The 121,896-nt window shown below is 51.3% G+C and overlaps 7 protein-coding genes, 2 long non-coding RNA genes and 2 other non-coding genes across 20 annotated transcripts; 6 read left to right on the forward strand and 5 right to left on the reverse strand.

The window, feature by feature from the left end:
• The first annotated feature begins 1,757 nt into the window (after positions 1 to 1,757).
• Positions 1,758 to 27,083, forward strand: WTAP (WT1 associated protein). 5 transcript variants are annotated; one of them, XM_037520676.2, is made up of 8 exons: positions 1,758 to 1,806; positions 7,938 to 7,975; positions 9,896 to 9,951; positions 13,304 to 13,362; positions 16,065 to 16,192; positions 19,333 to 19,511; positions 24,277 to 24,431; positions 25,700 to 27,083. In XM_037520676.2, the coding sequence occupies exons 2-8, from the start codon at positions 7,946 to 7,948 to the stop codon at positions 26,281 to 26,283; spliced, it is 1,191 nt and encodes a 396-aa protein (XP_037376573.1). In that variant the 5' UTR covers positions 1,758 to 1,806; positions 7,938 to 7,945; the 3' UTR covers positions 26,284 to 27,083. The 5 variants fall into 5 exon arrangements, 4 of the variants coding, with proteins under 4 accessions (XP_037376573.1, XP_037376570.1, XP_037376572.1 ...); XM_037520673.2 differs by lacking the exon at positions 1,758 to 1,806 and adding an exon at positions 2,024 to 2,076; XM_037520675.2 differs by lacking the exon at positions 1,758 to 1,806 and adding an exon at positions 2,763 to 3,870.
• A 6,584-nt stretch (positions 27,084 to 33,667) lies between these two features.
• On the forward strand, positions 33,668 to 53,722 carry ACAT2 (acetyl-CoA acetyltransferase 2). 2 transcript variants are annotated; one of them, XM_037520679.2, is made up of 9 exons: positions 33,668 to 33,791; positions 34,421 to 34,555; positions 37,218 to 37,399; positions 39,379 to 39,496; positions 42,883 to 43,026; positions 44,296 to 44,418; positions 44,948 to 45,102; positions 45,543 to 45,653; positions 51,354 to 53,722. In XM_037520679.2, exons 1-9 carry the CDS (start codon positions 33,737 to 33,739, stop codon positions 51,402 to 51,404), a joined length of 1,074 nt encoding a protein of 357 aa, XP_037376576.1. In that variant the 5' UTR covers positions 33,668 to 33,736; the 3' UTR covers positions 51,405 to 53,722. The 2 variants fall into 2 exon arrangements, with proteins under 2 accessions (XP_037376576.1, XP_037376575.1); XM_037520678.2 differs by lacking the exon at positions 51,354 to 53,722 and adding an exon at positions 46,052 to 48,545 and having other exon boundaries at positions 33,670 to 33,791.
• On the reverse strand, positions 46,391 to 54,549 carry TCP1 (t-complex 1). Its single transcript, XM_037520677.2, has 12 exons — positions 54,433 to 54,549; positions 53,433 to 53,518; positions 53,061 to 53,189; positions 52,330 to 52,427; positions 51,845 to 51,955; positions 51,373 to 51,554; positions 50,925 to 51,051; positions 48,303 to 48,478; positions 47,846 to 47,969; positions 47,373 to 47,565; positions 47,087 to 47,250; positions 46,391 to 46,677 (listed from the first exon to the last, which is right to left on the reverse strand). The coding sequence occupies exons 1-12, from the start codon at positions 54,494 to 54,496 to the stop codon at positions 46,461 to 46,463; spliced, it is 1,671 nt and encodes a 556-aa protein (XP_037376574.1). The 5' UTR covers positions 54,497 to 54,549; the 3' UTR covers positions 46,391 to 46,460.
• LOC119253630 (small nucleolar RNA SNORA20) lies at positions 47,661 to 47,790 on the reverse strand. The gene has a single exon (XR_005127160.1). It is a non-coding gene; the product is annotated as a small nucleolar RNA SNORA20 (small nucleolar RNA).
• On the reverse strand, positions 52,047 to 52,183 carry LOC119253635 (small nucleolar RNA SNORA29). Its single transcript, XR_005127164.1, has one exon. It is a non-coding gene; the product is annotated as a small nucleolar RNA SNORA29 (small nucleolar RNA).
• Positions 54,550 to 55,228: 679 nt separating the features above from the next.
• MRPL18 (mitochondrial ribosomal protein L18) lies at positions 55,229 to 61,952 on the forward strand. Of its 3 annotated transcripts, none has more exons than XM_037521019.2 (4): positions 55,229 to 55,355; positions 55,840 to 56,026; positions 58,790 to 59,021; positions 59,967 to 61,952. In XM_037521019.2, the coding sequence occupies exons 1-4, from the start codon at positions 55,256 to 55,258 to the stop codon at positions 60,036 to 60,038; spliced, it is 591 nt and encodes a 196-aa protein (XP_037376916.1). In that variant the 5' UTR covers positions 55,229 to 55,255; the 3' UTR covers positions 60,039 to 61,952. The 3 variants fall into 3 exon arrangements, with proteins under 3 accessions (XP_037376916.1, XP_037376917.1, XP_037376918.1); XM_037521020.2 differs by lacking the exon at positions 55,229 to 55,355 and adding an exon at positions 55,401 to 55,551 and having other exon boundaries at positions 59,967 to 61,951; XM_037521021.1 differs by lacking the exon at positions 55,229 to 55,355 and adding an exon at positions 55,401 to 55,551 and having other exon boundaries at positions 58,790 to 58,872; positions 59,967 to 60,034.
• Positions 61,953 to 62,083: 131 nt separating this feature from the next.
• Positions 62,084 to 78,141, forward strand: PNLDC1 (PARN like ribonuclease domain containing exonuclease 1). Of its 2 annotated transcripts, none has more exons than XM_037520680.2 (19): positions 62,084 to 62,168; positions 62,543 to 62,600; positions 62,867 to 62,940; positions 64,370 to 64,409; positions 64,947 to 65,070; positions 65,233 to 65,321; positions 66,490 to 66,590; positions 67,733 to 67,809; positions 67,973 to 68,116; positions 68,616 to 68,685; positions 70,266 to 70,351; positions 71,759 to 71,814; positions 74,412 to 74,476; positions 74,920 to 74,973; positions 75,158 to 75,200; positions 76,193 to 76,292; positions 76,577 to 76,752; positions 76,843 to 76,941; positions 77,850 to 78,141. In XM_037520680.2, the coding sequence occupies exons 1-19, from the start codon at positions 62,093 to 62,095 to the stop codon at positions 77,911 to 77,913; spliced, it is 1,596 nt and encodes a 531-aa protein (XP_037376577.1). In that variant the 5' UTR covers positions 62,084 to 62,092; the 3' UTR covers positions 77,914 to 78,141. The 2 variants fall into 2 exon arrangements, with proteins under 2 accessions (XP_037376577.1, XP_037376578.1); XM_037520681.2 differs by having other exon boundaries at positions 74,415 to 74,476.
• A 5,688-nt stretch (positions 78,142 to 83,829) lies between these two features.
• On the reverse strand, positions 83,830 to 85,636 carry LOC129146350 (uncharacterized). Its single transcript, XR_008552921.1, has 4 exons — positions 85,605 to 85,636; positions 84,462 to 84,585; positions 84,290 to 84,334; positions 83,830 to 83,861 (listed from the first exon to the last, which is right to left on the reverse strand). It is a non-coding gene; the product is annotated as an uncharacterized LOC129146350 (long non-coding RNA).
• A 50-nt stretch (positions 85,637 to 85,686) lies between these two features.
• On the forward strand, positions 85,687 to 93,508 carry LOC119253498 (uncharacterized). 2 transcript variants are annotated; one of them, XR_008552837.1, is made up of 4 exons: positions 85,687 to 85,779; positions 86,575 to 86,738; positions 91,699 to 91,931; positions 93,068 to 93,508. It is a non-coding gene; the product is annotated as an uncharacterized LOC119253498 (long non-coding RNA). The 2 variants fall into 2 exon arrangements; XR_005127100.2 differs by lacking the exons at positions 91,699 to 91,931; positions 93,068 to 93,508 and adding exons at positions 87,949 to 87,974; positions 88,106 to 88,707.
• A 12,502-nt stretch (positions 93,509 to 106,010) lies between these two features.
• MAS1 (MAS1 proto-oncogene, G protein-coupled receptor) lies at positions 106,011 to 106,967 on the forward strand. Its single transcript, XM_037518796.1, has one exon. It carries the CDS (start codon positions 106,011 to 106,013, stop codon positions 106,965 to 106,967), a length of 957 nt encoding a protein of 318 aa, XP_037374693.1.
• Positions 106,968 to 118,880: 11,913 nt separating this feature from the next.
• On the reverse strand, positions 118,881 to 119,497 carry LOC119253500 (U6 snRNA-associated Sm-like protein LSm3). The gene has a single exon (XM_037521023.2). It carries the CDS (start codon positions 119,488 to 119,490, stop codon positions 119,182 to 119,184), a length of 309 nt encoding a protein of 102 aa, XP_037376920.1. The 5' UTR covers positions 119,491 to 119,497; the 3' UTR covers positions 118,881 to 119,181.
• Positions 119,498 to 121,896: the final 2,399 nt, after the last annotated feature.

Consider the following 121,896-nt stretch of genomic DNA (forward strand, 5'->3'; position numbering starts at 1 on the left):
TTCCTATTTAAAAGCAACATTACAGGATGCTCCTGAAGTTCCCTGATCTTACATGTGTATCTCATTCTCACTCTGGAAGTGTTTGTGTAACATTAAAATGTTTGTTATCCCGCAGTACAGTTGCACAACCACAGTGACAATGTCACCACTAATTAGAAACCACCAGTTAAGCAGAGTACTTGGTGATACTCCTTCGTCCTTGGGATCCATCCCACCTATTCTCAGAGCCCCGTGTTCAATGTCCCACGGGAGTATCTTTTCTCTAACAATCTATTTTACTAGTTTGACCTAGAACTAGCTCATTTGCTTCAATTTCCTGTCAACTTTGGGTTACTTCCTTTACTTTTACTTTTGGCTTCCTAAAAACTTTCACAATTCAGAGAACTCTTGCTTCTATTTCTCTCCCCTCCACCTTTCCCCAGCGCCCTCCACAGGTAAGGATCCTGGAGTCTCCAGGGCAGCCTTCCAGGGTTCCACATGCCAGGGATGTGCCTGGTCAGCCAGCGCCTGGTAATGGGCATTTGGCTGACTCCGAATTTTTGCTACAAGTAATGCTGCAGCTGGTAATACCCGTGATATGTGTTTTCTATTTGTGGAGGTTTATTTTCAGGGTTAGTTTAGGATTATAAATGTAATTGAGGAGCCTCCCTGGTGGCGGAAGGTTAAAGTTCAGCACCATCAGTGATGGGGGAGTTCGATCCCCGGCCAGGGAGCTACCCACAGGGCACGGCAGACCTCTCCTTTCTCCCGCTGCTCCCCTCAGCAGTGGATTTCAGTGGATGCACCTGTTCTGCTCCCCACTCTGTCTCCGGTGATTTCTCTCAACCCCCACCTCTGGCCTACACCCCAGCTCTTGCATGCATAAATAAAAATAAATCCTTATGCGAGTGCGCTGGCACTCCGTGGGGCTCCACACAACGGGGCGCACCCTCCGGCCGAGCCGGGCCCTGGGGTGCGCCCCCCGCGCGGGCGAGGACAGGGGCCTCCGCGTGCAGGACCCTCCGCCCCTCTGTGAACTGCCCGAGTTTCTCCTCGTTTTGGGCTCCGTCCCGGGGATCCCCGCGGCGCGGGCTGCAAATATTCTCTGTCCCGACCCGAGCGAGGTCCCTGCGCGGGGCCGCTCCTGCTGGCGCCCCGACCGTCCTCGGGCGGCAGTTCTGGGCCCCCGCGGAGCAGATCACCCGGGGCCCCGGGGAGCCTTCGCCGCCAGCGCGGCCCAGGCGGCGTCTACACCCGCAGGAGCCCGTGTTAGCGGGTCACGAGGCCGCGGGGGGGGGGAGGCTCCCCGCGCTCCCCCGACAGCCGGTGTCCCGGAGCCGCACGAAGGCGCGGCCTCTCCCCGCGGCACCTGCTCCGGCTTCGCCCCCGGCGCCCGCGGGCAGCACCCCGGGGGGAGCGGCGGCCCGCGCGCCCCAGGAGGCCCCGCCGCCGGCCCGCGGACGCGTCGGGCCGCCGCACCCAGCGCGGCCAACCACGCGCGCCTTCGCCCGGATCCTTCCGCCACAGGCCGCGCCGCCGCCGCAGGTGGCCCGGCGCGCGCGTCCGCCCAGCGCCGCCCAGCACGACCCCGCCGCCCTTCCCGTGATTCCCCGCGGCTGACCTCCGACCTCGCGGAGCCCCGCCTTCCGTCTGGCGCCCTCCCGCCCCCACCGCGAGCCGGGGCACCCGCGGCCGCGGCGCAGGCCGCGCAGGCGCAGCTCCTCCCCGAGCGCCTGGAGCCCGGGGTCGGGCGCCTCAGCGCGGACGGCGCCTCTCCTCCCCGCGGCGGGCCCGGGGCGGCGGCGGCGAGCGGGGGGCGACCCCTCGGTGAGCGGGCCGCGCGCGCGAACATGGCGGGGCGCCGGGCGGCGCGGGGCGGGGCGCGGCGCGGGCGGAGCGGAAGGGGGTGGGGCGGCGCGGCCTCGCTTCCTCCCTCAGCGCCATTTTGTGGCAGCGAGACCCGCAAATAAAGGGGAGCGCCGGGGCTGCGGCGGGAGGAGGAGCGCGGCGGGGCCGGCGGCGGCGCTCGGGCGGCCTGGGCGGCGAGCGGCCTCGGCCTCGGTGACGGGGGCGCCGGCGCGGCCGCCCTGTGGCGAGGTAGGTGCGGGCCGCGCGCCGCGGCCGGGTTCTCCGCTCCCGCGGCAGAGGCGCGGCCGCCCCCGGCGGGGCAGGGCGGGCGGGCCCGGAGGGCGACCCGCGTCCCGGCCCCGCTCCCGGTAGCGCCGCCCCCGCCGCCCGAGGCCGTCCCGCCGCGCTCGCCGGGCCAGGGGGCGCCCGGGAGGCGGGGGAGCCACCCCAGGCCGCCCCCTGGGCGCGTCCGGCGCCGCCTCGGCCTCGCCCGCGGCCCCGCGCTCCGGCCGGGAGGCGGGGGAGCCGGCGCCCCGCGGAGCAGCCTCTCCCGCGGCGGCGGCCGGGGCGCCCCTCCCGGAGGGGGCGCGCGTCCTGCGTGGAAAAAATTCTCGAGCGAGGTGCCCCGGGGGCCCGTGGTGACTGAGTCTCGCCCGGGAGCCTGCAGGGCTGTTGTTCGTTGGTTTTTTTTTTTTTTTCTTGGTCGTATTTCATCGTGGAAAAGCCCAAGTTCTGCTTTCGATCAAGTCAGTTGCTCCCAGAGGACAGTGCTGAAGCCCGAGATCCCCGAATTCAGAAAGCAAAATACAGAGCCCCTGGCCCGAGGTAGACGGTGCCCGCGGGCTGCAGCCCTTGGACTCGCCTCGCGCCCGGCCCTCCCGCGCCCGGTCTCTGCCGAGGGAGGAGCAGGCGCGGGGCTGTCGTGACACGGGCTTCCCGGGTTTTGGTTTCTTTAAATTTCGACCATCACGTAGGTTTTCTCTGCCGCACGTACTGGAGACATTTAAAAGCCACCCTGTGGGAAAATCCTCTCAAGATGGCTCGATGTTACTCTCTCTTGTCTCTAGGCAGCACCTGACAGCAGGTCGGGAGGCAGTTTGCGTTCCGTGAGGTGGCCGGGGATAAGGTCGACGTTAAAATGCAAGGGTTTGGGTCCGTGTGTATCTCGAGCGCCTCAGATCATGCCTGGAGTACACGGAGTGAGCGACTGACCAGGACTGTCATTCTCTCAGCGGGGGGCCTTCGCGAACTCCCCGAGAACTGAAGTGAGATGATGGTTGCGGCTTAGCTCATCTAATGTGGAGACTTTTATATATAATACCTGGATTTTCCGATTCAGTTTGAGTCTTGTTTGCTCAAAATATTTTTAACGGTCAGAAATAAGTTGGCATATGTGATTCAGAAAATCTGTAGTAGTTCTGTGGTGTGGGGATGAGGACTCTAGAAATTGTATCTGTGCAGCATGTTACAGTTTTCAGTCTTGTGGGTTTATGGACTAGAATCCCCTCGGAAATGTTTAGCTGTCACAGTCGCTTTTCTGTAACTGCATATCGCTCTTGAAAATGGTTTATGTTAGCGGGTCCTTTAGCAAACCAAAATCCAGTTAGATAATATTTGGCTTTATTTCTTTTATTTACGTTTCCTCAGTTTTCTGCATGTGAGTCTTCCCTGTTACTGTGTTCGTTGTTTTCCCGTGACAGTGTGTCCCACTGCATGCTGAGGTGCTGCCTTGGATTAGAATTCAGTGCAGTGGTAATGTCATAATAATAAATGTTCTCCACCCTTGAGCATGTAGTTGATGGGTTGACTTTAATCTTTCCTGAAGGCACATTAAAGTTGTCTTTTGTGTTAGTAGCTTATTGAAAAATACTTTGTATCACCTTTCCCAGGCATTTGAGGCACTGAGATGCACTTGGTGAGCCAGACAGAATTAGTATATCCTCTTTTTGCTGGTTTAGAGGCTGTACCTGAGTTAAAGTGACTTGCTGGCTTTATCTAGCTGTGTCACAAGATCACATGACTGATACAAAGAGGCACAACAAGGTATTTTCCTGTTCCTAATTAGTACCTTTTCTACTAAGTATCAAGACTTAAATCAGATTGTTACTTATTTTTAGCAAGATACAAGCTTTCTTACTGAAGTTGCATGGGGTGCTTGCCTCGTTAGAGAGAACTGAGTTGCATGACTTAAGATGGTAATACTCAGCCAGGGCATGTACTAGGAGCTGGGGTGCTAGGCACTCAGCCGACCAAAACTGAACTCCATCATAAGGGAGATGTAGTGGCTCTAACACTCTAAGCGTCAGAGCTCTGTTATCTTGAATTCTCCAAGTGAATAACTGAAACATTTACGTAATTTTAAAACTAATCATTTTTTTAAAGATTTATTTATTTATGCATACAAGAACTGGGGTACAGGCCAGAGGTGTGAGTGGTGAGAGGATTCACCAGAGACAGAGTGGGGAGCAGAACAGGCAGATCTACTGAAATACACTGCTGAGGGAAGAAGTGGGCAGGACAGGAGAGGTCTGCTGCCCCATGTGGGTTGCTCCCTGGCTGGGGATGGAACTTGTGCTGCAGTGTCTTCGGAGAGCTTCATAGGTTGCGACTTAACCCTTTGCGCCACCAGGGAGGCCCTATATTAATCATTTTAAATGTGATAAAAAATGTAGCCAAATTGGCTAATTTTGAATTTTTTTCTATTTTTCTTCTATTTATGTTTGCATTCTCTACAGTAGGTAAATTTAGTCATCATTGAAGTTGAGTGAGAAAATTATCCCTCTTCATCACTTACTAACTTTTGAGAAGCACTGAATTTGGGGTCTTAGCCCCCCAACTCCCCAGTAATTAATAGCTGCTTTAGCATGAACTAATCACTTGGTGACTGACTCATTCATTTTCATTGTCTGGAAAATGGGGGGGTAACTTTGAAAAGCTGTGGTTATTAAATAAATGACTCATGGCACTTAGTATACTTTTTCCTTCAAGATTCAGGATTCAATTTCACTTGACTTTTAATTATTTCAGTCACTCTGTTTTTATAATACAGCATAGGTTGTTCTCAGAACTTGGAATATTCACTGTTTTTATGAACCTAGAATTGACTTTAGATGGCTGTACTTGTCAGTTATACTTAAAAAAAATGCTTTGGGAAATGATAAATTTTGTAGCACATTCATACAACGTAAAAGTGGAAACTGAGAATCAGGTTCTGTGTTGTTGACACTTAAAATTTTAAGCCTGTCCTAATTTGCTTCTCATTCTCCAGGCTTATTAAATCTATATGGAGTATCATGGACTCTCAAGGAAAGATTTTCTTTCATCAGCTAAGGATAAGGGAGGACTTTCTTTTCTGAATGCTTTGAATCTGAAATTGGCTCTCCACATGTGGAGAAGCGTGTGACTGAGCGTGGACACGTGAAACCATTTGTACTAAATCTCTCTTTATTCCTCACTTCCATTACAGATAAACAAATGTTTTAAATAAAGAAAGCATAAATAGATACCTTCTAAGCAATATGTAATTCAAGTTTATCATCACTCTTTTTTTTCCCATAGAAAAACTGGGGTGTAGGCCAGAGGTGCAGGGGGCGGGTGAGAGGATTCACCAGGGACAGAGTGGGGAGTAGAACAGGTGGATTAACTGAAATACACTGCTGAGAGAAGCCGCAGGCAAGACAGAAGTCTGCTGGGCCTTTTGTGGGTCAGCTTCATGGCCAAGGATTGATCTCAGGCCACAGTGGCAATAGCGGTGAGAACCCCTAGGCCACCAGGGAGGGCCCCCCGCCCCACCATCACTTTTTTTTTTTTTTAAGATTTTTATGCATACAAGAACTGGGGTATAGGCCAGAGGTACAGGAGGTAAGAAGATTCACCAGAGACAGAGTGAGGGAGCAGAACAGGCAGATCTACTGAAATACACTGCTGAGGGGAGCAGCGGGTGAGACAGGAGAGGTCTGCTGTGCCATGTGGGTAGCTCCCTGGCCAGGGATGGAACTTATGCTGCAGTGACTGCCAATAGCTTCATAGTGCTGAGACTTAACCCCTTGTGTCACCAGGGAGGCCTGGATACTTCAGTTTTATAACTAAAATAGAGTAGCAAATGGTACCCAGCATCTAGATTAACCATAGACTGTTTAGCCACAGTGATACATTTAGCTATTTTCAGACCCACTCCTAGAACTCTGCCATAGTAACTTTTAGATTTCCATATTCTCTAAATTACAGTGTGGGTGGTCATCTTGGTTGGTTTTTTGAACAAAATTATATTAATTTAGTTCACGTTTAAAGATTGTAATAGTAACCAAAAAAGTCACTTGTTCATGCTTCAGTTCATACTGTGTGTACTGCAAGGCATCTAAATCAGAAATATAGTCCTGACTTCTTAGATTTGTTCAGAGATTTGATCAAGACTCAGTCAGCTCAGAATCTTGGGGTTTTACTTGCTACATCCAGTGATAAGATTGTTACCTAAATAGAATGATGCAAATAATTTATAATATCAAAATTCATTTTCCTCCTGAAATATACCAGTATTTTCAATACTGTGTACCTAGTCTGAAACCTAGGATTTGATGATGGTGTCATTGGAATATATAATTTAGAGTTGGGGATTTATATGTAATATAAAAAAAGCTATTGGAGTTATCTCCTTCAAGGAACACTAAATATTCACTAAGGAGTTAAGTACCTTTTTAAATTTCAGTTTTCACTATAGAATTTTGGGTTAAGTTTTTAATAGTTTGGAATTTGTTAGACATATGTGTAAAATGAGATAGTTAAAAATGGGAGTATTTGTGACTACTTTAGAAGTGATGCTTATGAATAACTTCAAGTTAGCTTGTCTCCTTATCAAATTTGAATATTAGGAAGCAGCAGAAGTGTTTTCAGGATAGGAACTTAATTTGTATATATTGTTACTGTGTGTGCTTTTAAAAAGCAGTACTGAGGGCCTCCCCGGTGGCGCAGCGGTTGAGCGCTGGGTTGCGAAGCTGCCCGCAGACTCTGCAGCGCTGGTTCGATTCCCGGCTGCTCCCCGGCCACCAGAGGAGGGTCCCACATGGTGCGCAGACCTCTCCTGCCGCCCGCTGCTCCCCTCAGCAGTGTCCTTCAGTCCTTCTGCCTGCTCTGCTCCCTGCTCTGGCTCTGGTGAATTCTCTCACCCTCCCGCGCTTCTGACTGTACCCAGTGCATGTATAAACGAAACAAACGAACAAACAAATAAATAAATAAAACATGCCTCTATAAAAAAAAGAAAAAAAAAAAAGCAGTACTGGTACTCAGAACTCTGATTCAGTAGTTTAGTGATCATAGAAATTTCATACCAAGTTACTGTTTCTTAGGTTAGTTACATCTCCCTATCATATAAATTTTTTTTTTTTTGTATTTTAAGCCATGTTGCTAAAGGATTTTTTTTACTTTTTATTGTGCGAATTTGTGGTTTAATAACTACTCTTGGCATTCACTATAAAAAGCAGCATTAATACTTCTCATTTTGTTAACCTACTTTTTGCAACAGATTAGATGAATTTTATATAAAATTTTATTATGAAGTACATTATAATTTTATCTCTGAGTTACATGAAATACATATATTCTATTTCTGTGACATGAAATTAATGGTAGGAATGTATTCATTAAAGCATTGGTGTGTGTATTGTATTTCAGATATAAGCATTGTACAGGAGCAGATTATCTCTGTGTGACAACGTACCTGTAAAAGGAAAGGCCTAGTAACTGGTAATCCTTTCTGCAAAATTCTGTAGTACAGTTGTGAGAATGCAGTGAGAAATTACATTTCTCTCAATCCTTTATGGTGACATCAAAAATGACTTTTTTGACAGAAGAACTTTGAAAAATAACAGTAGCAATAATAATACAAGGTCTTAACAAAGGAGAAACTAAGTGTGAAGTATATGGAAACCCTGCAATATCTCTGCAACTTCTGTAAATAAATTATAAAATAAAAAGAATTAAAAAATAAGAATACTTCAATAATATGGCTGTTACTGAGTTAGTAATAAATTGGTCTGATAAAGCCATTATTTTTTTCCCCCCCCCATGGTAGCTGGGAGAAAATCAATTGAGTGTCTTTACCCTTTTTTTTCTAGGATTCAAGATGACCAACGAGGAACCTCTTCCCAAAAAGGTAAGTATTTTAAGCAGTTTGGTGAGGGGTAATGCAGGAACTACCTGTATTGTTTGCTTATTTCTCATTCCCTTACCTTAATAATAGTTTTGTGGGCATATAATGTGCTAGATTTTGTATCTTATATGCAATGTTTTTTTTAAGAGTATAATCAGTTTCTGGAACACTTTATTATAAAGATATGTCCACAGTCTACTATTAGCCTCTGTTACACAGGTATTTCTAGCTGTATAACTACAAATAATATCAAAATAGATTACAAAATTCTGTAAGTTATTTTACCTTTTTTTCTGGATTATGAAGGGAACGTCATTGTAATATGAAATCACTTCTGTATTTTTTAAGAGGCCATATATACCTGTTAGTTCTTAAATACTTTCTACTCTAAAGTTTTGTTTTCTAGTCTCAATTTTCCCTTTTCTACATCCCTGCATTAATTCAGTTTAGTCACTGTTACATACACACGCACAAGGACTACAAAAGAAATAACATTGTTTCTAAGAGGATTTGTAATCATTCAGAAAAGTAGAATACATGTTTACTACCCAGTAAAAATTTTGTTAAATTTAGATACAGTATTAATGAAAATTTGTCTTAAGATTTAAAGTCAAATTACCCTTAAGGAAAAAAAAATTGTACTTTAATCATCTGAAAATTACTGTGTGCTTTCTATTAAGATTTTCGCTACATTTTAGTAAAATTATTTTCCCTCTTATATTTTATGATAGTACTTGTTCCTGATCATGATATAAATTTAAAATACTTTTGTAAGGAAAAACGTTTTTAAGTAGCATAAGGAAAACTAATGGAGTTTAAATTTTATACTAATACAGGAGCAGCATTTCACCTTTCAGTTAATTTGGTGTAGGAAAAACATTTACTATTTCTCAATTTACAAAGCAGTTTTATCTAGCTGGAATATTATGCCCCCCTTTTTAACAACAGTTTTTTACTTAGGAATAATTATAGCTTGAAAGCAGGTTCTGTGCACGCTTCACAGCCTCCTTCAATGTTAAAATGTTGCATAACTCTCAGACACCTTGTATAACAGTATAACCAAGGACTTGACATTAGTACAATCCACAGGGTCTATCCAGATTTTACAGATTATGTGTGCAGTGTGTATGTGTGTCTAGCTCTATGCAGTCTTACCATGTGAAGCTTTCTCTACCCGTCACCATAACCAGAATGGATAACTCAGACCTCCCCATGGGCCACCCCTATACTGCTCCTTTATGGCCACATCCATCCCCTCTCCATCCATCCCAACCCTTCACAATCACTATAATTAGTCTCTTTCTATAATTATGTGAATTAGTGGTGTTACCGCTTTTTTTTATTCAACCATTCTAACAGTGTGTAGTGATAGCTCATTGGTGTTTTAATTTACATTTACATAATCATGTCCACATAAAAGGTAACAACTTTTTAAATTTTTTTCCAATAAATTAAGATTTAAAAAAATCGTGCTGAGCCATTTCAGTCTCAGCTTTTAAATTTTTTTTTTTTGAGATTTTATTCATTTGTGCATACAAGAACTGGGGTGCAGGCCAGAGACAGTGGGGGGGACACAACAGGCAGACGACCGAAAACACTGCTGAGGTGAGCAGCAGGTGAAACAGGAGAGGTCTGCTGTGCCATGTGGGTTAGCTCTTTGGCCAGGGATCAAACTCAAGCCGCAGTAGCTGGTGCTAGCTTGATGGTGCTGAGACTTTAACTCCTGCGCCACTGGGGTGCTCAGAGCTACTTTGAAAAGGAGGGGCTTTGTTTGTCTTCAGTAGTAAGGGGATTCCAAATAAAAACTCGCAAACTTGTGATTCTGTCTTCATTAAAACTACAAAGAGTATGAGTGCCAGTAGTACTTAATATTTAAAAGTTTTAGGAGGGGAACTCAGTTTGTCTTTCAATTCTTCTCTACAGGTTCGACTGAGTGAAACAGACTTCAAAGTTATGGCACGAGATGAGTTAATTCTAAGGTAAAATGTACTTTCATTAAAAATATAGAGGTTTCTGTAGAACATATTGTGATTCTAATGTTTGTCATGTCACTTTTTTTTTTTTTAAGATTTATTTATGCATACAATAGCTGGGGTACAAGCCAGAGGCTCAGGGAATGAAAGGATTCACCAGAGACAGAGTGGGGAATGGAATAGGCAGACTGACTGAAATACACTGCTGAGGGGAGCAGCAGGAGACAGGAGAGGTCTCCTGTGCCAGTGGGTATCTCCCTGGCCCGGGATCGAACTGGTGCTGCAGTGGCTACCAGTAGCTTCATAGGTTGAGTCTTAATCCCTTGCGCCACCACGGAGGCCCCTCAGATAGTGTTTTAATTTTAACTATCCTCAAATCATTTAATATGCTTTTTGAACATATTTCCTCTGGCCTGTCTCTTCATTATGTCAGTATAGAGGAATGCATAACACTAAAGAACAAAATCACTCGTGTGGGTAGTGTCTGGACTTAATAAGCAACCTGAATTTTTTATTTTTAAAGATTTATTTATGCATACAAGAACTGGGGTGTTAAGCCAGAGGTGCAGGGGGTGAGAGTATTCATCAGAGACAGAGTGGGGAACAGAACAGACAAACTGACGGAAATACACTGCTGAGGGGAGCAGCAGGCGAGTCAGGAGAGATCTGCTGCGCCATGTGAGTAGCTCCCTGGTTGACCGGGGATCAAACTCATGCTGCAAAGGCTGTGGACAGCTTCACAGTGCTGTGCATAACCCTTTGCGCCACCAGGAAGGCCCCAACCTGAATTTATTTTTAACATGCAGAGCATTTGTATTTGTCAATAAATGCTTTTTCAAAAGCAGATTGTCGGGTATAGCATTATAATATTTGACTGTAAGGAATCAAAGTGTAATCACAAGTTTTGTTTTTTATAACTATGTATTTTCTGTATTCTCTTACTATGGTGGTTAAGGTTTTTACACGATAACTTTCAAATTAAAAATGGGCATTTTTCAGGGCAGCATTTGCAAGGTCATTAAACTTTTGTCTAGAAGTTTCAAAATATTTTTTTACTTATTTTTAAAAAGAATTATTTATTTATACGAGCACTGGGTACAGTCAGAAGAACGGGAGGTGAGAGAATTTGCCAGAGCGGGGAACAGGACAGGCAGACTGATGAAACACACTGCTGAGGGGAGCAGCAGGTGTGGCAGGAAGGTCTGCGTGCCATGTGGGACCCTCGCCGGCGGCCGGGGATCACACCGGCGCTGCAGAGGCTGCGGGCAGCTTTGCAGCCCAGTGCTCAACTGCTGCGCCACCAGGGGAGGCCCCCCAAATTTTTTTTTTATTTGAAGAGCTTAGTAAATTCAGCAGGCAGGTAGCAGCCCTTCTGCCCACCTGAGCCTATACAGGTGCTTCACTTCGTTGACCTTCTCCCTTTGCAAAGGGGCAAAGGCAGCTCTCCTTCCAGGGCTGCCCACCTATGACTATGCATCCCTGTCTTTTAGCAGACTCCTCTCTTTTGGAGCAGCTCTTTTGCCCACTGTGTTTATTCAGGTCTCCTTTATTCTCTCCCTTTTTTATAATAAACCCACCCTTTTGGATATAAATACAATAATTCATCAGGCAAGAAGTAGAGGGGAGAAAAAGTATGTTTTAAGACAGACACAGATGACATCTTTCACCGTTTGCTAGAGTGTGTTGTGGGCACTCTTTTAACTTCCTTTGCTATAATCTCACAAAAGGGGTAGTTTTCCATAGCTTGCCTTTATTTCCCAGCACATGCAATTTATATCTTTAGTATGCTAAAAAACACACTTATCATCCTAAGGTAGACACTGTGTGTTACCACTGAAGTGTTGGTGTTGTTTTTATGCCACCGATACAGTACATTTCTTGCCTTTTAGCCTTAGATAATTGCTCTGGTGCCAATGTGCAATCTTTAACCATAATGGGATAAAAGTACTGTAATCTTACTATTGAAGTCATGGTAGCAATTTTTTAATTCAGGTTACCTTCAAAATTTTTAAATCATGCGCAGTTTATATTGGTGAGCTCAGTTTAACTTCTTCCTCTGAGAAATTCTAACTTGATTTTTAGGTATTTCCCACCCACCTCCACCCCGTCGTTAAATCTCGGTGATTTTTTTTTTAATCAACTACTTAATTTAATTGATCTGTTTTCTGCCCTCTTGCTACAGATTTTCTTGATTGAAGTTCTATGGTTGTCTAAAAATTGAATGAATGTCCTATGTGTGTTCTAAGTTGTATTCTTATAAAAATAAGAATGTACTTGACTGAATTGTAATCTTTATTAGCTTTAAGAAGAGTAGATTGAAAGCCTGGCTACGCAGCATAGCAGTCGTTTGGGCAAGTTCTTGTCATTAGCAGTTTTTTAACTGTAAGACTGGAGAAAGTCTTGTTTTTCATCTGCAATAATTGCCAAGAGCAGTTCATAAGTTTTATTTATTTTTTTAAAGATTTATTTATTTATTATTTATACAAGCACTGGGTACAGTCAGAAGCGCGGAAGAGTAAGAAAATTCACCAGAGCCAGAGCGGGGAGCAGAGCAGGCAGAAGGACCGAAACACACTGCTGAGGGGAGCAGTGGGTGGCAGGAGAGGTCTGCGCGCCATGTGGGACCCTCGCCAGCTAGCCGGGGAGCATCCGGGGATCGAACTGGCGCTGCAGAGGCTGTGAGCAGCTTCGCAACCCAGCGCTCAACCGCTGCGCCTGGGGAGGCCCAGTTCATAAGTTTTATATTTTGAGGATAGAAGTATTATGAAGAACGCTCCCCTCATACTTTGATAACAATGGCATTTATGGGAATTGTTTGCCAATTAGAGATGGTATGAAAATACAATCTTGACAAATAGGACATTGTTTCCTCCTCTTTACATGCAAAAGTTGTATTATTTTGAGATATTCAGTGATATGCACAAGAGCCAAGATGAGACTCCTCAGTCCCGTATAATTAGGCACATTTCTTGCATGTCTTTTGTTTGCAGTGGCATAAAAAAGAGGTTTTCATTTGGCTTCTATCCTCCAGGCATTGTACTTGGTGTCAATGATATAAAGTCCACTGTGGTGTGCGATCTGACCCAGTGGAGCACACTTAGTATATTTTCAGTAGAGAACACTTTTCTGTGTATTTTCTTTCTCCTAGTCCTATTAACTAAATGGAATATTGAAGCGACTAATGTACGGTTGGTTAAACTAGAGGTAAAATCGATCTTGGTATGAAAGAGACCCTAAAAATTTGCCAGCGGAATTCTCAATGTTAAGTTTATGAGTTTATGAATGTGTTTTTTCCTGCTGTATTTAATAAAAGCAATTTCAGTGTAACAACTAATATATAAATTTATTTCTGTATTAGATGGAAACAGTACGAAGCCTACGTGCAAGCTCTGGAGGGCAAGTACACGGATCTTAACTGTAAGTTGGAGTTCTGGCTTCCCGAGCACGATATGAGTGTCTCCTCTTAGATTGTTACAGACACAGGGTATTGATTTTACTAAGGAACTGTAACTTTCATTCAAGCGTTTGTGACTAAACAACTATGTCCAAGCACTGGGGCTCAGAAATAGATGTAAGAGACATCTCTTCTGAGGCATTCAGTCATTGGGGGGAACCAACATGTGATCATACAGGGCATGACTTACAGCAGAATTATCTGCAGTATTCTGGGAACGTCAGTAGGGAACTTAGAGCCACTTTATCAACTTTTTTTTTTTTTTTATTATTTTTTTTTTTATAGAGGCATGTTTTATTTATTTATTTATTTTATTTGTTTGTTCATTTGTTTTGTTTATACATGCACTGGGTACAGTCAGAAGCGCGGGAGGGTGAGAGAATTCACCAGAGCCAGAGCGGGGAGCAGAGCAGGCAGAAGGACCGAAGTACACTGCTGAGGGGAGCAGCGGGTGGCAGGAGAGGTCTGCGCACCATGTGGGACCCTCCTCCGGGGCCGGGGAGCAGCCGGAATCGAACATGCCGCAGAGGCTGCGGGCAGCTTCGCAACCCAGCGCTCTACCGCTGCGCCACCGGGGAGGCCCACTTATCAACTTTTTTGATCTGTCCTGACTGCGTTTACAGAGGAACTTGAATGAAACATGAGTCATCATTCTAGAAGGGGTGCACCCAGCAATACATTTGAGAGCTTAAATACTTAAACATTTCTCAAAATCTGCTAAAAATAACACTGCCAAAAGTTTATACTTTCAAAACTTATATCTTTGTCACTTTTCATTGAGTTAGAACAGCTTAACTATTTGAGTATGAAATCCATTACTGTTTTCCAGAAAACTTAATGCCCCGAAATTTCAGCTTCAATCCATAGAAGAATATGATGAAAGCTAAAAGTAGTGATTGACTCTGCAATTATTGTCATGTATATATTGAATATATACACATAGTGTATATGTATATATATTTGAATATATACATTTGAATACTGTATGCAAATCATGGTATTTTTCCTGTGTCATTTGGGAACAGATTAGACTATAAAAACATATTTCCCCCTTAGTTTTGGTTGTGAACCACTGTAGCACAGCTGCCTGTGGCACACATGATTAAAATTTACTTCCTTGTTAGAAAGTAGTTGTTATAAAGTTAAGACAGAAAGTTTAAAAAAAAAATTTTTTTTAAATAATAAATTTTATTTTTATATACCCCATACAATTGCAACCCCCTCATTCTGACCCCAATCCCTCCCCTTCCACCCCCCCACCCCCCAAAAAGTATCTCTGGTTCATAGTTTTTTGTTGATTTTGATTTTCACTTTCTTACAGTTATTCATTTTCCTGGTCCCTTATTTAAGTTTTCTAGATTCCTGCTATGAGTGAGACCATCCGGTATTTTTCTTTTTCTTTCTGGCTTATTTCGCTGAGCATGATCCCTTCCAGTGCCATCCATGTTGCTGCAAATGGCATGTGTTTATCTTTTTTGAATGCTGAGTAATATTCCATGGTATATATGGACCACATCTTCTTGATCCAGTCATCTATTTTTGGGCATTTGGGCTGTTTCCAAAGCTTAGCTATTGTAAACAGTGCTGCTATAAACATAGGGGTGCAGGTGTTCTTTGGAATTGATATTTCTGTGTCCTTTGGGTAAATCCCTAGGAGTGGAATTGCTGGATCCTATGGAAGCTCTATGTTTAGTAGGTCCAGAAATCTCCACACAGCTCTCCATAGTGGTTGGACCAGTTTGCGCTCCCACCAGCAATGCAGGAGAGTTCCTTTTTCTCCACACCCTCGCCAACATTTGTTGTTGCTCGTTTTTTTAATATGTGCCATTCTCACTGGTGTAAGATGGTATCTCATGGTGGTTTGGTTTGCATTTCCCTGATTACAAGTGATGTTGAACATTTTTCATATGCCTGTTAGCCATTTGTATTTCCTCTTCAGGGAAGTTTCTTTTTAGCTCTTCTGCCCATTTAAAAAAAAAAAAAGTTAATGAAGTACTTTATTGGTTTGCTTAGAAGAATTGGGGTGTATGCCAGAGATTGCAAGGGTTGAGAGGATTCACCAGAGACAGAGTGGGGAGCAGAACAGGCAGATCTGCTGAAACACACTGCTGAGAGGAGCAGCTGGTGAGACAGGAGAGGTCTGCTGTACCATGTGGGTCAGTTCCCTTGTCAGGGATCAAACTCAGGCCATAGCGGTGACCGTGCTGACACTAACCCTTAGGCCAGCAGGGAGGCCTCAGGAACTAAGACTTTATTCTTGATTTTTTTTTTTTTCAGATTTTACTTATACAATAACCGGGGTATAGGCCAGATGTGCGGGAGGGTGAGAGGATTCACCAGAGACAGAGAGGGGAACAGAACAGGCAGACGAAATACACTGCTGAGGGGAGCAGTGGGCGAGACAGGAGAGGTCTGCTTCGCCGTGTGGGTTCTCGCTGGCCGGCCAGGATCAAACCCGCGCTGCAGAGGCTGCAGACAGCTTCACAGTGTGGCGCTCAACCACCTGCGCCACCAGGGAGGCCCTATTCTTGATTTTTTTTTTTAAATGAAATGTTTTATTCTGACTTGTTACCCTTGACAAAGACAGCCAAAACTTTGCTCTGTTGGTTCAAATTGATCTTAAAATTATATTTCCTGTTTTGCGTTTATTTTTCTTTATCATCAGCTAATGATGTAACTGGCTTAAGGGAGTCTGAAGAAAAACTGAAGCAACAACAGCAAGAGTCTGCGCGCAGGGAAAACATCCTTGTAATGCGACTAGCAACAAAGGAGCAAGAGATGCAAGAATGCACTGTAAGTCTTCCCAGGCCTCAGTCTTTCTCATGAGTTGGTTTTCAATCCGCAGCACTATGTATGTTAGTACTAATGCAAATGTTATGCTCTTTGTGTAAATACGGATGCTCATTTGTTATTGTAGATACACTTGAGGTGAAAATATACTAAAAGTCAAATTTTGGTAGGTAACTACATCATTTGCATTTAAAATGTTTTTGTGTGTGGCTACAGAGTCCAAAGTTTTGAGATAATCTCTAAAATTTCCATGGTTTATTTAGTATATTGATTCCAGATACCTTTCGATGGCTTTATATCTGAGCTTACGAGGTGCATTTGCTTTTTATTCCTTCTTTGTCTGACAAAGCCATCTGACTCGTTTCTCCTGTGTTCTCTTTATCCCTTCTTCCATAAAACTAATTTTTAGTACCCACAACTTTTATATTTCCCTTAATCACTATATGTTTTCATTTGTACTATTTGCCTTGTCTCTATAGATCTAGTGATATTTGATCATTTTCTGGTTAAACGTAGACTCAGTTTTAGGCTGTCTTTGATAGTCTTAGTCCATTCCTTGTAGTGTTTGTATATATGTTAAACACAATAGTGACAGCTCTCTCCCTGTTGTTCCTGATGTTAAAATCTGAAACTATCTTTGATTCTTCTGTGAAATCTCCATTCATTAGGTGCATGTTTATTAAAATCTGATGTGAGTCAATATTCCGGTCACTATAGGGGGACACACTCCTTGTCTTCTTTCACCAATAAATTCTTCAGAGCTTAGCCTTAATACTTTTTTTTTCCCCAAAGATTTATTTATTTATGCGTATAAGAACTGGGGTGTAAGCCAGAAGTGCAGGTGGTTAGAGAATTCACCAGAGATAGTGGGGAGCAGAACAGGTAGATCTACTGAAATACACTGCTGAGGGGAACAGGGGGCAAGGCAGGAGAGGTCTGCTGTGCCATGTGGGTTGCTCCTTGGCCTGGGATTGAACTCATGCTTCAGTGGCTGCAGATAGCTTGATAGTGCTGTCTTTAATCCCTGTACCACCAGAGGCCCTGGCATGGTACTTTTACTTCCTATGCACAGTGTCCACATTTTCACAAAAGTTTTTATTCCTTCACTAAAAGATTTTTTCATATTTGCTGAGGAAAAGAGTAGTGTCTGTTATTTTCTCTTCCTTCTCATGACTCTTATCAGTTTACTTTTCACCTTTACTACCACTGATGCTTTTCTTCAAGGTCAGTAGTAAATGTTTTCTCTCAATACACCATTGCTTTCTGTATTTCAGCTACTGACATTTTAACATTTGGCTTTTTTTTTTTTTTTTTTTTAAACCTGTGGACAATTGATTCAAAGAATCCTCACCAACAGTTTGAATGTAAATTCTTTTCTGTGTTGCCCCTACCCTGCCAGTCTAAAAAATTTTTTCTGCTCTTGTGATTTTCATATCAAATGGAGTAGCTACCACTTCTCAGGTGCCTACTTTCAAACCTAATTCTCTTTTCCTTGTTCTGATATTCATAATCGTAGATTTTATCACTTACTCTTGTAAAAGCTTTAGGTGTCACTGTTTGCATGCCACTCTTCTAAGTGTTTGTGCATGCAGAGGGTGAGTCTTACCTTCAGGGTGCTAATACTTGGTAGATGGATGATGCCTGTGGTGCTCTTTTAACACCAGTGAGTTTTAAATTCTTCCTTTCCTTCAGTCCTAGGAGACTTTGTAACTCAGGAACTTCTTACCACTTGCTAGGCAGTGTAGCTGTCAAGTCTCTGTGATTTTCCAGCTATCATATATACACTGGTAGTTTTGATGATCTCATGCCTGTTCTTTGATCATGCCTTTGGTGATGTTCCATCACCCATTTTTCTTCTCGGGCTAGGTTATTTCAACTAGAACCTACAATTTCCAGCCACATTTTTTATATAGTTCTTTGTACAGGCCAATTGCACAACTCACTGACTGTTCTTTCAGCCAGAATACAGGACAAGATGTTGCAGAAAGGGCAGCTGAAGGGAAAAAAAACCACACAAGGAAAAAGGGCAAGGTTATATGTAGCAGTTCACACTATAAACCTGCCGTTGTTACTCTATTAGCATTGGAGAAGCATTGTCTTCACTAGTGCTGGGGTATGTGGTATATACCATCTGACATGCCTTCCTGTTAAAGTATCTTAGTGACTGGTCTTATGATGAATAAGTAGGTATACATTTTTAAGATGTTACTTTTAAAAATACCCCTATGTGAAATAAGAATTGTATTGCTTGCTCAGGAAAGTTTCCAATTTATGGTAGAAATGAGCTACTTATGAAATGTTAACTTAAGTCCTTTTTACATTTGCGTGTGCAGCAAGATCTTGGTGCATTTTATGCTAATGAACTGTATTTCAAATTTTAGAAATTTTTTTAATGCTATTAAGTAGCATGGAGTCAGTGGAAGGTTTCCGGTGTAAGTAGAAGGGTTCTGGGACGGTGGGAAGGTCATAGGCTGAATTCAGGAGATTGAGAGAATTCTCCCAGTTCTGGTACTACGTCCGTGGAGAGTTTCGCTGAATTACAAATACGCAGTTTGGACTAGATCAGTCACCTACCAGCTTTATATTTTGTGATCCAGATTTACTCAAAAGGGAAAAAATGAGCATACACTTTATTTTGGCTTTAAGGAGCTATTTATAAAGTTGTAATGTCAGCTTGTGTAATTATAACTAACGTGTATTTTTAAACTTAAAAATGCAAATGTATTTTTAATTATAATCTTGTGCCTGGCATATTTTTAGGGGACTTGTGCATAGGATAATTTTGATAGCCCAAATTATGAGCTAGTAAACTGAGTACCTCAATAGTACACTTTCATAATTAGTATTTTGAACTTGGCTTTTTTCCTTCCCCAGTGGGTGTCAACATTTTTAGTAAACAGAACAGATTTTTTCAAAGGTTCCACATATGGAAATATAATCAAGTGGCTTTAATTCCTACAGGGATAACCTTAAATAGTTTTTAATTTGTTCTTTTTCCCTAGAGGGTTTTAGGATGGGGTCAGAGAGGCACCTTAATAAACAAGTTGGTAAATCTAGGGAACAAAAGGAATTTTCTGCCCCACCTTTTTATCATGGATGTTTTCCTTTGAGTTGGTAGTCATTATTTCTTTTGCTCTGCACAGACTCAAATCCAGTACCTCAAGCAAGTCCAACAGCCCAGTGTCGCCCAACTGAGATCAACAATGGTAGACCCAGCCATCAATTTGTTTTTCCTAAAAATGAAAGGTGAACTGGAACAGACTAAAGACAAACTGGAACAAGCCCAAAATGAACTGAGTGCCTGGAAGTTTACGCCTGATAGGTAAACAAATCATACTCCCCAGTCAAGACTTCCCTCACAGTCCCACTACGAGAAAACTGTGGTGGGACAGCCAAGTACTCGTTTCCACACCAAGACTCAGACTTTTTGAGCCAAAAAAGCCACATTCTTAAACTGTTCAGCTTGTAATGGTTAATGTAAAACTTACCAGATGAACCTTGTGTTTCAGCTTTTTTCTCTTCCCCCTCCCCTTGCTTCAGAGGCCTGATGGCGTCGGACTATTCCGAAGAAGTGGCCACCTCCGAAAATTTCCCTTCTAGAACATGTAGACACTTGAGAAATGTTTATTTGAAGAAAATAGAGGGAGAAACAGAAGTCTTAAGTCTGTGGCACACTGTGTCTTCAGACAGTTTGGAGGAATGAAAACCTAGAGATTTAAAATCATGAATTGAACATGTAAAATTCCAGTAAAATGTAAAAATGGAATATGCATCGCTCTTAACCTTGAGCATAGTGACTTAGAGACACTGTATATCAGTTTTGCCAATAAGACTGTGGACTTCGTGATTGTTGTTGAACTTCTGGGTCAAAACTCAAATGAGGTGAATTTTGCCTTTAAAGGTTTATTTGCTAAGAACCAACTCAGTAGTTATGAGAGAATTCAAATAATAGACATCAGTACACATAGTTCATATATTTAACCATTTCTTTTGGGGCTCTATATTACTGAGCCTTAAATCAATGTGGTTTTAATCAATGGTTTGTTCTTTGAATGGTTGCTAATACTGGAGATGCACTTACTGAGGACTGTACAAACATGAAGGTGTGGTATCAAACTTGAGGTTTAAACTGTGTGAAGCATTATAAACATTCATTTCACGACCAGATTGTATAAGGATATTGGCTGTGATGGGACTCACTGCATTAATTTTTTTTAGTAGTAAAACTTACTGAACCCCCATTCCATTCAACAGGCACATGTTCCAAGAGAATTGTCTTTGATATTCATGGGGGAATGTGGTCCTTCATTGTATTTGGCCTTTTGTATTGCACTCTTGATATTAAATTAAATGTGCCTTGAAATAGTTGGGGTTTTTTTTTTGTTTTGGGCTTTTTTTAAGTTCAAGGAATGCTATGATGGTTTTGTTGTACTTTTAACATTTTGATTTGGGGGGGCCTGTGGAGAGCAGATTGATTTTGGGGAAATTTGCTGTGCTCTTCAAGAGAAGAGGAAGGCTCTGTGTCTCATTTTTTAAAAGACTTTTTTTTCCAGCTGGCATAAAAGACAAGGAGACTTGACTCTTGCTACTTTTTGACACTTTGTCCCAAGATATTGCAGTAGAAATTAATGTGGGACAGCCTCACAGGGTGCCGCCCAGAAGATTGGGGAAATATGTATTGGAGCTGTGGGCTGGCCTCAGTGAGACATTTTGTGAATTGAAGACAAAGCTGTAGTGATCATATCTAGCAGATTCATTTGATCATTTAGATAAATGAGGCATTTTCTTCATGCTTCCATCCAATCCTGGAGGTGAATTTTTTTCGTCATTCTATAAGTCACCAATTCGAATATTCACTTGGTGATAATGGAGTCTAAGATGAGTGGAAGATAAAGTTCCAGATTGTCCCAACGGTTAAGTGCAGTTTTAACAAGGGTGACTTAAGTTCTCTCTTAATCATTCAAATCAATTGTAAGTATCTTGTATGTTTGTGCTTTAGGGAACTGATTGTGGGGCAGAGGGTGGGTTGAACCAGAAGTGGTTTGTGTGATGTTCAAAAAATCCGCTTCTAAAATTCTCACAATTTGTGAGGGTTGGTGGTGGGTAAGTAAATAACCAAATTTGTTTGAAAATAGGTTATTGTGCCCAAGTTAGTAAGACTTTTGTATATATTTGAAGATGCTATATAAGGTCACAATAGAAATAAATGACCAACAAATTTTTAGTAGGTCAAGAAATAATTCTGGAGTAAATATTGGAATATATGCTCAAATTTTGCTAGAATTCTTCTTTGCTGCTTAGATAATGCTTTTGGGAAGGGGGGGGTGTATGGGTTTTTCTTAATCATTGTTAATTTTTTTTTTCCATAAAAAATTACAACAAAAAATCGAGATGAAAGAGTCACTCCTGGATATGATCTTGCCTTCTTCATTCAGGCACAATAACCACTATTAAATTTCTTGGTTATAAGGATAATTCCTATGCATGTATAGTCATTTTTTATATATTGTTTTTGGATTTTTTTTAATGTCACCATTATATATTCAGGTGATTTGCAGCTTCACCCCACTTTATACCTGGGCACTTTTTAATAGTTATTTAATTTCATTTTTTTAATGGTTATAAGATGCTTCCAATGTATTAGTGATAATTTATTTTGATGTCCTATAAATGGATTTTTATTCCATAAAAATTAGCCTTACATAGTATGTCCAGTACTATAAATAACTTCTTTTATACCTGGTACTATAACTACACCATTAATTTGAAAGAACTAGTGCTCAGTCAGTGGTACAAGTACACTAGCATTTGGTAAATAATTTGTTTAAAATCTGATGATCCTAATCTGGCAGATAGTTACATGTTTGCATTATTTTGATAAGTAACATAAATTTTTTGTTGTTGTTTTTACTTTCCTACTCTTTTAATTTTGAAGACGAAAGATTCCCTGAATTATCTTCTCTACTTTGGTTAAAATATTTCATACACGTGACACTATTTTAAACTGTTCATTCAGAAGGATATATTTCAAGTATTTTGACAATTTTCACTTTGCTTTTAATCACCTAATTGAACACCTCCAATATAGCCTGTTTCTCTTCCCCTTGATAACAAGGCAGTGTATGGTGTTATTAACTTTATTTAAACCATTTCTTATGTATATATTTTGTGGATTATTTGATTTTAGGAATGGGTCAGTGTTTTTGTTTTAATTTTTAAAAAACCTGTTCTAAAGACAGTTACTTGTGATTGAATTCTTTTATTTACTTTTTTTTTTGTGATATGATACAGATCATAAGTAACAAAATGAATGTTTAAGGAGTAGCAGTTTTGTCAAGATGTTTCAACAATTATTAATTTTAGAAGTGATAGGATTATTTTAGATCATGAGTTATGATTATGAATCATTTTAAATTATATTTTATGTGAGGTTGTCAGATCACTAATGTGTTGATTTCATAGTTGTCTGTTTTTTCTAATCTTTGTTAAATTCATGAGAGATTTTTCAGATTAGCTGGAAAACACTGGTGCTTTATATCATTCAAGAAAATAAAGTTATGGTACATAGGCTGTGAAATGAGAGGAATGCCACTATCTTTGATAGTGGTGCCTATTAATTCCTCATTTGATGTCCAAACTCTAGTTGAGTGGAAGTCTGAAGGTACTAACGGAAGGAAAATAAGGTCTGTCCTATAGTGGCAGTGAACAAGGTAACAGTTGCCATGTAAGGAATCAACCCTCATCCTGGGCTTGCTGGTGGCTTGCCCAGGTTCCTTTGAGCAAAGAGAAGCTGTTTTTACTGTACCACAGATTTGTGAAGGGAAGTAAATTATAAACTTCTGCTTAAAAGATTGAGAATCAGTTTACAAAGTGCTCTCATTTAAAAAGTTTTAGGGCTTGATAGGATCTAGATGCATTCTGAATCAGACAAGGGGAAGCCCCACTAAAAGAAAAAAAAGGAAAGTACTTAATGACAAAAATATTTAATTCTCTCCAAGTCAGAGAGGTATATTCTTCAATCAGAGCCCCTTAACCCTTTGCACTCTGAACCATTTTACAATATTTTGATTTAATTTCTTGTACCATTTCAAGATAAAACTTCAGGGAAACATGCATGTCTCAAAAAATTGCGTTGAAATAACCTCAATTCCCTGTAATCACTAATAAATTGCAATGTCCCCTGAGAGGGGACAGCCGAGTGATATGCTAGAATTCCGATGTCCCCTGAGAGGGGACAGTGGAGTGCATAGGGTTAAAAGTGATCATTTCCATTATTGCTGATGCTAAAGAAAAGGCAGAAAAGTTTTCTGAGAGATTACTTTGTGATTACTTTTAAGTTATGGTGTGTGTGCATATAGATTGATAGTATGATACACTAGCACGTGGTAAATAATTTGTTTAAAGCAAGTCCCAGATTTAAAAGACAGCTCAGACATGTATTTTATATCCATATGCACACAGACACAGGCACATAAAGAAGTTAAATGAGAACTTAATGAATAAAAGCAATCTTTAGCCTCTTTATTAGGCTTTTTTTTAAATGCTCTTTGAAAACAGTTATTTAATATGCCTTAAGCTAGTAGATGTTCTTGTAAAAACTGCCTTTAAGAGGTATCCTTACTGAATGTTTCTCTAGCAAGAATAAATAGAAGTACAGTTTGTCGTCTATCAAGTATTTTAAAGGAGCGTATGGTTGTCATTGCATTTATCTTTCCGAGAACTTTCCATGAAGCTAAGCACCTTAGTGTTTTGTTAATATGGGTGTATCTTAAGTATGTGTTAATTTAAGTAGCTAATTTTGAATTTCAAAGGTTGGGATGAAAATAGATTTCAGAATCATTGTAATAACACTAGAAAGCTGCCATTTTGGTGCTTTTGTTTAGGGTTTGCTTTTGCTGATGGATTGGCAGAATTCTGAAATGCAGAAGTTGGGCCTGTTTCAGAACAGGAGATGGTAATTGAAGGGAGGTACCTACTGTGATCTAGTTCTGTATATGTTACATCTATCATTGTAATAATTGCAAGCAGATAAGGTTTGTAAGAGAGTTTTGTCTTCATTTAGTGATGGATGACTTTTTCCTTTACAGCCAAACAGGCAAAAAGTTAATGGCGAAGTGTCGAATGCTAATCCAGGAGAATCAAGAACTTGGAAGGCAGCTGTCCCAGGGACGTATTGCACAACTTGAAGCTGAGTTGGCTTTACAGAAGAAGTATAGTGAGGAGCTTAAAAGCAGTCAGGATGGTAAGGGGTCCTTTGAAAAGTTTGGTTAACTTTGCACTGGCTTTTAAAAAAACTGCCAGGCATGAATAGTATAGGTCATATTCTGTACATGCTGCTATCTGCCTATAGCTCTAGTTGAGTTGGCAACCAAAGCCATTTCATTTAGTGGCGTTTTCTCCCATTCTCCTAATAGTTTACAGATTTCCATTTTTAGTTTTTCATTGTGGGATTTGGTTAAAGATAGAAAAGTTGTGTTATTAAGGTATTACATAGGCCTCCAAATTTATATTCAGTTTTAAAGGGGAGAATATCTTCATTTAACTACTTTCTCTGTGTAAGTCTTTTAAGTATTTGGCTATTTTCAGTCGTCTAAAAAACACGTTTGTACTTGTTAAGGTCCTATGTAGTGTATACAGTCTAATGCTAAAATTTGCTAAGACCAAAAGAACATAATTCTCAGCTGCCATCTTTCTTGGGGGGCAAGTATAGGTACATCAATGCTGTTTGGTGAGCCCTTCATGTGGAAGGTTAGTAGTTAATAAGGAAAATTTTAAATTGAGAATTCGTACATATATAACAGTTAATTGCAAAGAAGCATATCTTTAAAACTACCTTTCATAGCAGTGTTTCTCAGCTCTTACCATTTGTAAACTTTGGTAAATGGGAGATTTTGAAAGATTTTTTTCCCCGCCTCTAGTGCTTTTGTAGGACTTACTGGACATGTATTTTTATCAGTTTCCAAGAGTTTTCTGTTTTGTTCTTGAAAGTATAATAGTCATTGGCTACAACATAGCCCTTTGTGGAGTGTTAGTATAGATTGGTCACCTGTTCCCTAGAGGTTCATCCAGCTGAAGAGCTGAGAGTTTCACCAACCTTATCCACACAAAGGTAAACAGTAGGCCCTTTTGGAGTGTTAGTATAGATTGGTCACCTGTTCCCTAGAGGTTAATCCAGCTGAAGAGCTGAGAAAAGGCTTTCGTCACCAGCCTTGTCCACACAAAGGTAAACAATGTGCTGAGGATGTTGTGGGCTGTATTCAGTCATATATGACCAGATGAATTTACACGAACCCAAATTGGTTGCCTTAATCTATTTTTAACTATTTTATCCCCCAAAACAACTCCTTGTGACTATTTCAAAAATTCCAAGCAAAACTTCAAAATACCCTGTGTTGTGATTTTAGAATTGCAAACGTTTATGATTGCCTGGCTTTGTTCCAGCCACTAAGGAATAGTTTTAAATATGTTATAAAAGATAATAAAGTAGGTTTGACTCTTCCCTTTGCACAGAACTGAATGACTTCATCATTCAACTTGACGAAGAAGTGGAGGGAATGCAGAGCACCATTCTCGTTCTTCAGCAACAGCTGAAGGAGACACGCCAGCAGTTGGCGCAGTACCAGCAGCAGCAGTCTCAAGCCTCCGCCCCAAGTACCAGCAGGACTACATCTTCTGAGCCTGTAGGACAGGCGGAGGCCACAGGAAAAGACTGCAGTCGACTGGCCAACGGACCAAGTAACGGCAGCTCCTCCCGGCAGAGGACGTCTGGGTCTGGATTTCACAGGGAGGGGGACGCCCACGAGGATGACTTTCCTTCTTCTCCAGGGAATGGTAATCAGGCCTCCCACAGCTCGGAGGAGAGAACTGGCAGAGGAGGTGTTAGTTACATAAACCCACTCAGTGCGGGGTATGAAAGCGTAGACTCTCCCACGGGCAGTGAAAACTCTCTCACACACCACTCAAATGACACAGACTCCAGCCATGACCCGCAGGAGGAGAAGACGGTGAGTGGGAAAGGTGACCGAACTGCGGGTTCCCGCCACGCGCAGAATGGCTTGGACTCAAGTGTAAATGTACAGGGTTCGGTTTTGTAATATTTTTCCAGCAGATTTTTATACAGTGTCGTTGAATTTGGGAGAGGAGACTGTCGGCGAAGTACCGCATACTTTGTCACTCTTTGCCTTTTTTGTGGGTGTGTGTGTTTTTGTTTCTCCCCCCTTTTTTTTTAAATTTTCTTCCTTTGCTTCAATACCTCTGCCACTTTGGGAATTATAACAGTTAATTACTTTGAATGTTGCTAAAAAGACATTTTGAGTAGGGTCAAGTTATTTTTATATGAGTTAATGTGAAGTTGTAAATGGAAATCCTCCTTTCAAGTAGAACACGATGATGTCTGTATAAATCTCCGTGTAGGGCCTGTGCTGTGCAAGGGCATTCTCACTCATGCTGTTGTTATACTTCTGCGCCATTCAGACTTGTTAGAGTAGATGTGAGGCTGTGACTGCCAAGTTTGCCCGGTACAGTAGTTTATCACTAAAAGCTGGACTTGCTGATGGAGTCCTGTAGTAGTTTCAGTGTTAGCTGCAGTTTTTCCCACCATACATCTGTGCATTTTCTCTTTAGGTGACTGAATGTTTAAGAAGTCTGTGTGCATAGTTACTCAGTTTTTATGAACTGTTGAATCCTGTTAATGCAAATTGCTCTGTGACTCCAGTATATCTTACCTGTACTGACCAAACCTAAATAAAGATTTTTATTGTAACTCATGCATTTGTTGGTTTTTGTTGGTGTGTTTAGCATTTGTCATTTATTTTCATTGAATGGCTGAATTTCTGCCTATTCCTCAACATGCCACAAAGGGGAAGAAGTTTCGGTCCATGCATCAGTTTTGATGGTGCACCTGTTTTTTTTTTAATCAAGCCTTGTTTTGCACAATGAACTTGGAGTATACTTTTATTTTTTTTTCTCCCTGACCTGTAAAAATAAATATTATAAGATGTTTTTTAAATATGGGAAAGTATAGAAAATAATCACCTACGTATCACTTGACTTATAATTGAAAAGCTGAATTTGTTTTTGTGAAATGATGTGAGGTTGTTGGGTGATTCATTGAAGTAGGATACCAGCACAGTCAGTGATGTTTGAAAACTGTCCATGGACAGTGAGCATGCCTGCTAATACCAAAGTCTTTGGGGTTTTAGAAAGAAGGAGAAAATATTTTTACTGAGTCGATTTTGTCTCTTATTTTAAATATTAAGTATTGAGGTCTATGGTATTGAATGACTTTGGAATCTAGCTTTTCATGTATGTAGTTGAGGTGAAATGTGAATTTGCTGAAAGCACGGTATTTTCTTATTTTTGATATTACTTGTAATTAAGGAACTGCATGAATGGACTTGGAATACTAAACAGGTACAACTTGAAAACTGTTTTGCCTTTCTGGCATGTGCGTATATCTGACCTGGTGGTGTGTTCAGAATACTCTAGTTCCTGTCTTTGATTAACCATTTGCAGTCTTCAAGTAAATAAATTTGTGATGGTCAAACATTTTGGTGTGTACTAAAATACTAAGTATTCCCTGGGTTTATCAAGTGTTGTGGGCTTTGACTTTGGATTTTGTTAGTGTGTGCCTTTTTAGCACCCCCAATTTATACAAAAGAATTTCTCTTGATGGTATGTATGTAGTTGTTGGTGTGTAGTAGTAGATTTTCAGCTGATGATTTTGATTTAACAGGCCTGTTGTGTCATCACCAATTGTAAGTTTCTGTTGACTCTACACTTAAATGGTTCTCTTGGGCAAAGAGAAATGTTGACTTCAGTCAGTATTTCTCTTTTCTGGAATTGGGTACTTGCTGTGTTGGGGTAAGTGCAGTAAGAGTTGGTCAGATCATATCCAGAGAGTGGCCTCTGGAGCTAATGGATTTGAGTCCTGGCTTTACCAGCCAGGTATCTGCTTCAGTACTTGTACAAATGGTCTCAGTCTCTGAAGCATCTGATTCCCTTACGAGAGCATCAAGCAAGTGTGGGAAGCGCTTGGCAGCTGTGGTGAGCCCAGTGGCTGCTCTGGACGTGTTAGCCATTACCACCCTCCAGTGACGGGCCATCTCCCTTGGCCCAAGTACTCCAAAGGCCAATTTTTGTTTGGATAATCTTTGCTGGAAGAGAAAAGATTAGTTTTAGGTAAATAGCTTGTGATGTCTGATGTAAAGGTGGAAAACTGCCAGTGTTTACTGCCCCTGCTAAATGCCTGTTTTCTCTACGAGCACAGGCAGAAGCATCCTTTAGATGACTCCTGGATACGGACACCCAGCCTGTGACAGCAGCTTCACGCGCACAGCCAAAGGTTAGCTTTCAGGGCAGTCCACGTGGATATGGCCCAAGCTCGATAGGGAAGTTTCAGTGTCTCTACCTTAGCGTTATTCCTACCTTAGCGTTACTCTCTACCTTTTAAGAGAGTTGTCCTTAAAAGGTAGCAAAAAAAAAAAAAAAAAAAAAATGCCTTAACATTTTTGGCATCTATTGAGTTTGCATGCCAGAACTGACTGGTATTTTATTGGCTTTTTCACTGTTACCGCCCCATGATAGACACCTGTTGTCCCTACTTACAGACTCGGAGATGGGCTTCAGGGGGAGCTGCCCTCTAGGGTGCCACTGAAGCTCCATGGGTAATGCCCACCTCAGAGCTGGCAGCCCAACCATATCTTGATTCCAAGAGGCCTGATTCCAAGAGCTCAGGATTGGTGCTGTCGTTCTGCCTCCCACCATCCTCTTGAGCAAGAGTAAGAAATGCCCGTCAGCTGCTGAGGATGCTATCACAATCCCTCTGAGCGGTGCTGGCAAGGATCCCATGAACTGGCAGTGCAACAATGGGTAAAGAAGATTTTAACTACACAGTTTAAGATAGTAGGTAAGAAGGTTTACTTAAGAACAGTCTCTAAGAACTGCAGCCCTTGAAAATGGGCCCTTGAAAATGGTTCCAGTTTGTGGCAAGTGGTAAAGGAAACATTTTACAAAGGTCCGGCCTTCCTGGCGAATGTACCAGCTGCCATCTCTTACAAGGTTTAGTGGGTGCCATTGTTGCTAAGATCTTAATGAGAACAATTTTGTAAAAGCGCTTATTGCACAGCGCAGTTAAGTGTTGGTTCCCTTGGCCTCAGCCGGATTCAATGCACTTAACCACTCGGGTGCTGAGATGCTCGGGGCCATCCCGACAGTTCCCTCCCCGGTGTGCTGTGTTTCTCAGCCACAGGCATCGCCTGCCCCTCTGATTCCACTTTCTTGGGAGTTCATTTACTTCTGTCATCTGTAAGAAGTGTTGCCTTTGACGTGCTCCGTCATGGGGGACTTGTGTTAACACTCATTGTAGGGAACATGGGACTCCAGGTTGGACTCCTGCAACATTGTGAAACCAGGAACAGCTGCAGTACAACAGGACCCTCTTGCAAAGGTGATTTAGTCTAATAGAGAAGATAAGAAACTAGGGATGATAGTGTGGTCAGCAGAAAGATAAGGCTAGGTAGAAGATGCCAAGGGGCATCGAAAACAAGAAATAGGAAGACTTCTCAAGGGAGGGATATCTAAGGGGGTGCTACGTGTGACACAAGGTAGTTACACAACTCGCTGAGCCTCTGTGTAGAAAAGAAAGGCTGTTTTAGGGTAACAGCCTCAGCCTTGGGGGTTCCCAGGCGTGATCTGAACCATGCCAAGGAGACAGGGAAGGCAGACCACGGCACAGCAGTAGGTGGCATTTGCAGCAGGCAAAGCAACTTCCAAGACCGGCCAGATCACCAAAGCCTATGTCAAGTCCTTAGCGTTTAGTCGTGGACTCCGTCCAGATGATCTCAGAGCCACATTTCTAGCCCACGGTTGTGTCCTTTTGGAGGAGTTCCTGGGAGGGGGAGCCAAGTGGGGCATATTCCATGGGCGGGGCAGGGAGCCTGCATTGACCCAGGGGGAGTCAAACGGCTGTCCGGTCCTTGGATGACCTCCCTGACAACTGGTGGGGTGGATAGAATGAGTTTGGTCCATGTGTCAGATCTGAGGTGTCTACGGGAAATGGGAATGGAGATACTTGGGAGTTGTCAGCACCTAAGTGGTCACTGAGGCCTGGGAGTGACCGGCATCGCCCAGGGTGCCATGCAGAGTGCGAGCCTTGGGGGCTACATTATGGGGCAGGGACAGTAAGTGCACAAAGGAGACTGGGGAGTGGCCAGTGGCCTGAGGGGAAACTGAGAAGGTGTAGAGCATGGAGCTAAAGAAAAGGTCCCCATAAATCCCTCGACCTCTCGTGTCGAGGATGACATTGCCGGCAGGAGTCCTGGTGTGTGCTGCTGGACTGGCAGGGGGCACCGCTGGGCTCAGCAGCCTTCTAGCCTCTGTGGCATTCTGACGTAGGAAATGCGGCTGTCCCAGCTCTTCCTTCTCTACCCGCCTCCCCACCCTTTCTTCGGCCTGTGTTTATTTTCTTGGGTTTATTTGGTCCTTCATTAATGTGGGATCCCAGGGCCTAATGAGCTTTTCGGTTCATCAGGCTCCCCCAGGCTTGCCTGTGACAGAGGCCGCCTGTTCTGTGGTCTCAGGCACTGCGCCGCCCGGCCAGAACCCTAGCAGGCTAGGCCGTTTCTCTTTGACTGGTCTGTTAACTTACCTTTCGCCAGGTGGGGCAGAAACCATGGAAGCTCCCCTTGGTATGGATATTCCTTTCTGTGGCAGGATCACAAGTAAAGGTAGGGGAAAGTTTACTTCTCCCTGTCTTTGCAAACATGATATTCTTGATTTTGCTGGTTTCTTGGAATAAGGATGGTTTGGCCCCATGCAAGGGTCTGGTTCAGTGTAAAGAGGACAGTAAAGCGGTTTTTTCTGTAGTGGCTTTTTTCTTTCTTTTTTTCTTTTTTTTAAAGATTTATTTATTTTATAAAAGAACCGGGGTAAGGCCAGATGTACAGTGGCTTTTTTCATCCCATTTTAAAAACAATCCAGTGATGTCAACTTTTCATCTCCTAAACACTTGAAGCCTCAACTTCCGACCAGGAGGTCAGCATGGACGTCTCAGGATGCCTTCAGGTGTATGTAACAGAAGAGCTTCCCAAGTCAAACGGGTTCAAACAACAAGGAAAATCGATCTCACATGCTCACAAGACCAGAGGGTCAGTGGGGTTGGCCCCACGGATGTCCGCGATTTCTTCCTCTGCTCTCCTGTCCTCGTTGTAGGCTTGGCAGTCACACCTCATCCCCTATATTCAAAAAGTTGTCGCAGCAGTTCCAGACTTCACATCCAGACACCACAATGTCCCATGGGAACAGGGATCCACCTTCTGTCTCCACGCAGTGTAGTGAGTGTCTTTCCTGGAGTCACCCGGCAAGCGTCCTTCACATTTTGGGGGCTGATTGGGTCACATGTCCATTCTAAAGCTGAAGCAGGAAGTTTCCGAAGTCTGCTGCTTGGGGAAGTCTTCTCCTTCGAGTCTGCTGCTTGGGGGAGCAGAGAAGTTGCTGGGTGTGCGGCACTGCTAGTACACAGTGGTAGCCATGGCTACCTTGACTCCTTCCCGAACAAGAAAGAATGCTTATGCTGTGATGGGCGGGACAGCACGTTTCCTCACACAAATTGTACAAAACTTCCATTTTTACTCTTGGGTGCTCAGCCTTTGGGGAGCGATCCCACTGGGCCCCCGGTGTGACCTGTAAATCTCTCCACCTCCGAGTGCCGTCTGATTTCTCTGGGAATTGCCGTAACAAAACCACTGGCCAGGACTAAGCTGACAGTAGGGTAAATGGTTTAATCAGGCTTTTTATGCCACTGGCCTCTGGCTATCACCTATGGCCTTGATCGTGTTGAGGCAGAAAGCACTTGGGAACATGGGCACCGGGCTCGCCTGCCTGATTGTGGAGGTCTGGAGTATGGGTGTGGGCATGTGTAAGTGTGCACGCCTGAGCCTAGAGGCCAGTTATGTAAGGATGGCTACGTGAGGACAAGTGACTACAAAAGAGGCAAGACCACGACAGAACACCAGAAAGAGCCCACAGAGAGTCATGGGGGGCTGGGGGCTTTTTCACCTGCCTGCCTCCCAGCACCCCTTGCCTGGCCAGTGTCTGCCTTCCCTGCACGCCAGTCTCCCTGCCTGGTGTGCCTGTGTGTCTGCTTTCCCGAGAGAGTAGTAAAGCCTGAAAAACCCACTGAGGGCTCCTGGACTCCCCGTATCCAGCCGCCTGAATCCATAGTGAATCTGCCCTGTGCTTGCTGGCACCGACTGACTTATTTGGAGTAAAATGAATGTTGGGAATCAATCACCGTAAGTGGGTTCATGGGAAGAGCTAAGAGTGTAAAGTCTACTCTAAACAGCCACGAAGTGCCAGCCATCCAAATTCCCCACCCAAGTGTTTACCCGCAGCCCAAACACACCCCGCGGTGTCTCCGCGTTACTTATTTGAACGTTTCTAAGTCCCTACCCGTGGGTGACTTACTCCACCCCTTTGGGGACCGCGAAAGCTTTTGGATGATAATCATGAAGATTCCCCTACATCGGATGAGCATGTAGGCCTCTGTGTCAGAACACCCCGACCGCGGCAGGCTCGGGGGAGACCAGACAAAACAAGACCTCTGCAGAGGAGACCACGCCGGGGGGAGACACCTGGGAGCAGCAGCTGGGGAGGGACAGGCAGGTGTTGCGGGGCCTCACGGGCGCTGAAAGATCTGGAACGTCGCCCGACAGCCACAGACTTTGAAAATGGCTTTAAAGATGAGCGTGACCCGCCTGGTTATTCCACGCTCCTCTCCTCGCACGCGCGCAACTGTCCACGAAGGGGAATCCTGGAGTGTGGACCCGCCCCCCCCCCCCCCCGGCGCCGGGGGCACCTCCTGGGGCCCCGGGCAGAGCCCACGACGCCCCGCGCCGTCCCCGTGGGTGTCCGGGCCCCGCGTGCGCGCCAGCGCCTGCCCACGCCGAGAGCAGCGACAAACGGCCCCAAAAAACGCGTGCAAAGGACCCCAAGAGTCTCTTCTCGACGAGGCCCTCGCAGGCCGAGCAGGCGGGCGCGGGGGCAGCGGCGGGGGCGCCGGCGGGAGCCCCAGGGGTCCCCAAGCGGCCGGGGCCGCCGTCCGCCGGCGCCGAGCCCAGAGCCCCGGGGGGCGCCGGTCCGGCCCCGCCGCGCAGGGGCGTCCCCGCCGGGCCGGGGCGGGCTCCGGGGCGCGCCTCTCCCCGACGCCCGAGATCCTAAATTCAAAAATGCCAGGAAACCCTCCGAGGCCCCGGACGCCCCCGCCCGGACCCGCCTCAGCTCCGCGGGGCTCGGCGGGGCCGCGGGCGCGGGCGCGGCGCGTGGGCGTCGTGCCGACGTGGGCGCGCGCGGGGCGGGGCGTGGAGCCTGAGGCCCGGCCCCGCCCCCGCCCCCGCCGCCGGCCTGCCCGCGCCTGCGCAGCCGGGCCGCTGAGGCCGTGGGCGGGGCGGCAGCGGCTCCGCCCCCGCGCCCTTAAGTCCCGGCCGGCCGGGCTTCGCCTCACTCTCCCGGGAGCCAGCCGTGGTAGGGCAGGCGTGGCCGCGCGGCAGGATGAGCGCCCGTTCGGACCCTGTGGTTATCGTCTCGGCGGCGCGGACCGTCATCGGTGAGTGGCCGGCGCCCGCTGCGGGGTTCGAGCCGCGGGCCGGGCCCCCCCGCGGGGACCCCGGGGCCCCGGCGCGTCGCACCTCCCGGGTCGGCGCGGCAGATCCGCCCCCTGCTCGCCCGGTGAGGCCCTTCCGATTCGCGCGCTCTGATTGGCTCCCCGGGTAGAGCCACCGCGCTGTCCGGCTCTCCCATAGGCTGGCGGGGAGAGGCGCTCTCTCGCGAGGCCTCTGATTGGCCAGCTCCGGGAGCAGCCTCCTCGGCCGGGCGGCGCCGCGGTGGTCTGAGCGGGCGCCGGGGGTCGCGGCGCGCTGACGAGCGTCGGGCGCGTCCCCTCGCGCCCCGGGCTGCCTTCTTCCGGGCGCGGGCCCGCGCGGGGCCGGGCGGGGCGGGCCCCCTTTGTGAGGGACGCGTGGCAACGCGTGCTCGGGAATGAATGAGGAGGTTTCCCGCGGGGCCGCGGCCACCGGGGGTTCTGGGGCCGCCGCCTGCCCGGCCCCGCGGCGGAGAGCGGGGACCCCGGGCCCAGGCGAGCGGCGACGCGGCCTCCGAGGGCGCACCCCGGCCCGCGCTCCCCGCCCCCTTTCCGGGGCGCCCCCCTCACCGCCCTCGGGGTCCCCTCTCTCCTAGGCTCCTTTAACGGCTCCTTGTCCACCGTTCCTGCCCACGACCTGGGCTCCGCCGTCATCAGAGAGGTCCTGAAGCGGGCGGCCGTGGCTCCCGAGGAGGTGTCGGAGGTCATCCTGGGGCACGTCTTGGCAGCAGGTAACCGCCCGCCGGCACTCGCCCAGGGCGGCTTGTGGGGAGGCTCACCTGCTCCCCGCGCTCGGCTGGCGGAAACTGCGGCTGTGCCTCCGCGCCTGCCCGCGGGGCGCCCTGCACTGGAGGCCAGCCTACGCCCCAGCCGGGCCAGGCGGGCAGCCCAGCCGCCGGCCTCCGCTGCTTTTGTCTGTCAGGCAGCGCCAGCCTGAAGCGGCCGGAGCGCCTGGCCTCTTTCCGCCTCCAGAGTGTCACACATTCAATAAAAATGCAGGGAACTGGGTACGGCTGCAGCGTGGAGCAGGTACCTGCAGCGCAGGGGTGTCCTGCCCCCCACCCCCACCCCCCAGGCCTGGCTTTCTCTCCTGAGGGAGAGGCTCACTGTCCTGGGGAGCTCTGAATCTGGAGAGCACTGATTTCCCAGGATCTATAGATCCGCCCTCCGCTGACATGTCCCCAGCAGCTGGTTATGGACCGGTGTCCTGCTCACTCAGTGCCATCCATTCTGATAGTTTGTAGTGACCATTTGCAAGGTCCCTTTGCTTACAACCAGCTTTTGTTCTTACTTGGCCCATTTTTCTGTGTATTTACCTTCTAGGTCTTCCTGACTCCCTTTTCTCCGCTTGCTCTTAAGGGCCCTTCACGTGAGAGTAAGGCCCACCTCTGCCCTTGGCTCTCCACTGAGCCTCCCACTGGCCCCTCTCTCTCCACTCCAGACCCGTGGCCCACACTTATTCATCATAGGGGACCCCACTCCTGGTTTCTCTGTTCTCCATGACTCTTTTCTGTAGTATCTTTACAAAATATAATAAAAATATTAGCTGTGTTTAGTGAGGGCCTGCTGAGGACTGGGCCTTCAGAGCACTGTTCTGGGTGCTTTCCTGTCACCACTTCATTTACTTCTCCCTGCCAGTCTAGTGGATTCTTTCACCTCCATTTTACAGATAAGTAAGTGGGAACCTGAGAGGCGAAGTAACTTTCTTAGGCAGGCTGGCACCTGACCGCACATCTGCCCTACTCCTTAAGCCTCTACAGTCATGCAACAAATATTAACTGAGCACCTGCTATCTACCACCAGGCACTCAGTCTCCAGCCTAATCCCAGATTAATAACATGGCGGTGAATATAATCTCTAAGTTTCAGTCACTGACCCACCAGTTTTCCCCCACAGACTCACCAAGGAAATGCAAGCATGATCTCTGCTGGCCCTTGATGACAGATGGTGGTGGCTGAGACTGCTTGACACTTTCAACTCCACCCCCTCTGTGGTGGGTTTCTTCCCATTCACTAAGGGAAGTCCCCAAAGTTGAGTTATAGAAGGTATCTGTCATCCTGATTTTGTACAGACCTCATTATGTAAGCAGCTGATCATGGTAAGGAAAGAAATGCTTCTTAACGGAGGTTTTCTTCCTCTAGTCACCTCTTCCCAGCTGCCTTAAACTGGGCTCACAGAAGCAAATAGCCTTAGGAACAGCAGGAATTTCGGGGCTGTGTTTATAGGGACGCTTAAGTGTATGCTTATTCAAGCCCTGTCAGGAGGTCAAGAATAGTTCCTTTAGTCTTTAAACATTTTAATTCTTTTATTCTAATGCAACATACACTCAGAAAAGCCCACCTAAGTGCACAAGGAATGACCACAAAAGAAACACACCAACTCAGACAAAAACTCCCTCCTAGTCCCTCAGTACATGTCCCCTCCCAATAACTACTTCCTCCTTGCTCTCCAAAGGTGCTACAACTTTATTTATTTATTTACTTATTTATTTTTAAAAGATTTATTTATTTATGCATATAAGAGCTGGGTACAGGCCAGAGGTGTAGGGGGTGAGAGGATTCACCAGGGACAGAGTGGGGAACAGAACAGGCAGACTGACCAAAGTACACTGCTGAGGGGAGCAGCAGGCGAGTCAGGAGAGGTCTGCTGTGCCATGTGGGTTTCTCCCTGGCCAGCGGGGGGATTGAACTTGTGCTGCAGAGGCTGCAGGCTGCTTCATATGTTGCGTCTTAACCCCTTGTGCCACCAGGGAGGCCCCAACTTTATTTTTTTTAAAGACTTATTCATGCATACAAGAGCTGGGGTGTAGGCCAAAAGTGCAGCGGGGTGAAAGGATTCACCAGAGATCAAGTGGGAAGTAGACAGGTGGATTTACTGCAATACACTGCTGAGGGTAGCAACGGTTGAGACTGGAGAGGTCTGCTGCACCATATGTGGGTCAGCTTCCTGGTTGGAGATCGAACACAGGCTGAGGGGGTGCACAGCACTGAGATTTAACCCTTAGGCCACCAGGGAGGCCCTATACATGTTTATTGATAAACAATTGATAACATGTGAACACTATTAGAATTTGCCATCTGTATCTGCTCCATTATGGCCACCATCGTAAGTCTAGTTTCTATGCATGGAAGAACAGGTCCTTCATGAGGTCTTGGTGATTCTCTGGGGAACAAAGCTGCTACCCATAAAATGCAGAGCAGCAGGAACTGACTTCCACATGAGACTTAGCCTTGGTGTAGTGTGTGCACAACTCTCTGGCCTCTGCTGGGAGCCGGGCTTGGCTCTCAGAAGTGGCCAGAGACCCAGTTGGCAATCTCTTGATTTTGCATCAACTGTCATGCAGAACTTTTCTTTCTCCTTGATTGCTTAGACACATCTGTGTTCCTCTTCCAGGTTGTGGGCAGAACCCTGCTCGCCAGGCCAGTATGGGTGCAGGAATCCCTTACTCTGTTCCAGCATGGAGCTGCCAAATGGTCTGTGGGTCAGGCCTGAAAGCCGTGTGCCTGGCAGCACAGTCTATAGGGATGGGCGACTCGAGCATCGTGGTGGCCGGCGGCATGGAAAGCATGAGCAAGGTGAGGCAGCTGAGGGCGTGCAGGGGCTCTGAATGATAGGCCTATATCGCCTTAGAGCAGAGTGAATACCCAAGCTGGACTCAACGGTAAATAAATAAGCCAAAGGTGGATTTAACCTTCCTGAATGTAGATTATCCTATATATTTGGTGGGAAGCCCGGGTGGAAGGAAAATGCTATCAACCAGTATGATTGGAAAGTAATATATTTCTTCTAAATTATAACAAAGCAAAAATATTTACTGAAATAAATCTGTGAATTAGTCAGTTACTATCTATCCCTCACCTATTTTTCATCATGAGGAAAGGTTGAAAAGGGATGTGGCCTTCCTGCCATTGACTAGGAGAACGTGGGGAGCAGTTTGTTGTCCTTTTGGGGGGGGGAATGGAATTTGGGCAAGGTGGCTGGAAGGTGGCCCAATCGCCACTAGGTCTGCCAGGTGGAATTTGTTGTACCCGGTTCCATTGTTCACATCGGCACAGCAGGCCCCCGCCCCGACCTCCCTCCCACTCCTCTTCCTCAGGCAGCTCCAGTCCTGACCTGGTGCTTCCCTGGGCAGGGGCTGCTCAGCCCAGCCATTTTGGAGGTTCCGGAGGAGACGGGCTGGAAGCAGCACACACGATCAGAGTGGTTTCCCTCACAAACACCAGTGCCTGCGTCGTCTCCACGAGGCGCGCACATCCCTGGTCTTGAGAGGATAAGTGGTCTCATTCCCACTTACAAGTAAGGGAACTGAAGCTGAGTCTGGATTCAAACAGACCACCTGACTCCCTCGCTCTCATTCTGTTATAGCGGCTAGTTCCTGAGCATTAAAAACACCCAGTTCCCAGAACCCCACCCCCCCATCACTTAATTAGGCAACCTGATTGTTCTTGCTGTAGGCACTGTGTAGGTAAGTGGTACTCTGGCTTCTACCCCGCTGGCCTCTGGCTATCACCTATGGCCTTGAATGCAGGAGGCACTAAGGAGCGTGGGCTGTGATTGTTGACGCCTGGAGTGTGGTGTGGACATGAGTGAGTGTGCACACCCGAGCCAGGAGGCTGAGGCTGTCTGAGGCATCACTCAGATCACTACAGGGGAGAACGGCTGCAATAAGATGAGTGACTGCATAGAGACAGGGCCCCGAGGTGGTGCCAGACAGAGCCCAAAGAGAAAAGCGTGCAGATTGGCCAGGGGCTGGGAGGCCTGCCAGCCTCCTGGCCCCCCTGCCTTACCAGCTCGTGGACTTGACCCCCAGCAATTGGCGTAGAAAGAGCATTAACGCCTGGAAAAAGCCACTGAGAGCTGCAGGACTCTCCTTTATCTGTCTGCCCCGAGCCTACTGCCCCTACACAGTTTCCCGTGAGAAGAAATGCTCGTTAAAAAAGATAAGTAGCACAGGGCCTCCCCTGGCAGTTGAGAGCAGCGCTGTGGAGCTGTCCACAGCCTCTGCAGTGCGGGTTTGATCCTGGCCGGCTGGTGAGGGTCCCACATGGCGCCGCAGACCTCTCCTGTCTCGCCCGTTGCTCCTCTCAGCAGTGTATTTCGTCAGTCTGCCTGTTCTGTTCTCCGCTCTGTCTCTGGTGAATCCTCTCACCCTCCTGTGAATCTGGCCTGTACCCCGGTTCTTGTATAAATAAATAAATAAATCTTAAACAAACAAAAAAAAGATAAGTAGTACATTGCCAGCCCTGCCTCGGCCTGCATGTGAGCTTTTCGCTGAACAGACAGCTCAGCTGTTTCTTCAGGGAAAGAATAATGAGGGAATGGGACGGGAGGGTAGGAGTGATGGGAATGAGATGTGTGGGTGGGACAGTCATGGGGTCCCAAAAGTGCGCAGGGTGGAGTAGTCCGATGCTTTCGGGGGGCCTCAGGCACTCTGTGAGAAGGATGGCCTGGAGCTGGGGGGAAGGGGAACTCTGAGGACCCCCTCGGTGCTCAGTGTGATCCTAACGAGAGGACAAGTGACAGCCAGGCCAACCCCATTTGCACTTGTTTCCAGGCGCCTCACTTGGCCCACCTGAGAGCCGGAGTCAGGATGGGGGAAACGCCACTGAGCGACAGTATCCTCCGGGACGGCCTGACGGATGCTTTTCACGGCTACCACATGGGCATCACAGGTGAGGCAGCAGAAAGCAGCTTCCTGGGGAGAGGCCAAGAAAGATCAGGCCATGGACTGCGCTGGTGCTTTCCTCTTCAAGGGCCAGGGAGCATGTCCTGGTCGTTCTGTATCCTGGTGACTGACATAGTTCCTCTTTGAAAGTGGAGGAGTGAGGAGGAAATAGCCCTTTCCTTGAGTTTCAGGGAATGTTAGGGGTAGGAGGTACCTCAGGGTTTTTTTTTGGATCAATCTCTCATTCACCACATGTGCCCCTCAAATAGTGGTTCCGGTAAAGGCAATATCAGAGATAGACTTCTACTTTGGGTCCAGCTGTTCCTTGCACTGACCAAGCACGTCTTCATTAGTCCTCCATCTAGAAGGTTCCTATGCAGTGCAACTGGAAGGTCAGAATTACTCATGTCTTTACTACATAATATACAGAACTTAAGAACAGAAGGGACATTTAATTTTTTTAATAAGTGAAAAAGCCCAGTTTAAATCATAACATGTTTACCTCCTGGATACCTGGCAGAGACCCAGTGTGAGCAACTCATCTGTGTGGCTTCAGTTGCCATTTTAAATATCTTCTCTAGGGCAGAAAGACTTTAATGGGGAGAGAGGCAGGCCCATTAGGGAGGTACCTGAGGAGGTGCAGTGGATGGAGGTGAACAATCTGGGACCTGCCTTCATGAGAAGAGGCAGAGTTTGGGTCTCCCTGTGGGCACCTTACTTAGACAAGTTTATATATAAGTATCTTTTCTCAAATGCAGTTTCCACCCAGCCTTTGGAGCCCTTCCGATGAAATCCTCTTGCCAAAAAAAAAAAAAAAAACCAAAAACAACTGTTCTGGGACGCAAATACTTGCTCCTCTGTGTCTTTGGAACCACTCACGAAGTCCCACAATTCCAAAGTTGAGTTGTTCAGTTATTTCATAGAACCATTCCCTCTGTCCATACAGTTCAATGGTTGTGTCGGGTTGCAGGAGGCAGTCATGCGGGCAGGAGGGGACATCTCATGTTAGTGCAGCAACCCCGGAGTTGTTCAGCACCTTCCAGTAAGAGCATCAATCATACCAGAAAGGTTGGGGTAGAGGGCAGGGGCTGTTGGAACCTAAGAGTAAACGCGAAAGCTATAAAACTAGAAGACTACCTAAGAAATAACTTCCAGACCTGGGAGTACGTAGACAAGACAGAGCAAGCAGTAACCTTAAACAAAAAAATGTGCTAAAATGGACTTATTAAAAATTAAGGCTTTGCTTATCTTTAAAGGTATTGCTTAGAAAATGATTAAACGGGACTGGGAGGAAATAGTCCAGTCATGTATTTGACAAAGGGCTTGTGTCTAGAACGTGGAAAGGCCTCCTCTAACAATAATGAGAAGACAAACAGCCCCCTGAGAAATGTGCTAGAGATTTGGAGAGAGATTTCACAAAGGGAGATACAAGAATGGCCAGTAAGCACGTGAGAGGTGCTCCACACTGCTTGCAGGGGAAATGTAAACCAAATTCACGCTAAGATAAATCGTGTGCCCACTAGAGTGATCAAAATCAGAATCACTGAAGCCACTATATGAGGCCAGGGTGCGGCTCAGCCGGGATGCCCATGTTCACTGCAGGTGAGTGCATACAGCGGTGCGACTGCTTTGGCAGTTTCTTTACCCAAAAGAAATGAAAACATTGACTAAAGCTTTGCACAAGCATGTTCACAGCAGCTTTATTCACTCAGCACCTGGAGAGGGCTCAGGGGCGCAGGGAGCAAATAGTGGGCTCTTCCAGCTCTGTCCAGGGGTGACAGGAGCAAACAGGATGGCTTGGCACAGGGAGGGCTGCTGCCACATGGAGCCGTGCAGAAGGTGCCAGCTGCAGCTGGTCCGGGCAGGTGGTCAGCACGCCCTTTCCTCCACAGTGGAGCTGCCCGAAGTGGCGCGGCTGTTAGATGTGTGGGATGCTGGGTTGCACGCATTCATCAAAGCTCGTTGAGTTAGACACTTAGTATTTTTGTATTTCAAAGTTTTACCTACAAGGACAAAGAACTGTGAGCACACAGGGAGCCTGGTTGCCAGGCTCGCCCTTCCCAGTGGTGTGGACAGGTTCTGGGGACATGGCTGGGCAGGGAAGCCGAAGCTTGTGTGGGAGGTGGTGTGAGCGTCTGGTGTGACCAGGAGTGCATGCACACGCAGCTGTGGCTTGTGGGTGGACCTCCCTAATGAACAGGCCTGAAGACTGACACACTGGAGCAGCGAGCTGCCCTGACAGCCGGGCTTTTGTGTCTGGATGCCTTTCTCCACTGAGTGCCCCAGGCTCCCTTCCAGAAGCAGCTCATCCCAGGGCGGGGGCCAAAGTGCCAAGAGCACAGGGGTGCAGGGGAGGCCAGGTGAAGGGCGCCCACCGCTCAAATCTGGAGCGATTTGAACATTATCAGCGTGATCATATAATGATGGGGCTGCAATTTAGCAAACAAAATAAAAATGTGGGTCTATAAAGATGTCAGCACATGCAGATGTGAGTACATGGGGAGTGAAGCAGCATTTCTGTCCAGTGCCAGGTAATACCTGCTGGAGGCATATCATTCAGTGACATAACACCACCGTTCTGATCCAATGCCTTTTGCCATAATTTTAATCTAATTTGAAACAGACAAATCAACTTGGCAGAAGAACTGACCCAGACTCTTAGAAATATCAAGGTTGAGAGATACAGGGTGGGCCTCCCTAGTGGCACAAGGGATTGGGACACAGCCTATGAAGCAGTCCGTGGCCACTGCAGCAGGAGTTTGATCCCTGGCCAGGAAGCGGCCCACATGGCGCAGCAGACCTCTTCTGTCTCCCCGCAGCTCCCCTCAGCGGTGTATTTCAGTCAATTTGCCTGTTCTGTTCCCCACTCTGTCTCTGGTGAATCCTCTCATCCCCTGCACCTCTGGCCTGCACCCCAGTTCTTATATGCATAAATAAATAATTCTTAAAAAAAAAAAAAAGAGACACAGGGAAATGCAGTCCAGGATCCAGGCCTGAGCAAACAAGCTGGGCCCTGTTGGGACAGTGGGTGGCAATTTGAATGTGGACCAAGAATTACAGTGTTGTGCCAGTGTTAAACTCCCTGACGCTGACAGCGGTAGTTTTGTAAGTTATGTAAGAAAATAGCCTGGTTTTGAGGAGAACATACACTGAAATTAAAATTTAGGGATAAAGAGGCATGATATCCGTAACTTTTCTCCCAAGGGGTTCAGAAAAATAACAAATGCAGCAAAAACCAAATAATTGGCGAATCTGCATGAAAGAAGACGTGTGTAGGAAGACAGGCTGATGAGTCCCGCGGCGGTTCCTGTGTTCTTAAACGTGAAAAACTCGAGCAACCGAAGGCCTGTTTCTGAATATGCTTGTTTTTTCCTTTATTATTTTTATTCACAGCTGAAAATGTAGCCAAAAAGTGGCAAGTGAGCAGAGAAGATCAGGACCAGCTTGCGGTTCTGTCCCAGAACAGGACAGAGAGTGCACAGAAAGCAGGCCATTTTGACAAAGAGATTGTGCCAGTCCTCGTATCTTCTAGAAAAGGTGAGAATATAAACAGTGGTTTAGACGGCAGTGTGACTATTTAAAGGTAAGAGCAATACCGAAAGAGTAATACATGGGAATTTTTACAAATTGTGTCTTAGTTCAGGTCCCAAAGAAAAGCTGTGGGTATGGGGTGAGGAAATGTTAATGGGGTGAGGAGACTTGGGAAGCTGTCAGCTTCCGGACACCTAGGAGCGATTGCTCCCCCCGCATGCTGTGTACATTCAGCAGGTTTCCTGAGAAACTGGATGGGTGGCTCCTGGTGGCCGAGGCTGGAGCCGGTGCTGCCCCTATAGGGCCCACCTCAGACCTGATACGGCAACACTCATACATTGGGGTGGATTTCTGCGTCACTTTGTCGTCATCTAATATGGAATGCTCCGGTCAGGTTCCATTGCTGATAGGTGACGTCGATTCTCCGGCCCTTGAGTGGCTTTGACACTCCCCAGCCCAGTCTGCTGCAGATCTGTGGCCCTAAACCACCGCACCCTTTTGGACAGAGCTCCCAGAACTGCTGCAACTCAGAAAGGAGCTGGAAAACATGGAAAATGTCTCCTGACGACAATCCTCATAAAGTGTTTTAACACTCAGTGATTCTTGTTAGTACATATTTGGCTGCTATTGGAATTGAAAGTAGTTGTTTTTTTTTTCCTTAAAGATTGATTTATGGGCCTCCCCGGTGGCGCAGCGGTTGAGCGCTGGGTTGCGAAGCTGCGCGCTCTGCGGCGCCGGTTCGATCCCGGCTGCTCCCCGGCCACCGGAGGAGGGTCCCACATGGCGTGCAGACTTCTCCTGCCGCCCGCTGCTCCCCTCAGCAGTGTACTTCGGTCCTTCTGCCTGCTCTGCTCCCGCTCGGCTCTGGTGAATTCTCTCACCCTCCCGCGCTTCTGACTGTACCAGTGCATGTATAAACAAAACAAACAAACCAGCAAACAAATAAATAAAGCATGCCTCTATAAAAAAAAAAAAAAAAAAAAAAAAAAAAAAAGATTGATTTATGCATACAAGATCTGGGGTACAGGCCAGAGATGCGGGGGTGAGGGGTGAGAGGATTCACCTTAGACACAGTGGGGAACAGAACAGGCAGACTGACTGAAATACACTGCTGAGGGGAGCAGAGGGCGAGTCAGGAGAGGTCTGCTGCGCGTTGTGGGCAGCTCCCTGGCCAGGGACTGAACTCATGCTGCAATGGCTGCTGACAGATTGACGGTGCTGAGACTTAATCTCTTGTGTCCCCAGGGAAGCCCCATTGACTGTTTCTTTTTGCAGGTCCTATTGAAGTTAAAACAGATGAGTTTCCTCGACATGGGAGCACCCTAGAGGCCATGTGTAAGCTCAAACCTTATTTCCTTACGGATGGAACCGGCACAGTGACCCCCGCCAATGCTTCAGGTGGGTTTTCTGAAGGGCCAGTGGGGGAGACCATCTTCAGCGGCCTACTGAGTTACCTGTTTCTGTCTCCTCTCCTGAGCTAGACACAAATGTTCTACAACCTCAGTTGCTTTAGGGGAAAATTATAGCTTCCCTTTATTTCATTATCACTTATTTGTCCATATTCTTTTGTTGACTTAAGCTGTACTGAAACATGATTTCCCCCGTCCTAACAGGACATAAAGATGAAAATAGGGAGCCCTTTTCCACAATCAGAAGTCCCCAATATCTCCTGAGATCTAGGCTTTTTCTGTTTCCTTTCATTGATCTCTGCTCCCCAGTTGCTTTCATCTTCCCACACCTTCTGCAGGAATGCTCCGTTGGTGGTGTTCCAGTGATGAACTTGCTACTTACAGAACTACACTGTCGTCTGCGAGTGGCTTTGCCATCGTGCTGATAATTTACCACAGGCCTTTAGGTGTTAAGGACACAAGGCATAGAACGCAAGTTAACGAGCATCTTTAGAAATCAAGATGTCCCTATTTTATAGGAATAAATGATGGTGCTGCAGCTGTGGTTCTAATGAAGAAGTCAGCAGCTGTCAGTCGTGGGCTTACGCCTCTGGCACAGATAGTTTCCTGGTCACAAGTAGGCGTGGAGCCTTCCATCATGGGCACAGGACCAATCCCAGCAATAAAGCAAGCTGTGAGTTTAATTCTGAATCATAGTACTTTGATAGAAACGGGTCAGGCCAATAACCTTAATTCGATATTGGTTTCTGCTCCTTGGGATACCTCTGTTCTGGTTGCCCTCCCACCCCTTGGAAATGGAGCGTTTCCACCTGTTCCCTTTTCCCGGTAGTCTTAAATGAGCTTCATTTATGCTGGACAACCTCGTCTCCCTTCTCAGAGCAGCAAAGCTCACTGGGATCACCCATTGAGGGGATTCATTCTACTTATTGCCTCACTCCGATCTATGGGATTTATCCTTGACCTTTTAGAATTGACGTCACCAAGGTGAGACCTGTGCCACCACAAACACTGGACACCCGGGGTCCGATTGTAAGGCATCCTTCCCCATCACACCCCGCATCCTGCTTGTGTCCACAAGCTTGGGTTCTTAAGCCTCTTCCTTTCATCTTCTAGGTTGCGAAAGCAGGTTGGTCACTGGAGGAAATTGATGTGTTTGAGATCAATGAAGCCTTCGCAGCCCTCTCTGTGGCAATAGCTAAAGAGCTTGGATTAAACCCAGAAAAGGTAAAGAGGCATCAGGTCACCCTGGGAGCTCCCAGTAACTGTCTAAATGAGGCTAAAACTGTAAACAGCAAAATGTGTGTAGCTAGCTTACGTGCCCAGGCACCCGCCATGCAGAGCAGATGCAAAGCAGGCTCACGGGGACTGGGCAGCTCACATAGTTGCTTCCCAAGGCAAAGCACCTCTGATGCATTCATTCACGTCAGATGTGAACAGGGCATATTTTAGTTCGCCTAAATAAAGTAATAAAGGAAGGTAGTCAGGGCAGATGGCAGGTAGAATTAGTGCGTAAGCAGTTAAAATAAACTTGAAAGGGTAAGTTTATTGGCATATTAAGGAGAAATACCACGGATCTTAGCCGTCTGTCCACATGGCAGTTAACAGAACCCTCTTCCCCTTAGGTCAACGTGCAAGGAGGGGCAATCGCCTTGGGCCATCCTCTCGGGGCATCTGGCTGTCGGATTCTCGTCACCTTGCTGCACACCATGGAGCGAATGGGTGGACATCGCGGTGTGGCTGCCCTATGCATTGGGGGTGGCATGGGGATAGCCATGTGTGTGCAGAGAGGATGAGACTGTGTAACAATGAGCTAAACTTGGGATGCGGGGAAAGCAAAAAACCTGAACTAAACTTTAACCTCATTTCCTTTTCTACCAGTTAGGCACTAAGCTGTACTATGTGAAATCAGAGGACCAAAGTGAGGCAGGGAGCCATCAGGAACCAAGGTGTGCCAGGTGGTGTACTTTAATTGGTAACACTCAAGGGCAAGACAACTGCCTCTAACATTGTTATAAATAAAGAGAAATCAGATCAGTCATCAAGGGCTCCCGAGTGAACAGCGTCTTCGTAACCTCCATGCTTGTCGTCTTTGCTTTCTGGGTGTAATTTAATGAGATCATCAATTCGAAGAATGGTAATTGCAGCTTCTGTTGCGAATTTCAAGCTCTTAACTTTAACTACTGTTGGTTCAAACACCCCAGCTTGCTTGTTATCCCGAGGTTTACCATTGATCAAATCAAGACCAATCCTGCAATTCAGGAAAAACAACCAAGTGTTAAGTGATCCTGCCACCAAAGCATACCCAGCCCCTGCCCCTTTATGCTACTGATTTGTGTCAACTGGATACAAATAAAATCAATGAAAAGTTGTGAAAAGGCATAGGTAAAATAGGGACATCTTGATTTCTAAAATAACCAATTCTGAGCGTCATTCAATATTTTTTAAATGGACGCAGAGCATCCCAAGATATCCCCCTTATGTCTCTGCAAGGCCTCTCTGATGACCCAGAGAACCAACAAGATGCCAGGAATCAGTTGTTAACTAGGACACACCAGTGCTAACAATCACTAGCCATCATCCTTCATGAATTTAAAGGCCAAATTACCACATGCAACTACACAGATGACATCGAAAAGAGGTGGGTAAACTATGCTCACCATTTTAAATTTTTACGTTCTGGGTTAACTTGAGCTTCATTATGGAAAGCTCTCAACTTTGCAACCAGATCAGTGGAGTCTTGAGCAGCATTAACTGCCAGTGTGTTAGGAATAACAAGAAGAGATCTTGCAAATTCTGCAATAGCAAGCTGTTCCCGAGACCCCTAAAAAAAAAAAAAAAACACACAATCCAGGTATTTTCACGAAGATATTAAAACACAGACACGCAGTTGCAAGAAAGAATCATTCACACCCTTCTGGAGAAGAACCCGCTTTCTGTGCTTACCATGCTGGTGGCGTAGTTCTCGAGGTAGATGGACAGGGCTGCCTCTACGGCGCCGCCACCTGGAACCACAGACTTTGACTCCAACACTCTCTTCACCACACAGAGCGCATCATGTAAGGAGCGCTCCATCTCATCACACATGAAATCATTTGCCCCACGCAAGATAACTGATGCAGATGTGCGAGCCTTGGTGCTATTAAGAACATAAACGTCAGTACTTTGTCATATTTTAAGGACACAACTTCAGTCCTGCTCCCACGAGACATTTACACCTGCGGTACTAAAAAGCACTGTCTAGACCATGCAGGCGAGATGAAATGGCAACTTCATCTCAATTTACAGTGGTCCAGCGTTCCTTTATCCCACGCGTATAACTGCTCGTATCACTGAAAGACTACAGCAGCAAATAAATGGGAAGGGGGTGTATTTTCACGCCAATAAAATGTGCAAGTTTTGTAACTTAAGCAGCTTACTTTTTGATCAGGATCAGCTCATCATCACAAATCCTCTCTTGCACCACTTCTTCTGCTTGTCCCAACATTGAAGCTTCAAAAGTTTCTTCACCTTCTAAATTGGCCAGGGTTGACAGGATATTTGCTATTAAGATGAACACAAAGATCTGATTACATTCTCCCACATTTTCATATCCTGTCTTGGAAATATTTACGATGAAAGTGATATGTAAATACAAGTTTAAGTTTATGGTTAGGTGGCATCAGATAAACCTTTCATTCTAAAATGGAAACCACCATGTCATTCTGAGGCAAAGGGTTTAAGAACTTCTGCAATTCTATGAAAAACGGCTCCACAAATCTATTTCTTCCAGAAAGCATTATGGGAATAAACCCCACTGTATCCAAATCTAGTGTTGCCACTCACTATGTAAGAGATAGGGTCACATGTATGAACACGGGGAACCAGAAGACATACCTCCAGAAGCTTTAGCAATGCGCTTAAGGTCCCTTTTCAAAACTCTTCTGACGGCCATAGCACCAGCCTCCACAAAGTACTTGAGACACATATCATCAATCCCACCGGTGGTCAGAATAACATTGGCACCAGTTGCCAGGATCTTCTGAATTCGCTCTTTGGTGATATCTGATTCTCTAGAGAGAGAAAGCCTCTGAGTAGCAACCCAAAGTTGTTACCTTCTGTGATCAAGAACCTTATAGGCATAGGGGCCTCCCCTGGTTGCGCAGGTGGTTGAGCACTGCGCTGTGAAGCTGCCCGCAGCCTCTGCAGCGTGGGTTCGATCCCGGCTTGCCGGCAAGGGTCCCACATGGCGAGCAGACCTCTCCTGTCTTGCCCGCTGCTCCCCTCAGCAGTGTATTTTGTTAATCTGCCTGTTCTGTTCCCTGCTCTGTCTCTGGTGAATCCTCTCACCCTCCAGCACCTCTGGCCTGTACCCTGGTTCTTGTATAAACAAATAAATCTTAAAAACAAACAAACAAAAAGAATCTTACAGGCATAGTAAGGAGCCTGGGCAGATACCAAATGTAGTCATTTAAAATAAGAATGGCTTCATCAAACCTGTTCAAAAGAATCCCAGGGTTAACGTGGAAACTGTACAGCAGAGAGGCAAGGCGGGAACAACTGGGTAGAGGAGTATGGTGAGGACAAATGAGCTGAACAGAGAAGCCAAAACTCAAAGCTGGAGTGACAGGGAGGCTCCTGACTCAGGAAACCCATGTGGAAGTTGAGTGAGAAGATGTTGAGGTCCACAAGCCAGCTACGGGACCAAGACACAGACTTGAAAACAGACAATATGTAACAAGTCATTTATCGTTCAGAGACTTTTGAAGAACCTTCCTGCTTATGCAAACAAGCACGGTGTGCCAGACTCTATATTAAGGACCAGGCTGCAAAGCGAAGGCAACCATCAGTCTCTACCTCAGTCTCTACCTCGAAAGCTCACACTCTCAGTCACACAAGTGCAGCAGTGTATGAGCGTTCATGTTCAGGTGTAATTTAGACTGAGGGAGGAAGAAAGCTTTTTGGCAACTAAAAATTCACCACAACAAGGGAGGAACATTTCCTCAAAGGCCTGAGAAGGAAGTTTGGTGGATCGCAGCAATGGAGGCAAACAGTTTCAGCCGAAGCCAGACGACAGTGAAGATAACGTGTGAGGAACTGAGTGCCCAGAAGTCTCCAAAACCTAGTCATGTGAGATCACCTTCGCCGCTGCATGGACAACAGCCCAAGGGAGAGAGAAGAGCAAAACTCAGGCACCAGCTTGCTGCTTCTCAAATAGTCTGGACAAGAGCAGGGAAATGGAAAGAGGAAAATCTGAAATGTAACTTCAAAACAGAAATCAAGTGGTCTTGGTGATAAAGGAGTTAAGAATATTTCTTTGTGCCTGAGCAGAGGGGTTTTCCCATCACTAAAATGGCAGTGGATCTGGGGTAGCACAAGCTCAGTTTTAGACACCCCGACTGAAGTGCTTACAAAGTATACAATTCAAACAAAAATATGTATTTGGAGCACAGAGAACTAGATTTGGGAGTATCCAGCATAGAAATGGTTTTCTGAAGTCCTGGGAATGAGGAGTTATCCTAGGGAAGCAAATTGAGAAGTGGCGGCCCAGGCAAAGAATGAAGTATCTGGCAGCATCATAAAGCCTCCTGGCCAAGAGTGTGTCAAGCAGGAATTAGTCAAAGGCTTGGCAAGAGGAAGACCGAAAGCATCTGGTGGACATCACATGCGGGACCTGGGCAAGTGGACCTCCACAGCTGAAAGGGGGCATGAGAGCACTGGGAAAATTCTTACATAAACCACTCTTGAGACAGCTGGCTGTCAAGAAATGGGGAAGGCTAGGAAGTAACAAGGAATATGTGTGAATAAGATGCTTTTATTTAAGGACAAAAGAGATTACAAGTAGAATCTAGGAAGGAAACAGCAGAATGAGTGATGGATGCAGGCAAGGAAGATCAAACAATGAAGCAACACTCCAAGGCAGAAGGCGACAGGATCTGGAACACTTATCCTAGAGGGACTGGCCTTCGATGGAGAAAGGACACTTTCTGCTCCGCCAGGAGGCAGGGTAGGAGCATATAAGCAAACGCCGAAGACAGGACAGTCCTGCTCGGCTAAGACAGGTTTCCGTTGTGTAAAAATCTGACCGTTTTAAATATTTGAGTTATATGGGTCAAGTGTTAACAGCCAAACCACACCTCACAATTAGCTCTTTACTGTGTCCCCTTGGTGCTGGGCTCCCAGTCAACACTGATTGGTCGCTGCAGGAGCTACCGAGAAAATAGGGCCCTGCCTCTTATATCTTTAACAGCAACACATCCCTAAAGCCACATTTCCACAAAAATAGGTTGATTTTTGGTTAGATGACCTCAAATCTCTTAAAATGCCACCCTATTATCTAATTTTTCTGGAATTTTACATAAAATAGTTTCACCTTGATTATAATGTTAATATTTAAAGGCCTCTAAGTCAGACACATGTAGAAATCGGTCACTGCCTGCTCTGCATTCACGGCACCTACTCTAACAGTGGAATTTACAAACACCCCTTTCAAAGGCCAAGAAGAATCTCTCAACATACCTCTGTCTTATCTGGTCCAGTTTTTCAGGGTCTGTAATTACCACCTGCACACCAAGCTTCATTTTTGTTTTCTGCAGGCTGAAGTCAAGGCAAGCGATTTTTGCATTAACTATTCTCTTGGGCATGCCTATAATTGAATATAATATTAAATTTCTTTACTGTATCCATAAAAATGCTACATTTTACAGAACACACCTACCCTTACAGCATAAAAAGCACAGAAATATTAAATGTTATATACAGAAAATTAAAATTTAAGCTATTAAGAACATTATAATGGCATTAAACACACGTTATTTCTAGAATTTTGTTTCCCCTTTAATTATAAGGGCTCGGGCTGTTACACAACACTACATGCACATCTGAAGCTGTGCAGTGTGCAGCCCACAAAAAGCCAACATTAATTAACCTTTTGTACTCTCGTTACAGGACCAAATCCGAGCCTTACCCTGTGATCCCACCACACAGTTGAGGGCATAGCCGTTGATAAGCAGACTCTCCATCTGACTTCTCCCGTGGGCTTTCAGAACATTAACAGAATTGACTGGGTAGCGAGGCTGGCCTCTTGCATCTGTGTATTTAACAGCGAGTACCGCATCTACTACCATATTAGCGAAGAAATCACCATTTCTAAGTCAACAGTTAAGGAGGAGTCGGGACTGACAAAGGGTGCACATGGAAATCAAGGGTAAGTCAAAGGGACTTCCTTTTGGCAAATCTCATCAAAGAAACAAGCAGTTTATTCCATGAAAGTGCTGGAGTACCATTTATCACCACCTGCAATTCACACTACTTTTACATTATGTTTCCCCACAGAAAAACAAGAAGGGGAATAGTTTCAAAACAGCCATCACCTGGCACAAAAAACTGACTAATGCACAGATTCAAAAGCCTAAACATTACTGACTGAACAAGGATACATTCCAATGATTTTGGAAGACATCGATGTCTTAGCAGCATTGATCAGGCAATCTCTTCCAAGTTCATCTGTATTAATAATTAGGTTCTCACTGATGTAACGCACTGCTTCCCTGTTTAAAGTGGGGGAGAAAACACTAGTTTCACCATGCAAATTGTGTTAGTTTTATCAAATTTAACAGAGTGTAAAAATGTCATAGGCACAATTTCCTGTTCAGCCATTTCATATAGGAGGAGGACACAAATAAACCCTCCCTCTTCAGATCATGGCAATTTTAATCTATCCCACAAGCATAGCCACTAAAATCTATGAGGAGAAAATGTGGCAGTCAAATGGGAAAAAAAACACAGGCCCTACCCCTCATTTTCAGTACTACTATTTAACCCTTAACTTACAACCTTCTCAAGATCTAGTCATCGGTCAAAGAATGTAAATCACCTCTAACTACTCTGAACAATATAAAACTTTGATTGACAACGTGCTTACTTGCAAGCAAGTCGATAGCCACTAATAACGGACGTGGGATGAATCTTCTGCTTGACTAGTTCATCTGCATTTTTAAGAAGTTCTGCTGCAATAATAACCTGTTGAGAAAACATTCATTGCTGTTAGCCTGACACTCACTATGCACAACGCATAGCAAAAACAAAACCATCAGGTTTTAAGCATCACCTAGTGCTGATAGAGAAACGAGTAAATGGTTGTTAGAAATCTGGGGGGAAAAACCCAACCCCTCTATAGTGGTCAAAGCCAGAAGACTGTTCTAGCTAATATACTAGCTCCACAGCACAACAGTAGAGGCTACACACCCATCGCTTTTATCGCTTGTTTCTAAACTGGTAAATTTTCCTCTTCTAAATAGTTAAAAAGGCTTAAAAAATCCCAAGTCTCAGGTTGTGAATGAGAGAGCAAATAGCTTCTCAGAGAAACTGAGAACTATAATGGAAGAATACTATGATAGTTGTGGAAAAAACATAAAAATTGTGAAAAATATTTAGAACAGGTCACATAAAATTAGCTGAGAATTCTTTTCCACTTGTATGAGATTAACCACATTTCAAATTTTGTTTCTGAATCATTATGTAAGAAACAATTTTTTTCTTCTACTAAGTAGTGTATAACTTATTTCTGACCTAGAGGCAAATGACTTTACTATGACTTCACTTTCTGAAAGCCTGATTTTGGAAAAACAACTAGTCTTCAGCTCTGCTACCTACCACAGATGTAGTTCCATCTCCCACTTCTTTATCTTGCAGATCAGCCAGCTCACAAAGAACTTTGGCTGCAGGATGCTCTACCTCGAGTAACTTCAGAATGGTTGCGCCGTCATTTGTAATGGTGACATCCTAAGAAATGTACAGGGCAGGGGGAAACATAAATCACCTATAGAAACAGGATATCCCTAAATTAACACAACCCCATTTTGACACCCATTCATCTTTACCTCCAACACGAGCATTCTGATAGACAGAATTTCATGAACTTTGTAAAAATAAATTAAAAAGCAAAAGATGCCAAAGAATTCACAAAGATATTTAAAGAACTATATTTTTTTTAAAAAAACGAGCAAAACATGTAAGTATACTCACACCAATATCATCCACCAGCATTTTATCCAAGCCAACTGGACCAAGAGAACTTTTTACAATATTGGCAATAGAAGCTGCAGCCATAACTATAAAGAGAAAAAGAAACTGGAAAATTCACTATTCCAAAGGAAAATGATCTCAGCTTCAAGTAAATGACCATCAACTTCAGAATTTTCGAAATCCACAAACCTGTCCTAATTATTTCAAAAAAATCAGGTATTAAAAGTCTAACATGGGGGTGGGGGTTTCATTTTGTATTTATACGCACAGACATGAAGTGCTTTAAAGAGTGTCCACCTCGTTCTCTTAGAATAAAAAAAAAAAAATCTACTAGTCGTAATCGCTCTGTTGCTCCTACCCGAACAGGGCAGAGCCTTTGAGAGTTTACCAGGTTTTCCTTAAAAAAAAAACAAACAAACAAACAAAAAACATTAAAATGAACAGTCTCTTCACCTGCGCATCAAAAAATCCGTAGTGCAAAGGAAGGGCGCGGCCTTCGATTTGTTGAAGACAAACACGCGGAATGAAGCAACGGTGAGACGCGTTTCCACGCAGCCGAACCCGGGCCCTCTCGGCACGGCCGCCGCAGCCCGGGCGCCACCCCACTCGGGGCGCAGCTCCGCGGCCCCCGCACAGCCCCTCGGCCGCCCGCACGCTCGCCGGGCAGAGGCCGCCTCCGTCTCCCCATTCCCTGGCCCCCAGGGGCGCCCCAAAATGGAGATAGGCGCCGCAGCTCGGGCCCGAACAAAGGGCCCGGCCGCAGGGCGGCGGCGCGGCGGGCACGTGTCGGCGCCCCGGGCTTCTCCGGCCCGGCCCGGCCGCCCCCGCCGCGCACCTCCGCTCGGGGCGGCTCTCGGGCGCCAGGCCGCACCCCGGATTCCTCCCGAGGAGGGGGCGCCCCCCCCCACCGCGGCGGCGGGTCGGGAAGCCTCTCCCCGCCGCCCGGGGCTCCGCCCGAGAAGGCGCCGGGGCCGCCGCGGCCGGGCCCCGCCGCGCGTACCGTTCTGCGAGCGGATCGCCTCCCCCGTGCTGCGGTCCCCGAACACCGACAGGGGCCCCTCCATCGTGGCGCCGGCGCGTCCGCCTCGCTCGCCCCGCGGGAACCGGCGTCTCCTGCCTCGGCCGGCGGCGCCCCAGCGACTCGGCGACGGCGTGGAACGGCCCGAGCGGCGCGCGGGGGCTGCCGGGAGCAGCGCCACACGGCCGCGGGGCAGGGCGGGAAACGAAGGGGCGGGGGCGCGAAGCGCGACGAGCGGGAAGTGAGGCGAGGGAAGAGGCGGCCTGAGGACTTCTGTCCAATTAGAGAGCAAACGTCAAAGCGCGACGGGAGGAGCACGGAAGTGCGTCACGAACGGGGGACGAGGCTGGCGCTCGGCCTCAGCGCCCCTCCCCACGCGCCAGGAAAGGCTGGGCATGCGCACTTGCACATTCTAGTGCCTTCTAGAAAAGGTTAGGCAGGAACTTGGGGGTGATGGGTGGGGGGGCCACCTTTTCTAAGGTACAGAAGCGACTCCTACGCGTCAGTTTTTAAGCCTTTCTTGTCCCCCGAAACGTGGCAGCGCGTTCGGAGAGCACGCAAGTCACTGTTCCGGGGCCCTGGCGCGTCGGCTGGGGCGGGACAAGGCGGCCCCTGGAGCCTAACACACCGTCCGTCGCCCCTGATCCCCCCAGCGACAGGGGCTCCGGCTGCGATCGGCGCGAGCTTTGCAATCTGCGCGCCAGGTGTGCTAACGTAGGCGACGGGCACCCTGGGCGCGCACCTCCCGCGAGAGCTCGGGTTAAAGCGAAGGGGTCGCGCCACACCCCCAAGTGCGTCCCGCGAGATGGTTGGTCACCTACGGCGTCGGCACGCAGCGCGCGAAGGCGGCGATTGGAGGACGCAGATAACAGACTGCCCTCTCGGCCACTCAGCGGCAGGGGCTGGTCAGTTCCGGGTCCGGGCGCCGCGGGCCGGGAGGGCCTAAGACTTTTCCCGGAGTTAACATGGCTGCGCCCAGCGAGCTGCTGGGGCGCCGGTGAGGACGGGCGGCCAGGCTGTTGGCAACGTTGCCCGCGATTCCTACGATGATGGCGCTTCGGCCGCGCTTCCGGGAGTTGTTGTCGGTTTGCAGGAACCCCGGTAATCTTGCTTGTTAGGCTCAGATTACGCCCCGGGCCCTGCCCGATCAATGTGTATATACGGGTCGCATTTTGTATGCGATATGCCCCCTTGGAAAGGAAAGCAGCAGCCTTGTGGGGATAGCAATAGAACACTGAAGTCCAAAGTCGGTGATGACCACAGCCTGTGCCCACACATACTTTTTGTTCCCCTTTCAGGGTGGGGGAGTGGTAGGGGAAAGACGTTAGAGCATCCTGGTTCGGTCCATTTTCGGCATTTAAGATCCGCCTGGTGGCTTCCATTTCTTAGGGTGTGGGGTCGCGGCTTTGTCCTCCGGTTCCAAGCCAGCGGTGAAGCCTGAAGCAAACCCTCCGGAAAATGAAGCTGTTGCCCCAGAGTTCACCAACCGGAACCCGCGGAACCTGGAGCTCTTGGGTGTAGCCAGGAAGGAGCGGGGTTGGGGGACTGTGTGGCCCTCCCGACAATTCTGGCACAGGTAACAGCACCTGCTACTTCTTGACCGACAGAGCAGTTCATGGTGCCCTAAAAGTTGTTTTCATCAATTCATTCAACTAATGTGCCAGAACAGGCAGATGACTGAAATCCACTGCTGAGGGGAGCAGCAGGGGAGACAGGAGAGGTCTGCCTCTCCATGTGGGTTTCTCCCTGGCCGGCCGGGATCGAACTAGTGGGGAAGAGGCCACAGATTGCCTCATAGTGGGGTGCTTAGCCCTTGTGCCACCAGGGAGGCCCAACACTTGGCCCTTTAAGGGAAAAGTTTGCCAACCTCTGGTTTGAGATTGGGATTTTGACTAGGGTTAGCACATACACCAGAAGTGGAGCCCGCTTTTCTAAATGTGCTGTTTCATACTAAATCCTACTGAGAATCTGTATGGTAGTGTTTTCTTTAATATTAGTTTACATTTTAAATGTGTCATATGTAGGGCCTCCCCGGTGGCGCAGCGGTTGAGCACTGGGTTGCGAAGCTGCCCTCGGCCTCTGCGGCGCCGGTTCCATCCCCGGCTGCTCCCCGGCCACCGGAGGAGGGTCCCGCATGGCACGCAGACCTCTCCTGCCGCCCGCTGCTCCCCTCAGCAGTGTGCTTCGGTCCTTCTGCCTGTTTTGTTCCCCGCTCTGGCTCTGGTGAATTCTCTCACCCTCCCGCGCTTCTGACTGTGCCCAGTGCATGTATAAACAAAACAAACAAATAAAATAAATAAATAAAACATGCCTCTATTTAAAAAAAAAGTGTCATATGTACATATTGATATATATAAAATCCGAAAGGGTGTGTTAGTTATAAATCTTAGGAAACCTTTACACTGTTCTGCATCATGTTCTCTCTCTCTCTTCCTATCCCACCCCGATGCTTGCAGATACATCTTGGATTTCTTTGGTGGTGGGGAGGAGTATTGACTCAGCGACCAACTCCCTGGGCAAAAAATCTTAACTCCATTATTTACTCAGTTATAATTTTGCTAAAGTTACTTAACCTTTCTCTTTATATTTCTGCAGCTTTTTTTTTAACTTTTTTTTTAAGATTTATTTATTTATACAAACACTGGGTACAGTCAGAAGCGCGCGGGTGGAGGTGGGTGTTGGGTGAGAGAATTCACCAGAGCCAAAGCAGGAAGCAGAACAGGCAGAAGGACCGAAGTACACTGCTGAGGGGAGCAGCGGGTGGCAGGAGAGGTCTGTGCACCATGTGGGACCCTCCCTGGCGGCCTGGAGCTAACCGGCACCGCAGAGCCTGCGGGCAGCTTCGCAACTCAGCGCTCAACCGCTGCGCCACCGGGAAGGCCCTATTTCTGCAGCTTTAAAAAAGGGGGGGGATAATTTTGAGACACAGCTGTCTATAAATAATTATATCAGCAATTGAGTTGTTTTTGTTGCTATTATCCTCATAAAGCGCTACATCATTTCTTTTAGTAACTATAGAAAACCATTGCATGGATACTCTAGTTAATCACTCCCAGTTGACAATTTTCTTTTACCATTGCAAACCATTGCAATGAATTGTCTTGTCCATCCATTTTTTTTTAAAGATTTATTTATTTATGCATACAAGAACTGGGGGACAGGCCAGAGTTGCGGGGTGGGGGGGGAGGCGGGAGGAGGGGGGAGGATTCAGCAGAGACAATGAGGAACAAAACAGGCAGACTCACTGAAATCCACTGCTGAGGGGAGCAGCGAGGAGACAGGAGAGGTCTGCTGGGCCATGTGGTCAGCTCTCTGACTAGCCAGGTATCTAACTTGTGCTGCAGTATCTAGTAGGCTCGTGTCATATTATGGAAATTAACCCTTTGAACAATTTATGGTTTAAAATACCTTTGTTTCATACTTGCCTTTTGACTTATTACTTATGGGGTTTTTTTTTTTGAGAACTTACGGAAAACTGTCACTTTTATAAAAGCGAGATGACTTGGTTTGAAATCATATTTAAATAGACTTAGCTTATAAAAGTGTTCTTCTATATCTCCTAGTACTCTTTTTTTTAATTAATAAATTTTATTTTTATATTCCCCCATACAATTGCAATCCCCCCATTCTGACCCCAATCCCTCCCCTCCCACCCCCCAAAAAGTGTCTCTGGTTCATAGTTGTTTGTTGATTTTGATTTTCACTTTCTTATAGTTATTCATTTTCCTGGTCCCTTATTTAAGTTTTCTAGATTCCTGCTATGAGTGAGACCATCCGGTATTTTTCTTTTTCTTTTTGGCTTATTTCGCTGAGCATGATCCCTTCCAGCGCCATCCATGTTGCTGCAAATTGCATGTGTTTATCTTTTTTGAATGCTGAGTAATATTCCATGGTATATATGTACCACATCTTCTTGATCCACTCATCTATTTTTGGGCATTTGGGCTGTTCTCCTAGTACTCTTTTGATTTCAGGTTTCACATTTAAATCTTTGATGTATCTTACATTTATTTTGGTGTTCGGTAGAAAATAAAAGCATAGCGTTAGCATATCCTTACCCAGTGTAGAGTCACTCACTTAGCTTTGCCTCCTTAAATCCTTTTTTGAAGTAGATGCTGTGTAAATAATTCTCCACTCTCAGAAATACCAACTTTCTCTTGAACATCTGAGGTTAAAGTGGAGCCATTTGGTTTATCACTGAAGATGTCCTCAGAAAGGAGAGCAAGGACACCTTGAAGCTAATGGATCAAACATTGCAGTCTTGAGAAATGTTTACGTATTTACTGATCTGAAGGAATTTGGCTTTGGAATAGCTCAGTTCTCTTCTCAACTCCTTTAGGTTGCGAGTCACAAGGACGCAGCATCATATTGAAGCAGTGGTTGAACATCGGAATGGCCAGGTTGTGGTTTCGGCATCCACTCGTGAGTGGGCTATTAAAAAGCATCTCTATAGCACCAGAAACGTGGTGGCTTGTGAGAGCATTGGCCAAGTGCTGGCAGAGCGCTGCTTGCAGGCCGGGATCAACTTCATGGTCTACCAGCCAACTCCATGGGAGGCAGCCTCAGACTCGGTATTTTGGGTTTCATGTACTTATATAATTTTTTTTTTAAAGATTTATTTATTTATACATACAAGAGCTGAGGTACAGGCCAGAGGAGTGGGGGGGGGGGGTGAGAGGACTCACCAGAGACAGAGTGGAGAACAGAACAGGCAGAATGACTGAAATATACTGCTGAGAGGAGCAGCAGGCGAGCCAGGAGAGGTCTGCTGCACCATGTGGGTAGCTCCCTAGCCGGGGATCGAAATTGTGCTTCATTGGCTGTGGATAGCTTCATAAGTTGCGTCTTAACCCCTTGCCCCACCAGGGAGGCCCCTGCTTATATAATTTTTTAAAAAAAAGATTTATTTACTTATTTTTGCATAGAGGATCTGGGGTGTATGTGGGGGGGGGGCGAGAGGATTTGCCTGAGACAGTGGGGAGCAGAAAAGGCAGGTCTACTGAGGGGAGAACTGGGGAAAGAGAGGAGAGGTCTGCTGTGCCCTGTGGATTGGCTCCCTGGCCGGGGATCGAACTCAGGCCTTACTGGTGAAAGCGCTGAGACTTAACCCCTAGGCCACCAGGGAGGCACCCTTATGTGCTTATTTAAAAGGTGTTGGGTTAATTGTTGATGTTAGATAGCCACACAGCAATGGCTCTTCCCTTTCCATGTGCTCTTGAGTATCCTGATGCACTCGGCCACATTGCAGGCTCACAGCAGCTGGTAGGGCCGGGCTGATGTACTTGGCTGGCTTGATTTTACAGACAGGTCAACCACACCACTTCCCTGTTCATATATTAACAGCTTGACTGCAAATTCTTTATGCATATGTCACTAAGACCACTTGCTGAAAACCAGTGTTGGCAGGGATGGTAACAGGGGACAGATCAGTTTACTTTTGGGGGACGGACGCTCTCTGGCAGCTTACTTGTGGTGCTGACTCAATCTTTTCCCTTATTTCTCATCTTCCAAACCAGATGAAACGATTCCAGAATGCTATGATAGAAGGGGGTGTGGTGCTGCAGGAACCTCGGAGAATCTATGAATGAAGGGGAAGCTCTGTTGGCACGTGTGCGCCAAGCTGTCAGCCGGCGCGGCCGTAGAGGGGAGTTCTGGGAGAGCCGGCTGGGAAACCTTGGAGTGAGAATCTAACAGCGGAATGTTACTTGTCGTTAAGTTCATCCCACCCCTGGTGTTTGGATTTTTTTTTATAACTAGGGCTAAGTATTTCCCTTCTCTTGGACCTGAAAAATTATCTGAGAAAAGCTATTGATAATAATAACTTTTGAAGAACAAGTTAAATGTTTAAACTAACAAATAAAGGCATTCTGTGAACTTTGATTTTATGAGATTTTCTATGCCTTTGAGCTTGCGGTGACAGACATAGACAGGGAGCCCTTGTTACTGGGTCTGGCTCAGTGGTGTTCTCAGGTAAGCAGAACAGCTTTGTGAAGGTGTGGAGGTGTTTCTTAAATAGGAAATGTCCCTATCTGACTTAAATTTACTCGAAGAAGTCTTAATGTGGAGATTAAAGAGGCAAATCCAAACCTCAGTTGGGCTCCTGGACCCTAAAAGGCAGAAGCGGATTTGCAAGAAGAAAGGCGTGCGAGGCAAACTGAGCGTGGAGGGAAAGGCCAGGGCCGGTGTGCAGTGCTTGTCATGAAGTGCAAGTCCATCAGACAGGACATGAAGCCCTGCGCTTCCGGTTACTCTAAAATTGAAGCTTTAGCAGGTGGAATCACCATGGCGCTTGTCAAGTTGATTAAATCAAAGTAAGGCATAAGCTGTTTAAGACAAGAGGAAGAACCTGTCAGCAGTTAAGATGGCTTCTCAAGCAGATTCTCCCATTTTTTTAAATGTGTGTCCAATTACATATTTCTTTAGACGTGAAATAATGTTACCGTCAATCTGAGCATTCAATATTACTTTTAAAAGAGATAGGGCCTCCCTGGTGGCTCAAGGGGTTAAGCACAGCACTATGAAGCAATCCGTAGCCTCCGCAGCATGTGTTCGATACCCCTCCGGCCAGGGAGAAACACACATGCGAAGCAGACCTCTCCTGTCTCGCCCGCTGCTCCCCTCAGCAGTGTATTTCAGTCAGTCTGCCTGTTTTGTTCCCTGCTCTGTCTCTGGTGGATCCTCTCACCCTCTGCATCTCTGGCCTGTGCCCCAGCTCTTGTATGTATAAATAAAAATAAATCTTTAAAAAAAAATAAAAGTTAGATAATGCAAGCACTAGTGATTGAAAAAATGTGACTGACTGAGAGGGAGACATTCAGGCTGCAGTGTCTTACTCACTAGTCCCCTTTGATAATAAGTTCCCCAGAGGGGACATTTAAAAGTGTACATTATAATTATGATATTTCCTTTTCTGGTCTTAAAGAATAGCCAGCGCACTCACTTTGAGGACCACATTTCTGGAAGCCTGTTCAAACAAATCTAGAATTCAAAGAGGACGAAGGACTGGACTAGTGGCTTTGGAAAATGACAGTGGCAGAAGTAGGGTTTACTTAAAAGTGATGCAGTAGGTGGGGCTCTTCCTGCAAGGAGTATGCTTGCCCTGGAGGGATTTCTTCAGTGTGATGGGCAGTGCTTGAGTCTTCCTGTAAAACTTCTGTTTCCAGGACAGCCTTGACTCAAGACAAAGGGAGGAAAAAGATGGGGTCGGGAGGAGACGGGGCTGACCACTTGGGCAGTGAAGGGGAAGCTGGGAAGAGGGCCTGATTTAGGAAGTGCAGACAGGTGTGGGCCATCCTCCCTGCAGCCGGCCTGCTGAGTACTTCCAGGCTGCTGTTTGGGCCTGTTTGTCCTCCCAGGCCTCTCGACAAGGACAATGACTGGCAAACCACATGCAAATGCGTCCTCAGACCCCTGGATGTCTGCAGTGAGGTGGCCGCCGGGCAAGGTGGAGCGGCTTCATTGCAGAGGGCGAGCGTGGGCCACCACCACCCTGCAAGGGGGAGCATGGGGGCAGGTGGCCGGGAAGCAGCCCAGTCCTGGGGCGCTGGGGCAGGTGGGGCGCGGGGGCGGCGCGAGCCCTTTAAGGCCCGTCGCGGCGGAAGCGCGTCGCAGCACGTGGCGGCGGCGCCCTCGCGAGGTGACCATGGACGTGGGCGCCGACGAGTTTGAGCAGAGCCTCCCGCTGCTGCAGGAGCTGGTCCTGGGCGCGGACTTCGTGGGTGAGGCGGGGGGTTCCGGGCCGGGGGTTCCGGGCCGGGGGGTTCCGGGCGGGGGGGGCAGCCTTGGCCGGAGCCCGCGGAGGGGGTGCGGGCGGCGCCCCGCGGGGAGGGGGATTGGGGGTTTGGGGCCCAGTGGCGACCCTCGCCAGGCCGCGGTGCTCGAGCAGGGCCCGGAGGGCGGGGGTGGGGGGCCTCTGGGCCTGGGCCGCGGCCCGAACCCGGTGTCCCGCTGGCTCTGTGTGGGCTCCCGCTCGCCCCCTCCTGCCCGCCTGGCGTCTCCCAGGACCTCCCAGGACCTCCCGCCTGCAGCGGGTGGCGCGGGGGTGGCGGCCACGGCCGCCCCTGGGCACCCGGGTGTCTCTCGCCTCCCGCAGGTCTGGACATAGAGTTCACTGGGCTTCGCTCGAACCTGTCGCAGCCGCAGCAGATCAGGTGAGGCCAGAGCTGCCGCCCACCTGTGCCTTCCTGACAGGCCTCGGGGCCTGCCGGCTCGTTTTCCCAGCGGGCACCCTGTGGGCATGGGGTGGGGGTGTCTTTTGCGGGGTACTCTCACGCATCTGGGACCCCGCCCGTGTGCCCTCCGTGCCGGTGGTCTTCCTGACTGTGGAAGGAACCGCGCTGCCAGGTGAGAGGGCCGGGCAGGCCGAGGCAGAGCCTCGCGGTCCTCCGGTGTGGAATGAGATGCCGCTTTTTTGCAGCCTTTTTGACCTGCCCTCGGAGTGGTACCTGAAGACGCGGCAGAGCATCCAGCAGTTCACAATCTGTCAGATCGGTGAGTTGAGTCGCCTGTTGGCTGAGCGTTGCTGGCGGTATTTCTCATTGTCTGTCTTCACTTTTTCAGTGATTATCATTTTTTCCTGCTTGTTGGGTTTTCAACCTGTGATGCCTCTGGGACCTGACACTTTGGCACTTTATTTAGCATCTCACTTCATTTAGCAGCTGTTTCATGCCTGAATAACTTAAGGACTCTGAACCCTGTTTCAAGGGAAAATGTGCATGCTCTTTGCTTAAAGAAAACTTGTACCAACAAGGTCACGGTACAAACGTTTTCTTCATTTTTCTTTCGTGAATGGGTTTTAGAGCTTTCTACATCCACACATACAGATCTCTTAATTTATTTGAAACAGTTGTGTAATATTCCAAGCCAAAGGTATCTGCTCACTCAGTCTCCCACCAATGCACATTTCAGTTACCGTGTGTGTGTGTGTGTGTGTGTGTGTGTGTGTGTAATAAAATAAGCTTCGTTGACCCTGGTGTATAGTTTATGGATAACTGTCCCGTTGTGAGGGTTTGTGCTTGATGTACTTATGGCCATGGAACCGCAGAGTTGGAACATGTGCTTGAAAGGGTTGGTTGTGTGTCCAGACGCTTCCCTTTCCTGGCTCCCTCAGCCCCAGTGTTTACAGTGACCATCGTTACCTGCAATCACACCTGTTTCCCTGTCTCACTGGGTGTTATCAGCCTTGAATTTTCTACCCACCTGGTAGGGGAAAAATGCTCTGCTGTTCTGATTTATATTTTCAACAGAGGGCCGACAGACCTTTTCTGTTAAGGGCTGGATGGTAAATATTTTCGCTTTTGCAGGCCATATGGTCTCTGCTGCAGTTTCTCAATTCTGGTATTATTCAGAGCTAATACACCAACAGCGAAGAGCTTGACTGTATTCCAGTTAAACTTTGTTTATGAAAACAGGCCGTGGGCTAGATTTTGCTGACCTTACAGCGCGTGTGTGTTTTCTCCTCCATCCTTATCCTTTGCTTATTTTCTATTGTGCTCATTTTTCTAAATTGTAAGCCCTCTTTGCAGAGTGCTAAATAGCATTTAGGTGTGTGTCATAGCCCCACTTTGGGAGTTTTTTTTCCACTTGGATGTGATCTCACCAGCAGTACACACATCTTAAAGCAGGGAAGTATATATTTTATGGATTTTTATGTTGTGTGATGAATTTTAAAACTATGAAAATGTTGATATAATATTTACTTCTGTGTTTGAAGAACCACCCATCACTGTATTTGTTATTTCAATGTGAGTTACCATCGGACGCTTCTCAAGTTTCATGTCTGTCCTTTATTTTATTAAAATGGGTTGCCCTGCACGGAAGCGCCACGGGGTCTGGGGATGCAAAGTGCTTTTCAGAGTGTTTCATCTTTGTGGCTCTGGTGGCCTTTCTCTGGTGTTCACGGCTCTACCTGCCCTTCCAGGGTTGTCGGTGTTCTCCAGCGTCGAAGGAGAGACCAACAAGTATGTGTAAGACCTTCTGCAAGGCAGGGCCCCTGCCCTTTTAGCTCCTCTACCTGTTCCCCTCCTATTCTGAGTCCCTGTCGCTCTATATTCCCTCCCACTTCTGTGCCTTCCGCTCCCCCCTGCAAAATCATCCCTTCCTCTTAGTCTCATTGGGCACTGCACCTTCTGGGGGGGGCTTTGCAGACACCCCTGACTTGCCCCTAAGGGTGCTCCCTTTCCTGTTTCTGCTGTGTCCTGTTGTGCCTTTAGGATAGTTACAGTGAGGCTAAAGGGGTAGGATCCCCAAGTACCATTCAGTGAGGATGCTGATGGGTGCCCTCCTGGGTCTGTGTGTGTGTTGTGGGGCGGGCATCTTGTCCCCAAGGCAGGATCTCTGCCCTTTGCACCCTCCTCTCCCTCAGTGCCAGTCATGGCACCGAAGCAGAGCAACGTTCATCTGCATCTCGAGTGAAAGGCGGCGCCCAAGCTGGAGCTCACGCCTGGGGCCTGAGGCGTGGTTCTGGCCTTTTCTCCTTGTGTTTTGGTTTGTTGTAGGTATGTAGCTCACTCCTGTAACTTCTTTCTCTTCCCTACGACATTTGGGACTTTGGATTCGGAATTCTCCTTCCAGGCGTCCAGCGTGCAGTTCCTGAATCAGTACGGCTTCGACTACAACAAGGTGTGGCGCTGGGACCCGGCTGGCCGTCCCGCCCCGCCCGCCGCTTCCTGTCCTGTCCCTTCTTCCCGGTGCGGGCACACTGGCAGGGGAGGGGTCTCGTCACCCTGCTCCTGGCACAGAGCTTGCCCCTGAGTCTTCTTGTGGTTCTCTTCCTGTCTTCAGTTTCTCAAAAAGGGCATCCCCTACATGAACGAGGAGCAGGAGAAGAAGATGAAGCACAGCATCCTGACCGGGAACTGGCGGGTGCGCAGGTGAGCCTCACCCGCCGCGTGTGCTTGCGGGGGCTCTTGTCTTCCTGCCTTCCCCGGGGTAGCCGTGCCATCCCAGTGTGGGGCCTCATGCAGGCACCTTCAGCTGCGACGCTTGCTCAGCCACAAGCCATGAGGAAGATTCACTCCCGCGCCTGAGGAAAGGCTCGCTGCTCTGAGGGTGATTTCAGGGTTGAAAGATGAAGCGGGAACGAGCTCCTGATGTCGTTTGGACTCAGCAGGGGAAGGGCTCTGGGGGACTTCCCCGCGCTGCCGCGTAGGCCTTCAGTGTGAATTTTCAGGGGTAATTCTGGGGTCACCTCGATGACCGTCACATGCCCGGCTCTGTGCTGTAGCCTGCTGTGTCCCTGAGGGCAGGATCGCTGGTGTTACTCGAAACCTGGTTCTGCGGAAAGCAGACGCCCTGGGGAAGGGCCGAGTGAGTGGCAGGTCCCAGGCCAGCTGGCTCTGTAGCTTGGGACAAATGGGTGACGCTCTTTGGGCTGTAGATTCTTGGCCTTCATCAGGCAGGGGGTCAACTAGACAGCTGCTTACTCTAGAACGTTGGGATCAGTGATCTGTTCTGGATAATCATCTTCTGTAATGTTGGAGATTTTTGTTTTTTTTTTCCCCCTAAATCATTGTTTATGATTTTCCAATAAATATGTAGCTTTTTGTAAGGAAAAAAACAACTTGAATGAACCTTCTGTTATTTTCAACCGTGAGGAAAAGTCTTTCCTCATCTCAAAACAACATCGTGTTCTTGTTTCACTCCCACGGGAGAAGGCACCGACCAGAAGGCCTGTCTGCTTTTCCCACCTCTGACAGCCGAGGTCTGAGAGGCCCCGTACTAGCCTGTCCTTTCAGGGGACGCCGAGGGGGCCGGCAGCGGTCTGGAAGCTACCGGAGTGTCAAGGCAGAGTTGGGTTCCTGTCACAGAATAAGACTCAGAAAACTCATGGTTTTGGGTGTGTGGGGGGTATAGCTTCTTTATTATTTTGGACTTCGCGTAGAAGAGCTGGGGTGTAGGCCCGAGGCAGCATGGGCATCTGTCGTCTTGCTGAGATCACATTGTTACAGCTGGAGGCCTCAGGTCCCCTCTGGTGTTAACTGTGACTTGGGGCCCTGGAGGTTTCCCCCGATCTTTTCCCTTTACTCTCCCTCTTTTCAGTTCTCTGGATAAAGACCAAATCAAGGTGGTGATTGACGAGGTGACGCGGTGGCTGGACCTGGCGGAGGAAGGCGACTGGATGACCCTCCCGGGGATCTCGGGTACGCAGGAGGCTGCTAGCGCATGTGGGGCTGCTGCTGGCAGGTTGCTCTCCTGCCTGGGGCCCGAGGGCGTGTGCCCTCTCCTTCTGGCCGGGCATTGGCTCACGTGGCGCATGTGGCTGCAAAGAGGTCTGACCCCAACCAGTGTCAGGGTAAGGGCGCGTCAGGCACTCCAGGCACAGCGCTTGTCTCGAGGAAACGCTCTGATGCAGGCTGGGAGCTGAGACCTGAAGCTGCTGCTTTTGGTCCTGTGGAATTGCCAGTTTCACTCGAAAGAACTGAATGTGGTTATGTTTTGACATGCGTATCTTAGGTCGTTTTCTCAAGTGAGAAAAGTCAGCCTGTCACTTCCAGGAGAATAACTCCGTGTCTGCCGGTGACAGAATTCAAGCTTTTGATCAAATATTGAAATTTTGTAGACCTGGCTCTTGCTGCCATACTTCTGTCAGCTTTCCAGTGCCGAGGCCTTGCTGCACAGTCAATTGTATGAACGTCTTTAGTTCAAATTGTGTAACGAAGTGTGAAAACATTTGGAAGAACATCAGAATGGTGTTTTCCAAATAACCAGGCATGAGATCACTGGAAACGCAAGAGAGGCCGCTGGCTTCTGGGTCCGTCTGAGAAAGTGCGTTGGTGTTGGCTGCAGACTCCGCATTGTGGCCTTGTATGTGTTCGGGCTGGATTTTCTTATCTGCTTCAAGAAGAAATTGGCACCGATGGAATGCAGACTCAGACATGATTCCATCCCAGACAGCAAAGACAGTTGCAGAAATGTGAAGTGACATCCCTCTTTTCACTAAATTTTGTTTTGGAAAATTATTTTTCACATGTGGGGGTTTGTGTGTGTGTGTGTGTGTAGTAGCTTTAGGTTAAAAGAAAAAATGCATAATTTTCATTTCTAAGATGGTCGAGATCAGCAGCTGGACTCCGCATAGAAATGAGACTCTCTGGCTCCTCCATTTAAGGGTGGCCCTGAGAGCAAAAGCTGCTAGCAGTGGGCCAGCTACTCCAGGCAGTGTGGGGGTGGGTGGGTCTCCCGGTGGTGGCTCGGCACACCTGAGCAAGTGCGGCGCTGCCTGGCTGTCACCTGTCCCGCGGGAGGGAGAGGTGATTCTGTGTGGGCCTGTGTTTCCCTGCTGCAGGCTTCCAGGCCTTTGAGGTCCAGCTGGTGCTGAGGCAGGCTCTCCCCGAGATCTGGACTATGCTGAAAGAGAAAGGGGTGAGTCCTCACTTGGAAGAGGGGCGCCTCAGCCGCTCCGTGGGTTCCCACTCCTTGGGCCAAATCTGGCACCTATCCCACCTTTCGAGGTGAAGAACTGTTTCTTTGGCTTCGTTCTCAGCCACTCAGGATTCAGGGAGCTTGTCTCTGCTTTTCACGGCAGGTGATAGTGAAGAAAGTGAGTAAGCAGCATCGCTGGTACCTGGAGAATGCCTCCTGTGACCGGGAGAGCTGCTGGAAGGAGAAGATTCTTCTCTCTGCAAGGGGTTTTTCTGTGTTTTTCCAGATGCTGGTGAAAGCCCAAAAGGTAGGGAAACATCACCTCTTTTTCGGGTCATTAGCCTTTTTGTATTTCTGGCCATGCATGCCAATGAGCCCCTCCCCCCCAAAATAATAAAATTGGATTCCTGAAGAGGAGGGAGACCTTCAAACTGGCTGCTGCCTTTCTGCCTCCTACCTGGCTCTCACCAAGTCGTGCAGGTTTCACTGGGATCAGATGTCCATAAGGAATGACGCTGCTCCTCTGCTCCTTCCAGGCCCACACAGTCAATACCAGGGGGCCTGAAGCACCCCCTCGGCCCCCCTCCCCATGCCAGTGCCGACCCTGCCTCAAGCCCCTCCTACTTGAATTTAAGTGGTCGGGCCCATTTTCATGGGGTCGGGGTGAAACTGGGGAGTATTACCACATGGCCAGGATGCAGCGCCTTCTAAAGCTACAGCCTGAGCAAGAGACTGCCATTTGTCGATGGGAACTACTTTGGTTTTTAAAATTTCATGTCTCTCACCTGTCGATTTCCTCCAAGTAGCCGTTAGTGGGACACAACATGATGATGGATCTGCTGCACCTGCATGAGAAGTTCTACAGACCTCTCCCAGGTAGGGCCCGGCCTGCCATTCTCCTCCCTTTGACCTGCACTTGCCACCTGGTGAGGGGATTGGTCCAGAGCTGTGCTCCAGAAGGGCCCCACTGTGCCCGCCGCAGCCTGGGCCTGCAGCTGTCTGGTCTGTGCCTGTCCCTCTTCCTGGAGTGGAAGCCAGGGACTGTCTCGGGGGAAAGCCCTCTGGAATGGATGGCCCTCCCGCCCCGACAGACCTTCAGTCTCATTGTGTAAATCTCAACAAGACCAGAAATGTGTGAAGGAGACAAGCCTCCTTGAATCTCAGCTGTGACCCTAGCACTTTCTGTTTTCTCTGCCGTTGTGAGTTTTTGCACATTTGATCATACTGTGGATTTGATTTTAGGCCTTTTTGCTCACTGAAAGCATCTGTTTATGTCATTAACCTCAGATGCTGGGCGCTCTTCTGTGGCTGCACCGAACTTTTCCACGACTGTCTGTTGCCGGACCCTCAGCCGTGGAGTGGCCGTTAGAACACATTGCTTTAATGTGCCTGTTCTGTTTCCTTGCCTGTAAAATGGAGGGTGTTCATAGCACGAACATCCTGGAGTTGTTTGAAGAGTAAACACATGAAATAATAAATGTACAGAAAACGGAAGTTTAGATTAAAGGGGTGAAGAGGTTCTAGGAGAGCGCACCCAGGAAATTGGTAACACTCCTCTGTGAGCGCAGTGAGAGTTGGGATAGCATTAACAGTGATGGGCACGCCCAGCAAAACTAGGCAAGCAGCAAAAAAAGACTTGTAAGAAAGGGTCAGCTTAGAGAGCGGCACGCAGTCCTCGTGAGCGACGTGCAGGTGCTGGACGTCCCAGAAGGGGGATGAGCGGGGCGTTGTCTTCTATGCCAGGAAGTCTGTAGTTCAGTGCCTGCTGCTGGGGGGATCCCCAGGGGGTCGGATGTGGGAGTGAACCCGAAGGAAAAGAATTGAAAGTAGGCACTTGGCTTCAAGGAGAGGGGCCTGGGCGGGTTTTGTAATAAACCTCTTTAAACTAGACGGAGATGTAAAGGTATAGATTTGATAAATATGTGCATAGTGTACATTTTTTCTTCTATTAGAGTATTTTATTGCCAAAGTTTTCACTTGCTTTTCTTGGATTTTCTCTGAGTAATCATTTCCAAATGATGCTCTCACATCTGCCTTCCTGATAACCCCTCTTTTCTTGTCGGCTGGAACTCTGGAAATGGCATTAACATTGACAATAGCCAGCACCCCGCAGTTAAAGGAAATCCACTTGGCCTTCGCTGTTACAAATGTGATGGCGGGTTGGTTTGAGAGACCTCAGTGATTGGGAGTTAGCACATCTTCAATTCCTATTTTGTTTTATTTATTAGCCGATGTTGGGATAAGTTTGGTTGGAGAATTTTCCTTGCCATTTTTTCCAGCAAACTCAGTTTGTTGTTGATTTAGAAATCAATATGTAGGATTCTTTTTTACATGATTTTTTAATTAAGATAACATTGCTTTGCAATACTGTATATGACTCAGAAACACAGGATCCCACCTCTTAGGTGCGTGTTACCGACAAACTGACTTCTGCCCATCTGGGTCTTTTCCTTCAGAAAGCTACGATGAGTTTAAACTGAATATCCACAACCTTTTTCCTGTTCTCATCGATACCAAGAATGTGACAAAGGATATCTGGAAGGTAATGAATGGAATCACTTTGGGCTAGAGAATTTTTTTTTTAATATTTATGCATATAAGAGCTGGGGTGCAGGCCAGAGTGCGGGGGGTGAGAGGATTCACTAGAGACACAGTGGGGAGCAGAATAGGTAGATCTACTGAAATACACTGCTGAGGGGAGCGGTGGGTGAGACAGGAGAGAGTCTGGTGTGCCCTGTGGTGTCACCTCCCTGGCCGGGGTCGGATTCAGGCCTCCTTGGTAATAGCACTGAGCCTTAACCCCGAGGCCACCAGGGAGGCCCTTAATTCTTCTCATTCTACAACCACTGTTGGCTTCCTTTTGTATTTTAGCCCTCTGGGTCATCACATTAGTTCGCAGGTGATCTTTTTCCTTTTCTTCTTCAAGTTCGCAAGTTTTGACTGACTTGTGTATAGCCGGTAGGTAAATGTAGATGGGGCAGTGGAGGAGTTTGTTCTAGAACTTGATACATACCCCTTTTGAGAATCTAAAACATCTTTACTGAGACTTAAAGGCCAGGGCTTCAACCCCTTGCGCTGGAATCTCTGACGAGCAAACTCCATACTGACTTCTGGGCTGCAGTCGGCCTCTATCGCTGGGGGGGCAGCGTCATTTCTGAAACTCCTAGTGGCTTTCATTGTGTGGCTGGAGGTGTGCACGCCCCACAGAGCAGGGAGCCCCAACTGCATAAATGCTCCCTAGAGGAGTGAAACTCTGGAGAAGGGGAACCAGATTGGCACTTTCAGCCCATCACCTGGAGTTACTTGTTGAAGGAGCCGCAAAACGGGGCAGGGTTACCTGGTGCGTCTTTGTGCAGACACACTTATTACTTGTGCTTCACACATTTCTAGCTCCAAAGGCATTTGCTGCTGCTGCGTCTCTCCTCATGCCTGAGCCCTCCCCGGCGGGGACAGCGGAAGGACATGGGCTGTGGGGCAGGTTTGAGGGCCCGACGGGTGCTCTTTCCCACAGAGATGAAACGGGCTCTGTGGACCCGGTGGCCCTGTGAGATGCCCGTTGTCCTACCCGTGTGTCCCTGGCATGGCCTGGGGCCTGGGCTCATGTGTGTCCTGTGGGACCCTTAAGCATTAGTCTTTTGAAGAAAGAATGAGCGGTGTTTGTGGCAGCTTTTTCTTGCCAGGGTTATTGGGGCCCTTATAGGAAACCTGAGGACAGGGACTCGTGGGCTGCAAGGCATAGGACGGTGGTGTCTGAGGCGGCGACGGTGGCAGGTTGCTTTAATGGCACTTGGTGGTCACCAAAGCAGGTCACAAACAAAAGCCACAGAGAACGCCTCTCCTCTCTGGGCCGCCGCCTGCCCACCTGTGAAGTGAGAGCCCCCTCTGGTGCCGCCAGCTTGGGCCAGCCCACATGCGGTTTCACTGACCTGCTTTGTTTCTGTGATCACAGGACCTGAATTTCCCCAGGGTCTCCAGTCTTACAGAGGTTTATGAAGTCCTGAACAGGTAAGAAAGCCACGTAGGGTGGGGGGGTGCTGGGCACCTGTGCTCCCCAGGACACATTTGGTGGTTGTCACCCCAAGGGCTACCGCTGGATCTAGGGGGAGGCGAGGTGCTGAATGTGCAGGACAGCCCCCAGCAGAGGATCCTCCCTGTGTGGCCCAGGCTGGAGCTGGGCTGAGCTCCAGGAGCCTGCTCTGGGGGAGGGGCTGGGGCAGCGCCCACAGCTGCTGGGGCAGCGGCCTCTTCTGTGGCTGGGCCTTTTTTGATCTGGTTCCGTTCTTGGGAGTGACGGGCTCCCTGGGGCTTCTGGCTCCGGAACAGGCCTCTCTCCTGTGCCTGGCGTTGGTCCCGGGCCTGCAGCTAAGCGAGGCACATAATAGGTGCATGTTGGCCATTTGGTTGGCAGGTCCTAGTACTTAGGTCAGTCCCTGAACTTCCTGTGGGAAAAGTAACCCTGCTTTTTCTTCCCAGCCGGCCACACAGGGGGCTTGTGGGTGCAGGGGGCGGGGTGATCCGGACAGGAAAGGTGGGACTCTACCTCCTCCCTCTCCAGTGGGGCACACCAGTGAGCCAGAGGTGGGAGGGCCGGAGTCCAGCAGCTCCAGGGTGGGCCCTTTTAGAAAGAGACTCCCTTAGCCCCTGCTGGTCAGGGTCAGTCGCTGTCATGTTGTGGGTGCGTGGGCTCCACCTAGCAGATGCTGTTTCCACCGTTGCCACCTCTCTCTCTCTCGGACAGGGCGGCCTCCTCTCCCCCTCCTCCTTCATGGTCTTTCTAAGCGGGCCCTCCTGGTCCTCACTTCCCAGGAGAAAATAAGAGGCCAAAGGCAGGAAGTCGCTTGACTCCCTGCAGATGTTTTTGCCATCTCTGTCACTGTCTGTCCTACCTGTCGGCACACGTGGACCTGCCGTGTGTCCGGGCCAGCCTCCCCCCCCCCCCACCCCGAGCTGTCTCTAGCCTCTCCACTCATTGTCCTCTGCAGCAGCCTTTGTTGTCCTGGCCTGGGAAACGGCTCTGTTCTGGGCTGTCCACCCTTTGCGACTGTTCTCCCTGCAGCAAGCCTCTCTCAAGGCCTCGACTTCCCCTCAGCCCACTGAGGTCAGGCTTCCTTTCTTGCAGCTCCCTCTCAGGCAGCCTGCCCAGGCGGGGTCCTGTCATTTGGCTGATGGGACAATGCCCAGAGGCATTTGGAAGGGGGGCACTCGTGTCACTCAGGTGGCTACTGTTAACCTGGTGTCCGATGCCTTTGGCTCTCCCCTCCCTGCCTTCTGGGGTCCCTGCTCTTGGGTTTCTCTTTCTATTCATTTCCTGCAGCCTCTCATTCTTGCACCCATCCCTTAAATTCCTTTCAAGCATCTCCCTCACCCCGCTTTCTGCTCACCCCACCCTGCTTCCTGCTCACTGGGCCCTTGACTCTGGGATCCCCTCCTGTGGTCGTGGCGACAGGACTTAGCCTCTGGCTGCTGCTGGACAGCCCTGCCCTCCCACCCCCCCCCACATCAGTTTGGCGTTCCTCTCTGCCCCACACCTGCTCCTGAGCCTGGAGCCCTTGGTGTGCTGGGCCTGGAGGCGCCGAGCACGGCACCAGCCTGTGCGTGTGAGAGTGGAGCCTCTAAGGCCTGGATCTGACTCTGACCTCGGGGTTTAAACCTCGAGTTTGCTGCTCACTGACTCTGCAGGCAACTCGAGAGAACGCCTCTCCTCTCCGGGCTGCCGCCTGCCCACCTGTGAAGTGAGAACCCCCTCTGGTGCCGTGAAGCTTGGGCCAGCCCACATGGGGAAGGACGCGGGGCCCTGCCCCCTCTGTGGCGTGTCTGGCTGTGTCCTGCGGTCTGGCTAACCTCTGCCCCGGGTGCAGGACGTGCCGCTGACGGAGGCTAAGCACCTGGACGGGCATGAAAAGCTTCTGTTGGAAAACAGATGAAGGGAGAATCTCCTTGCCGAAGCCGTGCCATTTGCCCAGGGGCCAGCGCCCCCTGAATGGGCCCCCAGGGCCGAGCTGCCCTCTCTTCCTCCCGTCAAGTCCTGTTCGTTTCACTCCCTCAGTGTCCTCGAACCCATGCCTTCTCCTTACCCACAGCCTTGGAGCAGGTCCATTTGTCTGTGTCCCCGCCCTCCCTCCTCCCCTGTCCCCACCCCGTGACCTTCTAAAGCATGAACTTGACCAGACAGTTGTTCCGCTCAGATCCCCGGGGCTCCGGAAGCCCTGCCTGGTGCTGTGTGCTCCCCGCCTCCCGGGCCTGCGGTCCCAAGTGCCCTCACCCCCAGGCACCACCGCACCGCGGGCCCTGGTCCACGGGGCACGGTGTGCTTCTGCGAGGGTTTGTTCTTCAGCCCCGTGCCTGGGGAGCTCCAGGGCAGGGCCGCCTGGATCGCCCCACGTCCTGGAGTCTGTGTGGGCAGGGATACGAGCTCAGAGCAGCCTGAGGGGCTCCGGCACCCCATCCCGTCTGCCTGTCCCCTGCCCGGTGACCAAGCCCTGACCGGCTGCCCCTGAAGCTGGGCTTTCTATTTGTAGAGGAAATGTTTATTGTCGGGGGCGGGGAGCACAGCAGAGGCTGTTTCGGGGTCCGGCCTCCATCCCATCTTTCTTCTTTAACAGCAGCTTGAATCCCACCAAGAACTCGGGGCCAGAGATCATCCACGCCAGAAAGTGCGAGAAGTACGGTGGGTGTCCGAGCACTTCCTCGGGGGCAGAGCGCGGGGTGCAGAGCCTGTCTTGCTCCCCCTTTAGCCAGCTGGGCGGGTCTGGGGGGTCTCCCTCCTTTGCTTCATTGTGCTCCCCAGAACCTGCTCCCTCCTTTGAGGACCCCCCCCCCACAAGGTGCTGGAGATCCCGGGGGGGGGGTGGGTGTGGTCTGCTGCCCTCACACTGGGGGTTAGTCTGTCAGGAGGCTCCCAGGGAAGCCCTTGCTGCTCGGGAGGACCGAGGTGAAGACCAGCTCGGGCGTCTCTGGAGGAGCCACAGTCCGGGGTCTGTGGATGTGGAAGGGCCACTGGGGTGTGGAGCCCACGCAGGGGTGGAACTAGCGTGGGTGGGGGACAGAGCCCTTTCCCAGCCAGGTGCTAACGGCCCCTTGCCCTCTTCTGCTCCTGGAACGACGTCTCAGTGGAGACAAAGTACCCCCACGAAGCAGCCTACGACGCCTTCCTGTGCGGCTCAGGTGAGACTCGGCCCTTCTCAAAGGAGACGGGGTTTTCTCCCCCTCCTGGGTGCCCCCCCCCGCCCCCATCCCGGGCTCTCCCGTCTCCAGCCAGGCTGTTCTTGTGGGACTAAACCGCGGGCGAGCTGTGACCAGAGGTCAGCTTGAGCCTCACCGTCAGTCACGCCTCTGGCTTCCCCCCCAGTTCTCTTGAAAGTGGCGCACTTGCTGCTGTGGAGAGTGCACGGGTGAGTGACGGCGCCTCTTGTCCTGCGGTGTGGAGCGGAGGGTGCGGAGGGTGTATCTGCGGGCCGTCCCCCCACAGGCTGCCCCTGCCCTCCAGGCCCAGACAGCGCCTGCCCTGCCTCCCACGGCCCGTCGCTGGGGCTGGGAGGGCAAGTGCTCAGGTCCCGCGGTCCGGCCGGGAGAAGGGGGTGACTTGGAATAAGGGGTGAGACTCTCACCTTTCGCGGGGCAGCCTCAGACGTGACGCCCACAGGGCAGGGTTCGTGGGCTCCGGCCCCCTGCGTTCCCGAGCACCGGCCTGCGTGACCTTTGTGACACAGGTCCAGCAGGCCGGCCCTGGGACGACTCGGAAGCACTTTTGTGCCGTATCTGCTCAGTTGGCCACTGCCTGTTTGTCCGCTTCAGCAATGGCTGCTGTGCGCAGAGCTCGCCTCTGACACGTCAGCGGCTGTGACCACGGAGCCCTGGGCGCCTAGCCTGTGACCACGGAGCCCTGGGCGCCTAGCCTGTGACCACGGAGCCCTGGGTGCCTAGCCTGTGACCACGGAGCCCTGGGCCGTCCGTGATGGCCTCTGGTCATCACTGCCTAAGAGCTGTCCCTGGCTCAGGGGACCTGCCCTAACCCTGCCCAGCCCTGGGGTCTGTGCCCTTTGCAGTGTCCATGTGGAGGCTGAGCAAGGAGGGCCGGCCACTTGGAACCAAGGACCTTCCCCTGAACAGCGGCCTCTTGTGACCCTCTGAGCCTGCGCTGTGTGTGACAGTGGGAGTTGTCACCCCCAGGGGCCACCTGGAAGCTGAGCTTTGGCTCGGCCACTGAGGGCGCTCTTGGAGATCGGCCAGTTGGGGAAGCACACTGACGTGGCCCCCGGGCCTGGAGGGGTGGGAGGGGAGTTGTGTGAGATCACCTCCCTGTTGCTCCCAGAAGCTTCGCTCCGGCGAGGTCACTGCCTGGCCGCCGGGCGCTGATGCTGTGGGGTTTTCTCTGTCCATGTAGCTCCGCGTCCATCCCCGAGCTCTCCTTCCCTCTGTACCTCAGTGTGCTGGCTCCCTACCTGAACCAGGTGAATCTGATCCGAGCTGGGGTCCCCAAGATTGTGAGTAGCCTTCCTTCTACTTCTTTCTCCGGGTCAGAGGTGTGGCTGGGCAGCAGCTAGCTTAGAGGAGCTCTGATAAGGACCCCAGTTAGGGCCGAAGGGGCGCTCACGCCCCACCCAGTGGAGAAGCTTTTTTGGTGTTTTCCTGTCAGAACCGTCCTGGACACATTCACTCCTTCACTCAAGCCCCCGTCCTCAGTCTTTCCGTTTCTCAGGCTCTCAGCCTGGGTAGGTTGGCAGCGGAACCAAGGAAAGTCCCCTCCGCTCACCTTCCTGTCTTCTAGAACTTCTCTGGTCCGGACTCCCCCAGCATTCGGCCTCCCATCCTCATCCTCAGCGTCCGGAGGTGGCCAGGCGTCAGCGAGCAGCAGGTCTACCGCGAGTTCCAGAACCTCTGCAAGTTCGATGTCCGGAGGCTGACGCGGAGCCAGTTCCTGCTCTTGACCAACAAGTTCAAGGAGTAAGTGCCTGAGCCGTGGGCCCGAGCTCGCGCCCTGTGCCACCCTGGGCCCACTGCCAGCGGCCTGACCCGAGGGCCCTCGCTTTGTAGCGCCCGGAGCATCTTGAAGGAGTACCGGGGCCACCCCACGCTGCAGGTGTCCCTGTACCGCTACTGGAGACACTGCCCCGACGTCAACTGCCTGCTGCAGTGAGTGCCCAGGGGATGGCCGGGGACGCCGGGAGGACAGAGACGTTGCACACATGTTCGGGAGCGTCTGCGGGGGTGGGTGGGGCGGAGGCCCATCCAGGGGTATGGCAGGGGCTGAGCTCACGTTCTCGGGGAGGTAACTAGCGGTGAAGACACGGGCACCCACGCTGTGCCTGCTGATCGGTATTTATTAAAACCAAGAGGGGGCTGGGGGTGACTTGGGGCCTGGGGGAGGTTGCCGTGTCAAGGAGATGGGGGCCCTTGCTGAAGACGCCAGGGAGAGGGAGGGGAGCCAGGTACAGGGCACAGTAGGTTGAGGGGACAGCAGGGCCAGGCCCTCAAGACGAAGAGCCTGGTGGAGGGAGGGGCAGGGGATGGTCTGAGTGGGCAGAGGGCCTTGGGAGGCATCTGGGATGCTGGTGGGTTTTAGCGGAGGACTGCAGGCTCCACTGTGTTGAGACAGATTGGGGGCTGGGGAGGAAGCGAACGGGTCACGGTGGCTTGGACCAGCTGGGTGCCGGCAGCAGCACCCTGTTTGACACACTGGACGGGGTCAGGGGTGAACCCAAGGCGCTGCCCTGAGTCCCTGGAGAGGCGGAGTCGCTGCAGCCATGAGCGTGGCTGGCTGAGCAGGCAGGTAGCACAGAAGTCGGCGTCTGGGCCGAGAAACCTGGCCGCCTCTGTCCATCTCTCATTCACCACGAAGGGCAATGTGTCCACCTCCCAGAGCCTTCCTGGCCCCGAGAGGCCATCCTGGGCCACTGGGGAAGGCTGGCAGGACGTTTGGGTGAACCATGGGGAAGGCAGGGAAGGTAGGAGCAACCCATGTATCAGTCGATGCTTCCAGACCCTCCATTTCACCCAGAGCTCGCCTGGCCCGGACCTGTGACCGTGTCCTTGTCTTGCAGGGTCTGTGGTGTGGTCATCACCTGGGCCCTCGTCACCTTTCTGCTGGGACGACCGCGGTCCTGAAGGTGGACAGGCACCTCGGCCCACCCTGCCCCTCCCCTCCAGGCGCCCCGGCCCACCCTACCCTCTCCCCTCCAGGCCCCTGCCGGTCCTGCTGGGTTGGGTTTGTGGGAATCACACGCCACCTGCAGATGCAGCTGCCCGGGCCCCACAGGGAATGTTTTTGTTTTGAAAGTGAAATTCTGTCAGTATCGTCAACCATAAAGAAGTCTTTGGAGATGCTTTCGTGTGTGGACTTAGCTTTCCTTTCTGTAATGATGGTGTAGAGTCTCCCCCTAGACACAGACCAGAGTCTAAATCAGTCACTGGCCGGCGACTGTCCCTCTCGTAGGGAGTCGCCCAAGTACGGGGTGATAAGGGTTTTTGTTTTTTTTTTTCTTAAAGATTTATTTATTTATTCATACAAGCACTGGGCACAGTCAGAAGCGCGGGAGGGTGAGAGGATTCACCAGAGCCAGAGCAGGGAGCAGAGCAGGCAGAAGGACCGAAGCACACTGCTGAGGGGAGCAGCGGGCAGCAGGACAGGTCTGCGCGCCATGTGGGACCCTCGCAGGTGGCTGGGGATTGAACCGGCGCTGCAGAGGCTGCGGGCAGCTTCGCAGCCCAGCGCTCAACCGCTGCGCCACCAGGGGAGGCCCTGATAAGGGTTTTTAAAGCCAAAAACCGCACCTGGGAGTTTGCAGTTGCCACAGCAAGCAGGGTACAGAGCCAAACTGTGCTATTGCATATCACACCCAGGAGTTTGCAGGTGCCACAGCAAGCAGGTACAGAAGCCAAACTGTGCTGTTACAAGCAGCTGAGCATTTCACCACACCCCGTGTTTCAGGTACAAAGGGTAAAGGGTACATATATTTTATTTTTGATGGGAACCGGCCTCTATTGTTTTGGCCTGGAATTTTCCCACAGCTGTAACTTGTCCTCCTGAGCTAACTGAAACTTAGGCCACGCGCGGTCTGCTACATTTCGCATTGCCCCGTTTCACAATGACCGGGGGTTGGGGGGGTGAGAGGATTCACCAGAGACAGAGCGGGGAGCAGAATAGGCGGATCCACTGAAATCCACTGCTGAGGGGAGCAGCGGGGAGACAGCAGCGGTCTGCTGCACCATGTGGGTCACTCCCTGGCTGGGGATCAGACTCATGTTGCAGTGGCTTGTTAGCACTGTGTCTTTAACTCCTGCACCACCAGGGAGGCCCCCCCAAACAATCTGTTCCTTAAGTTAAATGGTGACAGACCTCCCCCGCTCACAGGGCCTTGAGTGACCTCTAGTTCCCATCCAGAGGTAACAGGCCGCCTCTGGGCATATGGAGAAAGGCCATCTGACCCTTTCAGGGAGACTGGCTGCTGAGGCAACCAGGCAGGCAGGGCGCCTGGGGGGCCAGGAGGCAAGGGACAGGCAGGGGGGCTGCGAGGCGGGCAGGCAACTGAGCCTCCCAGCCCCCCCGTGAATCTTCACACTCTCCCTGGGCTCCCTCTGGTGTCCTCTCTCCGGCTCGTGGTCTCGCCTCTGCTGTAGTCACGCCGCTGATCTTTCGCTGCTGCCCCTGCCTTCACCCCAGCCTCTAGGCTCAGGATGCACACCCATCGTCCAGGTGCACACAGTCAGGCACGTGTTCCCGTGCCCACACGCCTTCGGTATTCACACCAGCAAGGCCGAGGTGGTAGCCACAGGGGCCAGTGGCATAAGAAGCCTGATTAATTCAACTACCCTCCACGGACCTCACACCAGGTTGCGGCCCCTTCGGCGTTCCTTGAACACTCCCCACACTGGCGACCTTTCACTCCAGCTGTGCTGCGAAAAAGCCAAGCCCTTCATTGGTGTTTGAAAGAAAATACGAGAGCCTTATTTACATGGATGCTCACCTTTAAGCTTCCTGTTCTGTATGTTTCGTGATGTCCAGATTGTAGGTGCATTTAGCTGATTAATAAACCTGCACATTCCTCGGGACTCAGCCTTTGGAAAATAAGTAAACGATTGACTACTTCTGCCGCAACCCCCCTCCTTTCACTGTCCATGTTGAGTCCACAGGCATAAAATGCCGGGGGGCTCGGTGCAGCTGTCAGTGGCCGGACTTACGGGCAGGGTCCTGAGGAGGCTGGTGAAGCCAGAGACTGGCCCCTGACCCTGTCCCTCCAGGAGCAGGAAAGAGGCTCTGCCTTTGGGGGGATGCCAGGGCTGGAGTCCTCCTCCTCCTGGGTGCAGATGGGGGGCCGGGCCCCTCGCAGCAGGCAGCTCAGCTGGCGCGGACCATCGGTCTACCAGGGCCGGCAGGTTGGGGAGATCTGGAACTTCCCCGGGAGCAGGTTTTGAGTAGTCCTGGCGGAAAAGCCACTCGAGGTGCGTATTCAGAGTGAGGTGACGAGCAGCCGGCTGGCGGAGGGCCGGGCAGGGCGTGCAGGTGCGCGACACTGAGAAGGCCGCGCGTGTCGCTCCATCCCCGGCAGCCCGGGCCCAGCCTTCGTAGCCAAGGTGTGTCCTTCATCCCCACGTCCTCACCCGCCCCCTTCCCTCTGGCAGCCACTCATTGGTCTTGTTTTTCCCAAAAGTCGTCAGATGGCGCCAGGTTAGTCTGCTCGTACGCCCTGAGGTGGCGCAAAGGCAGGGGACACTCACAATCGCAAGACTCGGCTCCATCTTGGGGGGGCAACAACAGAGCTTGTTTATAAAGGGGAGATTGGGAAGGAGGAACGTGTTCTAAGGCCCAAGTGGCTGGCTGTGTTACCCCAAAGTGCCCGCAACGCCCCGTGGTCCAAAGCAAAAGTTGTTTGGGATGGCGCCTGTGGGGACAGGAAGGGACACGGGGCAGGTTTTCTGACCCAGCAGACCGGGTAGAGGAGTCAGAGTCCTCAGTGGTTTTGCAGGCTTTTATTGGGGTTCACCAGGCATATGGCAGGCAGGGTGCTGGGGGGCCGGGAGGCTGGCAGGCCTCCCAGCCCCCAACAAGTCTTCACTCTGTCTGGGCTCTCCGGCCTTCCCTCTGCTCCTCTCTTGGCTTCTGTTAGTTCTCAGCTGCTGCTGGCGTCCCCGTGACGCCGCCCTTAAAAGCCCCGCCTCAGCCCAGGTGAATCCCATCTACCTCGGCCCACACCCCACTCCAGGTGCCGCCATCAGGCATGCATTCGGGACCGCAGGGAACCATCATCCATCCTGATGGCGGGAGGGCAGGAAAGCCTGATACATTTTCCTCACCCTACAGCGCCCCTCGGCGAGAGCCTGGAGCTGGCGCGCAGTGGTGCCCGGGATCCAGCTAAGCCGTGGAGGCTGGGGGGTCACAGGTGCTGCCCAGGCCGCGCCACACGGTGTGTCTCCCGAAGTCGGCCCCTCCTGAAGCTCCTTCCAAGGGGAGTCAAGGCTGAAGCCTTCCCGAGCAGCCTCCGGCCTCTCGTAAGCCGCGGCCTGTGTCCTGCGTCCCGTCACTCGCCTTTTTCCCCCGACGGGCCCATTTTCCAAACCTGCGGTTCCCAAGACTTGATTGGCGCCGATGCAGGCGTGAGCCTAACGGTGCCGGCGGGGGCTCGGGTTTGATCTGTTTCCCAAACCAGTTAGGATGCAAGACCCACACCCCGGCGGTGCACCCACCCTGGGTCCGGCTCGCGGCGAGGCAGCGCGGCCCTGCTGCACCCGAACTGCAGCCAGTTCCAGCCTGACCCGCAGGCCTGGAAAACGTGGCTTGAGGCAGCTTGGGTTAACGTTCCCGAATGGGGAGGACTGTGCCACGGTTCCTCCTGTGCCCCTGATTGTTTTTCCAACTTTTCTGTGAGTCTAAAGTTATTTCAAAGTGAAAAATTTTTTAATTTGTTTAACTCTTCTCCCCGCCTGAGGGAGCTCCGTCCCCCGAGCTCGGGGAGGCTGGCGTTGACTTCTGCTAAAGACAAAACACCCCTCTGCTAAATTTCGGGAGCCCTGGGGAAGGGCACAAGAATAACCAGGACCCGGACGGAAATCTGGAAACCCGGACGCGCCCTCGCCTGGTGGCAGAAGAGCTGGTGTTTCAGGCCCATGTCCCAGCTCACCTGGGGGCCGGCGAACCTGCAGCCTCAGAGGCAGCGGGTGTGTCTTCTCTGTGGCAAGTGGACACCTGCAGCCACGTTGTCAAGTCTGGGGGCAACAAGAAAAGTGCCTTTCGTGGCTATTGTGCAACCACCCCAGGCCGGGCAGGGTCACTGTTGGTTCTCAAGGCCTCCGGCAAACTGGCACAGCCGTGAGAAGGATGAGGCACACCCAGGTCAAGGCCGACACCCCATCAGAGGGGTGGCCCGCTCCATCCTCCCTGGAGAAGGGCTGCTCCCTCGGAGGTATTCTTTCCCGCCGAGCAGCACCCCTCTCTCTCAGGCCCCGGGTCTTTGCTCCTTGTTGCAGAGTGACGTTGCCTGGTTAGCCCTCCCGTCTAGGCCCAGGTCACTTACACACGCGCTGCCCAGGCTTTTGGGCCCAGGTGTCTATCACCCTGGGGGGCGTGCAAGACCTCAGGTGCCGCCATAGAGACTGGCGGCAGGAGGGTGTAAAAAAGCCTGATTTTTACCTCATTTACTCTATAGTGGCCCTTGACCCAGGCCCTTGCTGGCTGGTGACCTGTGCAGGAGGGCCCATGGCTGCAGGACAGAGCTGCAGGAGCGTCTCCTGGACCCTGGGCAGGTCCACCCCGTCCTCAGGGAAGCCCGTGGAAGTCAGACAGCACCGCTTGGCCGCTGGGTGTTGCTGGGAAATCCAGTCTCACTGGCTTTTTCAAAGCAGCTTCTTTACACCAAAATTATAACACCGAAACAGCCCCTTTAATGAATCTGGGGTCTGCCAAGATAAAGGGATCTTCCTTGAACTTTGGGGGTAAAATCCCCCTAAAATAACAGCTCAAAATCCACCTGCCTGTGAAAGCAGGGAAACCGGACAAAACAACCAGCAGAATGATTTCCAGTTTTTGAAAACCTAAATCGCCACTTGATGGCACCAAAAAATAAGAAACCCCAAAGAGTTTCTCGTCCACTGGGGGAGCCATTTCAGACTCCTCCTCCCCGCGTGTGAGGGCGGGAAGCTGCTTCTGAGATCTGTCTTGATGTGCTTTCGCTCTTGGGAGAGCTGGTTGGCCGCCACTCTCCCTGCTGGGACAGACCTCACTGCCCAGAGTGGGGCTGAAAAAGTTAAAAAGGGATTGCCGAGCCCCTAGAAACTTCCTGGGGACTCTCAGGCTACCTGGAGACGGCAGCACGGCCCGTCTGTCTTGAGACAGGCTGCAAATGTCCAGCAGTGGAGTCGGCCATCAAGTTCCTGGTGGCACTGGGCATGGGGCCTGGGCAGGGCGCCAGGATGGGGGACACTGGACACTTCATTCAAGCCCCAGGGGGCGGCTCACCCAGAGACCCCAGTTTCCTGCCTGGAAGCCTGGGGGATGGGGCCTTGGGGCATTCTGCTTGACTAGCGAGTAGGGTGGAGCTGGCGGAGGGGTGTGCGGTGCGGTGTTGGGGTGGCCGCCTGCTGCTGTGCAGGGCTGAGAACGGGCGTTTACGTTACTGCAGGGGACAGAGGGATGGTGAAGCCAGGGGCTGTCCCAGGGCCAGGCCAGGAGGGAGGCGCTGTGGAGAGGCCCAGTGGCCAGCAGCTTGGGTGAAGGCCAAAGGCTGGGGCTGTGACAGTGCCAGAAAGGCCACTTCTACATGTCCCCAGGCTCCCAGGGGCTGCTCCCAGCCCAGGCCGAGCCGGCAGGATGCTGGGGCCCAGGGGACTCCAGGGCCAGCCAGCGTGGGCTCAACTTGGCTCACAGGGGTGGGGGGGCAGGGACGCACCCCAGGAGTGCTTCCCTCGGGTTGGAATTGCACTCTGGCTGCCCTCCTCCCGTTTTCTTTCACACAGGTGGTTCCCACAATACCTTCCTGTGGGTCAGACCTGGGCCCACACGGCCGCTGGACGCCACGGGCTGCCGTTGCTCCCAGCACCACGGCCCGATGCAGCAGAGTGGGCTGGGGAGGGTGGGGGGAGAAAGGACTTGGTTGGACTTTGGAATGACTGAATCGCAAATCTGGGTTGCCTGCTCACCTGGAGGAAACTAAACTAGAAGGGCTGAGTAGCCTTGGGGGCCCGGGTTAACGATGTTTCCAGAATAAGGAAGGTCAGGGGGTTTCAGAACAGTAAGCTGAGGCCTGGAAAGTTAACAAGGGTTGTGTTTCTACATGACTGACCCCGCCACTGACTCATGGCCCAGTCAGCCGGGAGCTGGCGTCACCTGATGACCTCTCACCCGCGCAGCCCCTGGCAGGTAACGTGTTAGGACTGCCTGGGAGCTGATACCTCCCCACAAAGTGGTGGGGGTCAGAAGCGGCCCAAGCCAAGCGGCGTAGGGCCCATGTACTGGGACGCGTGGAGACCCACATTCTTTGTGTCAAAATACCTATTTCCATGTTCATTGCTGTGCCAGATTTCTAACAGAATCGTCCTGCGTAGAGAGAAGAGAAGAAAGGACTTTAAATAATGGATTCCTGGCGTCCGGTGGGGGCACAAGTAAGGGTTTGGGCGGAGCCCGGAGAGCTGGGGCAGAGGAGAGACCAGAGTTCAAAATGTACCACATGATCCTCCATGAGGTCACGACAAGGGCTGCCATGGTCTCTGCCGCCGGGACCGGCCTCCCGCGTGTCTCTCACATTCTCTTCCAGGTGTCTGTACGCATCTCTGCTGCAGGTGTCTCTCCTGTCGACATTTTTTTTTTTTAATTTTTAAAAAGATTTATTTATGCATACAAGAACTGGGGTACAGGCCAGAGGTGCAGGGGATGAGAGGATTCACCAGAGACAGAGTGGGGAGCAGAACAGGTGGATTTGACTGAACTCCACTGCCGAGGGGAGCAGCGGGCAAGTCACGAGAGATCTGCTGTGCCGTGTGGGCAGCTCCCTGGCCGGGGATCGAACTAATACGACAGTGGCTGCCGGTAGCTTCATCGTGCTGAGACTTAGCCCCTCGCGCCACCAGGGAGGCCCCTGCCAACACATGTAGACATGCAACAAGCCACTAGGAAGGTTCTTGTCAAAAAACCGCAGCCAAGCACTGGCGAGGGCGGGGAAGCGGGGTTCTCCTACGCTGCCGGTGGGAATTCAGAATGGCACAGTGACTGTGGAAGACGGGTTGGGGTGCTCAGAAAACTAAATCCCAGGTCCTGGTGGGCCCAGCAAGTCCACTCCTGGTTCTAGACGCCCACGCATTGGGGCAGGGCCGCCGCTGCCTTTCACGGCTGCCTGGGTCATGACCATGAGCAAGAGGGCGGGATCGACCCGGCGTCTGCCCACGGTGGGTCGACACGGTGAGGTGCACACAGTGGCGGGGTCGGCCTTAGGGGGGACCCGGACACAGGCCGCAGCACGGATGAGCCTGAGGACACCAGGCTCGGAAGCCGGACCCTGAAGAAACATGGTCCCGCTCACCTGAGGGGCTGAGAGGGCAAAGCCCTGGAGAAGGAAAGGAGGTTGGAGGTGCCCAGGAAGCAGGGCAGGGAGGAGGGGAGGGCAGTGGTGTTTGTGGGGCACAGAGCTTCAGGTTGGTGGAAAGTTTCTGGAAATGGATGGCAGTGATGGTTGTATTGCGATTGTACCTAATGCCGCTGAACTGTCACTTACAAATGATTAAAATGGCAAATACTATACCTGTTTTACCACCTCCCTCCCTCCCCCACACACAACACAAGCTCCTGAGCTGATAAATCAAATATCTCCTACCCTTTCACCTTGACAAAGAGACCTTGGTAACAATTGGAAGGCCAGGTTCAACGTTCTGGAATGTTCTGGAACCTGTCCCCAGGCAGCGCTGGCTCCTGGTCTGTGGCCAGCCCGCCTCGCTTCCTGCACTTGGGCCTGGGCCTCACCCTGAGGGTGGGGTGTCCTGCCAGCACAAGTGCGTTCACTCACACCCAGGGCAGACAGGAACGTCCCTCCACCCGGGGCTCTACCTTCGGGGGTGGTGGGCCCCGGCCCAGGCCCAGGTCCGTGCAGGCCTGGAAGCGGGTTCGGTGCTGCCTGACCCAGGGAACCAGGTCCTGAGTACCCACAGCACCACCTCCAGGGGGGCCCACAGGCTGCGTGGACCCATGGTCTAGTGTGTGGACTTTGGTGGCGGGACCTGATTGGAGGAAGGCCACTGGGGCATTTCAAGTGTGGGGCTCCGGGCAGGGCCCCCTGAATCAGCCCTAGGGCAGCGCTGGGTGTTTGGGGCCCCAGCTCCCGTGACAAGGATTGGGGGAGGGCATTAAACCTGACGTGGTTGCCATTTCTCCTCTGGCCAAGCAGAAGTGGGGTCTCCTCCTACACTGTGGGGTTCGACCCTAGGGACAGCCTCACGCGGGCCTCCCTTCCGCGGGCTGGGGTGTCTGACTCTGGCACAGACATTTGATTTGCCTGGTCCTGACTTTGCTTCAGCTGCTGGTGACAAGAGGGAACAGGGGCCTGAGCACCTCTGGTGGGTGACGGTCGGAGACCGCCCTGGGCCGCGGGCCGGGCGCTGGCCTGGGAGTAGCCGTGTCCCCAGGGGCTTGACCGGGGCAGTGTCTTGATGGCGCTGGTTCTGCCGCACGATTTTAGCATCAGGCAGTTGTTTTTGGCATCCTAACTCGGTCTGGATTTTTCTGTCCTCCTGGAGATTCTGTGAGCGAGCTAGTGACCTTTTAATAAGCCCCCTTTCTACTCAAATTAGCTGGAGTTTATTTCTTCTGTCTGCGCTGAAGAAGCTGAACTGATGCGGACCCTGGATTTGGCCCAAATGCAGTTTCGGGCTACAAGCGTCCGCCAAGTCCTTCTAGGCTGTGTGAGCGACTGTCCCTGAACCCAGACGGGAAGGAGCTATTTGGGAATTGATCTGTAAGCTTGACCCCCAACGCAGCCCTCATAAAATGGGCGGCCGCCCCCCACATGCGCGGGGTCATGGGCGGATGAACAGACCAGCGAAGTATGTCCCTACCTGTCCCCTTCCTTGTCGTGGGTTGAGGGGTGAGGGGTGAGGCTTGAGGGCGACTCCCTCAGCGGCCTGCACCGGACAGGACCAGGACGGCGTGTTCCACTTACGTGAGGCCCCAGAGCAGGAGGGGGCATGGGGAGCGAGTGTTTAGTGGATCCGGAGACTCAGTGTGGGGAGTATGAACGGACCCCATGTCGCTGAGCCGGACCCTTAGAAATGGCTCAAACGTAACCTTTATAACGTGTACCCTTCAGCATAAACAATTACACGCAAAGAAGAATGCTCGAAGGAGGCTTCGGGCCTGTGTGCACGAGACTGAGCCCGACGTTAGGGAGAACTCTCGCCTCAACCGGCCTTAGAAACTGGCTTCAGAAACGGGAAAACGGGGTCCTCTTTGTGGTAGCGCTGACAAGGGCCCCCACAGTGCCGCTCACCGGGACTTGATGATAGTGAAATGCTTTGGTTTTCCCTGCGCTCACACCACAGGGGGTGGGGTGCGGCCCGGGAGGTCCAGCTGGTCAGGGAGGCTGCGGCACGTGGGGCACCCCGGGCTGGCAGCGGTGCTGGCTCCCCAGTCAGCTGAGCAGAGCCCCACACTCGCTATCCCTGCCGGCACCCACAGGGGCAAGTGCGCTCCAGAGAGCGGGTGTTAGGGTGGAACTGTATCCCGCCCCCCCAAAAAGGAGACATGTTGAAATCCACAAAACTAGCACCCTGTTTCTCAGGCTGGGACCTTATTTTACTGCAGGTCACTTTGTCACCAACAAATCAAGGGCTTGTCTGCCCGATGCGCATGGGAGCCACAAACACCCCACCAGGGGTTGGGAAATATCGGGAGCCAGGACGGCAAGAGCAGGAGCCCCAGGACTCAGACCTGCCTCCCCAAATGCCTGGCGAAAGGGGCTTCCAGCACATTTTGGGAAGTGGGGCGCTGGAAAGCTAAAAAGTCGAATCCCACTGGTTGGGGGTCAGGATGCAGGCTGGGCGGGGTCACTGGGTAGACTGGACAGGGCACACAGGCAGGGCTGGCTGGAGGTCTCGGGCCCCATGGGGCAAGGTCCTTGATTCTGGACGCAGTCTGAGTGGCTCTTGGTTTTTCTGGTTCCATGTCAGCGCCCTCAGCACTGTGTGACTCACAGGTGAGTGTCACCCCCACTGCTTCCGTGAAAATAAGATGGAAAGAGAGTTAACCACGCCCAAGGGCTCCTGCCCACAGCTGGATGGGCCAGGCAACACGGCAGGTGTAATTACTCACGCTGAGGCCTTGCAGGAGCAGGTGGAGTGACTCTGGGTTCATGACTCGTGTCTGCCGGGAAGACGCCCCCGTGAAGACAAGGCCACGTGACCGTGGAGGCGCGATGGAGGGTCGTGGCTGCGAGGGACACCCGGGATCCACAGTGACCCCCAGCAGGCAGAGGCAGCAGGGAAGGAGTCCCCCAGAGCCTCAGAGGGAATGTGGCCCATTGACACCCACATTCTGTGCTCCTGGCCTCTGGGATTACGAGAGAGGACGTGTCTTTGTTTTCAGCCCTCCGCTTTGGGGTGCCGTGTTCCAGCAGGACCGGGAAATCCCCCCTACAATGCTTATTCTGTCATTGCTGCGCCCCACCAGACCTTGTGAGCCCTAGTTTTTACAGTTTGTGTTATAAAAACAACCGTTCAATACAAAATTCATCCAGACAAATGTAGAGATCTAAGTGGTCAATGTTCATGAATCAGGCAGAGCAGGCAAAGGCTCTGCGGGGGTTGTACAGATGGAAGGTTTTGTAGTCAGAGAGGGAGGAGCCAGGTGCTAGCGGCAGGCAGAAAAGATTGTTTCTGCAAAGTCACCTTCCCTGAGGAGCAGGCGGGGGTCAGGCCCTGCGGGTGGCCCCCTAGAGCGGTGGAAGAAACCAGGGACTGGTGTAGGCTGTTTTTTGGGGAGAGGCTGAGGCTGCATGCAAGGGAGGTGTTGGGTCTTCGTGGGGCCCAGCAGGAAAGACCTCCTCTGGGCCTGCTGGCTCCTTTTTAAAACACAACTGTGGAACGGGTGAGGAAAGGCTCCTACTAGAACTTTCCTGTTCTGGAACTTCCTAGAATGGTCACCGCAGAGAATTCCCTTTACAATTCCAGGGTATCAGAACTATTTAAGGGATTTGAACATCACTCAGACTGATGATGACATTAACTGGGTTGACTGGGCTTGACTGATCAGTAGGTCTCTGCAGCTACCCGGACGGCTCCCTGATTCCCTGAAAATATTGAAAATCCCTTCATTTAGTGGGGCCTCCCTGGTGGCCTAGGGGTTAAGTCTCAGCGCTGTCACTGCTATGGCCTGAGATCCATCCCCGGCCAGGCAGCTGACCCACAGGGCACAGCAGACCCCTCCCGTCTCCCCGTCTATTCCCCTCAGCAGTGGATTTCAGTAGATCCACCTGTTCTGCTCCCCACTCTGTCTCTGATGAGTCCTCTCACGCCCCATATCTCTGGCCTGCACCCCAGTTCTATGCATAAGTAAATAATTCTTTAAAAAAAAAATCACTTCATTTGGCCCAGAGTACAACCCCCTTGTCCAGCCCGTTTTCCTGAGAAGAACAGGAGCACCGTCCTTTCCTGCGCTGCTTAGGGGAAGAAGGAAGAGCGAACACCAAGGTCAAGGACTGAGCCAACCTCATGTCGAGTGGTCAAGTCTGAACCAGCGGAGGCTGTTTACCCTGAACAGTGATGAAAGGTGGCACCAAGTTATGGTTGTTTTCATTTATCTTGCCTAATTTATCTTGCCTGATGTATCCAGTAGACTCGATACATTTTTGTTTTTGTCTAATACAATTTTTTTAAGATTTTTTTTTTCATTTATGCAATAGCTGGGGTACAGGCCAGAGTCGCGGGGGGGTGAGAGGATTCACCAGAGACAGAGCGGGGAGCAGAACAGGCAGATGGACCGAAGCAGCGGGCGAGACAGGAGAGGTCTGCCTCGCCATGTGGGATTCTCCCTGGCCGGCTGGGAATTGAACCCGCGCTGCGGAGGCTGTGGACAGCCTCACAGCGCTGCGCTCAAGCCGCTGCACCACCGGGGAGGCCCATCCAATACAATTTTTATAACCAAGCATAGGGTAGCTCGAAAGTAGCGACAGTTGCCAGAAATAGTTTATTAGACAGTTAGGGCAGAGAGGGTAAGGCCTATCAGAAAAATTAATGGCCAGCAATAGCCAGGACCCCAGGAAACACTGGCCAGAAGCAAGGAAGCCTGGGGAGAGCCAAGACATGCCTAGAGGAGCGAAGGCAGACCCCTGCCCCAACCTGCTTCCCAACCTACCGGGTGCTGCGCAGAAGGGGGTGACATAGAAACTGCTGCCTGGACCAATAAGCCAACACCTGGGAGCACCTGCTTAGTGCACCCTGGAGAGGGACAGAGACAGCAGCTCCCCGCCCTCCCTGGCAGTTGTTCTTCCCTGGACTCTGCCCTCCGGGTGCTCCCCCTGGGTGCTCTGCCTCTCAGCACCCTTTGCTTTTGCTTCTGCTAAAGACATGGCTTTGAATTTGTTCATGGCCAAAGTCAAGGACCAAGGATCCCCCAAACCCAGAAAATCTAGGACCCTCATAACCCAGAAACAATGTAACTCTTATTTTGTGGGTAGCAGAGGGTAAGCGATCCCGCCTTGGGGTGTATGGACACAGACTTCCTACCTGCGAACCCGCAGATAGTCTGGGGATCCACATGGAGTTATTTTCAGGTAAGTGAAGCCAGGCTCCCTGGAGACATTTTCACCACTGTAAGCTGCCACCGAAATTGTTCAGTGATTCTTAGGCCTTGATAGATGAGTGATTCTTAGGCCCCGTGGGTTTCCCGGTCACCAAGGGCACCCGCCGACACCCGCCGGGTCCAGGACGGGCCCTGCAATGACGGCGTGCTGTGTTGGGATGAGGGGCGGGTTTGCTCGGCGCCGACGGTGACCGACAGGGCCAGATGGCTTCGGCGAGGGGCTGGAGCAGGGTGCTCTCCGCCAGCCCCGGTGCCTGCTCAGGCCTGGCGTTCTCAGCGCCCGGCGGGGCCGCTCAAGGGTGCAGATGTGGCTGCTCCAAACGACTTTCTCCTACCCGGGGAAGTCAGACGTGAGAGAACTCTAACACAACCGATCTTTGAAATGATGGGACCCCGAATGTATGGGATGTGGGAGGCGCCTTTGACTTCAAGTTTAAGGGTGCTCAGATTTGACCTTTGATGAAATCAATAATTTCTAACACTTTCTTTTCATAACTGGTCATGTAGTGCATTTGCAGACGCAGGTCAGATGTGTGTCTTCAGGATTCTAGCTGGCAAAGGAAAAACCCCAAACACACGTGCGGTCTTCATGGGGGTTGTAGGGTCTCCCCCAGGCACAGAGCCGAGTCTAAATCAAATGTAGAAAAAGGCTTTATTAGCCGGCCGGCGACTGTCCCTCTCGCAGGGAGCAGCCCTGAGCAGGGGTTGGGAAGGGTTTTTAAACCAAAAACTGCACCCAGGAGTTTGCAGGTGCCACAGCCAGCAGGGTACAGAAGCCAAACTGTGCTGTTACAAGCAGCTGAGCGTTTCACCACCAGCCCAGGTTTCAGGAACGAAGGGTACATCTTATTTCTGACGGGAACCGGCCTCTATTGTTTTGGCTGGAATTTTCCCACAGCCCTAACTTGTCCTCCTGAGCTAGCTCAAGCTTAGGCCGTGCGTGGTCTGCTAGATTTCGCATTGCCCCCGTTTCACAATGAGCACACACAAATTGGCTGCACTCAGGAGAAACTCTTGGGGGCAGACACCGCCAAGGCCAGCAGGGCAGGTCCAGGGGGCCGGGTGCGAGCCGCTGCTGCTGCGGACACAGTTTTCTTTTTTGTGTGTCTCTCTCTTTACAGGAGCCCCCAAATGCTAGCCGATCAGTATCTCCCCAGGAAAACTCAGCAATGACAGCTTGAGGAAGGGCCAAGACCATGTCGGCCCAGCACTCAGGGCTGAACTTGGGGTAATATTTAGAACATCCAGAGGCATGGACAGCCGCCATGTCCCAAGGCAATGCTCCAAAAACACCCTTTCTCACAACTGGATGTTTTCATGCTTGCACAAGGGACAGCGCATGATTACAATCAAGGTAAGGACGCTGGAGGGCAAGGTGCCTGTGCTGACTGTGTGCAGGGAGCAGGAGGAGGGGGATCAGGGGGAGCAGAGAGAGTGGGGGAGGCTGGGAAGGAGGGGGTGCTGGTCTGTGCAGATCCCCGGGAGCAGAGGGCTGTGATTAGCGCCATTGACCTTCAGGTCACGCCACACCCCCCACATCACTCTGCAAAGGTGGGTGCTGGGGGGAAGGTCTCCTTCCTGGCAGCTTCCCAAAATGGGGTGGGGGGAAGTTTGGGGAGACTCAGGCCTGGGGACCCAGCTTCCCACTGCTGGGTCTTCTCTGTGGCTGCGATCTGTTTGGGTCCTTACCAGGGTTGGCTCAGCAGGGCCTGCTCCCGCGCCTGCCTGTCTGCTCCCCAGGCCTGTGTAACTGGGGGAGCAGCGCCCCCGGGGAAGACCTGATGTTTCAGACGCAGGAGGTGAAGCACCTCGCTAGGGAGGGACCCACAGAGGCCTGGGGATGACACCCTGAGGCTGCGGATCAGCCCTGAGAGTTCTGTTCTCAGGGTTTATCTTGGACTCGATCTGGCCGGTGAGGTCTGAGGTCCCTGCGCCAGGTCCCGAGCGGGCGGGCGGTGCGCGCGGCCCCAAGAGCCCGTCCATGCCCGGAGAGGACAAAGCACCGGGCATGCTCGGTCTGCAAGGCCCCAGCTAACCCTCCTGAAGGTGTTTGCCCCTGGCGAGCCGAGATCACCTGTGCTAGTCAGCGCTCGCCATGTTGCGTGTCTGAGGCTCCCAGCCCCGCTGGGCCTGTCCCCTTCCCGGGAAATTCAGCAGCGCGCCCCTCCCTCCAGGGCCTCCCTGCCGGTGGGCGCCCCCAGCCTCGCTCTGCTCGGGCTGCTCATGACCAGACGTCTGGGGTAAGGCTGGGCTCCTGTGGGCAGGGAAGGCGTCCTGGGAAGTGGCCGCCGTGGTCAGCACTGAGCCAGCGGGCCTGGAACTTCGGAGCCAACTGCTGCTGGTTCCGCGGCGGGTCCCGCCACCTGTGGGTCCGTTCTCTGGCCTTCTGAGCTCAGATCCCCCTTCCTCGCTCCTGTAAAGCCCTGTCCCTGGCCGCCTCTACCATGTTTCCCTGATTTTCTTGATGAGAAAACAATGTTATTTCTCTAGGGAACTCTGGAAGGTGTGAGTTGACTCATGGAGTAGAAAGCCAGAACTTCCACCCTGGACGTCGGGGCCGGAGACTCCTCCACACTGGACGTTGGGGGCCAGAGACTTCTACACTGGGCACGGGGGGCCAGAGACTCATCCACGCTGGACATTTGGGGCCGGAGACTCCTCCACACTGGACATGAGGGACCAGAGACTCTTCCAGACTGGACATTGGGGATCACAGCCTCTTGGTTGCCCCAGCGTCCGCTGGCTGAGTTCCCCACACCTCCCCACACCTCCCCCAAGCTCCCTACCTCTCAAGAGGAGGCTGATTACTCACAAAGACAAGCCAGGCACAGAAATAGCCAACCTATTTGTGGCTTGAATGCAAGCAGTTTTATTTTTACGGAGAGTCGCTGTATTTTCTCTAAGTAGAAATCATTATCTACCATAAATGAAACTCCATGTGCAATAATTCCTGCTTTTGTTAGGGCTGCCAATTAGTCACAAACAATTGGCGCCTTCCACCGCCCACCCGCGCCGGGGGAAGAGCCGCCATCTCTTCAGGCTCCCCGGCCAGCCGCCTCCCTGGCCGGCTGCCCCCGCGCGCCATCTGGCCCCGCCAGCTTCCTGTGGTTTGTTCCTCATTCACCTAGTGCTGCGACCAGTGTCCAAATTGGTAACGTGTCTCTGCCAGACTCCTCTGCTCTGCGAGGAGCTGGAAAAGCAAACCGGGGAGGCCCCGTGTTCTGTTGACTTAAATAATGACGCTGGAGTCTCCCCCCAGCCGGCCAGTGCGCGCAGGGCTGCAGGCCCCGGGGGACCAGGGGAAATGTTCGTCCAGTCTGGGCTCCTGAGACGGCACGCTGGGCAGCGGGGCCTCGTGCCCCCCGCTCTCCTTCCCCCCTCTCTTCCTTGGGGTCTCTGAAGGCACCCCTTTGGTCCACCTCGGGGAGCCTGCTCTCTGCCGGTCGCCCTGGCTCGGCGGGTCTGCCTCGCCGCCCCCGGCGCTGCTTCTCTCCTGCCTGCTTTGCCTCAGAGGGCCCAGCTCACGCTCCGGCTTCCGAGTGTGCCCTGGGAAGTGAGAAGCCTCAGGCGACCGACCTGCACCCTGGGAACCTGCGCCAGGTAATGCCCCTGTCCCGGGGCCCCCTCTCGCTGCTCACCTGCTTGCCTCGTGGCTTCTCAACCACCTTACTTGGCCTGCGGTGTGTGGGTCTTTGGGGAGAGCCCCCTGCCCCGGCTCCCTTTCTCCTCCCCTCCAGGGGGACAGAGCCGCAGGCTGGACTTCCCCGAGCGGCCTCTTGGCCCCTCTGGTCCTCCGCCGGGTCCGCGGTCTGCTTTCCCACACACCCTGGAGCCGCCTGCCCGCCCTGCTGGGAGCCAGTCCGCCCCAGGGGCCTGTTGCCACGCTGACCCGCTGGCGAGGAGGCAGCGCTCCTGTGGAAGAAGAAACGCTGCCGTGGGGGCGGGGGGCTTCCCCGCGGGGCCCTGCTGTTCCCACCACCCGGGCTCCTTCCTGCTCGGCCTGGGAGCCGTGACGCCGGGTCTGTAGAACCAGGGCCAGCGGGAAGAGGAACTTGAGTGCCTGGCGAGGAAGGGCCTTTCGCCTCTGGCATCTCCAAGCCAGGCTGCCAAGCACTGCCCGGGGTGCCCGCCGCCCCGGGGCCCGCTTGGGGGACCCCCATCCGCTGTGCTGCACTTACCGCAGCCCGCGCAGGACTCCGAGCCGGGTGCAGGAAGGGGGCGGTGTGTCGTCACGGAACACGGTGCGGGCCCCCTGCAGGTCTGCACCCACAGCCCACGGCCCGCGGCAGCCCCGGCAGCCCTGCGATGAGCTCCACGCTCCAGCTCGGGAAACTGAGTCTCCAAGACCCGCCAGAGGCCGCGCTACTTGCAGGCTGAGGCAGGCTCTCGGGCTGGTTCGAGCTCCCCTGCAGGCGATTCCGCGAGCTTTCCTGGGGCCTCTGCTTAGCCCTGGCCGGCCTGGGGCGGCCTGGGGTCTCCTCTCGCTCTATCACCACTTGTTCCCGCCGGGACCAGCCTGAAGATTTTCACCGGCGTGTGTCACCGATGATGCCATTTGAAGCACGGCTGCTGCCGATCAGCGTGGGACCATCTGCTTGGCACGTCTCAAATATTTTCAGCAGCGGGAGAGCGACTCGGGCTTCTTCCGAGAGGGGAGGCTGCAGCCGTCCTCGGAGGTGTTGGCATCGGAGACCCTGCCCCGCGCCGGGGCCGCCTCCCTGCCGCGCCCGCTGAGCCTCTCTGGTGAGCGGAGCGACGGAGCCTGCACCCCCGTTCTGAGCCGTTCGGCCGCCCTGGACAAGCAGGGTAAGACCCCCCCCTCCACCAAGCTCCTGGCTGGCAACTCCTTCTGGGCTGGGGGCCCCTGTGGGGTCCGGGATGCTCCGGCTGTGTGGGTGAAACCCAGTCTCCTCCTGCGCTTGTTTTGGGAAATTCGCTGATTGCTGGGCTCACTGGCCCCAGACACTTGTTCAACTTCAGGCTTGAAACTTTGCCGTTAGCTTTTGCTTTTGGACTCGGGGCAGGGGCAGCGTCTTCGGATCAATTCTTCGATCTGACGGTGGACTTGGAGGTTTGCCGGGTTGTTGATGAGCTAGCGGGGGCTGCGAAGGGTCGGGGCTTGGCAGGGCACTGGCCGGGTGCTCTTCCTCTGGGCGCTGTCTTGGCTGGATGCTCCTGGGCATAGCCAGAGGCAAGTTGCTTGATTTCCCTTTGCCTTCCCCTTGGGGGCACCGGCGCCAGCACCACCTTCGGCTTAGAGGTGGGCTGTGAGCCCCCGGGTGGCGAGGGGCTAGTCAATGGGACCCCCTGCTCCTTCGTGCTCGTCTCTGTGAGCGTCTTGGTCTGCCTGCTTCCCGGTGAGGGCACATGCAGGGTGCGGGCTTGCTGTGCGGGCAGCATGGAGGGGGGCATGCTGCCTCCCTGCAGCAGCCTGGGGACACTTTCGCCAGAGCGGCCCTTGTGGGGCTGTTCTGTTCACCTTGGGTGCCTACTGGCTTCCCTGCCTCCACCCGCTGGTGCCCCCCCTTGGTGAAAACTCAAACCTCCAGTTGTGCCAAATGCCCCTGACGGGACACAGTCACCCCCACTTCTACCCCCTGAGACCTGCACTTGGCGAGGAGCGAGTCGTTCCTGCTTCTCCGTGCAGATGGCGCGGGTTGGGGGCTGCAGTGACGTGCCTCAAAGCCTCAAAGCAGGACGGTTGTCCCTGCCTGGACATTCCCGGCAGATTCCTCAGTGCCATGGAAATTCCGTCTCACAGACGGGCTTGTTTGTCCAGGTTACTGCACACAGGGGAGGAATTTCCATTTGAGTTGTCACCAAGAGGGGTGCCCTTTCTCCGGAGCCCCACGCCTGGATGGGCCAGCGAGGGCATCACGCCCCACGCGGTTGCCAAGGAACAAGGAAAGGGTTCAGGTGGCCCGCTGGGACCCTGGTTTTGTTGGCTTTTTCTCTGTTCCCTCTCTCCCCCCCCCACCCCCTGTCTGCCTCTCCCTCTCTCCCTGCCACCGGGAAGCCAGGACCCGGGAGGACTGTGGCCTCGGGAACGGGAGCGTGGCAGGGCATGAGGCCTGCCTCTTGGTCTCTAGAGGAAACTGTAGCAATGTGAAGGTGCTGCATGTGGACCCCGCCTCCTGCCTCACAGGCCTGAGAGGGCCCCACCCTGTCTCTACCTTCTTTGCTCCTCTTGCTTCTCCGCCAGCTGCATCGTGCACCTGCTCCTCTCGCTTCAGAGAGGTGAATGTGGGGAGCACTTTTGCCTGGACCGGCCAGCCTGCAAAGCCCACACCCTTGCCTCTTTGGGGACCACCACACACCCTCTGCGCCCGCTGATTCTGGGGTTCCTGCTGGCTTTTCCTTGAGGCTCGTGTTGGCAAAGTGTTTTTCCTTCTCCAGCTTTCCTCATACCCCAGCCTTCCAGAAAAACTTGAAAATGCCAATTTTGCGATGCCACTGAGGGTGAGAGGGGCTGGGCTTTGCATGGGATCCACATCCAGTGGCCAAGTAGGTAGAGAGCGTGGCCCGGGGGCGCCCCCCTGCAGGGACAGCAGCAGAATCCTCAGACCTGTCTTTGCCACGCTGCCCGCAATCCTGTCCATTTTGGCAGGAGGGGCATGGGTGTTAACAACCCCCGCCCCCAGCAGCCTGCGTGGCGGCCGCAGCTTCTGTGAGAAGCCACATCCTGAGCAGGTGAGGTGGGGTGACCCGGTGAGATGCGGGGCCACTCTCCGGAGGACGAGGGTAGAGCTCTGGAGTGTGGTAGGGCCGTGACCTGACAGTAAGGCCGGGAGGTGCCCGGTGGGGTGGGAGGTGGCAGACACAGTAGATGGAGCAAATCAGTCAATATTCAGAGGGTCTCAGGCGCCAGTTTCTCCCCATCAGACAAGGCAACATGGACAGGAGAACATGGACTGACCTCTGGGCTGGGTCGGGAAGGGACATCCGGGTGTCAGCCACAGGTGGTGTGTGTACAGGGCTCCAGATCTGCTTCTATTCTGCTCAGTCCACGAGAAGGCCTGGGAGCAGTGACCCCAGTAGCAATGGGTACCCCAATGCCCAGAACCCGGTTTCTAAGAATCCTTCTTACTAAGAGGAGCCAGGGCTCATGGAGGGCCGGCGCAGGAACACACAGGGGGGCAGTGCCTGGGCAACCCCCACGGCCCGGCCTGGAAGGGCAGCAGAGGGCAGCCTGGTTGCTGGTTTGCATCCAGAGCCCCCCCACCCTGGGGACGGGGGGCAGGTCTGATATCCCTGAGGGGTGTCTCCCTTGGTGCTCTTGATTTGAATTTCGTGGTGCAGTGGGAGTGCGTGTGAGTGTGTGTGTTTGTACACATGTGTGTGCATGTGTGTTCATGTGCGGGAGGGTGCTGGGGTGTGTGTCCTGTGTGCATGTATGTGTGTTGTAGTGTGTGTTTGTGTGTGCATGTGTGAGGGGGTAAGACATAGCCGACCCCCTTGGAGGACTTGTGTAAAGGCACGAGGCTGGTGAGTGACAAGCACACTTCTGCTGTTTGTCTGATGAGCGGATTCCTGAATTTTCCCTTTGGCATCAGTCATCACCACCTAATCACCACCCTCCCCGGCCAGCAGCAGCCCCTGTGTGTTCACCATGGCGGTTGGTGCCTCCATTTCACAGAAGAATGGGGGACAGAGACAGGGTTTCTGAGAACAGCTCCTCCCTCCTTGTTTTGGCATCATTATGAGTTTGGCATTGGGTCGATAGTACCTTAATACAAAAAAAATATGTTCTGTAATAAATAATAACCAAATAAATAAACAAATCCACCCTTTAGCACACAAAAAGTCCATCTTTTGAGGCTTTTCATAATTACTGGCATCTGAGTTGATTGTGGCCATGGCTTTTGCTGCTATTCAGGCATTAAATGTCCCAGAAGGTGTCCAGTCTCATGCAAGGCTGAGTGACCGTCACACAGAGACAAACTGTTGACACAGAACCGGCGTGGGGAGGAGACAGTGCGGGCTGGGGCCCTGGCTGTCAAAGGCTCTGCTCTGGGTTGCTGCTTACTAAACAGGAAATCTCAGCGAGTCGCGGGGTAGGGTCGCCCCTGTAAGACATCGGGGGGCTTGCAGTATCTACACCATCGCTTCAGCCGCTGACCCTCAAGGAGCAGCAGATACTCGCAGGCAGACTTGCAAGGGCAAGGAATGATCTTAAGAAAATTCCAATCTGTTTCCTTTTTTGCTCGTCTATAGAATCCCCTCATTTCTGGGAGAGAAGAATTTGTAACACATATGACAAAGTGTTATATTGATGAAGAATTCTTGCAATTCAGTCAAAGCCATGGGCAAAGAACCTGAGAAAAGAAGCCATCCGAGAAGAAACGCAAGTGGCCACTAACGTGGAAGAAGAGCGGACGCCTTAGCAGTGCGGGGAAGCAACCCAAACGGGGCACCTCTGCATCACTTACCACATTCGGAACAGTTGAAAGATGGAGACGTTGTGGGAGAAGAGAAATGTATATTTTGTTGAAGTCAGTGTAACTGGCAAAGCTTCTTGGAGACGATTTGTTAGCATGCTTTGAAATCTTGAAAAATCTGTATACCCCTCGGTGTAGCAACTCTACTTTTAGAAACATGTCCCAGGAAGATAACTAAAGATGTGCACAAAATTTGCATCTTAGCAAGTTCATACAGTGCTTGGCTTAAAAAAAAAAAAAAAAATGGTGAAAAATGAGAAGCAACCCATATGGCCAAGGTTAGAGGACTGTTAAAAATAAATCATGGTAACATCCACATAGCGACTCCTCATAGCGACAGAAAAAAAGTTTACAACAAGATATTGAGTGGAAAAAAGCAAGATACCAAAATGGACTATAAATGTAATCTCAATTTTAAAAAAGAGCGTGCTTGAGACTTTGAAAAAAGACTTACTGGAAAAATCTCCCAATGCTAAATCAGGTTAATTTTGAGTAATGGTTTTATGTGTGATTTTTTTTCCCACTGAATTTTCCAAATTTTCTTCAATGGACACATACCATTTTATAGTTAGGAAAAAAAAGCAATGAAAAGACTCAAAGTAGCCCCATTTTGTGTTAAGATTAAATGGAATATAAAATGAGCCCGTTGGGGTGAGCATTTTTTCAGTGATGAGAATTTGGGGACGGCAGGGGAGTGAATTAAATAAAAAAAGGCCTGTAAGGCAGGAAATACGATGCCTTCAAGTCCATAAATAGGAAGGATTAACAGTAATTAGATTGAAACAGGTACCAGGGAGGCGTGAAAAGGTGCGAGGCTGGGGATATATGGGGAGAACCGGGTAAGACTCAGGTGCCCCCAGCTGCCAGGTTCCCCCAAGTGGCTCATGAAATGCCTCCGGCCTCACCGTCTGTCCGGCTTCCACTGAGTGGCCTGGAAAAGGAGGGCTGTGGTCAGACCCGTGGTTTCCAGACAGTTCTTGAAAGTGGGAGCCTGGCTCAGCTTTCAGATGGAAGCCGGGGGCCCTGGATCCCTGCCCCAGCTGGCTCTGGGAGGAGGACCCCCACCCCCACGGAGTTCAGGGAGCACCAGGAGTGCAAGGGAGCACCAGGCACTGGCTAGGTGAGCAAAGGAGCCTGTGGGGCCACGTGTGACGAGTGACGCTGACCTTGGCCTGCCGTGACCCGAGTTCCTCCCTGTCCCGCAGGGCAGCCCCGTGCTCTCGGCCCCCAGCTGACGGAGGCCAGCAGCTGAGGGCAGGCACAGGCACCCTGAAGTCCCCACGGAGGCATCCTGGTGCTCAGCGGACTGCTTGCTCCCCAGGGGTTCCTTTAGACCCGCCGTAGTGCTCCCCAGGGTGCCTCCTCCGCTGCCCCCTGTGCTGAGCCACCGTGAGCTTCCACTGCTGATCTCAGGGTCACTGACCACACTGGGGCACGGAGGGCTGCTGGGATGAGCTCTGCTGCCCCCCGCTGCGCGCCTGGCAGAGCACCATGGGCCTGGAACATGGGGGCGCGGAGGGCCCCGCAGTGGTGAACCCCGGAGCTCTGCGGTGCCGCCGCTATGCCCTCCCTCCTGAGGATGCAGCTGTGGAGGCACCAAAGCAAATGGTTCCCAACCAGGTGGTTTTGTCAGCGAGACTCTCCTCCCCTGCCCAACCTCAGAGCTCCTGGGGTCCCGCGGGAGAGGAACGCACAAGCCGCCAAGGGGCCGGGGAGGAAGGGGCTGCGGGCACGTCCCAGGCGCTTCTCGCCACCTGCTGTTTCGTCTGAGGGACCGGAGTCCAGGTGGTCTGACGAGCTGGACAGGTACATTTTTAGCAACGTGTTCGTTGAAACGGAGCTGATCTCCAGCGGGAGCAATCGGGAAAGTTGTTACTCAGGAGAATCGGTTTTCAGAGAGGTTTTCCTTCCATCCCCATGACGCGTGGTCAGAGCTTGCCCGTCATGAGAGTCACGCGCCCCCGGGAAGGCTCCTCACGGCCTGGGCTCACCTGGGCTTCCGGGCTTCGCTTCCCCGGGGCACCGAGTGCCTTTTCAGGACCGTGGCATTGGGCTTCATTTCTGGGAATAACCCAGCACATGTTGAGTGTCTGCCGTGTGTCCAGCGCTGGCAATCCAGACAAGAAGGCGGCAAGCCCTGTTCAGGAGCTTGTGGCTTGGTGGGCAGATGTGCCTGTACGTCTGCCCCGGGGAAGACGGTCACAGCTCTGAGGCGATGGCGGAATGCCTCAGAGTGCGGGGGAGGGCTGGGCGCGGCCCGGGCGGCGGCGTGAGCAGCTGGGAAAGATGGGCCGGAGCAGGAAACAACTGGCAGTGAGGACACCCGGCCAGTGTCTAGGCCAGAGGCAGGGCACGGAGGGGGAGCCCCTGGCTTGGGTGGCTTCCGCACTTGAAATTCACAGTCAGCCAATGCGCCATGATGATTAATGTTCTAAAGGTTTCCCGTCTGTGTCTTAGGAAGTTCTGCTTATTAAGCATGCAGGCCCTCAGGAGATGAGCTCACCTGCAATCTGCCCTGTGACTATCTTCCGGAAGGTTCTCACATCCCCACTAACTGACTTCGTTCTTTTCCTCTCTCTCAGCTCCTGCCTCTGCTCCCAAGCTCAGTCACCAGCCGCTCATCTGCCAGCCTCGTCAGGTGGGAAACTCAGCCCGTGGGCGCTCCCCTCTCCTGCCCTCTGCCCCCCATTCATGGTCACCAAGGCCTGGGGGTCTTCTTGGAATTGTCTAGAATCCTCTCGCCTTTGGCCATTATCCTAGTTGTTCTTTCTCCCCAGGACTGTTTACTATTCCAACAGCCCCTTTGCCTCATCCACTGTCCCTGCCAGGCAGCCTTTGGGTGCACCCAGGCTCGCCCGCCTGCAGCTCAGCTCAGGCTAACCCCACCCACCACGTGCGCCAAGACTGTTACCGGCTCCCGAGTGCAGATGGCAGTGCGTGTCAGACCGTGGTCCATGATCCACCTGCATCAAAATTCTCTGAGCCGCGATAATTCAGATTCTAGGGCCCCACTTTCATGAAACAGTGGGAGCCCCAGAGTTTGCATTTTAAATAAGCAACCCCAGGTAATTTTTAAGCACAAAAGTTGGTGAAGCATAGTCTGTAAAATAAGCCTGACATTTAATGAGGCATCATAACCAGGCCCAGGCGTCCATCTGTCTGTCTGTTCATTTTCTGGTAAAGCCGTCCCTCTACCCAAGGTCACCAGACTCCTCTGGCCCCACCATGCACATCCTGCCCCTCAGGCCTCCATCCATCTGGTCTCTTTCCATAAAAGGTCCTTCTCTTCCTTGGACAACCGACTCCTATGGACCCTTCAAAGCCCAGCCCCGCAAAGCCTTGCTCAAAACCTGAGACATTGCTTTCTGCACGTGCCTGCCCTGTGTGGCCAAGCTCTCCTTCACCCATTTCTGAGACATTGGGCAGGGGATTGTGTCTTACCAATTTCTTTGTTCTTTACTCTTAGCTCAGTGGAACAAGTGTTCCTTTTCTCAGACCATAGAGATGGCCTATCTTCAGAAAGCATATTTGGTTTCTTTGGTTTGACTTTAAAAGAAAAATGCAATTTGATCTGATGTGTGACATGCGTTTCCTGATTGATTTTTGTGAGAGGATTTAGAAACTTTGGGGCAAGGAAGAAAAGTTGACTAGAAATAGGAAGTGGTGCGGAAGGAAGCTCTGGTACCGGCTGTTTAAGGGATGAGTCAGGTGGAAGCAGTGGGCGGTGGATTCAGGGCAGAGGCTTGGAAGGGAAGAGCAAAGCAAGCAAAAGGAGGGGGACAGACCAGGAGAGCTCTTCTGCAGGGGCAGGAGCTGGCACTGGGAGGCAGTGTGGCCTGTGGGGGTGTATCTGGGGCACAACACTGTTCTTATCAATTTTTTTTTTAAGATTTATTTTATTTATATAAGAACCAGGGTACAGGCCAGATGCACGGGAGGGTGAGAGGATTCACCAGAGACAGAGCAGGGAGCAGAATAGGCAGGCGGATGAAATACACTGCTGAGGGGAGCAGCGGGTGAGACAGGAGAGATCTGCTCACCATGTGGGTTGCTCTGAGGCCAGCGGGGATCGAACTGGCACTGCAGAGGCTGCGGACAGCTTCACAGCGCTGTGCTCAACCGCCTGCGCTACCAGGGAGGCTCCTGTTCTTGTCAATTTTCTTAAAAATTCTTACTAGGTCCCAATTTTGTGTTTCTACTCAGTGATTGAGGGATGTCCTTAAAATATGAGAACCTCTGACTTCTTTGGATGAGCTGCTCTGGCTTTCCAATGGCTGAGTCCCTTACTGCCCCGTAGGGGCGTCACTGCCCTGCGTGGCTGATAAGCACGTGGCTGGTCTGAAGCCAGAGGGGCCCTAAGAGTCAAAACACGCAGGACTTTGGGCCTCTCTGGTGGTGCAAGGGGATAAGTCTCAGCAGTATCAAGCTATCGCCAGCCACTGCGGCACAAGTTTGATCCCCGGCCAGGGAGCTACCCACATGGTGCTGTAGACCTCTCCTGTCTCCCCACTGCTCCCCTCAACAGTGGATTTTAGTTGATCCACCTGTTCTGTTCCCCACTCTGTGTCTGATGAATCCTCTCACCCCCGTACCTCTGGCCTACACCCCAGTTCTTGTATGCATACATAAATAAAAATGAGTCTTTAAATAAAAGCATGCAGGAATTCGAACACTTTAGTGAAAAAAAGAAGGTAAAATAGCTCATGAATTTTTTATATTGATTACATATTGAAATGATATTTTGAATACATTGGGTTAAATAAAATATGCTATTCAATTTATTTCATCTGCTTCGTTTTACTTTTTTTTATACATGGCTTCTAGAAAGACTTGAGTCACAGATGTGGCTCCAAACATGTCTATCAGACAGCGTCCCTCCAGACTTCTCACCCGCTTGTACTCCAGCTGATTCTTCTTACTCTTTGTTTTTAAAAAATTTGTTCAGTGTTTATTTATCAAGAGAAACTATGCCTTAGCCCAAATATTCATTTTCTTTTTAAAAAAGATTTATTTTACTTATTTATGCATATAAGAACTGGGGTGTGCAGGGGGGAGGGTGAGAGGATTCTCCAGAGACAGAGTGGGGAGCAGAACAGGTGGATCTACTGAAATACTGCAGTGGCTGGCAATAGCTTCATAGTGCTGAGACTTAACCCCTTGCACCACCAGGGACTTAACCCCTTGCACCACCTTGCACTTAACCCCTTGCACCCCCAAATATTCATTTTCATAGATCAGGAACACAGGTCAGAGACAAACTCCTGTGGATATCGTGTCAAAGAAATTCTGTGTTCCAAGATCCCTCTGCATTCTGAAAGATGCCACCCACCTTCCTCATCACCCCAAAGTCTTCCCTGCAGTCACGATTTCTGGAGAGACCTGCACATGCCTCTTTCCTGGTTCATCAGAGCAAACTTAGAGAAAGCCGACCCCCAGGGCCACTGTGAATGCGCTAGGTGTGTGACATCGCTGAAGGCCTTGCATCTGAGGTTTCGTCAAAGCCCTGGAAGTCAGGATAGTTCAAGGTCCCTCTACTCCTGCTTCTTCCTCTACCCCTACCTCCACCCCACCACCCCTCCCCCTGACCACCCCCCTCCCATCCCCCCTCTTCTCCATTCTTCTACCTTCATGCTGGGGCTCCCGGTCTCCGGCGCTGCTGGGGTCCTCAGGAAAGGGCTCTTGCCTCCTGCCCACCATCTGTCGTCTCTCTGGTGACCTCTCTTTTCTCCTCACTCCACTGGCTGCCGGTGTCCATCCTCACAACCGCTCCCTGCTTCTGGCTTCGATGCCCCAACCCCACCCCTGCTTGCACCAGCCTGGTTTCGTCTAACCCTTTTCTCTCGGTGCTGGAGGCAGCGCACCAGGTCTGAAGTGACAGCGCACCAGGTCTTGTCTTGGCAACTTCCTGCCTAGGGAGCAGAGAGCTGCTCTGAGAAGCTGTACAAAATGAAAGGCTTGAACAGGCAGAAGCAGGGAAGACAAGGGAAGAGGGAATCAGATCAGGCTTCGGTAACCTACGCAGAGTGGGGAATGGAAAAGGTCTGGCCGATGACCTCAGCTTCGTTTGGGGCATGGGAAAGATGAGCTCTTCGGTGCTGGCCAGGACATCCCACGCTGGCCAGGACATCCCACGCTGGCCACCAGGACCACGTGCCTGGGAGAGTTGAAACTGCAGTCAGGTGAGGTGTTCAGTCCCCTGGGCTGGCTCCAGGGCCTCTGCTTGGGGACAGCTGTTTCCTTTGTGAAAGTGTATTTGCTCTGCGGCAGGAAGAGGTGGGCTGTGCATTTATTTGTTGTGTCATTTCTAAAGCGTGAGGGAAAAGTTTCTGAGAACCTTTGCTTTGCAGCCTTGAAGAGTTCGTGTTTGGGTTGTTTTCAGGCTGGGGCTTTGCTGACTGTCCATCCACGGGGTTTTCCTGGCGCAGGCCTCTGCCGGGCGGTGGCTCCTTCCGCTCGCCATCTGTTCCAGGGGTGGGGCTGGCTCGCGGGCATACCTGGTCTGAGTAGGCGCCAGCTTTGTCACCGACATCGGGAACACGGGACAGAAATGCCTCCTCATTGTCTGCGCTTTCAAAAACACGGTTACAATATTGAAGAGCAGGTACCAGTCGCTGACGGCACTTTATGCATTAAAATATGACGGTGGCCTGCCAAACCTGACTTCTGTCACGGTGTTTTAATGCGATGAACCCGGTCCCTGGGGTCAGCAGCGGAGGCACAGAAAGTGTGGACCAGACACTAGACTCCCGGAATTCTGACTTCTCTGTGGTGCTGAACCACAAGCAGCTAATAATACAGAACTGGGAGGTGTTGGGGGGCAGGCCTTAACCCCCTACCCTTTCTGGGGGAAACATCTAATTTTATCCCTATCAGGGGAGCTGATTAAACTTTTTTTTAATCAATGAAAGCTACAATGCACAGCTCAAATTCCTCCATGTTCCTGTGTTTTAAACTTATTTCCAGAGTCGTCCCCAGAGCCCCAGCCGAGGCCCTTCATGGACGGGGCCAACGCGACCCTCCCCAACGCCTCCAGCGGCCAGAACGCCTCTGACTGGAACCCCCGCGGGGACATTCCCGTCGTGCACTGGGCGATCATGACCATCTCCCCCGTGGGCTTCGTGGAGAACGGGGTCCTCCTCTGGTTCCTCTGCTTCCGGATGAGGAGAAACCCCTTCACGGTCTATATCACTCACCTGTCGATTGCTGACATCTCCCTGCTCTTCTGTATCTTCATTCTGTCCGTGGACTACGCTTTCCAGATCGAGCTCACTTCCGGCTACTATACCATCGTCACCTTATCGGTGACTTTTCTGTTTGGCTACAACACGGGCCTCTACCTGCTGACGGCCATCAGCGTGGAGAGGTGCCTGTCCGTCCTGTACCCCATCTGGTACCGGTGCCATCGCCCCAAGCACCAGTCGGCCTGCGTCTGTGCGCTGCTGTGGGCACTGTCCTGCCTGGTGACCACCATGGAGTATGTCAAGTGCATCGACCACGAGGAGCAGAGCCCCTCGCGCGGGGACTGCCGGGCGGTGATCGTCTTCATCGGCGTCCTGAGCTTCCTGGTCTTCACGCCGCTCATGCTGGTGTCCAGCACCGTCCTGGTGGTGAAGATCCGGAGGAACACGTGGGCCTCCCACTCCTCGAAGCTGTACCTGGTCATCACGGTGACCATCGTCATCTTCCTCATCTGCGCCATGCCCATGCGGCTCCTCTACCTGCTGTACTACGAGTACTGGGCCACCTTCCGGAGCCTGCACCACGTCTCCCTCCTCTTCTCCACCATCAACAGCAGCGCCAACCCCTTTATCTACTTCTTCGTGGGCAGCAGTAAGAAGAAGCGGTTCAAGGAGTCCCTGAAAGTGGTGCTGACCAGGGCTTTCAAGGACGAGACGCAGCCCAGACGGCAGGACGATGGCGAGAACGCCACGGCCATCGAGACTGTGGTCTGAGCCTGGGCCCGTGGGCGCAGAGCCCCTGCCTTGTGCTCGGAGCACGCCTTAGCTTTCTCCCCCGTGTGGCCAGGACACCCACCCCCGTGCATGAGATGCTCGTCCACACTGAGATTGTCCTCTTGTGTGTCGCTTCTGGAAATGCTCACATGCGTGTCAAGCGCTGTCCTGTCCGTGCCCACCAAACAATCTTCCCGCCACTCAGCCCTCCCAGGGCCATTTTCCACCAGGGAGAAGAAGGACGCTGCCAGGGAGGCTGAGACCGCGCACGGAACAGGTGAAAGTATTTTTGGAATTTGGGGAGGAGGCCCCAGGGAGCCCGGTGACCGTGGGTGTGGGAGTGAGGCTGTCTTGGGCTGCGCCAGCGAGCGCTTCCCCCCAGCCTCGTGTCCCACCTGCAAAGCGCTCGCTGGCCCGTGGCTGATGGAGGAAGAAAAGCAGCCAGGTGCTGGCATGGTGCCCAGGCACAGTGACATCTGAGTCTCCCACTCTGTTAGGTGGGAGATGCATGCACACGCACGTGCATGAGCACACGCACCCCCCCCCACACACACGGCTCCATCAGAACAGAACTGAGCTGGACATGCGAAGACCTGTGGAGAGGCTGCAGGCCTCACGCTGCCCACCCCGGTTCCGGCTGAACATCACCGGGCGAGCAGCACGGGCCCTGCAGGAGCTGCCTGTGGGCTCCTCTCGTGGAGGCTCCTGCAAGGAACATTTGCTTTGAATGCACTTGAGACACCTTTTCATGAACAGGATTCAACTCACAGGTTACGAGGTGACTGTGCTTTGGGGTGTCCCCCCCTTGTGAAGTGCCTGGTTATTGACGATGGGTGTTTCCCCTGCACCAGGCACAGGGCTCTGACCTCTGGGCCCCTCTCCTTCTGGGCCTTTCCTTGTGTCGTCCTGGGAGGGGCGGCGGGAAGGGCTGGGAGGGAGCCTGGGATTTTCCTCAGGAGCCCCTTTGCTGAGAGTTTCCTCAGCCTCTGTGCTGGGTGCTCGCCGGCCACACCCAGTGTCTTTGGACAGGAGGTCTGGGATTAGGTAGGAAGCCCCTCGGCCTGTCCATTACATTGCTGGCCCCTCTGGGGTGTCCAGGAAAGTGGCCCTTCTTCCTGCAGCTCTTGGGGTAAAATATTCAAATCCACCGAATAGCTCATTGTGGTGAGTTTAACCATTTGTCTCTGAAGGGTCAGAGAGGCTGTGATGAAATGATTCTCGGTGCCACCTGCTCTTCCCCACCCTCCTTTGGAAGGAAACACTCCCGTCTCCACAGGGGCAACTCTGCAGGGGAACCAGGAGCGTCTCCCAGCGGAGAGCTCGGGGGCGGTGGGCCGTCGGTGGGGATGATCTGATTCAGACGCCAGCAGCTCGCTTCCAGGAGCCCAGATGGGCACGGGGCGATGGCATTTAGAATGATCTTGTCTTTTGATTGAAAACAGAGCCTCTTCCCTGGAAAGGGACGGAATCCAGAGATCAGAATGGCACCTCTGTTGCCCTCGGCCCGAGGCGTCGCTGCTCAGGGTTAGCGAGAAAGGGACCTGCCTCGTCCATCTCCTCCCCAGGGTGCTTGGTCTCGAGTGGACCCAAAGGAATCTTCACTGGAGGAAGATCCAGGAACCCACAGGAAGCCCCGACGTACTGTCCTTCTGCAGACAAGGTGGGATGAGCTCCGAGACGACACTGCTTGGTCCTTTCATGGGATCCTGTCCCTCACGGACGCTGGCATCTGTCTGGCCGTGTGGTGACCCCTCTCTCCCCGGGCCCCTCCCCAAAAGTGAACTATAAGTTTAAAACGAGAAACACGCAAAAGCAGGTGAAGATGCAAACGTGGAGCGCAGGCTGCATAATGCACCCCCAGGCATTTGGACAATTAATTTTCTCCGGCAAGGGAGTAGGCGCCTTCCCGAGACACCCTGGGCTCAGGGAGCAGGTTGCCGGGACACAGTGCCCGTCCGTGGTGAGGGTGGGTCTGCACTTTTGTGCCCAGTGGCCCGGGTGGCCTCTGCAGAACTCCCCGGGCCAAGCGAGGCCCAGACGGAGCTGCGGAACCTGCCCGCGGCTGCCGCACCAAGCACCGACATTCCACGTGGGGTATAAGCACCGTCCCGCGGCAGGTGGGAGGAAGGTGACCTCACGGGAAGCTCTCCTGGAGGTGCTTTAAGGCAGGGAGGACTCAAAGGACTAAGAAGGGAGGAGGGAGGCCAGGCAGACGGTGAAGGGAGCGTGTGGCCGCACGGGAGAGCAGGCCCGCGCCTGTCGCCTCTGCGGTGGCCGGGGAAGTGGGCCTTCAAGGCACCTGCGGTTCTGCGTGCCACCCTCGTCTCCCCTGTCACCGTGCCCGTGTCTGCAGTCCCTGGACCTGGCTGCCAGGCCTGTCCTGCACCCCTGGCATCAGCCCCCGGCCTGTCCACGGGTGCCCTCGGCCTCCCCGTCCTCAAGTCCTCCCCTGGTCTCCATCTCCGAGCTGCCTCCTGTCACCCTCTGCTCCCCTTTTTTCTGAGCCTTGGATCCAGGTTCAGAAAAATACCCAGGAGGGTGCAGAGACGGCGCAGAGGCCCGGCTGCTGAGTGCGGGAAACTGGCCCTCTCGGGCTGACGGGAAGGAGATGAGACGGAGTGGCGGGCGGGGCCGCGAGCGGGAACTGGAGGGGAGCCCGGCTGAGACCCCGGCAGCCTCGTCCCAGCTACTCTGAAAATGAATCGCACCGTGGCACGGGCCGTTCTCTTGTCCTTCCCGCCGCCGCCCCTCCTGCCCTCTCGCCCTGGCGGTCCCTCCCTCTGCGTCACGCCTCCATGTGCTCGGGCCCCGTGTCCCCGCACCCTCGCCGTCGTGCAGGGCTCCCTGTCCCTTGCTGGCCAGCCCCGGCCTGGGCCATTTGCCTCCATCCAAACCAGGGGCACATTCCAGGTCCTACAAACTGTTCCTTGTCACCGCCCGGAGGGCGCCCTCCCAGCCCTTGGGGGCTCTTCCAAGCTCCTTCCTCTCCCCAGATGTCCTGACACCCTCCCCGTCATTGTGCCCCTCTCGTGACCTGGCTTCCTACACCAACGAGCTGGGCAGAGAGCCTCCCTCCAGCCCAGGATGACCCGCCCCCTCTGCTCCTTTCCTCCTTTTTGAAGATTTTTTTCCTCGTCCAAATTTCTGTTCTCCCAGCAACCAGATGACCACTTCACCCTCATATCAACAACCACAACTCTCTTTTTAAAAATGATTTATTTTTATTTATTTATGCATACAAGAGCTGGGGTGTAGTCCTGGGTGTGGGGAGTGAGAGGATTCTCAGAGACAGAGTGGGGAACAGAACAGGTGGATCTCCTGAAACACACTGCTGAGGGGAGCAGCGGGGAGACAGGAGAGGTCTGCTGTGCTCTGTGGGTAGCTCCCTGGACAGGGATTGAACTTGTGCTGCAGAAGCTGCGGACAGGGAGGGCCCCAAATTCTTTTTTTAAAGATTTATTTATTTATGCATACAAGAACTGGGGTACAGACCAGAGGTGTTGGGGGTGAGGGGATTCACCAGGAACAGAGTGGGGAACAGATTAGGGTGATGAAATACCTGGTCCTATGGGGCCCTGCAGGGTCTATGTGCTCTGGGCCCGGGGATGCGCTGCCCCTTCGGCCATCTTCCAGAGTGATGTGGCCGCCTCCAGCCACTCAGCTCCTTGCAATGCCGGGAAAATACCCCTCCGCAGGCCCACGTTCCCTCTGGTGGCTCTTGATGGCCGCCCCTCCCCCCCACCCTGCTGCTCCCCTCCCCACTGGCTGAGTCCTCCCGGCTCCTCCACCGTTAAGTTGCACAGGTTGTGCCAGTCTGCTCGGCTCCGCAGGCAGAGGAGACACGCAGGCGGGCTCCGCTCCTCTCACGGCGCGGCCGTCCTGGAAGGGCAGGTGCTCCTTGCCGGCCACGCTGACGAATCCGGTGTCCCCTCCCTGCGTGTCCACAGGCCCAACTTGCTCCCAACTCTAAAGGAAAAAACAAACTACCCCAAAGTCACTCCCCGCACCCTGCTCAGCTCCCACCCGGTGGCTGTGGGCACAGCTAAGTTCCCCCCAACCGAGAAGGCAGCTTGAGTGCGAAGAACAACGCGGACACACCCGCCATCACACTGGCGGCTCAGGAAGGGCAGCTCCCGCGCAGGGTTGGGCGCCCGGGCCAGCGGGGACTCTGGCAGAGCAGCTCCCACCCTCCCAGGGGCCTCCTTACACCTGCCTAGCACGGGCAAGACCAGCAGCAACAGCGCCAGGTGACAGGGGCACGTGCCACGCGCCGGTTGGCTCCGCTGCGTGGGCCGCAAGCCCAGACCAGGGCACGGCTGTCCTCAGGGCTGGCCCGAGGGGGCGTCCGCACCCGGCCGGCTCGCTCGGCTTCCCGCGCCAGCTCTCGCCCCCCTTCACAGACAGCCCTCTGGGAAGTCTCTCCACACTCACCGCCCGTACTTCTCACCACAGTTCACCCCCCACAGCTCCCCCGGGGGCGTCCACCTTATGGCCATATTGAAATCGGCCGGCGAGGGGGCTTCTGCGTCGCCACACCGGGGGAGTCTTTTCTCCAGCCACGCACTGGCCCTGCTCTTCCTGGAAGTGCCTGGGCTGGGTTTCTATTCAGCCGCTTTCTCCGCTCCTATGTGGGGTCTTCTCCCTTCCCGCTCTCCCCGCTGCTCCCCTAAATGGCCGTGTTTTCCAGCCTCAGTGGCGGGGCCTCTGCTCTCCCACCCCATCTCCTGACCCACGACGGTCACTTTCTAATGACCCTCAAGCCTGTGCTGCCCGACCGGCGCTCTGTGCTGGGCTCGCCCCGAGCACCCACCAGCCGCGGGACGTCTACACTGGGTGCCCTGCAGCCTCCCAGGCGCACCATGTCCCTTTCTCAGAGAAGACCCCTCTACCTCCAGCTCCCCCATCTCCTTCCGGGAGCCCGAGTGGCTGGGTGGCCCCTTGGACTTTTCCTTCCCAGGCTTTCGACATCTCTTTCCGCCCTCACCGCCAGCTGATGGCCGGGTTCCCTTCTCAGAGCCCACGTCATGGCTGCCGATGGCGCGGCCTCCCTCTGCGCCACATCACGAACACGAGCACGTTACTCGGGCACCGCCGCCCCCATCAGCTTTAGTCCAGAACAAGAGAGGGTGGAATGTTCAGGAAGGATGGTCTGCACCTGTGCGCCGCCCCACCCCACCCGCCCCGTCCCCTGCGGATGGTCTTGTTGGCTCCAGTCAGTGGACAGCCCAGGGTCCCTGTGCGGGGCAGGCGGGTTCGGGCTGGGCGGCTGCCTTGGCAGAGCTGCGTGAGCAGCACCAGGCCGAGCCTCACGGGCGTGCTACAGTCTCACTACTGAGGAAATGATTCCTTTGGGTTACGTTTTGGCTTTTTACTCGTTCCCTTGTAAAATTACCAACTACACGCAGAAGGGACGGCCCGTCGAGGCATGGACAACGCTCCCTGTTCTCTTGCTCGTGGAAAGGAGCTTGGCAGGCTAGACACCCCGGTGTTAAGGCTGCCGAATCTGGGGGAGCAGCGTGGGGGCTGGGGTCACAGACAGGAGGAGGGGGGAGTCATAAAACACTTTTATTTCACCTCGGCTCCCTAACATTAGATTGTGGGGGGGTAAAAGTCTCCAAGTCGAGAAATCATTGATCACCTCCCGCGTCACGCGCAGCGCTGGTGCCCTCCCGTGTGAATCCCTGCTTCGTGTGACGCTCTTTCCCGCCTCGGCATTTTCTGTTGGTCGTTCTCTTCGGTGCCTGAAGTCAGCACGAGCCAACTGGAGCGGACCGCGGGCTTAAATCAGCAGCTTTGCTGAATATCTGGGGTGCCGTGAAGTTGGTCAGAACCAAGGTGTGAGCACGGAGAGAACCACGGAACAGCAAAGGGGCAGGGCCAGAGCTGCCGGCGGCTGAGCCCAAGGAGCAGACCAAGGACGCGGTGAGCCGAGGGCTCCCCTGAAGAAGGGGATTCGTGCCCTTGGGAACACGGAAGTCCTCAGGTACTTTTGCAAGAATTATCCAATCTTCGATGCTGGACAATGATAACCACCAGAAGGGATGACAGGGGATGTTATATGCAACGTTAACAGAAAACCGTGCCCCAAAATAGCTCTTTTCGGTGACTTAAACCAACAGGAGATTGTCACTGTCAAGGGGTGATAAGACTCCGTTGGGGGCTTCTCAACTGCAGTCCCTGGCGGCTTCAGTGAGGGGCTAGTGGGTGGGGACAGCCGAGGCTGGACTGGGCGGGCATCCACGAGGGATGATGTGGTGGGGGGGTGGCTTGGGCCCAGCCAGAGAGGGTGTCCAGAGTCCCTGCCCATGGCAGCGGTGTTCTGAGAGGAACCCCCTAAGAATGAGCTCTTTAAAAGGCAAAAAAAAAAAAAAATCAGTAATTGATTTTATATTTGTTTAAGAGAATGTGGTTGAAATGACAATACATGTCCCTGTTTTACTGAGATGTAATTGACATACACTCCTGTAATCGCTTTCGGTGTACAACTCTACAGTAAGTTTTGATAACTACAAAATAAATTCTGTCATCATTTTACTTTTACCTTTCAAGACAATATACTAAGCATCCCCCGCCCCCCACACATATATCGTGGATTTTTGGCCTTCATCTTAATTAGAGTCCCTTTGGAAAAGGGGCTCCTCTTGCACTAATTTTTTATTTATTTATTTTTTATTTTTATTTATTTATACAAGCACTGGGTACAGTCAGAAGCGCGGGAGGGTGAGAGGATTCACCAGAGCCAGAGCGGGGAGCCGAGCACGCAGAAGGACCGAAGGACACTGCTGAGGGGAGCAGCGGGCGGCAGGAGGGGTCTGCGCGCCATGTGGGACCCTCCTCTGGTGGCCGGGGAGCAGCCGGGGATCGAACCGGCGCTGCAGAGGCTGCGGGCAGCTTCGCAACCCAGCGCTCAACCGCTGCGCCACCGGGAAGGTCCTGCACTGATTTTTAATGTGCACATAGGTGTGTTAACACAAAGAGTTGAGTTGTAAAGGCAGATGCAATGTGAATTATAGATTTTACCCTATAGAAGGTTAGTGATTCCCAGGGAGAAGCAGCACAGGCACACATGAAACATTCATTTCTGGAGGACCCCAAACCTGAGATGCAGCCCCCCATGCCCCCTCCTCCTTCCTGAGAACATATTCTTGGTTTCCAATTAACTAATGAGTTTTGAGTAAGGTAGACAGAGATTGTTCTCCAAGTAAGGGGTTTGGTTTGGGCGCCTCCATCTTGTGCTCTGTTCATCACACACAGAATGTGTATGTGACTCCTCCCTCTTCTCCAGTCGTCCGTGCCCCATAAATCTATAAATTCCAGATATATTTGTAATAAACAGTCTCAACAGATTGGGTGTGTCCTGCTGAGAATAGGACTGGTTCCTAAGCATAGCGTTTTTACAAAGCAGCCTCATTGGGGGTGACATCTCTGCAGGGAGCCTTGGCTGAGGTGATGTATTTCCCCCCCACACCCCCACCTGTATGGGAGGGGTGATTTAAAGGCCTGCTGCTAACACTCCCTTCCTGCGACCTCAGCCAACCCAGATGGAAATGCCTTATTACAGGGAGCAGGGAGGGGCACTTAGGAGGGGAAGACTAGGAGAAAGGTACTAACTGGCCATGCAAGAGTCAACAAGTGAATCTCTCTGAGCCTGTTATCTATTCTTGGTGATTTAGTTACAGCTCATCCAAAGCAGATCCCGAGGCAAGGATTTGGTGCAAGTGATTTGTTCAGGAGGTCTCCTGAGGAGCACGGGAGGGTGTGGGGAACCCAGAGAGAAAAGGAGGGGGTCTGTGATGACCAGAGTGGAGGGACCCTCGAGAGGTGCATTTACCCACCCGGGAACCACCCTCCTGGTGCTGAACCACTGCCTCCTACTCCTCACTGGTGGGGGTCACGCCTCGGGTGATGGTGCCTAGGCCTGTGGCTCTGCCTGTGCCCAGCACACCTGCCTCCTCATCATGGCTGCGGCATGGCCGTGATGAGAACACCTTGGCAGGGAGCCCCGGCATGTGCGGGATCTGCCTACAGGCTCCTTGAAACCCAGCAACCTGGGGGAGGGGGTGGCCCGGAGGGTGGGTTCTCACCTACACACTGACAACTGCAGAATGTGACCCAAAGCAGACCCAGTGTGAAGTGACAATGACAGGAGTTATTTACACCTGGGAAGGGAGAGTATTCACAGGCCGGTCCGTGCCAGAGGCCATCTGACGGACCCGCATAGTGTCCGCTGAGCAGACCGAGGCCCAAGCCAATGCCATATGTGGCAAGCTGGTGGCTTCTCTGAAGATTCCTTCCTCGCCAGTGGTTTAACTCCCAGAAGCCCAGCAGCATCACCAGTCGAAAGACCCGAAAGCCTTAGTTCTGTCCCTTCAGCCCTGCTTGGGGGGGAGAGTTTGGAAAGCCCCAACTTCCACCACCCCGCTGGCCATGAGCGCCACCCACTGGCCTGGAGGTGGCTCCTCACTGCTCCCCTTACAGCCTCAGGGTGTCTTCAGGGCTGACTGAGGCATCCTCTACCACTGCATAAAATCACCTGCTCTTACAAAGTCACTGTGCCAGCCAAGCGAAATGATGCAGGCTCATCAGCTCATCAGCCAGGAGGCTCCTCCTTGAAGGAGGAGAGGATGATGCTAAGTGACGTGGTGGTCACGGCCCCAAGGGACGGATCTGTGCAACTCCACTCCTCTGAGGGCTTAGAGACATCAATTGCAGAGGCAAAGTTGGAGGCTGGGTGTGAGGGCCTGGGGGCGGAGGGTGGGCGTGCCATGGGTCCAGAGCTTCAGTTTGGGAAGATGAAAACGTTCTGGAGATGGGTGGTGGGGACAGTCATGCAACAGCGTGAATGTGTTTAAGGCCACAAGCTGTACCCTGAAAAATGGTCAACATGGTAACTTTTATTTTTTATTATTTATTTATTTATTTTTAAAGATTAAGAATTAAGTTTTTTTTTAAAGATTTATTTATTTATTTATACAAGCACTGGGTACAGTCAGAAGCACAGGAGGGTGAGAGAATTCATCAGAGCCAGAGCGGGGAGCAGAGCAGGCAGACTGACGAAGCACACTGCTGAGGGGAGCAGCGGGTGTGGCAGGAGAGGTCGTCGTGCCATGTGGGACCCTCGCCGGCGGCCGGGGATTGAACTGACACTGCAGAGGCGGAGGCCAGCCTCGCAGCCCAGCGCTCAACTGCTGCACCACCAGTGGAGGCCCAATAACTTTTATTTTTAACCACAATAAAAATGTGGCTGGATCCCTTCCATTTTGCAAAAATAAGTAAACAAATATACTCCCTAGACTAAAAGTTAGGAACAAGTGCAATTAAGCTCTGACAGCCCTTTGTCCTCTCTCCCTCCACCCCTCCTGGAGATTAACTGTTCACGGGCTCCACCTGCATTCCTGGGAACTTGGAAAACTGTGTTACATCCCTAATAAAACGCATCAGAAACAAATGTCTGCTGGTGGCTGAAAAAACACACAGTGGGGGAAGGGGCCCTGGTCCCCGAGACCGGCCTTCTCGTGCTGGCAATGTGAGGCTCTACGTGTCCCTCCCATTCATTTGCCCCTTAGAAAATCTCAGCTCTCCCGCCATTTGGAGTGCTGGTTGTTTTGGGGAGCCTATGACACCGAGTCCTTTGATGGCCATCTGGAATGAACTCCTCTGTGCAAAGACATTTCTCCTGGTTCAGAGTTTGGCTTTCTGGGTACAAGTGAAAGTCTTTGTTGGGTTATAAAAACAATTCACTGTTAGATGTCAAGGCATGAGGTGTGCTTCTCGGCGAGCTGGGCAGGTCTGGCCTGGGGACGGGCGCCAGGCCCACAGGGCTGATGGCAGAGTGAGGACAGACGGCTTTGGGCACCCTGGGGACAGTCCCAGCTTCATCTCTGGAGGACATGAAGACAGGAGGCCAACTAGACAAAATCTCTCAGGATCTGGATTCCCAGTTGAGTGCAGGCCCCTCCCAGGCAGCCCTGGAGGGCCGGGCCAGCCAGGCCTGAGCCCCCTGAGCAGTCTGGGCGAGAGCACCGTGGACGAGCTGTACGTGAGCGAGTGTGCTGTGCGCCATCAACACTTTGTCTGCAGAAGCTAAGACTGAGCTGTGTAGGGTAAGTCAAGTGTCAGGCTTTTCTGTCCTCCCGCCGTCAGGATGGATGATGGATCTGCAGTCCTGAAGGCACGCCCAATGGCGGGCACCTGGAGTGGGGTGCGGGCATACGCAAGTGGGCACACCTGGGCTGAGAGACTGGGCTCATAAGGGCAGCGTCACAGGGACGCCAGCAGAGCAGAACAGCAGAGTGAAAGAGAAGCAGAGACCACGAGAGAAGGCCGGAGAGCCCAGAGAGGGTGAAGACTTGCTGGGGGCTGGGAGTCCTGCCAGCCTCCCGGCCCCGCGGCACCCCTGCCTGCCATGTGCCTGGTAAACCCAATAAAAGCCTGAAAAGCCACCGAGGGCTCCAGGACTCCTCCTTCACCCGTCTGCTCAGGTCAGAGATGCTGCTCCGTGCCATCCTGCCGCTACAAGCTGCATCATTTTCACATGTCATAAAAATTCTTTGTTTTTTTTCAAACATTCAAAAATGTGAAAGATTATTCTTAACGTGTAGGTGACGCAGACACCAGCGGTGTGTTCCTAGCAGCCCGCCCGGCGCCCACGAGGGGCGGCTGCGCGGAGACACGGCACCCCCTCAGCTGTTAACAAAGACGGGATGGCGCCTTGAGTGGTGACGCGAAATGGAACTGTCGGAAAGTGAAAGTCAGGTAGGGGATGGTCTCACTTGTCTGCGGAATATAAATAACCAAAAACATTGACTGGCGAAACAGAACAGACGATTCTGAAACTTAGTGAAGAATGTAACGGTTACGAGAGGGGATGGGGAGAAGAGGGGGTGCAGGGGCAGCCGGGGGAGGGCGAGTGAAGCAGGCGCCCACGGGGAGGAGGAAAGATGTACCCCAATGTTGTACAGACTGTAAACGACAGATACTTTAGTAAAAACAATTACTAAGGAAGAAAACCAAACAGGCGACCCCTTTGGTTCCCTCTGGTGACAGCTGCACTTTGCCACCTGGGGCTGGAATATTTTAGGGGTTTCTCTCCTGAGATGACCTTCAGTACGACCTCAACCATCCTGCTACCATCCTGACCTCGGGTGGCAAATCTTGGCTGTTTCCTGGACGTCTGACTTTGCCAAAGGACCAGTGGACGCCTGGACTTACACCGGATGGATGAAACTGGTGTAAATCTGAGAAGTTTCTTTTTTGGCAAATCAGACACTGATACTACAAATGAGGGAGAAATTTTCTGTGATTGCTAACATGGCTGTAAATATAATTCCAACTCGATGCCCAGGGACCGTTTAATCCAGTCCTACAGAACCATGTCTTGGGGCTTCAGAAGGAATGGCTGGAGCTTTTCAGAGCAGGAATGAAATGTTCACGCATTAAAACTCCTGTGGGGTGTTTAGAAGGATAATCTCACATATGGCTTTTGGGTACAGCTTGAATAAGCTCCAATTGCTAATAAGTTAAAAAACCAGAATGTTCCTAATAGCGGGTTGATCAGCTCTTACAAGCTTTGTACCATCACCATCTTAAACAAGGAACATAAGCCTTGTTCCAAGTGGTGGGGTAAATATTTCAGGGTACTGTTAATGCCAAGGTCATGACCACCCTGATTTATTGATGGATGCATTTGATTGAAAGGAGCCCTTTAGAATGATTTGCTCTAAGATCATGTGGAAAGCTAAAAACATTCCTTAAAACACATAAAACGAAAATAATGGCACAATGAGACATCACGGAAGCCCTTCAGCCTCCCGTGGTCCAGCTGGTATCGTGAACACTGGTGGGGCTGAGCGAGCACCTGGGTGCTCCCTGCCTTTCCCACATAGGTATTTTTTTTTTTAATAAAAAAGGGAACAAGTTTAATTTTACAAAAAAAAAAAAAACAAGTGTTTGAAAAAAACAACTGGAGCAAATTAACTCCTGAAAAGGTTTTCGGCCTTGTTGACCACATTTATTGGAAGGGTTGGAGAAAAATAAAAATGCCATTTAGCTTAAGAAATTGTGAGTTATCTGCAAATCAACACATTTCAGGAGTGGAAGAATCCTTGATCATTTCTTAATATCAAAATTTACGCAGGTGTCTCTGAGCATCTTCTACAGCTAAAGAGCAATCGCACAAAGTCTCCTATTTTCCACATGGGATAAATTCTTTGTTTCAGCCAACTCTCAATGGAGGGGCAACTAGAACAACACCATCTTCCCGGACAAAGAGCATCGGGATATTCCGTTTTGTTGATTTATAGATTTCTTCATATGTTTCCTCATCAATTTCTATAGTAGTTACAGTTTCTTCCACATCTCCCAATATCATATTTAAATGTTGATCATAAGCATGTAATCTGCCTCGAAGCTCTCTGTCATTTCTCATTTTCACATAAATTCGTTCATCCAAGCTGAGCCTAATGAGATCCAGGGGTTCTTCTACAGTGTTTGTAGTTTGTTGCTGGTCCACGTCGTCCGCCATGTTTCAAAAACCCACATAGGTATTTTTGAAGCACATTTGCATCCCCAAATCTTGCCTTTTATTTCTAGAATGTAGAGCAAGGGCATTTCCCACCGGAATTTCATTTCAAAAGGTTTCCGTTGGACACATGAGTAGGGAAAGCAATACTGGCGTTGCTGTGTGTCCCACCAGGAGGCCCGGCGCCGCCTCGTCCAGTCCTTTTCTCTGGGACTGTCCTGCAGCAAGGCAGAGGACGCTCGTGGACACCCTCTCCACTGGGACCCTCCGAGCATCGTCACTCTGACAGTCCCTCCTGCCTGCCTTGCTTGCCCTCACAGACCTTGTTCCCGCCGTTCAAGGGTGTTCCTTTTTTAAAATGCCTTCCAGTTGGGTGAACTTGAAATCAGCCGCCAGCCCCGGGAGAGACCCAGGCTCCGGGGGCTCTCCCAGCCCTTGCATCAGCCCCTCCCTGCAGATGCTCACAGCACAAAATCCCAGCTGTGGGGATGTGACGTGGGAGACGCCATATGCCACTCACTGCTCGCCACCTTACACGAGCACACTCTCGTGAACAGCTTTACAGACCTGACAGGGGAGGACCAGAATTCAAACTGGCTGCCTGACCCCAGAGCTTCGGCTTTTCCTTCATGTACTCAAATATTAGAGTCCTCCCCCTAGGAAAAGGCCCACCTTCGTGGTCAGTCCTGACAAGGAAGTTGAGAAACTGACAAGTCATGTGGATGAGCTGAGGGCCCCTGGGAGGAGGTGTCTCCCTCCGGGCTGTAGTCTTCAGAGTGAAGTAGCTCAGAGTTGACTATTAAGAAGCTAGGTCTTGCCGTTCTGGCTCCTTGATTGTTCCCCGTCCTCCTCCGGCCCAGCTGCTGCCGTTTGCTGTGTTGTGGTGAGACTCCCCGGAGGAGATGGAGTGGGGGCTGCTCCAACCTTCTCGTTGCAGGTTTGAAAGGGAGGTTGAGTGTTAAGCTGCCAAGGAGCCAGGAGCCCAGGTAGATGGACTGGGGCCCGGGAGCCGTTTCCAGGGACTGTCAGGAAATCTCTGCTTTGGGGTCATTTTCACCTCGGGGCTGTTCCTCTTTAAAACAGACCCTGTGGCCCCGGGCTTGGAGGAAGCCAACGCCATGAACGTTCCTGTGCGGAACCTGGCGGGTTAGAGGGTGCAGAGCGAAAACAGGGCAGATGGGCTGAGAGGGGAAGGGCAGCCCTCAGGCATCTCGAGAACAGAGGAGGGAAATTAGACAAAGCAGAAGGGTAAAGGACAGGACAAAACATGCAAGCAGTGAGCAAAGAGTGAAACTGGTTTGAGAAAGATAAGAATTAACAGTCCACAAAATCAGGAATAAAATTATGACTAATAATGAATTAGCCAGAATCTGTCTTCTCTCATTAAAGAGCTTATATGTTTTTAAATGAAAAGACTTTGTGTACCTTACCTCCCCTCCTCCCATTTTGGAGCCTCTTCTTTTTCCAGAATGTTCCAGATCAGACCCCCTCCACATTTTATCCTTGAGTGTCCAGACAGGCACCATCGTGGGCGGCTTTTGTCTCTCAGCAACTGGTGAATGAGTGAAGAAAGGAATCGAGGCTCTCCAATCAGTGTCCCAGGCATGGGGCTCTGGGATATTTATGGGGTTAAAGAACAAATATAGAACATGCCAGTTGGTAGCAGGTGATGGAGCTTTCTGCTCAATCACAGTGTGACTGGACTTTGGGTCCGGAGCCGCCTCTTTTCCGAATGCTGTCTGTCTAACCAGGCCTGGCACCTGAGCCCGCCCTCTGTGGCTGTTTTTGGTCTGGGGAATGAGACCTCTTCTTGGGGACCCTGGACACTCTTCTGAGCTCTGAAGCACACCTTGTCAACTTATGAAAAATCCAGGATTTAACAATTGTTTACAGCGGGTAGGGGTGTTTGGGTCCCATTGCCGCGAGCCTGCCCTGCTGTTCCTGCAAGATGAGCAGAAAGAGAAAATGACCATCAAGCCCTCGTTTTCTGAGCCAACCCGCACGCCTGCCCGCACTGCTCCATCTGGCCGACCCGCTGCCCTCCTCCACGTCCCTCAGCCTGGACGGTGGAGAACGTCCATGGTCTAGACGCCATCAGCATTTACCAGGTTGCTACAGCAGCTGAGCTGCTTTTCATGACAACTGGCCATTTGCGCTGACTGGCTACAATGTCCCCTCTTTTCCCCAAATGCATACCTAGAATGTGTCTGATTGTGATTTATAGGCAAGATACATATTCGGTCACTCAAGTGGCCAAAGGGAACTTCTCACGTGCGGTCTCCAGCCACAGTTCTGGCTCCAGCTCCCAGATCTTGAAATTTCCTGGCCCAATTGTGCAACGGGAGCATCTTTCGCCATAACAGCAGAGCTGTGAGTGCTTGAACAGGTGTCTTTACGTGGGTCCATGAT

Source organism: Talpa occidentalis, unplaced genomic scaffold (assembly GCF_014898055.3).
Source record: "Talpa occidentalis isolate TD23 unplaced genomic scaffold, MPIMG_talOcc4v2.1 talOcc4.2, whole genome shotgun sequence".
Taxonomy (NCBI): domain Eukaryota; kingdom Metazoa; phylum Chordata; class Mammalia; order Eulipotyphla; family Talpidae; genus Talpa; species Talpa occidentalis.

Coding starts and splice junctions, on each gene's coding strand:
- WTAP (XM_037520676.2), top strand. CDS start 7,946: ATGACCAACGAGGAACCTCTTCCCAAAAAG. Junction 9,952..13,303: donor CGAGATGAGTTAATTCTAAG/GTAAAATGTACT, acceptor TTTCTGTATTAG/ATGGAAACAGTACGAAGCCT. Junction 24,432..25,699: donor GCTTAAAAGCAGTCAGGATG/GTAAGGGGTCCT, acceptor CCCTTTGCACAG/AACTGAATGACTTCATCATT.
- ACAT2 (XM_037520678.2), top strand. CDS start 33,737: ATGAGCGCCCGTTCGGACCCTGTGGTTATCGTCTCGGCGGCGCGGACC. Junction 39,497..42,882: donor CTACCACATGGGCATCACAG/GTGAGGCAGCAG, acceptor TTTTATTCACAG/CTGAAAATGTAGCCAAAAAG. Junction 45,103..45,542: donor TCCCAGCAATAAAGCAAGCT/GTGAGTTTAATT, acceptor TTCATCTTCTAG/GTTGCGAAAGCAGGTTGGTC.
- TCP1 (XM_037520677.2), bottom strand. CDS start 54,496: ATGGAGGGGCCCCTGTCGGTGTTCGGGGACCGCAGCACGGGGGAGGCG. Junction 53,190..53,432: donor TGCTGGTGGATGATATTGGT/GTGAGTATACTT, acceptor TACATTTCTTAG/GATGTCACCATTACAAATGA. Junction 47,970..48,302: donor CATTGCTAAAGCTTCTGGAG/GTATGTCTTCTG, acceptor TCATCTTAATAG/CAAATATCCTGTCAACCCTG.
- MRPL18 (XM_037521019.2), top strand. CDS start 55,256: ATGGTTGGTCACCTACGGCGTCGGCACGCAGCGCGCGAAGGCGGCGAT. Junction 56,027..58,789: donor TCCCGACAATTCTGGCACAG/GTAACAGCACCT, acceptor CAACTCCTTTAG/GTTGCGAGTCACAAGGACGC. Junction 59,022..59,966: donor GGGAGGCAGCCTCAGACTCG/GTATTTTGGGTT, acceptor CTTCCAAACCAG/ATGAAACGATTCCAGAATGC.
- PNLDC1 (XM_037520680.2), top strand. CDS start 62,093: ATGGACGTGGGCGCCGACGAGTTTGAGCAGAGCCTCCCGCTGCTGCAG. Junction 62,169..62,542: donor CCTGGGCGCGGACTTCGTGG/GTGAGGCGGGGG, acceptor CGCCTCCCGCAG/GTCTGGACATAGAGTTCACT. Junction 64,410..64,946: donor GTCGAAGGAGAGACCAACAA/GTATGTGTAAGA, acceptor GGTTTGTTGTAG/GTATGTAGCTCACTCCTGTA.
- MAS1 (XM_037518796.1), top strand. CDS start 106,011: ATGGACGGGGCCAACGCGACCCTCCCCAACGCCTCCAGCGGCCAGAAC.
- LOC119253500 (XM_037521023.2), bottom strand. CDS start 119,490: ATGGCGGACGACGTGGACCAGCAACAAACTACAAACACTGTAGAAGAA.